This window comes from Cynocephalus volans, chromosome 9 (assembly GCF_027409185.1).
Source record: "Cynocephalus volans isolate mCynVol1 chromosome 9, mCynVol1.pri, whole genome shotgun sequence".
NCBI classification, from domain to species: Eukaryota; Metazoa; Chordata; class Mammalia; order Dermoptera; family Cynocephalidae; genus Cynocephalus; species Cynocephalus volans.
Genome location: NC_084468.1, coordinates 122,831,183 through 122,945,844, shown reverse-complemented (window position 1 = coordinate 122,945,844; position 114,662 = coordinate 122,831,183). Strand labels below are relative to the sequence as shown.

The window sequence follows — 114,662 nt, the reverse complement described above, 5'->3', positions numbered from 1 at the left end:
TAGCTTTGTAGTATAATTTGAAGTCAGGTAGTGTTATGCTTCTGGCTTTAAGTTTTTTGCTCAGGATTGCTTTGGCTATTCAGTGTCTTTTGTTGTTCCATATAAATGTTGAGATTGTTTTGTCCATTTCTGTGAAGAATATCTATTTCTCGTTTTTGTTTTTGCTTTTTTGTTTTTGTGGCTGGCCGGTAAGGGGATCTAACCCTTGACCTTTGTGTTATTAGCACCATGGCCACTCTTTTCTTTCTGGTATTCACATTTTAATTGTGGTCCTTCTGTCAGCCTTTTATTTTCCATATTGACTGGCTCCTTGTCCTGGCCTTAAATTTCTCTGTCTCTCTTTTTTTGTTCAGTAGTCAGTGTCACCAGCAGATATGGAAAGTTGGCTCAGACACAATGTGGCAGACAGGAAGGGCAGTAGGAAGATCAGGATACAGAAGCCACAGGTTGGAGTAGAGGGAATTTGTTGGCAATCATTGGTGAAGGAAGTATCTAAAGAGTAGGAAATAGGGAACATGGCCAGAAATACTCAAGCTACTGTGGTAGTGCCTGGTATGTTAAGCAGAATAGGGAGGCCAGGCAGAGATGAGTTGGGCTGCAAGGTGGCAGCAGTGTCCTGTGAATTTGGAGAAATAGGATATTATAAGGCTGGTTTTAAGGCTGAAGCAGAGAGCAATACTTTTTATCCTTGAGGTTTTGACATGAACAGTAGAAACAAGGCTGCCATACATGTAACAAGAAAGCACTTTAGTAGTATGATGTATGAGTGGTTAAGAGCACAGGCTTTGGAAAAGGATTCAATATCCAACTCTGCTGCCTACCATGTAACTTTAAACAAGTGGCTTAACCTCTCCTAGCTTCAGCATCAACTGTAAGATAGAGATAATAATACTGAACTCATAAGATGGATGAACACAAAGTGCCTAGCAGTATACTAATAGTGGCCAATATTATTGCTGTGATTGCTGTTATCATATACTCTTGCTTTACCTCCTATGGATTTGTCACCTCTCTTCCCCTGGGTGATGGAGCTGCAAAAGATTATTCAAAGCCCATCTCTTCCAAGCAGTGAGAAGCCCCGAAGGGGTTAATCTTCTCGAACCCTCAAGAGAGAGGCATTCCTTCCATTTGGGAAATTAACCATGAACTGGGGTTCTTGCCCTGCATCTATTCTCCAGACCGGGAAGTTACAGGAAAAGAACACAGGTGGGGTTTTTGCTAAGTATAGTTTAATAAGTTTAACAATAGATGCTGGTAACATCAGCAAAACAAGCAAAGTGACATTCCATAGTGCAATTTGCGAAAGGTTAAGTCGATCCACCAACAAAAGCTTGATCTTAGCAAACATTCTCTTTCCCTACAGCAGCTTCCCCAGTGTTTTACATATCAATCAAGTAACTTGTCTGTCCTTGAGCTAGCAACCTTGCTGTGTTACAATTCTATATCTTACAACAGAGACTTTTAGCCTGAGGAAAATTTCCTGTCTTTTGCAAGGTTAACATTTCTACATGTACTTTTAAGAAGTTAGGCTAAACCTGAAACTATGAGAAACTAGGCCCTGTGAAAAATATTTGCTTTATAGTATACTCCACAATATACTACTACTAAAATAATGCCACATACCATAATTAGCTGACAAATAGGAAAACCCTCCAGAGAAGAAAACAAATAAATAATGGGAAAATAAGGCTTTTGGTTTGTCTTTCTAATCTTTAGAGCGATTTGGGTAGTGAATGAAAAGAAACATTTCTATGAAATCTTTTTAGCTTGGTAGCATGGAAGAAACAGTGCTAAATGCCCTTTAAAGCTATTCAACTGACAAATACGAAAATTTATTTCAAGTATTTTCCCATGTAAATCTTTGGGTTTTAAATTAGTACTATTGCATTTATCCTGAATTTTATTAGAAACCAATTTTATTCAGAAACTTTAAAGATTAACATGATCTTAAATTACTAATAAAATGTCTTCATGTACATTTTATTTTGACTTTTAATTTTAGAATAAAGACAAGGAAGTAAAATCTGCTTACAAAAGTTGGTTTTAACTTTGAAAATATTGGAAATTTTGGCTGGCCAGTTAGCTCAGTCAGTTAGAGCACAGCCTTATAACACTAAGGTCATGGGTTTGGATCCAGGTACCATCCAGCTGCTAAAAAAAAAGAAGGGATGGCCGGTTAGCTCACTTGGGAGAGCGTGGTGCTGAAAACACCAAGTCAAGGGTTAAGATTCCCTTACTGTTAAAGTAAATATTAGAAATTCTAACTGGAATAAAAATGTAATCCATCTTAAACACTTCATATTTTTTAATAAAGCAATAAAGTATTCTTTAAAGAGAAATTAGTCTTGCCAGTTGGCTAAGTTAGAGAGCAGCCTTGTAACCTCAAGGTCACAGGTTTGGATCCCCTTACTGGCCAGCTGTGAAAAAAAACGGTAGTTTATTTGTGGACGAAGTTAATAACATTCTTCCAACTAAAGCACTATTTTAAAGAGAAGGCTGCATTAAAAATACATAAGGAACCCAAATTATGAAATGACTTTAAGTACTTATACTACTAGAAAACATTACCTGGTAGAGTTATGCATGCAACTCATGAGATCTAACTCCCCTTCTATTTTCTAAGACTTTATACTTTCTGCTCATTTTATCCGATTGCATTTTTTTTTTTTATGGATCAGATAAATGGATATCTGGTTGCCTTTGATGTTATAAATTTCATCCTCAAAAATTGCTTCATTGGATTTTGGAAACTTAACATGTCCCTGTAAACTTATTTTGGTTTTGGTCATTTTGTGAGGCAGGCCTTTATAACTTTCTTAATATACAATGTTTAAAAGATTCTGATTCATAAAAGGCAAGACAATACCTATAACACTGGGTTCCTTTGCAGACCCAGGGAATGGGAAAGTTATGAATAACCTTCTTTGCAGAAGCCCCAAAAGGGGTGGTGGGAGATATAAATATAGTGGTTCACAAATAAGGTAGGTTAACACCAGCATACAACTGGATAGTTGCCTAGAACTCCTTGTTCTTTAAGGAGAAATGTTTCTGGCTGTCTTTTAAAGTCTACATGGTTGATGGCAATCAGAGAATCCAACAAGTTTAGAGATTGTTCCAGTCACTCAAAATTCACTACTGTGAATGCCATTGTGTCAACCAGCTTCCAAGATGGCCCCCAAAGATCCTTATCTCCTGGTATACTTCTTGTGCAGTGCCCTTCCACACTAAATTAGGACTCATCTATGTGACCAACAGAATATGGCAGAAGTGATGGTGTGTGACTCTGGAGGCCAGGTCAGAAAATGTAGCACAGTTTCTACCTTGTTCTCTGTGACTACTCACGTTGAACTGTTATAAGGAAGTATGGCCTCATTTAATCAAATGTAACTCAAAGCCTCCGAGGATTAGCCCCCGAAAGTGAATTTCTAGGTTGGGAGAGTGAAATAATTTATTGGCCACCACTCTGACAATTTAGTTTTCTTTTGTGTTTCTCATGTTGCTTGTCACTGCCACGCCCAGACTGGGCCCTAAAGGGTCTTCCTCTCATTTAACATTCTGATATAAAAGCAGGAAAACCTCTTCTTTTGCTTAGCCTATCATACTGAAGACAGACTAAAAATTTGAAAAGACTTTCTATATTATTAGAAGGAGAAATAAACAGAGAAAAGAAGCATAAAAGCATTCTAATACACATATTAATTACTTCCATTTATTTTTAATTTATATAAATGCATGTACATGTACATAAATGCACAGAAAAAAAGTCTGAAAGTTTACAGGTTAAACTATGATTTATGGTTCTCTGCAGAAGAGTAAATATGTGATGGCTGGATAGGTGTGAAGGCTAAGTGAGAAATGGAAAGAGACGTAAAGAGGGAAGGAGGGCTTGGATTTTTAAAAAGTTTATTTTGTATTATTTCAAAATTGTTGATGAGAATGTACTAATAAATCACTTGTATAAGAAAGTAAGTTATGTGATATAAAAAACAAAAGCAAAAGCAATCCAATTACAAAGAGATTTATTCCATGATCATTAGCTTACTTCTAGGACTTCTGGCCACATCTGACCTTTTCTACTGACTCTGAAGTCTTCAGAATGCTTTGCTGCAAACTTTCTGGCTTTCTTACTTAGCTTGCCTCCACAAGGGACGTGTCTTTCTAAGACTCATGATCAAAGAGCTTCCTTATAGACATCAAGTTTTGCACCTTCAAGGCTAATACCATGGTAGCAGATTGCTCTATCTGCTATTCTATCAGTCAGGGGTTGTAACACTAATTCTGGGAAGCAAACCACCTCAAACACACAAACAACAATCCTTTATGCTGCAGGTCACTGGCTCCAAGTTGGGGAGAGTTCCAGACCAGCTCCATGTGTCTCATCCTTCTTGGACCAGCAGACTACCCAGGCATATTCTTCACAATGTGAAAGGTAGAAGTGCCAGGGAGGCAGGCAGAGACATGCAATATGTCTTGAGGCCAGGCTCAGAACTGTCACACTGTCACTACCGCCCATATTCCACTGGCCAAAAACAAATGAAATGACCTAAGTCCAACATTAGTGGGGTGAAGAAACATTCTATCTCTCATGAGAGGAACTTCAAAGCCACATTTCAAAGATCACACATGCATGAAGCAGTGAAAAATTGGGAACGATAATGTGTTATCCACCACTGTTATCCACCTGGGACTTGCCAGCTTAATTCCAGTTGACACTGGGAGAGATACATTTCTTCTCAAGGTGGCTAACAGGAATGATATGACCCAGCAGGTGAGATCTGTCCTTACCTATAGGAATCAGGCTTTGTCCTTGCATGTTCCTTAATATGCTATCTCATGTTATGGAGATGCAGTAGTATTGATTATTAATCTCTTACAAATATCAGAGTCGGCAATGGTTCCCATAAATGATAGGTCATTTTTACAAGAAACAGGATAAAAATTCTGCTCTAGAAAGGGTGCTATGTTTGCAGTATCTTGTATATTGTATATTAAAGGTTTGAATGTTACCAAGGCTTTTTAAATTCTTTAATTCAAAAGGGCGCCAATAGTCTCCATGTTTTAGAATTCAGGAATCCACAAAATTTCGTCAAAGAGGATCTCTAACTAGCCACCATCCTATCCAGTTTCCCCCTGTGTTTAAGAGTAAAAAATTTCTTAATAGGAGCTCCTAGAGTTGATTTTGAAGATAGGAAAGGACGACCCACCCTCAAGTAAAGAGAGACACAATAACAGCTTTAAAAAAGAAAGAGATCATTAAATTCTTAGGTTTTTCAGGGGCTTAAATCAGGGGAACCTCCCGTGGTTTTCTGACATTTGAGCCCTACTCTAGGGTTATATCCATGTTTCACACGTTCTTTCAAGAACAGCTACCACTTACGTTCCTTAGGGTTTCTTCTTCGCTCAAGACTGGTTATGGAGCAGAAAAAAGAGTAAGGCTGGAGACCAGAAATTAATCTGGTGAGTACTGCGCCAGGTGCCAGGTCCATCGCAGTGAGGTTTCAGGAGCCCGAGAGAAGAGCAGAATCAACCCCTGCGCGCACCGGGACAGTCAATGCTCTTTGTTGAAAAAACAAATACAAGAAAACGTGCCGACGGGGAATGGTGGTGGTGGGGAGTAGATCGAAGCGTTTGTATGCATAACTGTGCCTAAGAAAGACCATTAATGAGACTGTCCAGACGCAGGACAAGCCAGGGCACCGTGTCATTGGCTTTTGTGCACTTGAAGGAGCGTGAGAGTGCCCTGCTCAGAGGTTCCCCTTTGTGTGAAAGTGTGGAAACCAGAAGCGAGCAGCTACTGCTGGGTTTTCGTTTTCGAATTCGCAGGCACTGGGACCAAAATACTCCCTCACCAATACACTCCCTCATTCTCACACCAGCAATCCTTGGACTTGAGTTACTTCTCCGTCGCTGACCAAGCGAGGAGCGACAATGGCTTGGTGCGGGGGCCGGCAGCTCCCGGCCAGCGCGAGGGGCCGCCCGCCGCGCTCCGCAGCTGCGCGCTGGGCCCCGCCGCCCGACCTCCAGCCAACGCGGGCATCAACCGCCGCGCGGTCGGGCCGTTGGGCGGGTGGTAATTTCTGGGAATGGGGCGTGGTCCGCGGGTGTGCAAGGCCGGGCGTTTGAGAGCGGGGAGGAGGAGTGGGCGGCGCCGAAGGGCGCGAGGCTGGCGGGGCGGGGCGCCACGTGCGTCACCGGCCAGGGCGGGGCCGGCGTCGCGCTCCCGCCCGCCCGCGCCCCCCATCTTTTACTTAGCCAAGGCTGAGTGGGGACGCGAAAGACCTGGGCTAGGAGTTTTTCAACCCTTCGGCCCCCCCAGTAACTGTCAGACTGCCTGAGTGCGGAGCCATCCCATGAGGAGAAGGGCGGGAGTCGAGTTGGGGACGGCGGTGACGGCCGGGCCCGCGGGGGGCCTCAGAGAGTGGCAAGGGTGTGTGCGTGCGGTCCGGGCCGGCTGGGAGAAGCGGGCGGGCGGGCGCTGCAGGTGCACGCGCGGCCCTGTCGTCCCCTCCCCACGCGCCTGCCCCGAGCGGCGGAGCCCCCGCGTCAGTGTGGGGCCGGAGCGGGGAGCGGGATGAGGGAGCCCCGGGCAGGGAGCCGGGCGAGTGGCAAGCGTCTTTACCTGAGAAGGCGGGTTTGGGAGAAGTTGGGCGATAAGGGGAGGACCGGATTCGAGAAGGCAGCAGAGGCAGGTTCAGAGGGCGGGGGGGGGGGGGGGGGGGGGGCGGTTGGCGGGCCGCATGGTATAAATAGCCGGTCCTTGGTTTGACAGGCGCTGCGGTGACTGGCGGTGCCGCTCCCCCCGCCGCGTGGGGAGGGGAGGAGCGCTCCGAGCGGGCGGGGTGGGGGAGGCGGACTCGAGTGTCCTGGTGGCGGCGGCAGGAGGCCGAGGGGGAGGAGCCGAGGCGAGGGGTGGAGGGAGGGGTCCAGGAGCCGGGCGGGGGCCATCATTGCTCCCCGCGCCGGGCTCTGTGTCGCCGCCGTCGCCTCGGCGGTTGGGGGGGGTCGGTGGGGCGGCGCGGGCGGAGGGCGCTGCGCCGGCGGCGCGCCTCTGTTTTGTCTCCTGTCCCTGTGGAACGGCTTGGGCTGCCCGGGAGGCCCGGGATCTCTCCGAACGCCCAGCCAACGGCGGTGGTGGTGGCTAGTCCGCGGCCCTGCTGGGAGGGAAAGGGACGCCGCGGTTTTCCCAGGCGACGCGGATAGCAGGTAAGAGCGCGGGCAGCCGAGGCTGGTGAGAGGGAGTGCGGAGGGCGAGGCGATAAAGCCTTGCTGTCCCGAGAGCCGCCTCCTCCCTACGCGCCCCCGCCCCGTGCCTGTGTTGTTTGCTCCGGGGTTTTCCGGAGGCTGTGGCGGTGACACCCGCGGGGAGTGGGGGGACGGTGGGGGGTGGGGAGAAAGGGGCTGAGTGCCCCTGGGCAACGGTCGGAGAGCGGGACATTGAGAGAGGGGAAGGCGCGCTGCGCGCCTGCCCGCGGGGAGCACGGGGCGCGGGGCAGGGCTGAGGGAAGAGGTTACGGACCCCGGCGGGGGGGGATGGGCCGAGCGCAGCTGGTCTCACTGTTTACATCTCTGCGCGAGTCACCTCTGCCGAGAAGCGGACTGAACCGACCCGCCTCATCCCGCGGGGAGGCCGGGGCGGGGGTCCGACTCCGGAGGAAGCGCGTCCTGGGAGGGTCTATGTTGGGCGGGAGGCTGCGGCCGGCGCCGGGGCTGGGCGGCGAGCTCGGGGCGGAACCAGGGAGGCTCCGGCCGCTCTGGGTGGCGGGGGGGAGGGGGGCTGGACACTAGTTTCCTTTCCCGTCCGGCCTCGTCGTCGCCACTTACCTTTCCTTCCCTCCGCAGCTAGCTTGCACGACAGGTTGTACTCGGCCGTTCTTTTATTCTCGTTTTCCACGCCGGCCCCCTGCTGCCACCTTCCCCTATTCCCGGACGGGAGTGGGGCGGGTCGGGAGGCTTGCCTCTGATCAGAATCTATTTTTTAAACAAAACAGAAACGGGCTCAGTAGTGCGCACGTCCAGTGACCGCCTTCTGGATCCTTTCCTCCCGAAGCTGCTGGTCATTAGGGACCGCGCTCCTAGATGTTCTCGGGGCGCGGGAGCAGGACGGCGAGGGCTCTGCCAGGGCTCGGTACCGACTCTGCCCGAGCAGCTTTGCGAGCAGAGCAGCCGAGCCCCCGCTCCTGCTTCTGTTAGGCATTCCGTGTCAGTGAAGGACAGAGAAAATAATTCCATAACACCGAGAGTAATCCAGATTGCACAGTTTCTAATGTTCTTCATGTGTCAGCATCCTGAGCTCTCCTAGGAGCCACATTTGCTGCAGAATAGCCTTTCTTTAAATTCTTAGTACTTCATTAAATGAGTAAGAGGGGGACACTTCATCGTCCCTCTTTCTTATGTTCCTGAACATTTACTTGAGCTGTATGGTTTAAATTTTAATCCGGTGATGAGAGAACAGTAATCGTGTGTTTGGTAATCAGATTTGCTTTCCTTTTTATTTGTAAGTCTCTATCGAGAGGTAAATTATGCACTTTCTCTAGTGCCAGAATCATAGAAGAATGTACAGTTTACTAAGATAGGATTGGATTGGATATTTGTGCTTCAGAGTTTCTTCAAAAGGTAGAATGACTTTATATAAGATGTATTTAAAATAATTTAGGAATAATTAAAGTTTATGTAGGGCAATATAGTTTACAGGGTGCATTCATAAGAATATTATGGAGACATCTTCTAGTAATTTAGCACATGAAGTAGAAAATTGAAATATCTTGGGCATTTGAAATTTGAATATTTAATGTCAACCTATTTTTAAGCTTAGTGAATTAATTACTTGGATTAATTATTGTACCTCATTTCAGGCATAAGTACTCATTTACGAAATAATCAGTTCGAGTATGGTTGGAAAGAATTTATAACTTTGGGATTTTTCTATGCTAGGTAAATAAATTGGTAACTGTGGCTGTGGTAGGGCCTGCCAGTGCTGATGGCTTTACCTACTCACAGGTTGTATATCTTTTTGCGGGGGGGGGGGGGGGAGACTGGGGTAGCTTTATTGAGATATAATTCATATACCGTTCAATTTGATTTAAAGTGTACAGTTCAGTGGTTTTTAGTATACTCAGAGTTATGCAACCATCACCATAGTCAGTTTTAGAACATTTTTATCACCACCCAAAACTCCCATACCCATTAGCAGTCACCCTCCATTCCCCCTCACCCCCACTCGCAGTCCTAGGCAATCACTGATCTAATTTCTATCTCTATAGATTCTCCTATTCTTGATACTTCATTGTAAGTGGAACCATACAATATGTGGTCTTTTGTGACTGGCTACTATCATTTAGCGTAATGTTTTCAAAGTTTATCCATGTTGTAGCATGTATCAATGCTTTATTGCTATAATATTCCGTTGGATGGATATATTACATTTTACTTATTCACTCATCAGCCGATGGATATTTTGAGTTTCTACTTTGTGGCTATTATGAATAATGCTGCTATGAATATTTGTGTACAAGTTTTTGTGTGTATGTATTTTCATTTTTGGGGGTAGGTACACTTGTTAAGTTAGCTTTTTGAATTATTTGATACCAAAAAAATTCATCCATTTTGAGTGCACAATTCAAGAATTTTTAGTAAATATGTAGAATTGTGAAACTATCACCAAAGCCAATTTTAGAACATCTTCATTGCCTCCAGAAATTTCCTCTAGCATGTCTGTAGTTAATCTTCATTTCCCTCTCCAGCCCCAAGCAATCACGATTTGTTTGTCTCCATAAATATGCTTTTTCTGAATATTTCATATAAATGGAATCATACAATATGTAGTCTTTTGCATCTGGCTTCTTCCACATAGCATAATATTTGGGGGACTTACCCATATTGTAACATGTACCAGTATTTTACTCCTTTTTATTGATGAATAGTATTCCTTTGTATAGATATACCACATTTATCTGTTGACCAATTGATCAGTGTTTGGATTGTTTCCAGTTTTGACTGTTTCGAACAATGCTCCTTGAACATTTGAGTACAAGTCTTCATATGGACAGATGGTGTCATTTCTGTTGGGTAGATATCTAGCAATTGAATTACTGCATTATATGTTTAACTTTTTAAAGAAACTGCCAAACTGTTTCCCAAAGTGTCTGTACTGAAAGCAATGTATGAGTTCCAGTTTTCTTCATGTCCTTGCCAATACTTATTGTCTGTCTTTTTTTACTATAGCCATTCTAGTGGGTATGAAGTGGTTAATTCATTGTGGTTTTAGTTTGAATTTTCCATATGACTTCTAGTGTTGAGCATCTTTTCATGATTGTTAGCCATTCATCTATCTCACGGTGACATAGTTATTCAAATTCATTTACACATTTTTAAAGTGGATTGACTTATTGAGGTTTAAGAGTTTTAAAAAATTTATTTTGGATGTAAGTACTTTATTAGATATATGATTTGCAAATATTTCCTCTCAGTATGTGGGTGGTCTTTTGAAGTGCAGGTTTTAATTTTTTTTTTTGGCGGCTGGCTGGTAAGGTGGTCTGAACCCTTGACCAAGGTCAAACCAACTGAGCTAACTGGCCAGACCTTTAATTTAGATAAATTCCAGTTTCTTAATTTTTTCTTTTACAGATCATGCTTTGTTGTTGTATGAAAGAACTCTGCCTAATCTAAGGTCTTGAGGATTTTCTTCTTTGTTTTCTTCTAGAAGTGTATAGTTTTAGCTCTTACATTTAGATTTGATTATTTATTTTGAGTTAATTTTTGTGTATGGGGTGAAATAAAGGTCTAAATTAATCTTTTGCATATGGATTGTTCTAGCAACATTTGTTGAAAAGACTATTATTTCCGTATTGATGGTCAATGTAAGAATTTATTTCTGGACTCTCAATTCTGTTCCGTTATTTGTATGTCTATCCTTATGCCACTACCAACCTGCCTTGATTATTGTTGTTTTATGGTAAGTTATGAAATCAGGTAATGTAAGCCATCCAGTATTGTTCTTGTTTTTAAATAGTTTTGACTGTTCTGGGTCCTATATAAAAACTTTAGGTTGGCTTGTTAATTTCTGCAAAAAATTCTGCTGTAATTTGATAGGGCTTGTGTTGAATCTGTAGATCAATTTGAGTAGAATTGCCATCTTACCATCTTGAGTCTTCTAATAATGAACGTGAACATTTCTTTTCATTTATTGGTCTTCCTCAGCAATGACGTTTTGTAATTTTCAGTGTACTAATCTTATGCTTTTTTTTAATATTATGGCAAGCACATGAGATCTACCCTCTTAACTTTTTAAGTGTAAAGTACAGTATGTTAACTGTAGGCACAGTATTGTATTGTACAGCAGATCTCTAGAATTTATTGGTCTTAACTGAAACTTTATGCCTGCTGATTAGTAACTCCTCACCTCTCCTCCCAAGCCCCTGGTAACCACCACTCCACTTTCTGCTTCTATGAGTTTGACTATTTTAGATACCTCATAAGTGGATGTATTTGTCCTTCTGTGACTAGCTTATTTCATTTAGCATAATGTCCTCAAGCTTCATCCATGTCACATATTGCAGAATTTCTTTCTTTTTAAGGGCTGAATTTCCATTGTATGTGTATACCACATTTATACTTTTTTGGTTCAGTTTATTCCTAAGTATTTTATTCTTTTTGATGCTGTTGTGGATGTAATTGTTTTTTAAAATTTCATGTCAGATTTTTGTTGCTAGCACAGAGAAGCAATTGATTTTTTTATATTTATCTTGTATCCTTTGATCTCACTGAAATCGTTTTTTAGGTCTTGTAATTTCTTTTGTGAATTCCTTAGTATTTTCGACATTTGATATCATGTCATTTGTGAATAAATATATTTTTACTTCTTTTCTAATGAGAATGCATTTATTCCTCTCCCCCTCTCTTCCTTTCCTCCATGCTTCCTTCCTTTTGTGACTGGAACCACCTGTACAAGGTTGATTAGAAGTGGCTAGAGCTGGCGGCACTATATTAGGGCATCCTCACATTATTAGGAGGAAGGAATTCATTCAGTCTTTTACTGTTCAGTACAATGCTGGCTGTAGGTTTTTTTTTTTTTTTTTTTTTAACTAATATAGGAATTTTATTTGAACTGTATTGAGTTTTTACAGCACATTGCATGTTTGTCACAGTGCAACTGCACAGTTTGGATTTTTGGCCATATCATGTCACTTATACCCATAAAAGCTCTGAAAGGAGTATTCGATGAACACATCTGAGCCACAATCCCAGAGTCTTTCTCCAAGACCATGTAGTTGGTTCACTGATGGAACAGTCTGGCTGTGGTTTTTTTGTAGATGTGGCATATTAGGTAGAGGAAGTTTGTTTTTATTCCTGGTTAGTTTTTATCATGAGTAGTTATTGGATTTTGCCAAATGCTTTTTCTACATCTGTTGGAATGACCAACTGTCACAGTTTGCCCAGCACCATCCTTGGTTTAGCACTGAAAGTCTTGCATTAGTCCTGGACAAACCAGTATGACTGGTCACCCTAGTGTCAGAGATATCATGTGGTTTTTGTCTTTTCTATTAATATGGTGTACTGCATTATTTGATTTCCAGATGTTAAACCAGCCTTGTGTTCCTGGGATAAATCCTACTTAGTCATGGTGTGTAATTCTTATTATATATTGCTAGATTTGGTTTGCTAATGTTTTGTTGAACATTTTTGCATGTATGTTTTTAAGGAATGTCTATAGTTTTCTTATGAGGTCTTTGGGTTTGGTATCAGTAATACTAGCCTCTTAGAATGAATTGAGAAGTATTTTTGCTTCTGTTTTCTGTAAGAGTTTGTGAAGGATTGCTAACTACCTCTTTGAATATATTTGATAGAATTTACCTGTGAAAGGATCTGGCTTGGGTTTCTCTCTTTGGGAAATTTTTAAGCTACTAATTCAATTTCTTGTTACAGATCTCTTCAGATTCTCTGCTAATTTTTGAGTTTATTTTGGTTCATTTATGTCTTTCTAGGAATTTGTCCATTTCATCTAAGCTATTTAGTTTTTTTGGCATACAGTTCATAATATTCCTGTATATGCTTTTAATGTTGCTGAAGTTGGTAGTGAAGTCCTGCTTTCATTCCTAATTTTGGAAGCATTTGTCCTTTTTTTCACTGGGTCATTCTAGCTAAAGGTTTGTCAATTTTGTCACTCTTTTCAAAGAAACAAGTTTTGGTTAAATAGATTTTTTTTTTTTTTGTATTATTTCTCTGTTTTTGATTTCACTGATTTTCTTTTCTTTTTTGGCATCTGCCAGGAAGGGAATCTGAACCCTTAGCCTTGGTGTTATCAGTACCATGGTCTAACCAAGTGAGCTAACCTGCCAGCCCATCACTGATATCCATTTTAATCTTTATTATTTTTTTCCTTCTGCTTGCTTTGAGTTTAGTTTGCATTTCTTTTTCTAGTTTCTTAAGATAGAGGCTTAGGTTATTGATTTGAGATCTTCTTTTCTGATAGAGGCATTTAAAGCTATAAAATTTCCTCCAGCTACTTAGTTAGCTGCATCCCATACATTTTGATGTGCTTTTAAACTTTTTTCATTCAGTTCAAAATATTTTCTAATTTCTTTTTTCACTCATGCATTATTTAGAAATATGTTGTTTAATTCCAAATATTTGGGGATACCCCAAATTTCATTCTGTTGTTGATTTCTAAATAAATTCCTTGTAATGTGAGAACATGATTTTTCTCATTTTAAATTACTGAGACACTTTCTATGGCCTAGTATGTAATAATTTCTGAACAATGTATGATTTATGCTTGGAATGTGTTCCGCTATTAGTGGATGGAATGTTCTGTCGATGTCAATTAGATCAAGTTGGTTGATAGTGTACAAGCCTTCTGTATCTGTGCTGATTTTCTATATAGCCATTCTGTCAGTTATTGAGAGTGAGGTATTCAAATCTCTGTTGTTGATGCAGTGTCTGTTTTTCCTTTTCTGTCAATTTTTGCTTCATGTTTTTGGGGCTCTGTTAGGTATGTATGCATATATGAGGATACCTCAAAAAGTTCATGGAAAGATTTATATTATCTTTTGATTTTATTTTTCCATGTACCCTTGTATAATCGCTTTATCTTCTTAATGAATTGACCTTTTTATCATGACAAAATATCCCTCTTCCTCTCTAGTAGTGTTTTGCCTGATAGTAGTATAGTCACTCCAGCTCTATTATGCTTACTATTTGTATGGCATATCTTTTTCCATCCTTTTATTTTCAACCTATTTATTTTTTGAATCTAAAGTGTGTCTTGTAGACAGCATGTAGTTAAATGCTTTTTCTAAAAAATGATCATTTCTGCCTTTTGATTAGAGGATTTAATCTGTTCACATATAACTTAATCATTGATAGTCAGATTTACATCTGCAGTTTTGCTAGTTATTTTCCATGTGTTTTCTTTCTTTTTTATTTCTTTGTTCATTATCTACAGCTTCTTTTGGAGTTAACAGATATTTTCCAGTGTATCATTTGAATAATAACAATTCTACTGGTTAAGATTGCCAGTGCAGTGTTGAATTAAAGTGGTAATTGTAGGTACACTTGTTATGTTCCCAGTACCTGGGGAAAGTTTAAAATATTTTGCCACTGAGTTTTGTTTGCACTTTTAAAAAAATTATAAAAGGATGTTGAATTTTAGCAAGTGATTTTTACTGTATCTAACCAAGGTGATGTATTAGTTATCTATTTCTGCATAACAAATTACCTAAAACATTTGTTGGTGGGGATGCAGAAAAATTGGAATCATCATACACTGTTGGTGGGAATGTGAAATGGTGCAGCCGCTTGGAAAAACAGTTTGGCATTTCTTCACAACGTTAAACATAAAGTTACTATGTTCCAATAATTCCACTCTTAAGTCTGTATCCAAGAGAAATGAAAACATCCACACAAAGCATAGGTCTTATACGTGAATTTTAATAGCAGTATTATTCAGAATAGTTAAAAGTAGAAACTACTTAAATGTGTATCAATTGATGAATTGATAAATAAAATGTGGTATATCTATACAATGGAATATTATTCAGCAATAAAAAGACATGAAGTAATAATATATGGAGGTAATACATGGAAATAATACATGGAAACGTTATATTAAGTGAAGAAGCCACTCATAGAAGACCCCACATGTTATATGATTCTATTTATATAAAATGGCCAGAAAAGGCAAACCTCTAAATATAAAAAATAGATTAGTGATTGCCAGGGACTGATGGTTGGGGCAGGATGTGGAGTGACTGTTTACATGGGGTTTTTTTTGGGGGGGGATGCTGAAAATGTCTAAAATTAGATTGTGGTGGTGATTGCACAACTTTGTGAATGTGCTAAAAACCATTGAATTTTATACTAGAAGTGGGTGAACTGTATGGTATGTGAATTATATCTTAATAAAGCTGTGAAAAGAAAAAGGGTAATTGTGTATGTAGTTTTGTTAGATATTGCCAAATTCCCCTCTTAAAGTATAGTACTAATTTGCATTCCCACCAGCAACGTATAAGCACGTCTGTTTCTCTACAGTTTTACCCAACAAAATATGTTGTCATACATTTTTTTGTTCGATTTTTTTTGTTGTTGTCATACGTTTTAATTTTCACCAGTCTGATAAATGAGAAATGGTATCTCATTTTGCTTTATTTTGCATTTCTCTGAGTGAATTTGAACATCTTTTCATATGTTTAAGGACCATTTTTATATTTATTTTTTGTGAATGTGTTTGTGTTTTTGCTCTTTTTCTCTCGGGTTTTTTAGTTCTTATTTTCCTTTATTTTAAGCATTTTTATATATTAATGATATGAGCCCTTTGTGGTAGTAGTATCCTATTTCTAACATCACAGATTGAGTTTTCCTTTCTTTGTACTTTAAGTAAATGAAATCATACACATATGCTTTTAAAAAAAAATGAGTATGATCTGTGCTCTATGCAATTAAATTATAGTCTGATCAGAATTTTTTTCTGAGTGATACTTAGGTTTGGTGTCATTTGGCATAGAGTTTTTTTCTGCCCTGAATTCATTTAGCATTCATTATTCAAAGTTGTTTCCCTTCTTCTTACTGTGCTGATTTCCACCCCTTCTCATCCTGTATTAATGGTGGCCCCTTTCTGAAGTCTCTGTAGATTCCCCGAGGTTGACTTGGGTGTTCTTTTTCTGTGTTCCCAGTGTACTTTGTGGTTTCCTTTATGACATTTGCATTCTTGTAATTACTTGTATGTGTTTCTCCTTAGTAGATTCTAAGCTGTTTGAGGGCTAGGCCCTGACTTCATTTTTGTGTTCCTATATAGTCCTGTGTTTGGCATATAGGAAGTACTCTGTAAATGTTATTGAAAGACTGGTGTAGTAAGAGATAGGAAAGAAGTGATGTCATTGTAGGGGAAAAGTTATCCTTGAGGAACAGGTGAAATCTGAGTAACGAAAGAGGCATTCCTGGTGAGAGAAGAGAACCAGCAAAGGGATAGGAACAGGAATGAGCATGGTGTGTGTAGTGAACAGTAAAGATACTTGTCTGATTGGAACGTGTTTGTTTATTCTTGGATTCATCACGTATTTACTGTGTATCTACTGTATGAAAGGCACTGGTTTAGGCTATATAAACCACAGATTTTTAAAAACCTGGTGCTTTGGGGGAGTAATAGGAAATAAGATTAAAAGGGTAAGAAAAGCAGGATGTTAGAGAGTGCTGAAAGAAAGGCATAGGGGTTGGGCTTGATATGGTGACAAATAAATGATCTGCTGCAAGCTGTTATTTCCCTGGTGTTTTGAGGGAGATGTGTAATGTGGATTATGGGGAAGGGAATTATAGAAAATATTAACTGAGTCCTGAGGAGGGATGAAGTTGCATTGGAGCTGAGATATATAAGATACCTAGGAACTGGCCAAATGGGCAAGGAGGGGAAGGATGATTAAGACGAGAGAGAAGAGGATAGAGAAACACAAATAACTGTAGAATAAAATTGGGTGAAGGGAGTAAAAAGAAATGAGGCTGGATAAATGAACATTGATTAGATTAATGATTTCTGTACCTGAACATGTCAGAATGAAAATTTATGCTGAAGAATAGACCTAGACCCCTAGCTTATTACTATTCAATCAGAATGCTTGAGATTAGAGGGGGCTGACATTATTATTCCATCTTGGATCACTCTATATTGTAGTGGTAGACTGAAAGGGAGGGAAGATTAGTGGTAAACAGGCAAATTCTGAGGTTATTGAACAGTACAGAGAAATGATAATAAGGACCTGAGCAAGGGCAGAGGATATGAGATTGTAGAGGAGTCAAAAGCGAGAGAGTATAATGGTCCTGATAGAGAAAGGAGTCTCAGATGACTTCAGGATCTCTGTTTTTGGGCGATACCTTTTGTGGGTATCAGAGTAGCTTACTGAGCTGGGCACAGTAAGAAAGGTAATACTATTGGGCAGTTGCAGAGAAAATGATGAGTTTACTTTGGGATATATTGGGCTTCTCCTTCCACAGTTTTCCTCATCTCATTTATAGCTATTTTAGGTGCTCAGACCAGTCATTATCTTTGGATTTAGTCATTTTTTTAAACCATTTTTTTTATTGTGGTAATATGCTCAGCATAAAATTTAATATTTTAGTCAGTTTTAGATATATGGTTCAATGGTATCAAATACATTCATAATGTTGTGAAACCATGTGTCTTAGTCATTTCTGTGCTGGTATAACAGAGTACCACACACTGGGTTATCTATCTATCTATCTATCTATCTATCTATCTATCTATCTATCTATCTATCTATCTATCTATCGTATCTATCTATCGTATCTATCTATCCTGTCTATCTATCTATTTTGTGGCTGGCCAGTTGGGTAATTTATAACAAGCACAAATTTATATGATTCATGGTTCTGGAGGCTGTGAAGCCCAGGATCGAGGGTCTGCATTTGGTGAGGGTCTTCTGCTGTGTCATCCCATGGTGGAAGGGCAAGAGAGCACACATGTAAGAGAGAACAAGAGGGAGCTGAACATGCTTTTATAACTAACCCACTCCTGTCATAACAATCCATTAATGTGGGCTCTGCCTTCGTGACCTAATTACCTCTTAAAAATTCCACCTCTCAACACTTCCACTGGGGATTAAGTTTCCAACCCATGAATTTGGGGGACACATGTAAACTATATAGCACCATCACTACTGTCCATCTCCAGAACTCTTTTCATCTTGTTAAACTGAAACTGTACCCATTAAACAGTAACTCTCCATTATTTCTAACCCCAGCAACCACCATTATACTTTCTGTCTCTGATTTTAACTACTCTCAGTACCTTATATAAGTAGAACTGTACAATATTTGTCTTCTTGTGAGTGGCTTTTTTCACTTAGCAAAGTGTTCTCAAGGTTCATCTATGTTATAGCATATTGCAGAATTTCCTTCCTTTTTAAGGCTGAATAATATTTCCTTGTATGGATATATTATATTTTGCTTCTCCGTTCATCTGTCAGTGGACACACTTGCATATCCATGTTTTAGCTGTTGTTAATAATTCTGCTATGAACATGGGCATACGAATATCTCTTTGAGACTCTGCTTTCAATTCCTCTGCATATACACACACACACACACACACACACACACACACACACACACACACACACACACACACACACACACACACCAGAAATGGAATGCTGGATCATTGTTAATTCTGTTTTTAATATTTGGAGGAACTGCCATATTGTTTTCCACAGCAGATGTACCATTTTACATTCCCACCAACAAGGATTTCCAATTTCTCCACATGCTTATTAATTTTTTTTCTTTATAGTAGCCATTCTAATGGGTGTGAGGTGGTATCTCACTGTAGTTTTGATTGGCAGTTCTCTAATGATTAGTGACATTGAGCATTTTTTCATGTGCTTGTTGGTCATTTTTATGTCTTCTTTGGAGAAATGTCTATTCAAGTCCTTTTCCCATTTTTGAATTGGGGTTTTTGTTGTTGTTGTTGTCTTTTGGTTGTTTTTTGTTTTTGGTGGCTGGTCAGTATGGGGATCTGAACCTTTGACCCTGGTGTTATGACACCATGCTCTAACCAACTGAGCTAACTGGCCAGCTTGTGTTTGGTTTTTTTTTGTTGTTGTTGCTAAGTTTTAGTAGTTCTCTATATATTCTCTTCTCAGATATATGATTTGTATGTATTTTTCCCATTCTGTGAATTGCCTTTTTATTCTGTTGATAGTGTCTTTAGATGTACACATATTAAATATTTTTATGAAATTCAACTTATTTTTTCTTTTGTTGCCTGTGCCTTTAGTGTCATATCTAAGAAATCATTGCCAAATCTGGTATCATGAAGTTTTTGCCTTATGTTTTCTTCTAAGGGTTTTATTGTTTTAGGTCCTTGATTCATTTTGAGCTAATTTTTGTATGTGGTGGTAGGGAAGGGTCCAATTTTATTCTTTTGCATGTGGATATCCAGTTTTCCCAGTACTATTTGTTGAAAAGACAGGAATATTCTTTTCTCATTGAATGGTCTTGGCACCCTTGTCAAAATTAATTTTTTGATTTTTGAGAGTTTATTTCTGGGTACTGCATTCTGTTCTGTTGGTCTATATGTCTTCTTTATGCCAGTACTATACTGTTTTGATTACTGTAGCTTTGTACCAAGTTTTGAAATCATGAAGTGTGAGTTCTCCAGTTTTGTTCCTATTCAAGATTGTTTTGGCTCCTTGGGGTCCCTTAAGATACCATATGAATTTTAGGATGTGTTTTATATTTCTGCAAAAATGTCATTGGGATTTTGGTAGGGATTGTATTGAATCTGTGGATCACTTTGGGTAATATTGACATTTTAACAATATTGAGTCTTCTGATCCTTGAACATGGGATGCGTTTCAATTCGTTTATGTCTTTAATTTCTTTCAGCAATGTTTTGTAGTTTTCATTGTACAAGTTTTTTGTTTCTTTGATTAAGTTAATTCTTAAGTATTTTATTCTTTCTGTTGATATAATAAATGGAAGTGTTTTTATAATTTCCTTTCAGATTGTTCATTGTTGGTGTATAGAAATGCAACTGATTTCTGTATGTTGATTTTGTGTCCTGCTGCTTTGCTGAATTCCTTTATTAGTTCTAATAGTTTTTTTCGTGGAATCTTTAGAGGTTTCTACCCATAAAATCATATCATTTACAAGCAGAGATAATTTTACTTTTTCTTTTTGAACTTGGATGCCTTTTATTTCTTTTTCTTTTCTAATTGCTCTGGTTAAAAATTCCAGTACTGTATTGAATAGAAGTGGCAAAAGTGGGCATCCTTGCCTTTTTCCTGATCTTAGAGGAAAAGCTTTCAGTCTTTCAAAATTATGATGTTTGTTGTGGGTTTTTCATATATGGCTTTAATTATGTTGAGGTAGATTCCTTATATACCTAGTTTGTTGAATGTTTTGTTGAATTTTATAAAATGCTTTTTCTGCATCAGTCAAAATGATCACGTTTTTCTTTCATTATGTTGATATGGTGTATTACATTGATCAATTTTAGTATGTTGAACCATCCTTGCATTCCAGGAATAAATCCCCCTTGGTCATGACGTATAACCCTTTGGTTGTTTAAGAGTGTGTTGTTTAATTTCTATGATTTTATGAATTTTCCAGTTTTACTTCTGATATTGATTTCTAGCTTTATCCTGTTGTGATCAGAGAAGATATTTTATGTGATATATATCTTTTAAAATCTGTTGAGACTTTTGAGTCCATTTGTGGCCTAACATGGACTGTCTTGGAAAATGTGTTACGTGCAGTTGAGAAAAATGTGTATTGCATTTTTGTTGGGTAAAAGTATTCTGTATATGTCTGTTAGATCCAGTTGGTTTATTGTGTTAAGTCCTCTATTTTCTTACGTATTTTCTGTCTGATTGTTCTGTACATTATTAAGAGGGTGGTATGGAAATCTCCAAGTATTACTGTAGAACTGTTTCTCCCTTCAATTCTGTTAGCTTTTATTTCATATATTTTCATTGATTGTCATTAGCTGTGTAAATACTTAAAATTGTTATATCTTCTTTCTGTATTGAAACTTTTATTAATATATATTATCCTTCTTTGTTTCTTGTAACCTTTTTTCATTTAAAGTCTATTTTGTCTGATGTTGGTATAGCCACCCCTGCTTATTTTTGCTTACTATTTGCATGGAATATCTTTTTTCATCCTTTTATTTTCAATGTTTGTGTCTTTGAATCTAAAGTGAATTGCTTGTAGATAGCACATAGTTGGATCATTCTTCCAATCTCTGTCTTTTGATTGCATAGTTTAAACCATTTTCATTTAAACTACTTGCTGATAAAGAGGGACTTCTGTCATTTTGCTATTTATTTTTATATGCTATATAGACTTTTTGTCCCTCATTCCCTGCATTGCTGTCTTTTTTTGCATGCAGTTGATTTTTTGTAGTGAAATGTTTAAATTTCTCATTTCACATTGTATATATTCTATAGCTTTTTTTTTTTTTTGTGGTCGCCATCGGGATAACATTTAAAAACCAAAAGTTATAACATTCTAATTTGAATTTATACCAGCTTAAATTCGATAACATATAAAAACTCTACTCCTTTACAGTTTCCCACCCTTTTCAGTTGTAGATTTCACAGAATTACATGTTTATTGTGTGTCTGAAAACATAAACTGTTAAGACTTTTAAATACATTTTTCTCTTAAATGTTGTAGAAAACAGAATTGTAGTTACAATAATACTAGCTTTTAGCCTAAAAATTGTTTTTAAATGTATTTTTCTTAAATCATGTAGAAGACAAAAAAGTAGATGCAAACTGTTGTTGCATTGTTACTGTTGTAACAATCATACCAGCTTATTTAATTGCCTATTTACCTTTACTGAGATCTTTATTTCTTCATTCAAGTTTGAGTTATTGTCTAGTGTCCTTTTGCCTTACAGGTCTCCTTTAAGCATTTCTTGCAGGGCAAATCTACTGGTAATGAACTCCCTCAAGCTTTTGTTTTTCAGAGAATGTCTTAATTTCTCCCTCACTCTGAAAGGACAGTTTTGCTGGATGTAGGATTATTTTTTGATGGTTTTTTCTTTCAGCACTTTGAATGTATCAGCCCATTGCTTTCTGGGCTCCTGTTTTTCTGATGAGATATCTGCTGCTAATTTTATTGAGGATCCCTTGTATGTGACAATCTTTTTTTTTTTTTCTTGCTGCTTTCAAGATCTTTGTGTTGGGATTTTGAAAGTTTGTTTATAATGTGTCTTGGTGTGGGTCTCTTTGAGTTTATCATCCTTGGAGTTCATTGAGCTTCTTAGATGTTTTTATTCATGTCTTTCAGCAAATTTGGGAAATTTTCAGTCTTTATTTCTTCAGATAGTCTCTCTATCTCTTTTTCTTTCTCTTCTTTTTTTGGGGGACTCCCACAATCTGTTTGTTGGTCTGCTTGCTGTTGTTTCACTTTTCTTTAATCTCTTTTGTTTCTCTTTCTCAGATTCAGTAACTTTCATTGTCCTGTCTTCAAGATCATTGACTCTTCTCAAAGAAGAAGAAATCTATGTGTTCAAATCTGTCTTTGAATATCTCTAGTGAATTTCTCATTTGTTATTGTATTTTCAGCTCCAGAATTTTTTGTTTTTTTGGTTTCTTTTTAGATTTTGTCTCTTTATTGATATTTTTATTTTGTTCACACTTCATTTTCTTGACTTCCTCCACATCTTCCTTTAGTTCTTTAAACTTCTTTACAACAGTTGCTCTAAAGTCATTGTCTAATAGATCGGCTATCAGATCTTTTTCAGTGACAGTTTCTGTTGATTTGGTTTTTTCTTTGAATGGATAATACTTTCCTGTTTGTTTGTATGCCTTGTGACTTTTTTGTTGAAAACTGAACATTTGAGTCTAATAATTTGGTAACTTGGGAAATTAGATTCTTTCTCTTCCCCTGGTTTGCTGGGTTTTTTTTTTTGTTGTTGTTGTTGTTGTTGTTTTAATTATTGTAGGTTGACTCTGTGCCAAAGATCAACTTGAGGTGTACACTTAAAGTCTTCTCAGGTCTTTTCTAAACCTGAGCCTTTCCCTGGGCATGTGCAGTCATGTTCCAGTTTTTTCTGTATGTGCAGTTTTGAGTATCCTAGTCTTTAAAGTTTGGCTCTCGACCTGGGAAAAAAGATAAAAATGAAGGGGAGGGAAAGGGTGCTAGCCCTTTAAATTCCCTGGAAGTGACTTTGGTTAGAGGGAGAGGGGCTTTCACAGCAATGACTGCCTGTCTCTTTGTCTGTACCTCTGTGGTAAGAAGCAACAATCAGCAATCCGAGCACAGGTCCACAATATTTGGAAAACAGGGAACTTTTTGCCTTCCCTGGCTCCTGTAAGCTGCATGCAAACTGCTCCAAGATCACATGCAGAGCTTCCTGCCATTGGGTGTGTGTGGGGGATGGGTAGCTGATATTGTACTAAGAACTGAAATTGACCAAACTTAACCACAATTTATGAGGACTGTCTAAGGCTTCCACTGGAAGTTGCAAGCCTTCAATATCCTTCAGAGTTCCAAAATAGTTACATTAGACAGATTCTACCAGTGCAATTATTGTCTAGGTGGGGAAACATTGCTGGTGTTTTCTACTCCACCATCTTCCCAGAATCCTTCAGTCTGTATTCATTCTTGACTCCTCTCTTTCTCTTATACCCCACATTCAGTTTGCTAGCAAATCTTGTCCTTTTTCCTGCAAAATATATCCAAAGGTTGATCAGTCTTCATTACCTCCAGAACTGCCACTCTGATCCTAGCCACTATGATTTCTCACCTAATTATTATAGTAGTCTTCTGACTGATATTCCCGTTTCTGCTCTTGTCCCCTTGTATGTTCTCAGCCCTGCTTTTGAATGATCCTTATAATAATCAGGTAATCTCTCTGTGTAAAACCTTCCTTCCTGAAGTAAAAGTCAAAGTCCTTATGGAGGACTTACTTGGTCCCCTCCTCTTACCTCTCTGTCCTTTTATTATTCTTTCTTCCTCTTGCTCACTTCACTTTAGCCTTATTGTTCTCCTTGCTGATCCTTGAACTAGTCAGGCATACCTCCTCTTGAGGGTCTTGAATTTTCTGTTTTCTTTTGACTGCAAGGCTCTTCCCCCAGCCACAGAGCTCATACTTTCTAGTCTTTACTCATGTGTCACTTTTTTTTTTTTTTTGAGTAAGTCCTTCTCTGACCACTGAATTTGAAATTACAATTCTCCTCCCTGCTGAATACTCCCTATCCCTTTGGTTCACTTATCTCCTTAGCCTTTAACACTACCTGTATGTATGCTATACATGTTTTATTTTTTCTTTCTCTCCACTGGAATGAAAGAACCTTAAGGACAGGGACATTTCCTTTATTTACTGCTGTATCCCTGGCACCTAAAATTGTGCTAGCATATGATGGTGCTCAGTTAATATTTGTTGAATGACTGAATTAGTGAATGGAGTGGCTAGGTTATCTTGGAATAGAAGCTTATTGTTCATTTATGCTCCATCTAATATTTCACAAAGAAGTAGAGGCAAAAAGTATCTAATACACAAACTGGAACCCATGAAAATGGCTTAGACTGTAATAAAGATTTGCGTGAAGCCATAGGAGTAGATGTCATAGCTTAGAGGGAGTATAAAGAGTCAGAAGAGAAAAAGGCTAGGGCCCTCCATGTAAGGTTGGTTAGAGAGCATCACTGTCCTTAGACTTAGCCAAGTATGAACCCTCCTCTGGGCCATGTGCTTTAGAGGTGCTTATCTGGCCTGTCTCTCCCCATGGAGTGAAGATGTTGGGGGGCTGGGGTGACTAGTCTACCTGGTCTCTTTCTAGATGAAGCTCTGAGTATTTGGATATCAGAATTCCCTGCCCATGTGGCCCTTCATGAGTCTGTTCTCTGATTCTCTCCTTTCTTGACTGTACTACCTGTATGGGCTCCTCTAGGTCTAAGGGATGCCCAAGGAGAAGTTATTCACAGGTGTGAGATCAGAGCTTGGACACGTAGGCTGGGATGTCTACATGAATGTATGTAAGGTCCCTTGTAGTATGGAGTAGAGCTAAAGGTAGGAAGAGAAATGGGATAGGCCGCAGGCCGTGGGAGGTGGTATGACCTTCCCATGCCCCATAGAGCTTGAGAGAGTCTGAGAATTTGAAATCAAAACTTGGCCTTTGAGGTTGTTGTAAAAGTATATTTATCAAGAGGATAAAATAATAAAATAGCCTGTTAGCTTGATTTATAATTTTAAACTATTTAGACATGGTATATAGGCTTCCTTTTGTATTCTTGCCCCAAGCCCCTTGAGAATTAGGGTTGGCCCTGTGAGAGGGAATTGAAAAGGAGTAGCTAGAGTGGGAGTAGAGATATTCAAGATAGAATTTCAAGGAGGTAATGATCAGCAGTGTCAGATGCTTCAGAGGCATCAACTCCTCTGAAGACAGAAATGTTTCCATTGGATTTGACAAGCAGAATTTAGTAAAAAATTCAGTTGAGTTGGGGTTGAAGTCAACCTTCAATAGAAGGAGGAGTACCTGAGAAATTAGGAAGTGGAAACAGGGTATAGGATTCTTTTCTAGAACTTTATCTGAGAAAAGAGGGAATTAGAGCAGTAACTGGAGGGATATGCAGGGTCATGGAAGAGGACTTTTCTATTTTTAAGATGAGAGGGTATTATAAGTGTTTATATATTGAGGGGAAGGAGCATATGTAAAATAAGAGAGTTAAGGAAAAAGAGGGAATAATTGATGAAGCAAGGCCTAAGATCCAGTGCATAAGTCAACAGATTAGCCTTTGAAAGCAGGAGGGATGTTTGAGGAAGTTTGGGAGTTAAAAGTAGGGCTTGGGATTTTTGGATGTGTACTGATGCTAAATTTGGGGGGTTAAGTAGGAGGTAGATGACTTAATAGGCAATAATATATCATTAGCATTGTTTTATAGTAGTTTTTTGGGTTAATCTTTTTTAAACTTGATTTTGTACTCCTGGGGAGCAGGGGTTATACCTGTAGGCGCTTATTAGAAACCTGTTGTTTGTTGCAAATGTAACCTATGGTACAGGGCATTGGTTATGTACTCATATCATATATCGGGTCTATCCTTACTTAGTAATTGTTACTTAGGGGCAACTTAAAATTTAAAGTTTGATAAAAACTTCTGATTCTTCAGTAACCTAGAAATAATTTCTTCTATTATGTAAATATGTATCATCAGGTGATCATTTGTTGTAATAAGTTTATACTATCTGTATCACACCTATTTTGGGCAACATAGTTTTAATAGAATTATATTAATACTGTCTTTTTTCCCCTCCTACTAGTAGTTCCAAAGAACTGCTGGTTCAGATTTTAGCTTTTGCCAAGTTGTGAACATAGTGAAGGATGCTTAGACTACTAAACATTCAAATTGTAAGTAAAATTTATTTCTGCTTTTGTAATGTGTATGTTTAGAAAACAGATTTTGGAAATAGTCATTACCTTAGCAAGCTTTAGTGTGATGAAACTGAGAATTTTTCTTAATTTTTCTTCTTAAGATACAAATACTTCCTATTATATCTTATATTTTATAAGATCAAAGAAGGGACTAATAGTACTGAACCCGTCGTAGGCAGTGAGATGAAATTTCTGCTTTTTTTCAGGTATTTCGTTTTATTGTAGAAGTTTATGGAAATTTTTTATTATTTTATTTCCATATCTGTTTGATGCCAGTAGTCAAACTTAATGTAAGGTCATAAAATTAATGGAATGACTTATTAGAAATATACTTTTTAAATATTCTTAATTTTTCTGCATTCTTCAACTTTGACATTAAAAAGTCTTGTTAGGGGCCGAGCCCGTGGCGCACTCTGGAGAGTGCGGGGCTGGGAGCGCAGCGACGCTCCCGCCGCAGGTTCGGATCCTATATAGGAATGGCCAGTGCACTCACTGGCTGAGTACCGGTCACGAAAAAGACAAAAAAAAAAAAAAAAAAGTCTTGTTAGAAATAAATCTCTGTGCTTTCTGTGTATGAAAATTTTAACATACTGTAAATTGATTAAAAAGTAACTTTTTAGGAACAATTTAATTCATAAATCCAAATATATATATAGGCATTCATCTTTCTAAAGGGGAAAAAGCTTAAGAGGTTAGGTTGAGAGGTTGCTTGAAACTATTTGTTTTATTGCATTTGAACTAATAGTGAAACAATTATTGAGGAAAGAACGATAAAATAATATCAAGGACATTCTAAGTGGTTTCACTACTTTATTTTAAACTACTGTACTTGAAAGTATAAGCAACCCAAATTAATCTGTCTTACAGTTCTTGTAGAGTATTCAGACTATGAATACGGAGTGAGATTGGTGCCATAAGCAAAAGACAGTTCCAATTATATTATTCTAACAAACAAACCAAATGAGCCAAAGAAGAAGAATGAAATATTTATCAACCAATAAATATTTTAATTTGTTATATAGACAATTAGTTTTAGAAGTTGTTGTCTCAGTCCAGCACATTTTATGTGTTCAATGCAAAATAGATATTAAAAATTTCTACTAAAATAATTCAGGAGTAAAATTACATTACATCTTCATAATGGGAGAAAGTTGTAATATTTTATTTCTTGGAATGTAAGTATCAATATCACTATATACAATAGCTTGATAAGAACTTATTCAGTATGTTTATAGATTTGAATATTAACTCATAAGAAGTGAAGTGCTCATTACTGCCCTCTTTTGATGCAGGGATATTGAAGCTTATCTCCTATTTCTTAGTTAAAACAGTGTTAAAAATTAAATTGCAAAATAAGTTATGCTTTATATCCTTCCTGTATACTTTTTATAACTTTTCAAATTTTTCCTCTTTTTAGACTGTGTGATTAATCATCTTTAGAAGACTGGATTACTGGATATCTACTCCACTCCATCTCTCATGATTTTTAAAACATGATAATGCAAACCTGTACCACTGGCAATCATCCATGAACTTTTAATTACACTGATTAATAGCATTTGAAGCATCCTCAGGGAATAAACAATGACATCAGCAGTGGTTGACAGTGGAGGTTCTCTTTTGGAGCTTTCCAACAATGGAGTAGAAAATCAAGAGGTTAGGCATCCAATTTCTGTTTTGTTCATAGAAGTCAATGCATGAGCTAATTTTGATATAATGGCAAACATGTATTTGAAAGTAGAAATGTACAATGCATGAAATTGTACATGTAAATGTTACATATTCTCATATAATTTAGGTAATGGAAAGTTGAGAAAGGAACTGCAGGGCTTACCTGATATTTATGGAACATGCATATATTAAAATGAACATGGAAGAAGGAAAGAAATGGAAAGAAAGAACACTGTAGTATTTGTTGAGAGATAAATTTAAATCCCTGATAAAATATATTGTCTTGGATTATGGAGTGTGGTATATACGAGTACTGTTCCTAAATACCTAAATTTCATTTATCTTAAGTTAGAATTCTGTATCTGCTTTACTTGTCATCTTTGTTTCTTGGTTATTGTTATATCTAATTCAGTATGGAGGTCCATCATATTTTAATCTAATATATATATATGTACTTATGAATTTAGATATTTAGTATATCAGAAAGGATATTTAGGTTTTGAAATTTTAGAGATGTAGAATTTTTAATCATTAGCATATTTGGTTATTGTTATTGATGATATTGAAGAATAAGAGATGGGAGCAGAAAATGGTAGTACCAGAAATATATGAACTGCCAGGTCCTGGCTTTTATTTCCACCATTTATTAAAGACTGAATATTAGAAGGGATCTAAATTATAATATGGTAGTGCTGTCATAATAATGGATAAATATTTGGTTAGAGGTGAGGTGGGAAAATGGAGAGTTTTCTGTATTAAAATCTTTTCTCAATTTTCTGTGGAAGGTAATGCTGTTATTCGTACCCGGTACCAGTATAGTGATAACAAGTTAAGACATCAGGCTGTGTATTCTGATGTCTGGATGCTTTTTCTTGCTTGCTTGGTATCCATTTAGTCTTCCAAGATCCAGATAAGCTGTGGGGAAATTCAGTGGGAAGGGGATAAAGTGAAGGTACTCCTTTTCTTTTGTCAGTGGACTTGTGACTCTTCAGTGTTCCTTTTGTATTAGAATCCAAAACTGGTTCAAAGTCCATTAAGAGAAGCCACAGCTATAGAACATGCTTTATTTCCTTAATTAATTTCTGTTTCTTCCTTCAAGATTCACTTTCTGTATGCTAACCTCACGGTATGATTCACCAAAGAGATGAGAGACTCAGGGGACTTCCATTTCCTCCTATATCACCCAGACCAAATACTGCTTCCTTAAAGTGCTTTATTTTTATCCTATAGTTTTGCTCTGTTGGCATTTAACCAGTATGAGGGGAGCTGCCATGAATAATAGGCAGACTATATTTACCTTGTGGTAATTAAAAGGTATCATTAATATGAGGAAAAACAGGCCAGTATTTGTTTCTGGAACCTCCTCGTATTTTTCTTCCTTTATGTGGAATCCCAGGTGTTCATGGCCAGGAGAACTGATTACCATGGAAGAAAGAAACTGATAAATTAAGTGACTTTACCAAGTTGTTATTGACTGATGATGGAGGAGGTCAGAAGGCAGTACTCTTAATGGGCATTTTAGGTAGTGTGTCACTAGAGTGGGGGAAGCTATTCTTGGGGAACTTTTTTTACTTTCATTTATTTGTTCCTTTGACAAATATTAATTGACCACTTATTGTGTATCAAGTACTTTGTTAGGCATTGGGGATAAAGTATTTAACAAGGGCTGTGAAAAATAATTCCAGGCTAGATGGGGCTGGCCAGTTAGTTCATGTGGTAGAGCATGGTGCTGATAACACAAAGGTCAAGGGTTTTGTATCCCCATACTGGCCAGCTCCCCCCCAGTAATAATAATAATAATTCAGGGCTAGAGATGGATGGAGAAGGTGGTGGGAGCTATTTTAATAAGTGTGGTCAGAGAAGACTTCTCTGAAGAGAAGTTTATAGCTAAATGAAATGGTGGATGGGGCCATAGAAATATCTGGGGGAAGAAAATTCTAGGAAGGGAGAAGAACCACTAATAATAGAAATATATTCTGATTTTACAAAGGGAGTCTTGAAAGTAGTAGTATTTGAAAGATTTTGTCTTATGAGAAGCTTTTCAGAAATATGTTTCCTGTATACAATAATATTTATACTCTAACATGTAAGGTGGGTAAAAAATGATTTGTCAAGATGTTACAATCATAGTCCCAGAATTGGAAGAAAAAGAATGTTTGAAAAGTGGTGAAGATCTGGAGATTTATTACCATGATTTTCAGGCTTTATTTTTTTATCATTTTTTTCCTGATTATAAAAGTAATGCATTTTATAAAATTAGGATTATTATGAATGAAAAAAATAAATATAAAAGATACTAAGGTATTATAGGCAGGTAATATGATTCTCCAGTTGAGAAAGCCAGTGAATATACTGAAAAACCTATTAAACCTACTGAGAGTGCTTAGTAATTTGGCTGAGTAGAAAATGAACATAAAAAAATAAGTAGCTTTGCTTTATAAGGCTGTAATTAGTTAGAAGAGATCGTGAAAAATAAGATCCTTTTCTGAAAATTAAAAAAAAATATAAAATATTGAGGAATAAACGTAAGAGATATATGGGATCTGTTTGAAGAAAATTGATTAATGATTCTGAAGGACATGAAAGAAAATTTTAGCTAACAAAGATATATACTTTATACTTGGATAGTAGTTTATCCCAATTAATCTATATATTTAATTCCATCTCTATCAAATGTTAGGGCAAGTTTGGGGAAAATTGATTATATGGATGTAAAGATCATATGGAAGAGTAAACATTTAGGAGTAACCAGAGCAATTTTTATAAAGGAAATGTACTGCAGGTGTGTCCCTTATAAATGGGGAGTTAATATAGAAAAAATATAAATGGATTTAAATAAATTTTTAAAAACACAATAAATACAAGTTCTAGAGGACAGCTGCTTCCAGACAAACAAGATTGGGAATTTTTCCACTTCAGGTTATGATGGAATAACTTAAACCAGACTTACACTCTCACTATAAACAACTAGGAAAGTGGACGAAACACAGGAAGCCACAGTTTTGAAGCATTGGAGGACAGTGTAGGACTGTGCTTCCTGAGAGAAGAGAATGTCACCTCTGCGATCACCTCTGCGATTGCACTGGCTTATTGCTTGGAACCACTTCCTAGGCTCTGGTGTAAGAAAAAGGAACCAAGAAGAGTGTAATTGTTTCGTTAAATTGAGGGAAAAAAATTTGGATTTTAGAGAGGCTAACAACTAATTTGAGGGGCAGAATGTCTAATAGAGGAAGAAGCAGCCCAGAGAAAGAACACCAGAACTCTTTGCTCGGTGGGCCCCTGACACTTTGGCTGAATACTCAGCTTTCAGGTGTAATGTGGAATTCCACAAAGCCAGGCAAAGAGTGATCAGAAAGGTGTAAACTCAGTAATTTACTCAGTAATTTAGAGAGTTCACTCAGGGCTGAGAGATATTAGAGTTCCTGCCAGCTAGAGTGGGGAGTCTTTGTTGAGTGCCCAGGGCATTCATTAAAGACTCCAGAAGGGTCATGCCTTATTTAGTAGGGGTAAACTAGCCGTAGAATAAAGTGTAGTCCAAACTTGCCCTAAAAATTTTTAAAAATAGGCCTTAAAAGTTGATTCATAAATAACTATCTGTTATAACACTTTAAAATACTGCAGTGAAATGTACCACCTAACAATTTAAGATTTACATAAAAGAACCAAATGAAACTTCTAGAGATCAATGTATACTATCTGAAAGAAAAGTTCAGTGGGTGAGATTAAAAATAGATTAGGTGCTACAAAAGAATAGATCAGTGAATTTGAGGATGGCAATAGAAACTACATTATGAAGCACAGAGAAAAAAAAAGTGAAAGAAAAAAGGAACAAAGCTTCAATCACCTGTGGGACAGTATAAAGTTGCCTTAACATACATTTAATGAGAGAGACAAGGACGAAATAAAAAATATATGAAAAAATAATGGCCATAAATTTTCCAAATTCAATGAAAAGAATGAACCCGTAGATCCAAACATTTAAAACTCCAAACAGGATAAAGCAGAGAACAAACAAACACAAAGGCACGTCATAATAAAATTACTGAAAGCCAGTTTCAGAGAGAAAATCTTAAAAGCAGCCAGAAAAAAAAAGATTTGCTACATACAGAAGGACAAAGATAAGCACTACAGACATCTTGTCTGAAACTGCAAGTCAGAAGATAATGATATTTTTTAAATGCTGAAAGAATAAAACTATCAACCTACAGTTATATATCCAGTGAAAATATTCTTCAAACTGAAGCTTTTTTTAGACAAACAAAAGCAGAGAGAATTTATTACCAACATACTTATTCTACAAGAAATGTTAAAAATAAACTCTTTAGGCGGAAGGTAAATGATACCAGACGGAAATTTAGATCTATACAAAGTAATGAAAAGCACTAGAGAAATGGTTAATATGTGGTTAAGTATAAAATACTTTTTGAAATTAAAAAAAATTAAAAATTTTATAGTGTTCAAAACACTTACCGTGAGATCTACCCTCTTAACAGATCTTTAAGTGTAAAAAATTATTTTTAAAATTTTAAAAAGGATAATTGTTTAAAACAAAAATAATAACAATATATTATGGAGTTTATAGTGTGAAGAAGTAAATGCATGTCAATAGAGCAAATGATAGGAGGAGGGAATTGGAAGAATATTATTGTAAGCTTTTTATATTATGCATAAAGTAACATAACTATTTGTAGGTAGACTGTAATAAAGAAGTACATTATAAAATCTTAGAGCAACCACTAAACAAATAAACAAATAAGCCAATATTTGAAGTAATATTAGTACTGAAAAATACCCAGCCCTAGAAAAGACAAAGAGAATAAAAGTAACAAGGAATAAATGAAAAAATTATTAACAAAGAACAAGATGTAAACCCTTTTATTGATATTAAGTGTGTATTTTCTAAACACCCCAATTAAAATGTAGACATTATCAGATTGGGTTAAAAAGCCAAACCTATATATGTTTCACACAAGAAATTCATTTTAAGTATATCAGCATAGTTTAAATATAAAAACTATTGAAATATATATATTTCTGTATCTGTACAAATGCTAATCATAAGAAAGCTGGAGTGGTTTTGGGGTAAGATTATTACCAGGCCTAATGAGGGCTGTTTTATAAATAATAAAAGGACCATTTTGTCAAGAAGGTACAACAATTCCGATATGTATCACTATCAGAGCTTCAAAATACATAAAGTATAAACTGACAGAATTGAAAGAAGAAACAGATAAATTCACATAATAGTTGGAGATTGCAGCATTCCTCTTTTAGTAATTAATAGAATAAGCAGATAGAAAATTAATAAGGATGTAGAAGACTTGAACAACATTATCAACCAATGTTACCTAATGGATGTTTATGGAACACTATACCCAAGAGCATAAGAAAACACATTTATTTCAAGTTTACATGGACAGTCAACCAAGATAGATCATGTGCTGGGCTATAAAATAAATCTCAATAATTATAAAAAGTATTGAAATCAGGGCCGAGCCCGTGGCGCACTCGGGAGAGTGCGGCGCTGGGAGTGTGGCGACGCTCCCGCCACGGGTTTGGATCCTACATAGGAATGGCCGGTGCACTCACTGGCTGAGTAACGGTCACGAAAAAGACAAAAAAAAAAAAAAAAAAAAAAAGTATTGCAATCATACATAGAGAGTTGTCTGACCAAAACAATTAAAATAGAAATTAGCAACAAAAAGATACTTGCAAAATCCTCAAATATTTGGATATAAAACAGCTTTCTTCCATATTACTTATAGGTTAAAGAATAAATCACAAGAAAAACTAGAAAATATTTAAACTGAGTGAAAATAAACAATATATCAAAATTTGAGGGATATAGCTAAAGCAGTGTTTAGAGGGAAATTTATAGCTTCAAATACTTATATTGGAAAAGGAGAAAAGTCTAAAATCAGTCATCTAAGCTTTTGCCTCAACAAGCTAGAATATGAAGATCAACTTAAACCCAGTGCAACTAGAAGGAAGAATATAAAAAAATAAAAACTGAAATCAAAGAAGTTGTAAATGTACAAACAATAGAGAAATTAAGCCAGAAGCTGATTCTTTGCAAAGACGAATAAAATTGATGTCTCTAACTAGACTGCATAAGAAAAAAGGAACAGAAGGCAAAGATTACGAATATCAGGAATGAAAAGCGATTATTATTATAGATATTAAGTATTATGAACAACTTTGTTTCAATAAGCTTGACAACTTAGATGAAATGGACAAATTCCCTGAAAGTAATTTCAAAAGGAGTAGAAAGCCTGAATAGCTCTATATCTTTTAAATGAATTGAACTGCTAGTCAAAGTCTTTCCCACGAAGAAAACTCTAGGGCTAATAGCTTTATCGATGATCTACCAAGCGTTTAGGGAAAAATAACATCAATCCTGCACAAACTCTTTCAGGAAATGGAGAAGGGAGCATTTTCTAACTTATTTTATGAAGCCAGCATTACTCTGATACCAAGATCAGACAGATATTATAGGGAAAGAAAACTGCAAACCACTGTCTTTCATGAATATAGAAACAAACATCAATCCAGCAGCATATAAAAGGGATCATGTCATGACCAAATGGGGTTTATCCCTTATGGTGGGTTTAATCAGTTGATGTAATTTGCCATATTAACAGTGAAAAAGAAAAATAATGTGAGTATGTCAGTAGCAACATACAGAAAACCCATTGCCAGAATTCAACACCTTATTCATTATACAGAATCTCTAAGCTAGTAATAAAGGACAACTTCTTCAATCTGATAAAATGCATCTGTGAAAAACCCCCAGCCAGCATCATACTTAATGCTGGAAGACTGAATGTTTTCCCTTTCAGATTAAGAGCAAGGCAAGAATGTCTGTTCTAACTACGTCTAGTCAACATTGTACTGGCAACATTGCTAAAAGGCAAAAAAATTAAAGACCCACAGATTGGAAAAGAAGTAGTAAAACTTTCTAGATAATAAGGTCATGTACATAGAAATTCCTAAAAATCTACACAACTATTAGAATTAATTTAGACTGCTCAGATGATTCAATATGAATATGTAAAAATCAATTATTTTTATATATGAGTATTAGTAACATACAATTGGAAAATTAGAAAGTAGTACTATTTAATAGAGCATCAAAAAGCATAGAGGTAAGTTTAATGAAATATATGAAATACTTGTACACAGTAAAACTACAAACTGTTGTTGAGAGAAATTAAAGACCTGCATAAATGGAGATATATCATGTTTATGGATTGGAAGACGTATTGTGGGTAAGAACAAAGCTGGAGTGCTTACACATATGATTTAAAGACTTACTATAAAGCTCTACTAATTGAGACAGTGTGGTATCGGTGTACCAACAGACATGTAGATCAGTGGAATATAATATATACCCACAAATATAAGGCTGATTGATTTTCAGTAATACAATTCAATGGAATAATGTAATTCAGTGGAGAATGGATAGTTGTCTAAAAATGATGGTGGAACTGGATATTCATATGCAGATATGCGAACCAGAATCCTCTCTCACATTGTACACTATAACATAAAATCGATTATAGATTTAAATGTAAAAACTAAGCTATAAAAACTTCTGGAAGAAAACACAGGAAAAAATTTTCTGAACTTGAAATAGGTAATGATTTCTTAAGATTGAACACAAAAAACATGAACTTAAGAGAAAAATGATTAATTGAACTTCATTAAATTGAAAAATGTCTGCTCTTTAAAAAAATTCTATTAAGAAAATGAAAAAAACCAAAGGATTGGAAGAAAATGTTTACCATACTCATATTGACAAAGGACTTATGTTTAGAATATATAAAAAGTTGGAGATAACTCATTAAGGTGGGCAAAAGCTTTGAACAGGTAATCACATGAATGACCAATAAAATGCCCAATAGTATTAGCAGTCTGGGAAATGCAATTTAAAACCAGAAGGAGATCCTACTACATACTTAGAATGATGAAAATTACAGAGTAACACCACATATAAGAAAGGATATGGAGCAGCTGGAACTCTCAAACATTGCTAATGGGAATATAAGCACTTTGGAAAATAATTTGATGGTCATTTTAAAATTAAATGTACAATTACTATATGATCTGCTAATTTTAACTCCTATATAAATATGGAGTGGTAGGGTCAGGAAGAGCAAGGACATTCATAGGAGTGTTACAGCCATATGAAGAGAGGTGAGTGGATAAAGAATTGGAATATCTATAACAGAATTTCCAGCAATAAAAAGAAGTGAAATTTTTCTTTGGTGGCTGGCCAGTATGCAGATCAAAACTCTTGAACTTGGTGTTATAACACCGTGCTCTAAGGAAATGAATTATTGCTACATGCGACAACATGTATAAATATCGACATTAAAGAAATTGGACACAAAAAGCACAAACTGTTGATTCCAATATGAAATTTTAGAAGAGGCAGATTTACAGGGATAGTAATCTATAGGGATAGATTGATGGTTGCTTAGACTTCTGTGTGTGCGTGTGTGTATGTGTGCGTGTGCGTGTGCGTGCGTGCGTGTGTGTGTGTGTGTCTAGTGGGTGCAAGGGAACTTTCTGAGGTGATGGAAATGTTCTATTTCCTGAGTGTGATGGTAGTTACAGGGATGTCTACTTTGTGAAAATCCATAGGAGTACACTTCAAATGAGTGCATTTTATTGATATAAATATACCTGGATAAAGTTGATTAAAAATAAATAAGATTCTCCCACAGGTTTTATATTATACAGATGTTATCTATTTTTAAGTTTTTCAAATTACCCCTTACTGGCTTTACGTTTTTTTCTTGTTGTTATTCCAGTTGTTATTTTTAAATGAAAAAGAAGTATTTTGATTTTTCTTCTTAGTTATACAGGATCATTGTAAAAAACAGTAAACTCAGACAAACTGAGAAAATGAAAACCCATCTTTTTGTCTGTTTACCTCTCTCTCATCACAATATTAATAGTTTGAGATATATTTTTCCAGACTTTTTAATGTATATGTAAAATAAATATTTAAGTGGAATCGTACAGAAGTACTGTTCTGTGGCCCATTCTCTACCGCCTCTCCACTTATTTATATCATGAATATTTTTCCATGTCAATATATAAATATCTGCCTTAACCGTACTTATTTATTTTTCATCGAATCATCATTGATTCAATTAAATAATTAAATTCAATTAAATAATCATAACCCTAGAAAAAATCTAGGGTTATGGGAGGTGGGAGGGGGGAGGGAGAGGGTGATGGGGAGAGATTGGCTAAGGGGCATAAAGAATAAGCATGACTTGTAATCATTTGTATGCTAATAATATCTATTTGACCATCAAACTGATTACTGATTCTCCTCTGAAAAAGTAATGGTTACTCTGTTGATTTGTTGCCTAGATGATCTGTCCAGTGCTGAGAGAGGTGTGTTCAGGTACCCCACTATTATTGTAGAGTAGATACATCTGTCACTCTGGAATGGGCTTTGTGGAGAGAGATGTCCTCTTTTCTTTGGTCTCTGCTGTGACTCTCCTTGTGTCATTGCACTTAAGTGGCTGGTGGGCCATCTGTACAGTGATTGTGGCATCTAGCTACTTTAGCGGCACCTGTGGCTATTGTGGTGGCTGTGGTGGGCCATCCACATGGAAGTGGTGTTTTTGGTGTGCTTCTTGCCTGGTTGTGGGAGGAGGGGTCGGTCCCCGGCTGCAGACCTCAGGACAACAACATTCTAAGATGTTGCAGAGCAATTGGGTGGGAGGGGGAGAGGGGAAGGGGGAAGGAAATAGGGTGGGAGAAGGAGGGAGGAGTGGGGGCATGGTTGAGGCCCATGGCACTCTTCTCATTCCTGCAGGGGAGACCAGGGGCATTCCAGTGGTGGTTTGGTCATTGCTGGGCTGAATGCAGATGTCAGGGGGGTGTGGCCGAAGCCCTTGGCCCCCCACTGCCCTGGCTCCCCCACCGCCCCAACTCAAGAGCCCAGGGTGCATCCTGTGTTGGCTCAGTGGTCATCAATGGACTAGGTACGGGTGTTGGGGGGGGGGGGGCATGGCTGAGGTCCTTGGGCCCCCCCGGCTTGGGAGCCTGGGGCACTTCCTGCCATAGCTTGGTGGTCATTGCTGGGCTGGTTACAGGTGTCAGGGGGTATGGTTGAGGCCCCCAGACCTCACCCCTCCTTGGCTTGAGTGCCTAGGGGACTTCTGATCCTTCTAGGTTTTGTAGGTGTTCTTTGGTGGTATGAGACAACCTTTGCTAGTTGATATCAAACTTTGTCTCTGGTCTGTGAATATTTTGTTTTTTCTCTCAGTTCTGTTTTGAATTATTCACTATTTCCACTACTTGAACTCTGTGCTGGAACTAATTTGTTGTCCTTTGCTTACTTCTAAAATGGGGGAACTTCCTGTGGGACCAGCACTTGAGCCCTATAGTTGAGCTAAATTGCTGCTTTGCTGCTGATTCCCTGGGGAAGGCTTTTTGTGCAGCTCAGGTTTTAATGGTTGGCTTTGTAGGTACTTCAGGTTCTTGTAAGATCAAGTACACCTGGGTTGCGTAGAAACTCTGGTCTGGACCTGAGTCTTTTCAGCAAACTGCACCCTCTGTAGATCTGTATTCCTGACCTGTCTACACAGAGTGGGCCTGGACTGATTGGAGGGCAGATCAGCTGTCCTTGCTGTGCCCCATTGTTCCCCTGGCGGACCTGTCTCCCCTACTGCCTGTACTCCAGACACTTCCCATGGGGCCATGTGATGGCCCCTTGTGATGACTCACCAGTCTCTGAGTGGCTCCTTTTTTCACTTGTTGTGGCTCCTCGCTTGTATGTGGAGGTCTTGCTGGCCTAAGGGCCACCAAGACCCTCTTCTCCCCTGCTGCCTCTAAGCAACCTCATACAAAGGGCACAGCAGTGACTTTTGCCAGCTCTTGCTCTGTGCGCTCACCAGCTTCAGCCTTGAAGTGACCGGGAAATGGTAGGAGCGATCCTTTCTTCCTCTCATTGTGGCTTCTCCTGCCTTCATGCACTTCACAGGTCTCTCCTCTTCCCCTGAGCTCTAGTGGCCCCAGCTTGTCTGTGCTTGCTTTTTAATAGTTGTAAATTGGTTGATTTGTGGAAGAGAGTGACACTGGGGACCGTCTATTCTGCCGTCTTGACCAGAAGCCTGCCTTAACCTTTTAATTGATGCTGAATATAATCTCTTGTTGTATGGATATATGCTAGTTTATTCAGTACCTTTCTGATGGATGCATGTTTTCTTTTTTTTGCATTACGAACATGTAGGTTAGAAGACTTGTCTTAAAACTGGGTTTTCATAGAGCATACTGTTTTTACTTTGGTGACATTTATTTGGAATGGCTTCTGGGGGTGAACAGTGGGAGGTGGGGGTGATTAGTCCCCCCAAAGCCTGCCACACTGTATATTTCAGTTTTGATAAGACTTTTGAAGGTGGCCTTACTCTTATCACAAAAGAAAAAACGTGTGACAAATTTATGTATTTTTAATGTACTCCTGAATTTCATGTCTTTCTATATATTCCTAAAATATAGTGTAAAAGGATTACAGTACCACTGTCTTCAGCCATTTTATTGTATTTGTCTTTGGAAACTTCTAATACCTGGGGAGCAATGACTGAGTGAATATAAAAGCACTTTTTAGGTAAATACTGCAGTATTGCACTTGTGCTGCCTCTTTAAACTAAGAATCTCTCTCCTTTTTTAAAATTATTATCATTATTTTTTATTGAAACATAGTTAATTGTACATATCTGTGGGGTACAGAGTTGAATATTAATATCTGTGTGCAATATTATGCTGAAATCAGAATAATTAGTATATTCAACATTATACAATATAATCTTTTTTTGTGGCCTTTTACCAATTCCTTCTTTACCACCCCTCCCCCTTCTCCCATCTCTGGTAACCTCAGTTCTGTTCTGTCCTTTTGAAAGTTCAATGCATTATTGTGGTCGTTGTGTCTTTCTTTTTAGTTTGTTTCTTTTAGCTTCTACTTATGAGTGAGAACATGCGGTATTACTCTTTCCATGCCTGGCTTATTTTACTAGCATAATTTTCTCTACATTCACCCACATTGCTGCAAATGACAGGATTTCTTTTTTATGGCAGAGTAATATTCCATTGTGTAAATACACCACATTTTCCTTATCTAGTCAACTGATGATGGACATTTAGGTTGGTTCCAACTCTTGGCTTTTGTAAGTAGAGCTGCACTATGTATGTGAATGCAGGTATCCTTTTGACATGGTGAATTCCATTCCTTTGGGTATACACCCAGCAGTGGGATTGCTGGATCATATGGCAGTTCTGTGTGTAGTTGTTTGAAGAACCTCTGTACCGTTTTCCAAAATGGCTGCATCAATTTACAGTCCCACCAACAGTGTAGGAGGGTTTCTTTTTCTCCACCTCCTCACCAGCATTTGTTCATTCTCTTTTTTATAATAGCCAGTCTAACTGGGGTGAGATGGTATCTCAGTGAGGTTTTGATTTGTATTTCCCCGATGCTGAGTGATTCTGAGCATTTTTTCTTGTGTCTGTTGGCCATTTGTATATCTTCCTTTGTGAAATGCCTAGTCAGCTCTCTTTGAGTGGAAGTTTTAAAGATCACTGTTAGTACTTATAGTAGGGTTGAAATATAGGAAATAGGATGTCTAGATACATTTGAATTTCAAAAAATGATTTGAATTTCAGATAATACAACCAATAACTTTTTACTTTATGTAAGTCTCAAATATTGTGTGGACAATCTTATACTTATTATTCATTGTTTATCTGAGATTCAACCTTAACTGGGTATCTTATATTTTTATTTGTTAAGTCTGGCAACTCTAGCTTATAGGGAATTAGATAGGTTGTGCCAAGACCTACTGAATCTGGACTTTATGCCTTTTATTTATTGCATATTTTGGTGACTTAAGCAGAGTAATCCTAAGTAAAATAACCTAGTGGATGTGTTACCTTTTAAAGCAAAAAGTCCTGATTTTTTTCTTCTACCCCTTTCTGCAGTAAAAATAGCTAATTTCTCTTCACAGTACAAGACGATAATTATCTGCACATAAGCATGCAGTGGCCTCTGCAGAGATAAAGCTCAAGTCACTTGCCATTGTAGGTTAATAAATGTCGAATCTATGAGTACTTGTTATATTAAAATTTGTTGAGTTTTATCATTCTTTATTATTTATTTATTTATTTATTTTTTGATGGGAAATTGGATTTTATTTATTTATTTATTTATTTTTAAAAAATTTTATTTTGTCGATATACATTGTAGCTGATTATTGCTCCCCATCACCAAAACCTCCCTCCCTTCTCCCTCCCCCCCTCCCCCCCAACAATGTCCTTTCTGTTTGCTTGTCGTATCAACTTCAAATAATTGTGGTTGTGAGTTTTATCATTCTTTGATAGAGTTGCCAGACTTAGCAAATAAAAATACAAGCTACAAATGAACTAAGCTTGAACCAAGCAACAAATACTTAAGTGGTACTGTAGTTTATGTGAAGTGTGCATTGTTGAGGAGGTTATAAAAATGGACTAAACTATAACTCTTGTTCTCAAAATCTTACTATCTAGTGAAAAAGTTGGATATGTAAATTATATTAAAGGACAGCGAACAGTGGTAATATTAGGCAGACAACTTGTTCTAGAAATACTTGGGGTGGAAAAATTGATTCAATTGCGTGATTATAGAGAGACTCCCAGGAGCTGGATGAAAAACCTTCAGTTGACAAAAAAGATTTGGACAGGCGTGGAGGCTACAAAATAACATGAGAAATCATCGGAATGTTCATGTTTGGGAGTTAGAGGCGATCCAAGTCATCAAACAACTTATGTGAAGTAATGTAGGAAATAAAGCTGTACAGGTAGTTTACTAGTTTCTAGGGGTTGCTATAATAAAGTACCACAAACTGGGTAGCTTAAATAACAAATTTATTTTCTTACAGTTCTGGAGGCTAGAAGTTGGAAATGAAGGTGTTGGATGAATTGGTTCCTTCTGAGGGCTATGAGTGAGAATCTCTTCCAAGCCTCTCTTCTAGCTTCTGGTAGCTTCAGGTGTTCCTTGGCTTGTGGGTGGTATTCTCTCTGTGTCTTTACATCGTTTTGCCTCCATTTATGTCTATGTCCAAATTTCCTTTTTTTTATAAGGACACAGTCAAATTGCATTAGGGTTCATCCTAATGATCTTATTTTTACTTGATCATCTGCAAAGACTCTAGTTCCACATAAATTCACATTCACAAATACTAGGGGTTAGGACTTCAACATCTTTTTGGGTGACACAGTTCAACCCATAACAGGTGGGTTGTGGGTTATATTTCAAAGAGTGTTAAAACTACTGTTTAGTATGTTAAACTTTACTTTTGGACAAATTGGAAGTCATTAAAGCTTTTTGTGCAAAGAAGTAACAGTTTTGATTGTGATATGAAAATATGCCCTCTAAAGTGGAGGGTAAATATTAGAAGAAATATTTGAAGACTATTACTATTGTTACAGTATAATAATAGCTATAACTAGTTGAATATTTACTCTGTGCTAGATACTGTGCTAAGTACTTTTGTGCATATTTAATTTTCAAGGGACTTCTTGAGGTATGAACATTATTATAATCTTTTTTAAGTATGAAGAAACTGAGATATACAGAAGAACATGGGGTGGGGTGGGGTGGAGTGGGGACCAAGGGAAAGATGTTGATAATTTGTTTCGTTTAGACATGTTAAGCTTGAAGTATTGGCTGAATATTCCTGTAGTGACATTGTCAGTAGTTTAAAATTTGGTTCTGAAGTTAAGGAGATGGGTTAGAGTAGAGGACAAGTACTTAGTAATCATCAGCATAGAGATGCTGTTTGAAACCATTAGAATGGTTGGGCTTGCCTGAGAAGGTAGAAAAGAAAAAGGAAAGGAGATAATGAGGACAGAACCTTAGTAAGTTGGCTAGATTTGAGTCACTGGAGATGAAAGAAGAGACAGAGGAGATGCTTAAAAGAGTGGTAAAAAGAGAAAGATGGAAGAAAGAATTTTATTTTATTTATTTATTTATTTTGTCTTTTTTTTTTTTTGTGACCGGTAAGGGGATCACAACCCTTGGCGTGGTGTCATCCGCACTGCACTCAGCCAGTGAGCGCACCGGCCATTCCTATATAGGATCTGAACCCGCGGTGGAAGCACCACTGCACTCCCAAGCGCTGCACTCTCCCCAGTGCGCCACGGGCCGGCCCGGAAGAAAGAATTTTAGAAATGATGTGATGGTCAATATATAAGAGCCTGCAGAGAGGCAGTGAGGAATGGAAACTGAAGTAGAATTTTGTCAATATTGACATTTTGAGAGAGTGTTTTCAGTGAGGTGGTGGAATCCAGATTACAAGGTATATGTAGATGAGTTAGGGCAGGGAGTTAGACTATATTTTTGAGAAGTATATACAGGTATAAAAAGTAAATATCAGTTAAAGTTCAGTTAAAAGGAAGAAGGGTTGATTTTTAAAAAAAATTCAAAAGATTTTAGCTTTTCTGTAGTCAAAGGGAAGGAACCATTGAAATATTAAGACAAAATCCAACTAAGATATAAGAAAGAAAAATGGGGCCAGAATCCTAATTGTTGGGGAAGAGAGTGTAGGTAGAGGAATTATCCTTGTACAGAATTCCAGTCCTCAGTATTATATGGTTTAGAAAATTTGATTTATTTCCTACTGGTAGAGTGGAGTGGGGAAGTTCACAGTATAAAATAATCAGATTAATTTTGCTATTAAAAATACTACCAGATTTCAGAGAAAGGAAAGAAATTTTAATCATTGCTTGGGTCACCTAGTTCAAATGCTACTTCTAATGTTGCTCTCTGAGTTTCTAATGAGTGGAGAGTTTATTAGTCTTTACGCATTGCACACTTCTCATTAACAGCTGTATTAATGGTGCTGCTTGTAGGCTATGGTTATAAAGCTGAGCAAGAAGCATGGAAGATTCAACTGTCAGTATATCCAATTTGTTGGAAAAAAGTTTTTTTTAATGTTAAAAAGTTGGACTCACCTTTTTTTTTGCCTTATACAAAGTATATGTACATTCTATTTAAAATTGTTTTCTCTTGTTTTGTTTTGTAGTTTATTTAAATTTTTATTTTATTTTTTGGCAGCTGGCCAGTATATCCCCAACCCTGTCCTCAGAGGAGCCGTTATCCTGACTTATGTATTATCATCCCTTTACTTTTCTTTGTAGTTTTATCATCTATGGAAATATTCCTAAACAACGTATTATTTATTTTGGAAAATGGATAGTGTATCAAGCTGAGTTAAGAAAGGGCTGTATTATCACAGTTAGATGAAGGCTTCCAGGAGAAGACAGCTGAATAGTCTAGTATTGGTTTCACTAAGTTTCAGGAGCTTCTATTTAGGTAATTAGTGAGCAATGTCATGAGTTAGTTTTTGGGTACATAAGGCACATCCTTGTTAGGTATCTGGCAGTGCTATAGTATGGGCCAGGTATTGCATATTCATTCAGTGGTATATGGTCACTTGGAGGGAGTGCTGTTCTGTATTTTTTGTTTCTAAGCTCATTGTGGTCTTCCTCCAATACTTAGGAGTAGATCAATGCAGAACACATGTGGGGGGTGAAATGGGTATTCTCAGATGATTCAGGCAGCAGGGCAAGGTAGAATGGATAGGTACATCAGGGTAAGCCAAATATGGATAAAAATCTGGAACAGGCTTACCTGGGCATTCTGTCCTTACAAACAATGTCAGTAGTTATCTTGGTGATGACAGCTCACCATGCTATCTCAGGAGTCATATTGCTACAATCTAGACTGTTTGTCTTTTAAATCTGTTGCACAGCTGGCATCTTGGAATCTCTCTTACAGTCTTCCTGAAGATTCCTATTGTTTCTCTCCTGTGTTGGATCTCCTATGTACTGTATCCTAAGTTGTCTTCCTTTTTTTAAAGTTTACTGTTTTTTTTTGATGGGATGTACTTGCCAGTTGTTTCTTGAGAAAGTGCATAGAAGTTGAATGTTTTGAGGTCTTTCATGTCTGAGAAAATGTCTTTATTCTACTTTCATAAGATGGTGTGAGTGGGTGAATTCTGGGTTGAAAATAATTTTATTTCATAATTTTGAAGAAATTGCTCCATTGTCATCTTCCTTCCAGTGTGATTGTTGAGAAGACTGAAGTCTGTGTTCTGGTTCTTTGTATGTAACCTGTATTTTCTTTCTAAAAGCTTATAGACTCCTCTTTTTGTCCCTAGTGTTATGATATTTCACAATGATGTACCTCAGTTTAGGTGTCTCTTAATTTTTAGTACTAGATACTTGGTGGGTCCTTTCAAATGGGCAGCTCTAGAAAATTTTCTTGATTTATTTCTTTGATTTCTTTCCAAGTCTTCTTTTTTTCCTTTTTCTTTCTTTTCTTTTTTTTTTTTTTCTGTTTTCTTTTTCTGGAACTCCTGTTCCAGATATTGGACCTCTTGGACTGGTCCTCTAATATTGCTATCTTTTCTCTCCTATTTTCTGTTGCTTTCTTTCTTTATTTTTCCTCTGGTTCCTAGGGATTGCCTCAATTTTATCTTCTAAGCCTCTATTTTTTCATTTCAGCTATTGTGTGTTTGTAATTTTTAAGAACTCTGTATCTTTTATTTTTTATTTTTTGGTGGCTGGCCCATACAGGGGATCTGAACCCTTGACCTTGGTGTGTTACAAGGCAGTGCTCTAACCAACTGAGCTAACCAGCTAGCCCATATCTTTTACTTTTAAATGTTCTGTACTAAATTGTATTCTGTTTTTGTTTTATGGATATAATATCTTCTTATCCCTGTGCGGAATATTAGTTTGTATATGTGTGTATATGTATGTATATATATATATTTATACTGTGTTAGAGGCTTTTCCTTGGGTGTCTAGTAATATTTGGCTTTCTGCTTATGATGAAAGTGGGAGACTAAAAAGCTGATTGGAAACTCTGTTTTTGGTACAGTATGATACTAGCAAATGTACCTGTTATATCTCGAAGACGCTCTTGTTTTTCCCTCTCCAGAAAGAAACTGCAGTCTTCTGCTGATGTGGAGGAGGGCCGCTTGCCTAGCATCCATGGAGGAGGGAGAGGGCCTAGGAATCAAAGTGCTTTCCAAACAAACAGCTTTCATGGAATCTTCCTTGTTTTAACCCCCTCCTCTTTTCCTACCACCTGCTGCTTCTCCTTTTCCAGAAGTAATTGGTGTTGCTTTCTGTCGATTCTCCATTGTACAGTGTGGTGTTTCTCAGTTTTTTTGTTTGTTTTGTTGTGTGCTTTTTTTTTTTTTTTTTTTTTTGCTGCCAGGCTATGATTTGGGTCTGCTAAACCACTTAATACTCATCCATCTGCTTTCAGTCTTCAGGATTTTCTTGCTCTGATCTCTTCTTGCTTGTTGCTTTTATCTCTTCTTCTTGTGGGGTTAGGTATAAGATAAAGTCTTTTGTGCTGTTTTAATGGGCTTTCATGAGACAGTGAAATTATATGCATGTTTTTAATCTATCATCTTGATCCTAAAGCCCTGATTATTTAAAATGTTTAATCTATGTCTCACCTCTTGAGACTTGAAAAGATAAAAGTTAGCTCTTTCCATCTCTTGTTTTGGTTTTTACATTCATATTTATAGCACATGAAACTCATTGTGTGGACTGCTTGAGACTGTTATGAACTCAAGGATTTATAAGTGAATTCAGAATTTGTGAATAAAAAGGTTGATTGTTTTTTAAATTTGCTCTTGTAGGAAAGTGAAAAGGTTTCTGAATATCCAGCAGTGATTGTGGAGCCAGTTCCAAGTGCCAGATTAGAGCAGGGCTATGCAGCCCAGGTTCTGGTTTATGATGATGAGACTTATATGATGCAAGATGTGGCAGAAGAACAAGAAGTTGAGACCGAGAATGTGGAAACAGGTAGAAATCTCATAAAATGTTCATTATTTATAACTTTCTCATTTTGTCAGCTTCAACATTACTATTGCCAGATGAATAATGTACTGAAAAACCTCTTTTTAATTCTATTTAGTATAGCTTGGAAACCAGTGAAACATCTGTTTAGAGAATTTAAATAGATATAACAGAGTTCTACATTATAACTCTTTGAGGTGTAACAGAGTCTCATGTCATGAATGCACAAAATTATAGCTCCATAATGATAAAATTATTATTTTTTTCTGGGAGTGCAAATACTCAACTGGATGTTATTCTCATTCTATAACTGATTAAGAATTTCTCTGAGTTTTAATTAATTAATTAATTAATTAATTAATTTTATTGGTTATTAATATTCATGGGGTACAAAGCTGACCATTACCACTCGTGCCTAAGATGTGATGGCCAGATCCATACTGGCAGCATGCCCATTACCACAAATTGGGATTAGACCCTGTGTCCCCCACCCAGTTAATCCCTGACCTCCCTCCCCAGCCCCCTTTCCCCCATTCCACTTTTTATCCCTAGGTATGCTCTCTCCCTCTGCAAGTCCAACACACCACTGTGGTCTTTCTTTCCTTCCTTCTTTCTCTTTTAGCTCACACTTATGAGTGAGGACATGTGGTATTTTTCCCTCTGTGCTTTGCTTATTTCACTCAACATAAGTTTCTCCAGGCTCGACAATGTTGTTGCAAATGTCAGAATTTCATTATTTTTTTCTGGCAGAGTAGTATTCCATTGTGTATATATACCACATTTTCCTTATCCAGTCATCCATCAATGGACAGTTAGGTTGGTTCCATATCTTGGGTATTGTAAATAGAGCTGCAATGAACATGGGAGTGCAGGTATCACTTGGACATGATGATTTCCATTGCTTTGGGTACATACCCAGAAGTGGGATTGCTGGATAGTATGGTAGATCTATTTGTAGTTGTTTGAGAAAACACGATACTGTTTTCCATAGTGGCTGCACTAATTTTCAGTCCCACCCAAAATGTAGAATCAGTCCCTTCTCTCTACATCCTCACCAGCATCTGTTATTTTCCATCTTTTTGATTATAGCAAGTCTAACTGGGGTGAGATGGCATCTCAATGTGGTTTTAATTTGCATTTTCCCTGATGGTTAGTGATGTTGAGCGTTTTTCCATGTACCTGGTGGCCATTTGTATGTCTTCCTTTGAAAAAATATCTCTTCAGCTCCATTGCCCATTTTTTAATTGGGTTATTTGTTTTTTTACTGTGTAACTGCTTGAGTTCCTTGTATATTCTGGATATTAATACCTTGTCAGATGTATAGTTTGCAAAAATTTTATCCCAATCTGTAGGTTGTTGTTTCACTCTGTTGTTTCCTTTGCTGTGCAGAAGTTTTTTAGTTGAAGTGGTCCCATTTGTTTACTTTTCTTTTTTTGCTTGTGCTTTTGGGCTCTTGTTCATAAAGTCTGTGCCCAGACCTAGGTCCTGAAGTGTTTCTCTTCTATTTTCCCTTAGTAGTCTTATATGTAAGTCTTTAATCCATTTTGATTTGATTTCAGTATATGGTGAGAGGTGCAGGTCTAGTTTCATTCTTCTGCATATGGATATCCAATTTTCCCAGCATCACTTACAGAAGAGGCAGTCTTTTCCCCAGTGTATGTTTTTGTTGCCTTTGTGAAGTAACAGATGGCTATAATACTGAGGGGTGATTTCTGGGTTCCCTATTTTGCTCCACTGGTCCAAGTGTCTATTTTTATTCCAGTACCATGCTGTTTTGGTTACTATAGCTTCGTAGTAAAATTTGAAGTCAGGTAGTGTTATGCCTCTGGGTTTATTTTTTTTGCTAAAGATTGCTTTCACTATTTGGGGTATTTTGTTGTTCCATATGAATGTTGAGGTTGTTTTTTCCATTTCTGTGAAGAATATCATTGGTATTTTGATGGGGATCCCATTGAATGTGTAGATCATTTTGGGTAGTATGGACATTTTCACAATGTTAATTCTTCCAATCTAAGAACATGTAATGTCTTTCCATATTTCTTTGTCTTCTTTAATTTCTTTCAGTAGTGGTTTGTAATTGTCATTGTAGAGATCTTTCACCTCCTTGGTTAAATTGATTCCTAGATATTTTATTTTTTTGTGTGACTGTTGTAAATGGTCTTACTTTATTGATTTTCATATATTTTCTTAATTCATGGTTTCATGAAACCTTATGTCAAAGATTCTGGGACAGCTGCGACTGGTGTGGGCCTCAGGCTGCTTCTACTCATGGTGAAAAGTGGCAGGCAGCCGGTGAGTACAAGCAGATCACATGGTGACAGGAAGCAAGAGAGAGGAAGCCAGAATTTCTCTGAATTTTTGTTGATGGAGCAGTATTCTTTTTTTCTTAGGTCTGAAGCATCTTTGTAGTGCTCGATCAGATTCCTCTTCCTTTACTGTCTTCTTAGAATTCTTGGTATTTCAGTCTTTGTGTGGTGAGATAGCTATATGTGTAATTGGGGATTAGTATGTATAATTCTTGGTTTATTTTTGCTATTGACCATAAAGAAAATAGAGTATTTTACCAGAAGGATTGTAGTGACTATTACATAATAATAAACAAAAATATTTATCATTAGCTGTTAATGGAGATAAAGAATCCTCATACAGTCAGCCTTCTGTATCTGCAGGTTCTGCATCTGTGGATTCAACCTACTGCAGGTCGAAAATATTTGGGGGGAAAAAAAGGATGGTTGCATCTGTACTGAACATGTACAGGCTTTTTTTTCTTGTCATTACTCCCTAAACAATACACTATTGCAACTTTTTACATAGCTTACATTGTATTAGGTATTATATGTAATCTAGAGATGATTTAAAGTATACGGGAAGGTGTGCAAAGGTAATAGGCAAATTCTACAGCATTTTATATAAAGGACTGGATTTTGGTATTCATGGGGGGTTGTGGAACCAATCCCCCCACCTGGATAACGAGGGACGACTGTATTTTGTTTACAACCCTAGTAAAAATTCTTAAATATTTAGACATATTTCTTTATATGTAGCAAACTCTCACAATTATAATTTTTGAGTATTTTATGTCTTTCCGCTCAGTGAGGCCCAGTAGCACTCCCTAGGGTTACTATCTTCTTCCAGCGTAAAGCTGTTCTTCTTCTAATTTTATTTTCTGTTGAGCTGAGGGATTGAAAGTTAACTTGCTCTTCAGAGCAATGATGATTTCAGTGCCAGCAAACCCTAGGCGAAGTGGTAATCAAATCATTCTATTAAAACAGGTAGCCAAACACTTCATAGAGACTTCATAACTATAGTGTGGAGTGGTACCTGATTTATAGTAGATAATGCATGTCTTTTTATGAGAGTTTGGAGAGTTTTTCAGTATGAAGCCAGAAGTATAGTGGCAGAGGTAAATTTTCTTCCTGAGGAAAAAAGATAAGTAGAACAGTTTAGGGTGATATTTTGGAATATGTATTGTAACTGATTTTATTCTAGGAGCGTGATTAAACAGAACACTAATAGCACAAGAAAAAAGGTGTGATAGCTTAAGTTGAGTGAGAAAATATAGAACCTGTTTGAAATTTCTGGATGATGTTTTGGTCAAAAAAATAAAGAAGACTCATTTGGGTAGCAAATTGGAATATTTAAAGAAAATGAAAACTACAGTGCCAAATTTGCATAAATAGATAAATTAGGATATTTATCACATTAAAATACCAGAGCAGGTTGGACAAATCTCAGTAGTTGTATAATTGGCTGTAAATGTTTCATTAATGTGAGTTAATTCAGGTAAAAACAATCTAGAATAGGAAGCAAATGTAATCCACTTAAGGGATTTTATTTTCTTAGTCTTCTTGAACTCTGAGAGTAATGATATCATTTGCAGGGCAGAGAGTGATTGTGATATTGAAAAAGAGAATATGGGAAGTCTGGGTAAAATAATAGTTACTTTTGTGTTTTTTTGTTTTTTTTTTTAAATGAATGGTTTTTGAATACTTGACAGTATTTTTTAGATTTATTTTTCTTCAACACCAAAAGGATATGTTGTTTGTAAATCACTTAATGTTATTCTAAAATGGTATAAAAGTACCCCAGAAGTTCATCTTACATATTTAATTTCATTCTGACTCATGGATTTTAATATAACTATATAAGTATTGTTAATATTCATAGATTAGTTTTAAAATCAGCTAATCTGAGCTTAATTTTGTTTCTATTTAAAGAATCAAATGCATTTTTAAATGAGTTAAAGTCTGAATACATTTTCATTCTTCTGACATCTCGAACATACACAGAAGAATAAAGGTTGTTATGACTTATCTTAATGCGTGTTTTCTTTCAGGCAGTGAATTAGTATCAGGTTTATTTCTTGCGAGGATATAAATTGGCGACTTAAATTCCAGATATGTGTAGGTTTTGGAGAAGAAGCTGACTGGGAAGAAAAGGAAAGGAATACTTACGATATGGCAGATTTTGTTTGGTGAATTGGGGGAATTGAGATCTGTATCAAATAAGATTTCCTGTGAACTTCTAGGAAAAACTTCCTGGAGTGCTCCTACATTATAATTTAGATTATATCAGTCTAAAAAGTGTTCATAATTATACTTATTCATCTGTTACATCAGTTTTCCGCATGTTCACGTTCAAGTTTTTTTTTTATTCCTGTATACTCACACATATATGTGCGTACCAGAAACAGTGTGCCCATTGTCATCCAGGAAGGAATAGTAAAGTCTTATCATTTACATCTAGCCACCTTCATTATTTTGTGTATAAAATGATTTCTCATTTTGTTAGTAGTAATTATGGGCTATTTTGCTTCACCTTTTTATAGTCTAAAATTCCACATTTCCCTCACAGCTTATGTATAATACTAATGCTCTCTTAAATTTTATAGGAAAAACTAGATATATTTTGAAACTTATAAAATAGACACATTTAACTAAATCTTTAATTAATTGCTTGTGATGATAGCTGGAGATTAATAATCATAAGAGCCTTTGAGGAGTAGCAATGAAATGTGGATAAGGGGTGGTCTTGGCTCTGGCAAGCCTGAAACATCTTCCCCAGTGGCTGCATACTCCACCAGTTCTGGGGGCTACTGGATAGACTGATGTGATCAGTGGGGGGAGGAGAGGAGTTTTTTGGATTCTTTACAGACATTTGAAAATACAGTTTTATGTCTACTTAAAAAATATTTTTAAAAGTATATAAAAATTATATAAATAAAAATGATTTAAATAATATATAATATAAAATTTTAAAGATTGTTATAAATTACCATTTAACAAGTAACAAATTTCTACCAATGAACTTGATGTTTTTTTCCCTTCAGGGGGTTAGTGGTTAATTTAGTTAATAAAAGAGTAATTTTATCAACTAAATTTAGTAATTTAGGAGATAAACCATATATTATGTTCAAGATATAAAGCAGTAAAGAGTCAAATGAATATTATTTACAAATTCAAAAGAAATTTTGGAGGAGGAAATTTCAATTTACAGGGTTAGGGAATGTTTTAGAGAAAGTAAAGAAGGATTTATAGACTGAGGGAATAAAATTAATAAGTGGGTGGAATATTGAAATTGAAGGCATGATTAGAAGATATTGAGGACTGGCTGGTTAGCTCAGTTGGTTACAGCTCAGCCCTGTATCACCAAGGTCACGGGTTCAGATCTCTGAACCAACCAGCCACCAAAAAACAAACAAAACAACAACAACAAAACAAAACAAAAAAGATATTGAATAAAGAGACATCGACAGAAATATCCATTAAGAGTTATGATTGGATTGTGTAATGATTATGAAATGAATCTCAAGAGTTAGTGATAAAGCATGTAAGGAAGCAGAAAGACTTGGAAGGTTTTGAATAGAAAGTACTATGGAATTAGTATCTCAGTGGATATAGGATGAATTGTAGGGGAAAAGATGAGGCAGGAAGACTGTTGTAGAATGCACACTGCTATGTAAGATCTAAGAGATATGTAAGATGCTATGACAGATAAGGGGGAGAGGCATAGTTAGGTAAAACATTACTCTGTTTTTTGACCCTAAATGGTGGTGATGGTATCATACAGAGATTTGAGGAAGGCAAGACTGTTTTGGCAAGCAGATATGTTTGATTATAGTCATGTTGAGTTTGAGTTGAAGCAGCATCTAAGGAGGAATATTTAGGTATTTAAAAATGCACAAATGTATATTCAGGATCCTATCACAAAAAAGATGCATGCTCAAATAAGGATAATTTCAGGAATGTTTTAATGAAGGGCTAGTTACAAACATATGAGCAAGCATAAGGTAGGACTGCATTCTAGAGCTAGCAATAACAGAGCTGTTTCTGTCCTTTGGCTCAAGGGCCAAGGGGAGAGAGAGATTACCAGAATCCAGAAGAAGAGAATCCTGGAGAGAAGGTCACATTTGGAGAATCTGGAACCTTTGATAAAGGCCACAGCTGTCTGGAGGGCAGTGCCACAGAAAGGGAGCCAGAGATTAGGTTTTCTGATTTTATTCTCCTTCCTCCCTCTAATCTCCTGTCAAGGCATTTCATTGACCAAACCCAATCTGAAGTCATGGGAACCCTATTGATGAAGTCAGTCTCCTGGAACAGAGAGCAGCAGTGTGAAGAAGGGTGGAGAGTAGATCTGGAGGGGCAAATGTAAGATATCTGTTACCCCTAAAGCTTAGTAAAGAAAGGTTGGGGAGAGACTGCTTTGGAAGTCATCCTCATTTGAAGCCATGGAAATAAATTAAATCTCCAAGGGGAAAGATACTTGAGAGATTTCCCCAAGGGGGAAGATATTTCAATTTCATATTTGTCTCCCAGTGATAGAGAATAAAGAAAGGACATAGAATTAAGATATTAACCTTAGGGAATGCTTATATTTTGAATAACAGGAAAAAGAGCCAAAGAGTACTCAAATATGATAGAAAATCCTGGGTGACTATTTCTGAGTTTTTTTTTTTTCTTTTTAGCCTTTTAAGTGTCTTTCTTTAGTAAGAAAGGGAAGAATATTGACTTGGATTAGTTCTGGTTTCAAATTTCCCTCTTATTACTTATCTGGAAGTACTTAGCATTTTCAGAGTGTTTCACTGTCATAAAAATAGGAATTTAGGGTTTTGAGGATTATGTAAAATAAATAAAGCACAGTGCTTGTGACATATTAAGTGTTCCCTTAACTTCATTAGCACCTTTCCTTGTGCCTTCAAATATGGACAGATCTTCTATACATTCAAGCAGAACATTTGTTTAACTATGTTTATGTAGTATTTTTCTCCTTTTTTTCTACTTCCACTTTTTAAAAAAAACAAATGCTTTATATCATCAGTCTGTATTTTTTCCTCATCATTCCTTCCTTTAACTTATTGTGCTCTGGCATCTACACTGATCATTCTACTGAAGCTCTTTGTTTATCATTTTAAAAGCCACTCCTCTGCCAAATTGAGTAACCCATAGAATCATCCAGAAGGAGATAACTTCATAATCTGGCCTTCTTAGCTGCTAAAACATTGTATTCTCCTGCTTCTGAGCTTTTGCTCAAAGATAGTTTCCTCTGTCTGTACAGTGCTCAGGTATTATCCATTCTTTAAGGTCCAACTATATGAAAGTTTCCACAAGTATTGTGGCCTACATTAAACATTCCCTGTCCTGATCTTCTGTTATACCATTTGGATTTAGGCACTTTCTTACATCATTCTTGTGTATATACTTCTTTTGTTTTCCCAGTGAGTGTATAAGCACTTTGAGGACAGACCATATTTTTTTCTTTTGTCAAATATAGTGTTGAACATATTATAACTATTTAATAAATAAATATTGAAATGAATTGAATTTTGAGTTACTATTGTATAATCAAGAACCACCTATGTAAAATCTTAAATGTATTTTCTTTTTTGTTAACACGCTAAATATTGAATATTTAAAAATATAAAAAGGTAGTCATTCAAAAGACATAAATCTGTTTATCCAAAATGTTATATCAAAGCCATAATGTTGTTATACTTAAACTAATTCCGTCTTAAAATCACATTTGGTTTTAATCATTCTTGTTTTTATGTAAATTTGATTTTTTTCCTTATAATAAAAACAGTACAGGTGTAATGGAAAAATTGGGAAGTAGTAGAAAAGTTGGGAAGTATTACAAAAAATTAACAAACTAAAAATCATCACCCATAATTTTACCAGCAAGGAAACGATGACTGCCGCTTTATTTATTTATTTATTTATTTTTACATTTCCTTCTACTCTTTTTTTAAATGTACATCTTAAGCATAATTAATAACAAGTAGACGTATTAATCTTTACTAATCGACATTGGCTGTGAAATGATCTAGTAGTTTTTTACTTCTCTCTTTTGATTGCTGGGGGCAGGACTTTACTTTTTAACCAGGTATCAAAACATAAAAAGTTGGTCTTAGTTAATTATCAAGAAAACTTAAGAAAATTTTTTTTAGTGATCAACAAAATTGTGTTTGGATTGTATTTGGATAGATGAATTGTAAGAATTTTTATATAATTCAACAAGAAAGCAGTGCTTTTTTAAAAATAAATGGAAGTTTAGGTTTTTAAAATGCAGCTTTAAAAAATAAAACCCGATTTCTGTCTTGAAAAATAAGATAAGGGGCCAAATTTCTTTCTAGAAGAATTTCAGGACTAATTTGACTTCATGATGAGCTGTGATAACTTTTGTATTTGTTATACCGTCAGAAATCCTCCCTGAGGCACAAAAGGACTCTTTTAATTAGAGAATATTATTGCCACAGGGAGGTAGAAGATCAACATGAAAAACTGGGAATCTGAAAAGGAGCCCCTATCCTAGGATTACCTGAAGGTGAAACAGTTTGAGCCAGAAGGAAGACAATGCTGATAGGTTTTTTAATTTATTAAGAATATTTACAATTTTAAATTAAAAATTATTTCATCTGCTTACACCTATTTTTGTCCAAAGGGTGACAATGATTTCTCCTTAAGAAGGGAGAAATAATAATACGATAGTATTTTTCCTCCTAAACAGTTGGCTATCTGAGTTAGCCGTTGCAATGTTTCTAATATTTGTTTCTTTTTATAGATAAAGGTCTAGGGCTATTACATGCCTATACTTCTTTGGAAGCTACTATTGACTGAACGTCTTCAAGTCTTTTTTTTTTTTTTGGTCATTTCGGTTATTTCTGCTTCTAATCTAGACCTTTCCCTAAAATTTTTAAAAGTATTTTCTTCCAGTTATCTATTTTCTTGACATTAGCCTAGATATAAAATTTCTGAAACCCAAGTTCATTTGGTTTTCATTCTAGAATTGTTTGAATTATAATTGTACTGTGATTTAGATCAGTTAGAAAGCATTATTAGAGAAAACTTTTTAATATTTTAATAATTGTATTTCATTTAGCCTAAGATGCCATCAATTTTAAGAAACATTTTTATACCACTAAAGGAAAAAAATGCTGCCAATTTTGAATTTTAAGAGCTCACCAATTGTAAGATACATCCTGATTTCAGAGATATCAAAATGTGAAAAAATGTGATCTTACAGTTAATTAAATATGATATTGTGCAATTATGAATCTTCCTGAATCTCCATTTACTGGGAATTAGACATTAAAATATTAGGATTATGAAAATGGGCATGAGTTGTGGTGTGGCAGTCCCTACGTGTGCAGAGTAAGTTCTCTAAATTCTTTACAGTCTTTTAAGAGAGGATATTTAAATTAAAAAATCGTATAATGGTGTTGTTTAAAAGTATACAAAGTAACCATAAGGTATGAAGGTACTTCAAAAAGTTCATAGAAAAATAGAATTTAAAGATAATATAAATCTTTCTATGAACTTTTTGAAGACCCCATCCGTGTATTAGGTTATAGAGAGTATAGACATAAAAAAGTATTTTGACACAGTTACTTCAATAAGTAGAGTTTTATTCTAATCGAGTCTCAAATTTAATGGGATTTTGTGATCTAAAAAGAAAATGAAATGAAGCTTCTGCTTTTTAAATTTTTTAATTTTTTTTACCTAATTGATTATACATATCCGTGGGGTTCAGCATTGAGTATCTGCAGTATGTGATGCTCAAATCAGGATAATTGGTATATTCAACATTACAGAATATAATCATTTTTTGTGGCCCTTTATGGGGATCTGAACCCATGAGCTTGGTGTTATAAAGCTGCGCTCTTGTTATGATAGGATTAATTAAAGGTCTGTGGGAGTAATCAGCAGGGGAATGCCAGGGAGTTCAGAGAATGCCTCCCTGAAGAAGTGACATTTGAAGGGTTTGAAGTAGTTCACCAGAGAATAGCAAGGCTAAAAGTCTGGAGGAGGGAGAACATCGCTTATTTGAGTTGCTGAAAGGGACTCAGTAGGGCTAGAATATGGATTAGGAAAAGGAAACGGGATTAAAATGAGGCTAAAAATCTTACTGCTGAGGGCTTTTTAAGCTTTGTATCAATTTGTTGGGCCTTATCTAGAGGGCAGTAGGTAGCCTTTTAAGAGTTTTAAGCAAAGTTTTAAAAATATAAATTTAGTGGTTTCCAAAATAGTGTTGTAAATGAAAAGAGAAATAGGACAAAGAATTACCTAAAATAAAGTCTGAACTCCTTAGTTCCTCATTCACAGCCTCCTGATTTCTAGTTAACTATTCTTATTCACCTGCCACTAAATTGTCTGCCTCCAGAGATTTGGACTAGAGGTGTGCTCATTGCCTATACTAAGCTAAAAGTAATAGAGGTTTAGATAGTTGCACAGCTAGCTTTTCCTTTTGGAATTAAGAAATTGTGTGCTTTGGTACAATTTCAGGAGGATGAGGAATCATTGTCCCTTATCTATCCTCCATTCCTGTTTGTGTAAACTTGTGGGTTTTACTATGACGTGGGTGAGAGTCAAAACAGCCAGTCCTGGTTGAATGTCATGCGTATTTGTTTGTTGTATTTATTAGATATTTATCTTAGCTGGTGGCCTTTAAATCAGTTATGTTATAGGAATTATTATTTTGATCACTTTGACAAGGCAGCATAAATTAATATATTTCTTTTGATCCTAATGTTTTTGAGGACTAACTTATAAATAAAAGTTATCTTGAAACCCTTTCTCTGTTTTCAACATTGCACACAGTCACTGGTTTACATTTCCACTGGCATCGTAGAGTGTTCTAGGCCTCAAGTATAAAATATCCTAGAGATATGTGTGCTTTTTAATTGCCAAAAAGGAAGTGATCTTCTTTGAGCTCACCAACAATTTTTTTGGAGGAGTATGGCCTATTAGATACCACTTCTCATTTTTATAGGGATTTAGATAGATAGTGTTTCAAAGCATAGGCCTGGAGCAGAGCTGTTGTTCCAAGATGCAATGGGATGTTGAGTGTCTTGACTACTGGAGATTTTAAAGCATGAACTAGAATGCTGCTTAGTGGGGATGTTGTAAAGAGAATTTAGGTGTCTTATTCAAACTGGATTTCTTTTATGATCCTTTTCAATTCTGAGATACTGTTTATTAATTCATACTGTAAAAGCATGAATTAACATAATTGTCTGTCATATGGTCATCAGTTCAGTCTCCTGATTAGAAAGGTGTTGCATGAAACCGAAGACCAAAGATCAATTTTTTTAGTACCCAGGTTTAATCCGCAGTTAGCTGTATTTTATGGTCATACTTAAACATTTCGTCCCTGGATAGCTGTCTTACAGATGTTTATCTTTGGTCACAACAGGGACTGGGGGCAAGGTAAGTGTGGTAATAAGTGCATCATATTGTTTTGGGGGAAGGATCTGGACCCCAAGAGATGTGCTCTACTGTTGGTCAGTAGCTTCATCTTATTTTGCCACCTAAAGAGTCTTACTATTAGTCTTACTATTGAGATTGAGTAGCTTTTTCTTCTGTTATACCAATGGCACAGACGTTTCTTGGCTTTGACTGTAAATTTCTCAAGCTTTAAATTTTTTCTGATTGGTTGATATGGCTGAGTAGTACATAAAAGTTGCTCACATCAAAAAATAGTAATATTTTTCAAAGTGATTTTCATGCAATATTAGGATTGTTTGATTAGATAAATTTAGGAAATGTTGGGTAAAATAATACAGTGAGAGTTCCTGGAGGTTTTAATATGCAAATGTGAATTGTGATTCTAAAGAAGAAGTACTTCTTTTTAGAGAATACATGTTAAGACTAAATGTCTTACAGAGCAGTTTTATATCTTTAGAGCAGTATCACCTAGCTTGTTAGTGTTGCTTTGTGTTGCTTCGCCCCCCATGGATTTGTCACCCCACTTCCCCTGGGTGACGGAGATGCAAAGGATTACTCAAAAGCCCATCTCTTCTGAGCAGTGAGAAGCCCTGAAGTGGTTAACTTCCCTGGGAACGCTCCAGCGAGAGCCAATCCTTCCTCGGGATATTAACCACAGATTGGGGTTCTCTTCCTGCATTTATTTTCCAGACCAGGAAGTTACAGGAAGAGAACATAGGTGGGGTTATAGTTTAACAATATTGGCTGGTAACTTGCAGTGAAACAAACCAGATGACATTCCAGTAAGGCTATCAACAAAACCTTGATATTAGCAAACATTCCTTCTTACAGCAATTTCTCAGTATCTTTACGTAACAATCAGTAACTAGTCTGTCCTTGAGCCAGCAATCTTGCTGTGTTACAAATCTTTATCTTATATCAGAGACTTATAGCCTGAGGAAAATTTCCAGTCCTCTGCGAGGTCAGTATTTGAAACTGCAAGGCTTTGGAAAACCAGGCCCTGTGAAGTACATGTGCTTTTTAGTATATTCCACAGTTAGTATCAGTTTGGCAGTTATAAATAGCCGAGGGGCTGAAATTCTCCTTTAATAAACTGTATATATTTAGCTGTTTACCTTATTTTTAAGTCTGCCGCTTCTTAATGCTGCTTTTCCTCAATTGTATAGCAGTGTGGCTTTTAACTAGGTTTTACTTTTTTTACTTTGTAAATCAGGGACAGTTAAATACTATGAGTCAATTGGCCAGGCCCCAAATTGTCTTACATTAGTGATCAGAAATAAGTGAGGGATCAAGAAAGTAATGTTGTTAGCTTTACTTTTTGAAGTTATTGAAGTATCTTCCTGAAAAAAGTAAAGTTAGATTTATACACAGTTTATTTGTGGGAATATTGCATGTTTATTATGTTCTCCTTAGGGTAAATCTGAGCTTTTTCAGAGAAATAACACAGTATCTGTGGCAGAAGATGTATTTTATTATGTTTTTCTTTAAAGAAGAATTGCTATGGTGCTTCCTTATTTGATCATTGCATCAGAGTTACTCTAATGCTTCCAGACATGTGGGGTAGGAAACATGCTCATTTATTTGGCTCCATCATGTTTGTTAAAAAGTTCAGATGTGTGAGTATGAAGGTTATTTTGTCTCACTCACTACTGGGTCTTCTATGACCTTCCTTAGCAACCAGTTCCTCAATTCTTTCGTCTTTCTCATTTTCTGCCTACAGATATTTATGTGTTTAATAAAGCCATACTTGTTCTCAGAGCAGGGTCTTTTTTGTTTCCTTGCTATCTGCCTACCTCCCCCTCCTCATCCCTGCTATTTTGGGGAATGCTTTTTAGTGGATCTATGGCATTTCTAGAACTCAGGGTTTTGCTTTGTATTGTTTTATTTTAAAGAATAGGAATGGATTTCAGGGGTAATCTAGTCCAGCTCTTCACAGGCTCCAGAGCTAGTGAGCAATGGAGCAGGTTCAAAAACCCTAGTCTCTTGATTCCCAGAACAGGGCTTTTTCTGTTCTAGAGCACTGCTTTGGGGTCTGAGAGATTCTTTATTCATTGTTTTTCAATAGGCTTTCATAAGACAATTATTAATAAAATGTTCTAAATTTCTGCTTTACTACCAGATATTAAACAGAATTGTGTCCCACTTCTACCTTTTTAGTATTTATGTGACCTTGAGAAACCCACTTAATTTCTCTTAGTGTGAATTTCCTCATCTACAAAATGAGGAGCATAGTAATTATCTCTCACTGTTGTTGTGAAAATTAATAATTAGATATTTACAATTTTAAGCATGGTGCCTTGCATAGGAAAGCTCCATCCATTCTTCACACTGCTGCCTAGTATATGCTTTCTGAAATTCAATTTTGATTGTCATTTTCCTTCATTAAGCCCTTCCATTAGTTTTCATGATACTCTGGATAAAATTAGATGCCTTAGGAAGATACACTACCATATTCACCTTTTCAGTTTCAGTTCTTATCACTTTTTTTTTTCTCTCCAAAACTTTGCAAGGTTTATACTTTGCTTAAAAAGCCAGTCACCTCATTTTTATCTGGTTAGTCTTTCAAAGCTGTGATTAGACATCTCTAGGAAGGATTTTTTTATCTTTCCAGTATTTTTTTAAATTTTTGGCAGCTGGCCAGTATGAGCATCTGAATCCTTGACCTTGGTGTTATGCACACCATGCTCTTAACCAATTGAGCTAACTGGCCAGTCTCTTTCCAGTATTTATCAATTTGATTATATGCCAGAGGTATTATGTTATATTTCATATGTGTATCATATTACCTTTCCAACATTTGAGCATTTCTGAATTTAGAATATCCAGATGTTTCCAATAAGAAGATTAAGGTACTTATATTAGCAGAACTCTATTTAGCTGTTGGGAGATGCTTTTATTTAATTCCCTCCAAATGTGAAAATTCCCTGATTGAATGGTAAAGATCTCTCTCTCTCTCTCTCTTTTAATTATAGTTTCTAGCTGTTGATTCATTATTATTACCCTTAAGGGTATGTTTTATTTTGATTTTAACTAGAGGTTTTTAACCAAAATATGTTTCAAGGAGGTGGAGGGGGAGAGGTGTCTGTGAATATCTGTTTGGGAAAAGGTTTCCTCACATTAGTAAAGGGGCCCATTATCATCTTAAAGGTCAAGAACACTTTTGACATAGCTCTTACCTGTTAACTTTTATAAGGTTTTCAATCTTTGTGTCATGAGCCCCTTTGGCCATAGCGTGAAGCCTGTCAACCTTCTCTCAGAATAATGTTTTCCTCAGTTATTCAAAAACAGCTGTTTTTAAATATATAAAGTAAAATGCCTAGGATTATAAAGGAATCAAATATATTGAAACGTAGTCATCAAACTGTTCTAAATTGTGATATATCAGTGCATGTGCTTCTTTATTAATACATTAAATAATGAGATCTGTGACATTTCTAATTTACTGCTATAATTTATGATGACCATAAATTATATTTTGAGATATTTCTAACAATTGTTAGAGATAGGAAAATATCTATGATTTTTATTGGGTCATGAAGTCACAGATGTGGCTAAAACTAGGGTGGTTTGAACTTTTATTTAATAGTAAAGTGCTAAATTTCATTAGAAGCTCAGAAACTATTGTTTCCAGGTCTCACCCATGTATTATTTTAACCGTCATCTACCTTTTTCATCATCTTTTCTTTCTCTGTGTACTGCCCTACTTCTATTCTCTTTTCCCTAATAACCCATATTAGGGATCTGAAAGCCACTTTAAATGTGTCACTTATTAAGTACAGTTTTATGATCCCTACTCTATATTTTTTTAAGGGAAAAAAACCTTTCATGTCCTTTCAATTGATCGACTTAATTTAATTTCTTTGAATGTTTGAGCATTTAGTATATTTCTTTAAAGGTTCATTAAATATTTTAAGAACTCTTTTTTGGTTTGAAATCCCTTCTGTTTCCATGACAAAAATTTCTATCGCTAGTGGTTCTCAAATTTGAGCATACATCAGAATTCTCTGAAGGGCTCGTTAAAATACAGATTGCTGGGCCCCACCCCTAGAATTTCTGATTCAGTGAGTCTGTGGTAGAATTCAAGAATTTGCATTTCCAGTTGATTTTGATTCTGTTGGCCCACGGATCATTACTTGAAAATCATTATCCTAGACTATTAGAAATGATAGCACCAAAAGAGAGCTTCTGCAATTGCAAAAATCCACTTAACTCTGTAATTTCTTACTATATTATATTATACCCATCACAAAAGATTGTTATTGGGGATGAAAAGACAGTAAAATTCTTTCAGGTGTTTGAGATGATGTAATACATTATTACTATTAATTAATTTATCAATAAACATCAACTGTATGCCAGGTACTATTTAAGGCCTGGGGCTAGAGTGTAGACATTTATGCACTTAGAATCTAGTGGAGAAAACATTTAAGTTTGCTATACTGTAAAATTGCTTTGTCACAAATCAGATTACATAACAGCTTCTAAAATTGGTCTTTAATGTTTAATATTTGCAATTAAGCTAAAAATAATAAACTCATGAATCATTCTTTTCAAGAAGTTGAAGTAGTAGATAACTTTTTCCTTTTCCCACTCCATGTGACAGTTATTAGGTACAGTTGAGATACTGGTAAACTTAATATTTATTATGTACAGAATACCTGTTACAGTCTTATGCCACATAATGACATTTTGGTCTATGACTGACTGCATATAGGATGGTAGTCCCACGAGATTATAATAGAGCTGAAAAATTCATATTGCCAAGAGATGTCGTAACTGTCGTAACTCATTATGTGTGTAGGAACAAAAGGTTATATTGTATAGCCTAGGTTTGCAGTAAGTTATACCATCTTGGTTTGTGTAAGTACACTCTATGGTGTTCTCACAATGATGAAATTGCCAAACAATCACACTGTTCTCAGAACGCATCCCCTTGTTAAGCTATGCATGAACATTACGTATGCAAAATACTCTCCGTACCTCCTAGGAAGTAAGCAATTCAGAGTTGAATAAGACATGGTTCCTGGCTTAGAAGAAGCATACTAAGTTGAGAAGAAACAAGCATTCAAACAAATAATAGTATGGAATGGGATATAGGGTTGGGGAATGGCGAGGGAAAAGTTAAGGGAAAGACTTGCCAAGAATGGCAGCTAATCTAAATGTTCTAGATTGCATTTTGGTCGTTGTGGTAGGTCACATTTAAATTTCGTCATGAGGACATGATTGAAAGTTAAGGCCTCTGGGTTTAGGGGCAGAGGAGCAAGTCAGATGCACTTAAGCACTCTTAAATCTTATCATTTTTTATTTTTTATGTGTGGAAACAATACCATCAAAAATCTGAGGGGCTTCCCCCCCACCCCCCGTTCACAGAAAAATCAAGGGACAGTGCTGAGAACCTGTTTGCAGCATTTAGTTACCATTTAGTAGTGGGATTAGGAGGTGAAATAGGACTAACTTTGACTTTTTAATTCTTTACATTTCCATATATATTTTTCCATTGAGTATATCAAGAGAAGAAAGAATGTAGCTCATATCCTCTATTAACATTAGACATTATTAAGAGGGAAAAACAGTTTTTGTGAAAGAACTCCTATATTCTCCAGATTTAAAGTCAGTGTTTGGTAATAACTGGATATTTGATTTCTTTTCACTTTGTAAGTCAGCCAAAATCCAGACACTACCTAAAAGGAATGAGCAATTTTAAAAATTAAACTAAAAAACATTTTTACATATTTCGTATTAGACTGGGCGGTGATAATATGTAACTGTTCTTCAGGACTTATTTAAGAATAGGATCAAGAAGAATTATTTGTTAGCTAGACCTTGGAGACATTTTCTTATCACTAGATGAGCTTGCAAAAAGATCTCTCTAGAAAGTTTTACATCAAAAAGAAAAGATTTCTGCCTCTAACCTAGTTAGCAAAAAGATACTTCTTGTGGTGTGTCATGTTTGTTAGGAATTTCAGGAAAATCTGAATTCTTTTTGTTCTATATCACCTTTTCCCCCCACAATTTAATTCTCAGAAAATAAGGCCAAAATTTAGAATAATTACTCAGAATGAAAATATTCTTTTGAAGAGGAAACCAAGTATTTGGTTGTAGAGGAAAAATAAATTAAAAGGTAGTAATTTCTTTCTTTTTTTTGTATAAGTTTCATCATTACACAATGTAAACATTTTTTGTGGCCCTTTACCAATTTCTTCCTAACCTCTCCTTCCCCTACCAGTAATTTCTTTTTGAGGCATTTGGTTTCTTGAATAAACTTGAACATCCTTTTTTTTTTTCTTTTTATTTTTTTTTCTGGGGATTTTGGTCTAACAATTAGCATCTATTTATGTTTACAACATTAAGCTTTAGCTATTTGGTTTGGAAAAACAAAGTTGGCAGAATCACATTTGTTTTTAGTTCCATTGCTAGCACTACATTGCCTAGGTAGGAGGCCCTCAGAGAAGCCAGTTATCTACATGAGACAAAAAGCACCAGTTATTCTGTCTAGCCTTCATGTGCAGGCCTATGTTCTGGGAAGAGAGGCTTCCATGAAAAAGGGAAGAACTTTTGGTGAACCTTATCTTGGGAATAAGAGTAAAGGGCAGAAGCCAGTACATTCATTTTACCATCCCACAAAGGGAAACAGGAACTGTGTAAGGTCAGAGACCACCATTGTAAGATCATATAACTCTACACTTAATTTTTTTTATCCTCTTTTTCTCTATAGTAGTAGCAAGTTATTTAATAAAAAGAATCTCTATATTTGCTTTTGGAGGCTGCAAGGAATGGGGAGGCTAATGAGAGATTATAGTTGATTTGCAGTTAGTCTTGGGGGAAACAGAATTCCAAAAGATAGAATAGTTGAAAGAGAAAAAAGGCTGAATTCTTGTGTTTATCAAAGGAAGGAAAAGAGTAAGAAGAGTTGCCCTAGATTTGAGACCATTGGGGGGCTGCCTGAGACTGCCTGTGATGTGCATAGCACTGTTCTTTTTATTTGCACTAGAACAAGAAATTAAATATGGCCCCTGCTTTTAAGGAGCTCTCTCTCTTGTGGGGAAGATATATAAGGAAACAACTCTTTACAACCTCAAGTTTAATAAAATCAGTGTTGTTAAGAGTGAGGAGGAGAGCTGTTTAGCTAATTATTTTAATGGGAAGTTTACATTTCAGCTCCCCACTCTGATCAATCCATTCTTTATGTAGTAATCAAAGTCATTTAAAATATAAATTTATGAGTGGGATGATACTCATTTCCCTAAAATTTTTTAGTAGTTTTTAATTGCACTTTAGGATAAAAGGCAGGAGTTTTTTTTAACATGGCTTTCAAGACTGAGTAATTCTGCTGCTCTCATTCATCTAGAAACAATAATAGCAACAACAACAAAAAGATATATATCTCTATCTATCTATCTATCTATCTATCTATCTATCTATCTATCTATCTATCTATCTATCTATCTATCTATCTATCTATCTATCTATCTATCTATCTATCTATCTATCTATCTATCTATCTATCTATCTATCTATCTATCTATCTATCTATCTATCTATCTATCTATCTATCTATCTATCTATCTATCTATCTATCTATCTATCTATCTATCTATCTATCTATCTATCTATCGTCTGTCTATATTGTTATTGGTGGCTTGCCGGTACTGGGATCAAACCCTTGACCTTGGTGTTACAAGTTTGTGCCCTAATCAACTGAGCTAACCAGCCAGCCCCTCTTTACTATATTGCCAGGTATAGTTCATAGGGCTTTACATATTAACATATTTCATACTTTCAACAACTCTAGGCTGAATAACTTTTCCAAGGCTAGGGAGCTATTTAAGTGGTAGAAGCAGGGAGTTAAACTCAGACACTACGTAGGGCTCCAGGGCCCAACCTCAAACATTATACTCTGATGAATTATATCATACCATCCCCACCCCCACCCCAAGCACACGCAAACATTGTTGTAACCACATTGCTCTTCTCACACCCTTCCATTAATCCAAACTCTTAACTCCATAGGGTGTTCCCAAATGTTGTTTTCTTTCTAGAGCAAATTACTTTCCATTTTTCAGTTTCTAACTCCTGGTTATGCTTTAGATCTTAGTTTGAATATCACTTTCTCAGAGAGAGAGTGGACTTAGCTGATATTCTTCAATCTCAATTAGGATTGTTCTCTTATTTTTATGATAGCCCCCATTCTTTTTTTTTTGGTTAGCACCTACAGCTTATGATACATTAGACTCGTTCCATAAGGTAGTAAATACATTCCAAGAAATTTAAATCATATAAAGTGTGGCATTATTGTGAGCTTAATGAAATGGCCTGGGTCAGTCAGCACACAGGAGGAAGAGGTGTGTATGTGAAATGGGTTCCAGGATTTAGACTAAGGTATTCGAATCAGCCTAAGGTCTGTCTGTGGTTTGGTGCCACCTGGTGGTAGTTGTGCATTCCTATGACTGCTGTTTGAAGCTAGGGTGAAATGGGAGTCAATTACCAGTTGATTTGTTTGAATTCATGTATTCATGAAATTTTATCCTGCTACATTTGTATTTGTGTTTATTTGCTTAATGTTTCCACCCTATGCTCCATAAAGTCAGAAACCATATCTGTTGTGTTTATTGGAATTGCTGAGATCCAGAAACCTAGTAGATTTTCAATGAAAGTATAGGTTGAACGAATGAGAAGATATCATGAATCAGAACAGAGTGCCAAGAATTTTGTATTTTAGAGACTGGCAAGAAGTGTAGTTTAACCAGAGTTTAGTCCTTGTAGATGGCTATTATTGAAAGATAAGGCTAGAAAGGTACAGAGGGACTGGGTTATGATGGCCCTTGAATAAAATAGTGAGGAAGTGTGTGAAATATGACTTGGAGAGGATGAGAAGTGAAAAAGAGGGACATTTATTTGAAGCCTCTAAAACATAGAAGTAGAAGACATAGCTTCCAAAATACTGAGGAAGGTTAGGTAATAAACTAAACCTGACTAATTTAACAAAAGGCAACAAAGGAGAAAAAAATGATGGAAATATAAATCGTAAATCAAGATAGCAGAAATAAGTCCAAAATATATCAGAAATTATATTAAAATCATTTATTGTGATCTTAACACAATAGATGTGTTATGTATATAGCAGATGCACAAAACAAAATGAATGGGAACAGATAACACATAACAGATAAAATTAATTTGAGAAAAATGGAAAAATATGTTCAGCAGAAAAATACTAACCAAAGGAAGCTGGTGTAATAAAATAGAATTTAGGGTCAAAATCTTTAATTGGGACAAAGTGAGACCCTTCAAACTGCTAGAAGGAAGAATCCAGAAAATATAGCCATCATAAACTTATATGCATCTAACAACATAGCCTTGAAATACCATTTAAAGCAAAAAAATTTAAGTGGCAATTTCAGAATTGCCAGGAGAAATAGACATGTCTCCAAAATAGTAGACTTGGACACATCTCTGTCAAAATTGAAAAGTCAGGCAGACATAAAATTTAAAATGGCATCAAAGAATTGAGCCATGGGATTGACAAACTTAATAAACTGGAAATATATAGAATATTGTACCTAACCAAGTAAAAAAAGAACCTTATACATTTTTTCAGTTATATATAGGTGAGTTTTTAAACCTGTACTATGTCCTACAGGAATCTCAACAATGTCCAGAAAATCGGTATCATACAAGATATATTATTTCATCAAGATATAATAAAATTGGAACACAGTGAAAAGACAATCAAAATACTTCATGATATTGGAAACTAAAAACTCACTTTAATGAGTGGGTCAAAGAGGAAATAAAAATTATAAAATATTTGCAACTAAATAACAACGAAAGCATTGCATATTAAAACTTGGGCTTTGCCAGAACTTACTGGGGAATGTAATAGCTGTTGTGTTTATTGGAAAAAAAGATTGATATAGTGAGCATATATTCAAATCTAGATGTTAATAAAGGACCAGTAGAATAAATCCAAATAAAATAGAAGAAAGGTAAAAGTAAAGTCAATATTAATGAAATAGAAAATGAAATAGAATAGTAGATTATTAATAAAACCAGCACATTAATAAAATGGATGAACCTCTGTAAAGACAGATTGAGGAAAAATGAGCACTATGAAGAACAAAAATATGACCACCAGAATAAAAAGTTTAAAAATCATAAGAAATATTATGAACAGACTTGTCAAGTAATTTGCAAAACCTGTGAAGTGGGTAATGTCAAAAATATGTAAATTGCAACTGACTCAAGAAGAAATAGAAAACCTAAACAAATTGTTAACCATTCAGTTTCTTCAATATTATATATTCATCCCCCTCATGTATACATTTAAATAAAATTTATCAGACCCAGTTCTATTACTGAAATTTCAAGGGATACATAATCCTTGTCATACACAAACTGTCATAGAAAAATAGTAAAAGAGAGAAAGTTTTCCAGTTCATTTATGAAGCTAATATACCTTAACCTTAAAACTGATCCAATATAAAAATAGAAAATTTCTTGTCAAACTCATGTATGATCAAAGCTAAAGATATTCTAACTAAAGAATAGCAAATGAAATCCAGCATTGATTGATTGATTGATTTTTTTTCAAAAGATGACCGGTAAGGGGATCTTAACCCTTGACTTGGTGTTGTCAGCAACGTGCTCTCCTAAGTGAGCTAACTGGCCATCCCTATATAGGGATCCAAACCCGTGGCCTTGGTGTTATCAGCACCACACTGTCCCAAGTGAGCCATGGGCCGGTCCCCCCAGCAGTGATTTAAAAATACATAGTGACTAAATGCATACTAGGAAGGCAAGATGGCTAAATATTAGAAAATCTATTAATGTAATTGGCATGTGAATAGATTAAAGAAGAAAACTCATGTAGCCATCTCAATAGATCCAAAAAAACACTTGTAAAAATTCAACATCTACTGAAGATAAAGACTTAATCAGAATTGGAACTTAATGAGGGGTATATATTAAAAATCTTTGGCAATATCATACTTAATGGAGAAACAGGATGCCATTGGTCATCTACTAACTAGCGTTATTACTGGAGGTACTAGCCAATGCAGTAGGACAAGGAAAAGACATAAAAGGCATTAGGATCAGAAGAGAAGAAACTAAGTTGTTTTTATTTTTAGATGGTTTAATTAACACACAAGATCTAAAAGACTGTACAGGTAAACTATTAATATTGCTAAGAGGGTTCATCAGGGTTGCTGAATACAAGAGCAATTAATCGATAAAATGAAACAAAAAGATCCCATTCATAATAGTAAAAAAAAAACAAAAAAAACTCCATCAGGTACCTAGGAATAAACCTAACAGTAATGTTTAATACTTTTATGAAAATAATTATTTTATTGAGGGACATAAATAAATGAGGAGATATACAGTTTACTGAAGAGGAAACAAAGTCTAAATAGTCCAAAATCATTGATTCCTTTATTCGTATTTTTTTCTTGACTCTTTTAATCTTTAACCCACAAGCATATATGGAAAACTGAACATAATAAAGCTGTTAATTCTTCCCGAATTAATTTATAAATTTTGTACAATTTCTGGTCAAAATCTAAATTGTTTTGATGGAATTTGGCAAACTCTTTCTTAGATAAAGAAAAAAAATAGTTGACAGTTCTCCAAAAGAACCAAATGTGTTGTGCTTGCCATGTTATCCATAAAGAGTGATTCTAAAGCTATAGAAAAATTTTAAATCTGTTATTAGCCCACAGACAAATATTTTAGTAGGATGGAATGTAGAGCCCAGAAACAGAGTAAGCATATATTCATATCTGGTAAATCAGGGGGAAAGGATGGACTATTCAATAATGTATATTCACGGCCGACCCTGTGGCTCACTCGGGAGAGTGCAGCGCTGGGAGCACCGCAGCGAATTCCGCCGCGGGTTCGGATCCTATATAGGGATGGCCGGTTTGCTCACTGGCTGAGCGCAGTCACAAAAAAGGACAAAAAAAAAAAGATGTTTGGGTCGAGCCAGTGGCGCACTAGGGAGAGTGCGGCGCTGGGAGTACGGCGACGCTCCCGCCGCGGGTTCGGATCCTATATAGGAATGGCCGGTGCGAGCGCCGGTCACAAAAAATACAAAAAAAAAATAATAATAATAATAATGTATATTCTCTAAATTATGTGCATTAGGATAGATAAATTTAAAATTAGATCCCTGTTTTTTACCTTTTTGTTTTTTTAATTGACTTATTTTTTCCTTTTTGACTTCTTTATACAGCAGTCTCATCTCCCTCCCACATAAGCATCAAATTTCACTTAATTAATATATTTTTTTAGTGTGTTGTGTGTATTGTTGTATATATTTAAAGTTTACATAAGTGGTACTATGTATCTTATTCTGTTTCCTACTTTTTTTTTTTTTTTTTTTAGTATGTTCTGTTCTTAATATCCATGCATGTTGCTTTGTATATATCTAATGTTGCTTCAGACTGCTGCACAATACTCTTTCATAAATATTCACCACGTTTTATCTTTCTACTTGCCCACCCATCATTCCCTACTTGTATCAGCTAGTGCTGCATAACAAACCATTCCAAAATTTATTGACTTGAATCAAGAATCAGTTATTGTTTCTCCTGGACCTGTGGGTTAATTACATCATTCTGCTGAGATGTACTGGACTTACTCCTCTATCTGTGGTCATCTGTGGATCAGCAGAGAGCTGACTGATCTAGGAGGTCCTCATCTGGGACAACTCAGCCCTCCTTTCCGCTTTCCAGTCATCGTATTTCTTTTTCATTTCTTATGATGTTGGTCAAGAACTCCAGTACAATTGTTATATTAAAGAGTAGTGATACTAATAGGCATCCCTGTTTTATTCCTTATCTTTTTTTTTTTTTTTTTTTGAGGCTGTATGGGGATCTAAACCTTAGTGTTTATAAGGCTGTACTCTAACCAACTGAGGTAATTGGCCAGCCTGTTCCTAATCTGGAAGGGAGTGTATGGGAAGTTTCAACTTGAAATTTAATGTTTGTTGTAGGTTTTGGTATATAATGTTTACCAAGTTAAGGAATTTTTTTTTTTTTTTTTTTTTTTTTTTTTTAGTTTTATCTTTGTGATAATTATGAGGTCCTACCAAGAACTTTTTTGGTATTCTTTGATAAGTCATGGTTTTTCTCTTTAATCTATTAATGTGGTCAATTAATTAATGGATTCTCATATGTTGAATTCTTTTTGCAATTTGAGGATACATGTTGCTAATCATTTTGATTCGTTTTGCTTTAAGTTAGGGCTTTTGCATATATATTCACAAGTGAAATGTAACTATAATTTTCTTGTATTTTCCTTATCTGATTTTGGCATCAAGATTACACTAGGCTCATAAAATAAACTAGGTGACTCTTTTTTCTCTTCAGTTTTATACAACAACTTATATAAGAATCAATTTAAAAATTTTCTAGAATTTGTCTGAAAAGTTATTCAAGCCTGAAAGTTTTTGGGGAGCAGAGGTTTTGGACTACACTTTAATTTCTTCAATACTTATTATTCTATTTAATTTTGCATGTGTATGCCTATTTGAGAATTTCATATATCTCTAGGAATTTGTACATTTCATTCCAGATGTCTTTATTAGCATATAATTGAACAGTAACTTATTATTTTTTGTATCTATTGTATCTATAGTTATTTCTCCTTTTGTTTTATGTTATATTTTATATGTAATTTGTATACCTGCATATACATTTTTGTTGAAAACCCTTGCCACTGTCTATCCATTTTATGAATCCTTTGAAAACTATCTTTTGGTTTTGTGAATCTTCTCTAGTTTTTAAAATTATTGTTCCCTATTTCATTTTTCCTGCTCTTCATTATTTTCTTCCTTCTTGTTTTTTTGGATTTGCTCTGTGGCTTTTTCCATGTTATGAATTGAATGCTTATTTTTAAACGTTTTTGTTTCCTTACTGTGAAGTACTGATTTAGCTGTGTCACATATATTTTGACATGTTATATTTTTATGGTAATTAGTTTCTAAATATTTCTTAATTTCTTTATTGTTTCCTTTTTATTCCAAAGATTATTTAACATATACTGTAAGGGAAAACAGGTATTAATTCGACTGCATCAAAAACAAATTTTTGTAGCACAAAAGATACCATAGAACAACCACATTAAATGTCAAGCAGCAGGCTGGTAGAAGATATTTGCAACATATTTTGAATTATTATGTAGAACATGTTTACATTCTACAGATCAATAAGACAAAAAATGGCATAGAAAAATGACCAGACATGGGCAGTCAATTCATAGGGGAAATGTTAGTGGCCAATAAGTATATGAAAAAATGTTTATCCTTAGTACTTATTAAGTACATGCAAATTAACACAACAATGAAAAATTTTTTGTCACCCAGCAGATAGCAGAAATTTGAAAAGTCTGATTATGACTTGTATTGACAAGAATGTGGGAAAAATGGGAACTCTCATACACTGGTGTACTTGCACAGCCGCTTTGGAGAGAGTAACATAACATTAAAAATGCACTTACTCTGACCTAGAAATTTTGTTCATAGGCATATACTGTGGTGTAGCCCACATGCTTAAGAACACGCATATAAGAATTTTTTTTTTGTAGCATTGTTTATAAAAGTGAAAAGTGGAAATAACTTTATTTGCCTACCAGTAGATAATTTGACAAATAAAATGGGATAAATTCGTGCACTGGAGTAATTTGTAACATTTAAAAAATATAGTTACATTTGTTTATACTGACATGGACAGAACATAAATCTTGAATGAAGAAAGCAACATTTTAGGATGGCATAGGGCTGGCCAGTTAGCTCAGTTGGTAAGAGTGCAGCCTTGTAACACTGAGGTTGAGAGTTCCGTTCCCTGTACAGGCCAGCTGCAAAAAAAACAAACAAACAAAAAAAAACGGCATATATAGTGTAATGCCATTTATGTACCCAAAGCATGTAAAATATTACTATATATCATTCAGGGATGTACACACAAACATGTACAAGCTTATGTTAATATACTCATATGTAAAAGTGTAAAAAACAGATTGAAGAATATACACTAAACTTATGGTAGTGGTTTCTCTGGAGAGATGGAATGGTGAATGGAGACTGGGGGTAGTATTTAAAGAAAATGTTATCTTCATCCGTAATGAATTATTTCTTAGGGTGCAGGAGACCAGCCTTCGAGCTAATTGAGAAAATGTTAACAGTTGTAGGTTCTGGGAGGAAGAAGAGGGGAACGTGTCTATTTGTCACATTATTTTTAGTAATTTCTTACATGTTTCGAATACCCCTCAAAAATTGTAAAAGAGATGGGTTCCTGAACTGGGAACATAGATGACCCAGTTTTCTAGCCTGGGATGATGGTGCTGTTATTGATAGAGGAAACAAAGAAGATTTGTAGATAAAAGACCTTTAGGCAGCAGTGGGTTATTCAAATAGAAATGTTTACCATACAATTGGACATTAGGACCTATAGCTTTAAAAAATTAAGTCAGGACTGCGTAGTCCTATTTTTGAATCAGTATAGAAATTATTTTGAAAGCTCTAGGTGGGGGTTGATTATACCATTCTGGAGAGTGTGGAGAATGAAGAGAAAATCTCTAAGCATCACATTTTGGGTGAATAGTCACATTTAATGGTTGGGTGATGGCAACTAAAAAGAAACAAATAGGAAAAAACAAAGCCAGACAGTTTATTATTATGAAAATCAAATGAAGGAAAGTATTTCAATAATGGACGGTCAATAATGTCATTTGTTTGGACAAGCAGAGTCCGATGAAGGCTGAGAGCAGTTACTGAGTTTGGCAATTAAAATTTTGCTCAGTGTTGACCTTTGAAGATTTTTCATTGTGCCAGGCGCAGAAGCCATATTGTGAGAGGGATAGAAGTAATTTATTCCTTTTGTAATGAAATAAAATGTGACTTACAGTTCTAATGTATTTAGTTAAGAATTCCATTGTAAATTTTTTAAGAAACATTCTAAACAATAATCATGTATTGTTGGGAAAATAGAATAATTTAATCAGGCCCCCTTGCCTCAGGGCAGGTTGGGGGTGGTGCAGCATTCTTTGTGGGCAGGTTGTGTGGGTGGAGTTAGTGCGCCTGGGCAGCACCAACACCTTGGCTGGAGTTTACTGCCTTGGGTGGCCAGGCATGCAGCCATGCTTTCCAACCTGCCGCTTCTGAGGATCTGTTTGCCGATTACCTAGCTCATAGACCTGCGCGAAAGGGGTTTGGTGACCCAGCCTGGCGTGTGAAGGGTCTGTGAGCCAGTCTGGAATGGGCTTGAGGGGTCTGTGAGCTCCAGACCCAGCCCTAGTTCAACAATTGGCCCAGTCGGTGCAGGATTAAGGGCAGGTAAAAGAGCTCCACAATTGGTGACATTGGCAAGATTCCGACATTAGCCCTAGTGCAACAATATTAGCCCTTATAAAGTTTCACAGGAATTACAAAAAAATTTTTTACAGTTTATTAAAAATACTACACATTCTTTAATGATAATAAAGAACCCAAACCTTTGAAATTGGTTGTCATAAATATTATTTAAAATACAGAGTTTATTGACTAATTTAAATCAGTTTGCAGAGTTTCACGCACATATGGGTGCTTAATAAGTGCTATTTAAAACAGTTGTTTGTCTAATATCCTTTAGAAAAGACTAGCTGTATAATTACTTGGCAGTCTTGTAAGAGTGGCTGCTAATAATTGGAAGGAGTGTTTTGCCTAGTATAAATCATAAGGTAAAGAATCAACAAGCTCAAGGAGAGTCTGGCCCAGGAATAACTAAGTAAAATGCCTAAAACATTAACATAAGTTAAATCATACTTAAGCTATGTATCAAAAATAGTACATACTAAATCCTTACTCATCATAGGATTTCCATAGTCCATGTCCTAAAATGTATTAGTCAGGGTTCTCTAGAGAGACAGAATCAATAGGATATGTTATAATTATATGAGAGGGATTTATTAGGGGAATTAGCTCACATGACTATGAAGAAAAGTCCCATGATAGGCCTTCTATAAACTGGGTGCTGGTAGCGTGGCTCAGTCCGAGTCCAAAGGCTTCAAAACCAGGGAAGCTGATGATGTCCTTGGTGTAAGTCTTAGAACTCAAAAGTTGAATAGTCTTGAGCTCTGATGTCCACGGACAGGAGAGAAGAGATTATAGTCCGTTTTGTGTTGCTTATAACAAAATACCAGAAACCGGTTGATTTACAAAGAAACAATTTATTGCTTACAGTTTCTCAGGCTGGGGAGTCCAAAGTCCATCTAGTGGTGGCAACAGTGACCCAGGGGTCTCACGTTGCAAGTTGGTGGAAGCAGAAAGAGCAGAGAGAGAGAGACAGAGAAATACTGATTCTCTTCTTTTAAAGCCCTCAGAACCACGCCTCTGACCACCATTTTTAACCCATTAACTACAGCACGGTCCTATAACCCAATCACCTCTTCAAGGCCCTGCCTTACAATTACCATAATAGGATTTCCCACCCTCTTTAGAGTCTAAGGGGGGCTAAGTTCCTAATACATAAAACTTGGGGGACACAACTGAAGCTTCAGTGAGTTTTGGGGGGACATAATTCAATCCACTACATTCTGCCCCGGCCTCCCAAAACTCATGTCTTTTCACATGCAAATACATTCATTTATCCCCAAAGTCTTAATTTGTCTCAACTCAAAAGTCCAAAGTTCCATCTGTGAAATCAATAGAAATTATCTACTTCCAAGATACAGTGATGGGACAAACATAGGGGGTACATATTCCCATTCTAAAAGGGAGAAATAGGCCAAAAGGAAGGGGTAACAGGTCCCAGACAAGTCCAAAACCCAGCAAGGCAGGCATTTAATCTCAAAGCTGGTGATTCTTGTAACTTGAATGTCCTCTGTATGCTGGTATAAGGGTTGGGTCCCCAAGTCCTCTGGCAGCTCCGCTCCTATGGCTTTCCTGGTCTCAGGTGATGCTTTAGCTCTCCCAGGCTGGTTTTGCACTCTGGTAGTTCCACAGGTCTGGGGTCTCCATGGCAATCCCGCTCTCACAGCTCCACTAGACATGGCGCTGATGGGGTTTCTCTGCTACAGCTCCAACCCCACATTTCTGCTGGGCATTGCTCTAGTGAAGGTTGTCTGTGGTGACTCTGCGCCTGTGACAGATCTCTTCCTGGGCTCCCAGACTTCCCATACATCCTCTGAAATCAGGGAGGAGGCTCCCAAGCCTCCGTAGCTCAAGCATTCTGCAAGCCTGAAGACCTAACACCACGTGGATGCTGCCAAGGCTTCCAGCTTGTATTTTCCAGAGCTGCACGTCCAGCCACACTTGGGGCCAGTTTACCCACAGTTGGAGTAGCCAAAGCAGCTGGGGTGCTGGTGCTGGAAGCAGCTTCTCAAGGTGGCCCTGGGCAGCGAGCCCATGGAGGGTGCCTCAGGCCTGTTCCCCTAGACCATTTTGTCCCCATAGGTCTCTGAGCCAGAAATGGAAGAGTTGGCCTCAGAGGCTTCTGTAATGCTTTCAGGGCCTTTTTCTCCTCTTGATAATCCCTTTTGTTTGTGCTAATTTTCTTAGCTAATGGTCAGTGAGCTGCACCATTGCATGCTCTCTTCTTCTCTACCACATGGCCAGGCTGCAAATTTTCCAAATCTTTATGCTCTGCTTCCCTTTTAAATTTTGGCTTTATGTCGTGCCTTTTCCACCATAACTTAACATAGGTTGTAGAGAGTAGCCATGCAGCTTCCTTAATGCTGTGCTGCTTAGAAATTTCTTCCGCCAGATACTCTGGTTCACAACTCCTAAGTTCCACCTTCCACAAATTCCTGGACACGATGCTGCCAAATTCTTTGCCAGTTCACAGCAAGAGTGATCTGTTAAACTCCTTTTTTCTATCTGAGACGTCCTTGGAAACGTCTTTACAATCTATGTGTCTGTCAGCATTCTGGTCACCACCATTTAACCATTTAACTCTAAAGTGTTCCAAACTTTCTCCCATCTTTTTGTCTTCTTCTGAGTCCTCCAAACTCCTCCAACCTCTCCTCAACATCCACTTCCAAAGCCATTTCCACATTTCACGTATCTCTTATAAGCAACACCCGAACTCTCTGGTACCAATTTTCTGTATTCGTCAGTTTATGTTGCTTATAACAAAATACTTGAAACTGGGTGATTTATAAAGAAAACGAAGTTGATTGCTTATAGTTTCTCAGGCTGGGGAGTCCAAAGTCCTTCTGGTGGTAGCGACATGACCCAGGGGTCTCACATTGCAAGATGGTGGAAGAGAGAGTGAGCAAGAGAAAAAGACAGACCCGTCTCTTTTTTGAGCACGGTCCTACAACCCAATCACCTCTTCAAGGCCCCACCTTACAATTACCATAATAGAATTTCCCACACTGTTTACAGTCACAGTGGGGCAAAGTTCCTAATATGTAAAACTTGGGGGACACAACTCAAGCTTCAATGAGTTTTTGGGCGGACATAATTCAATCCTCTGCATGAAATAAATGCTATCTATTTGCTTATGACAAGATAACTTATGATAACATAACTTTTAGGAGCCATGGACTTCTTTGAGAATCTAAAAATGGCCATGTTCTTTTTCAGAAAAATGCATATTTCATTAACAAAATTTTGCCCTTGTGAGCCCCTGTTAAAAATTCATGCTTTATGATGGTTTTTATACATATAGATAACTTTCCTGGGTGGTAATTCAAAATGTAGCATATATTTGTTATTATTTAATTTCATGTATAAGCACTTTTGTATATCTTATTGTCTCTAAGACTTTCACTCTTGGTGATGGCTTCTGTGTGAATTGAGAAGGCTTCATTTTTTTCTTTTGTTACATAATTTAGTGCTAATAGTAATAGGCACCTACAACAGAAAGTTGCTCAAAGCAAGTGCTGGATAATTATTTGTTGAATAAATAAAAGAATATGTGACTCTGGGTTCAGACATCTTCATTTTAATAATATTTTGCAAAACCTATTAAATAAAACAAATCAGTAATATAAAAAATTGCAAATAGAAAATTAAAGAGTAGTATAAAACATGAAATAATGCATTTTTTCTCTTTGTAAATCTGTAGACTGCACTCCTATAACTATTGTCTATCTTCCAATGTTGATGAACCAAGCCTTACTTAGTGGTCCTAAATCACCTGATTTCCACATTATGTCCTTCATAGACATATTTTTCTTACAGATTCATTTTCTTGACCCCTTTTTTCTCCTGAGTATGCCCAAAACAACAGCTCTGAATTTCATTGTTAGTTTGGTTGTATAGGAAAAACTTAGACTGCCTCCTATTGGCCTCCTCCTATTGTCTCACAGTTCACTACTGAAAATATTTTTTCTCCTAATTTCTCACAAAGATACTTCCCATTGCTTTAATTTTTGCCATTAAAAAGCAAAAACATCAACCATTTTGCTGTTGATAATACATAAATTTAGTAATAGTATAATGGATTTAACTTTTCATTTATTTTATGACTAAATTTTATAGAAGACAGTTTTGTAGAATTTTTCACCTTGAAATCACAAGATACTTTGTGACCTTTGTCAAATTATTTAACTTTTTGGGGCCTCAGTTTCCTGATGTGTAAAATGAGGGGATTGGACTAATTTGGTGATTCTCGGATAACTCTTAGAAAATTGTTATCCTCCCAAATTATGAGAAGATAACGTAAGTGGATAGAATGTCCTCTTCCTTTTATTCCTACCAGTAATTTTTTTTAAACTTTAAAGACTGTTGCCCTTTGTTTGTACTAGAATCTGGTATATGACACTGTCTGATAGAGCACACGTTATATATTGGTTTTTAAAGTGTAATATATCTAATTCATAGTAGTTAGGAAAAAGACGTCATGACATTCAGGTTCTTTGTTTTTTGAAAACCTCTAGATCTGTAGGCTTCTTTCCAACCATAACATTTTATGATTCTGTGTACCAGACAAAGAAAAAATACAAATGAAATTATCGGAGTAATCTAAAAACAAAAACATTTAAAATCTATATGGTATTGGAAACAATTATATATTTACATCTCTCTCAAGAATTTTTTCATCTTGGTTACCACAGGACCACAGAATCATTTGAATAGCACAGGTAAACAATGTATGGCCATTGGCATACAAATTCTATAAAAAGGCCTTGGATATTTAATTATTTGGTTATATTATACTATAATTATAATGATTATATTTATTATTTTCAAAATGCAGAGAGTGTAGATTTGAAAGAGTTGATGCCCAGGCTATATGGAATTAGCAAATGAAAAGCACTGCTCAGAATTCTGTGGTTAAAAGTTGGAGGTCATTTAGAAATCCTTTTCTTTCTTTATCTAAGCTGTGAAATGTGACAAATTGGTATTTTAAACTGCCCCTTCCGTATCAATTATCTTTCACTAACAAATTCCCCCACATTTAGCAGCTTAAAATAACAAACATTTACCATATCACACAGTTTTTGAAGTTAAGGATTGGTTGGGGAGTGCCTTAGCATGGTTCTGGTTTGGGGTCTTTCATGAGGCTACGGTCTTTCAGCCAGGGCTTCAGTCAGGCATGATTAGGGATAGAAGGTCTGTTTCCTTAGGTAGCTCAGTCACATGGCTGTTGGTATGATGCCATTGTTCCTTGCCTTATTTTTCCACCTCCACAGAGCTGCTTGAGTGTACTCATGACATTGCAGTTGGCTTCCTCCAAGAGCTAGTGATGCAATCACTTCAGCTTTATTCTGTTTGTTAGAAGTGAGGAGGGCGGGGGGAATTAGGCTCCACTTCTTGAAGAGAGGAATATAAAAGAATTTGTGGATAAGAAAATCGATAGGTACTAAAGGGATCATAACAGAAAAGTTCTTTGTTACTTTGGTTTCTGGAGAGAGTTTGAGAGTAAGGGCTCTGGTGTCAGAGTGCTTGGGTTCAAATTCTGGCCCTGCACTTCATTAACTTTATGACCTTGAGCAAGAACCTTAGATTTCTCTTCTATAAAATGACCGTATAGGAATGTGAAGAGTAATAAGTGAAAAAATGAAGGCAAAGCATTTAGCATAGTGGCATTTATTTGGTAAGCATTCAATAAGAGTGAGCTATTATTCATCTTTTTTTTTTTTCCTGTTAGGATATAGCAGTAACTTTAATATGGAGAATGTCTTTCTGTAATGTTATTTGCAGAATATGAATTTGCACTACAATGTCTACCACACTAGCTGCCTATTCTTACTCGGTTTTAAAAATTCAGCTTAATACTTAATCTCAAAGACCTCAAAAAATACAGATAAGTGTGTGTATACACATACACATATTTTATTTGGCAGCTGGCCAGTACAGGGACCCAACCCTGTGACCTTGGTGTTATAAGACTGCACTCTAACCAGATGAGCTAACTGACCGGCCCTCATACACATATTTTATTATAGTCATCCCTTAGTATCACAGGGAATTGGTTCCCGGACCTTCCACAGATGCTCGAGTCCCTGACATAAAATGGCTATACTATTTCCATATAACCTACACACATTCTCCAGTATACTTTATTAACTCATGTCTAAATTACCTATAATACTTATCGTGAATGCTTTGCAAATAGTTGTGTTGTTTAGGGAATAATAAGAAAAAAAATCAGTATATATTAAGTACAGATGCAACCATCCATTATTTTTTTCCTGGATGTTTTTTCTTTTCTTCCTTTTTTTTTTTGGTGGCTGGCTAGTTTGGGGACCTGAACCCTTGACCTTGTTAAATGTTTTTGATCGTGGTTGGTTGAGTCCATGGATATGGAGGGCTGACTGTCCATGTATTCACATGTACTACATTCATACATACTACATGGTTTGAGTCATATTGTATAGAAAAATACATATACACTGAAATCCTGCCACATACATCTTTTTAATATTTTCCTATGTGTTTAAAAATTATTCAAATTGGGGCCGAGCCTGTGACGCACTTGGTAGAGTGCTGCGCTGGGAGCGCGGCGACACTCCGCCGCGGGTTCGGATCCCATATAGGAATGGCCAGTGCGCTCACTGGCTGAGTGCTGGTCACGAAAAAGACAAAAAAAAAAAAAAATTATTCAAATATATTGTTTTTAACAAACTAATCCATTGAATGTCTTCATTGTTTTCTCAGGCCTCCAAAATGAAATTCCTGGGTCAGATAATATGAACCTCTTTTAGAATCTTTTAGAACCTCTTTTAGAATCTTGATATTGCCACATTGCCACATTGCAAGTATCAGTCTCTAAAACGTATTGGTGGCTTTTGAAAGCCTAGTTACATAGCAAGGCAGAATTGCATTAAATCCCAGGGTATTGTGTTTTTAGAAGAGCTTTAAGTATATAGGAATACTTTCTGGTCTTTCTGCATTTCTCTCTCTGTGTGTATGTATATGAATGTGTGTATATGTATACAAGTATATACAACTTAAATATAATGCAGGAATAGATATACCCTCTATTCTCTTGGAGCTTACAATATAAGGCTGACATGAATATGTGTAATTAGGATAACAGAGAGTAAAATACATACACATATACACTATTCTCTTTTTAAGACATATCACAAAGGCAAATAGTAGTAGGGTAAAAGTTATGTATCAGACTTCAAACTGACTCTTTTCCACATTGAGAAGGCTACTCATTCTACTTGAGCCAAGTTGAATGGTCACCTCCACAAAAAATAAACCTTTGGCTTATGTTAGTTACTCTTACACTTTTCCTTTCTAAGTAGAATACATGAAAAAAGAACTGATTGTGATAGGAGAGGAAATTCAGATTTGTTATCAATTTCAATGATTTGCCTAAACCCAGCAATCACCCCTTGGTATTCCTTATCACCCCCCATATGGAAACTGTTTAAGATGCTGCCTATCAATGCATTTCCTTGTTTTAAGTTGATTAGCAATTAAAAAATAAAAGCTACCAGTCATCTAGTTCCTTTTGTCCCATACATGACACGTTTACCTAACTCAAGAGTGAGTTATACTTTGGAAATGGCATGTATGTTCTTTATTTTTGGGGGGCGGGGGGAGAGTGGGGATCATGGTGGTAGAGCTAGTGGAAAGGACCAAGAGAATAAATGAGTATTAGAAGAAAATGAGAAAAATTAGTCAAGTGTTGCATAAATCCAGTCTGATGCTGTACTGATGTTGGGCAAACATTTATAAAATTAAATTGCATTAATATTACCACTAAATTTTTTCTCTAGATTATCAGCACAGTTCAGTCCCTTCAGATGATAAAAATTGTTACCTTAGTTGTTTTACATTTTAAACTGCCACATATCTTGTGTTTATTCAGCAAATACTGAGCACTTACTCTGTAGGAGGCACTATTCCATGTAAATTTTGTGTATAAACAACTTTAGGGTAACATTTTGTTTCAATTTTTATATTACAAAATTCTGAAATCAGGGAAGCATTTTGTTTTAGTGAAGTCTTATTCCCCGTGTTTTCAATAAATCTATAGTCACTAAATTGGCAACTTAGCTTCTTCCTCTTCCATTGTATTTTAATATGTACGTTATTTGTAATGAGGTCAGTTTCTAGCAAAAAGATTTTTTTGAAGTAGGTGATGATATCAATGAATATGTTCATTTATTTCCCAAATGAACCAAACAGAAATGAAAGGGTACATGAATTTCATAATTAGCAAATTCGGGGAGTCTAATGTAATCTCCCAGAAGTTGGCGTGTTCTGTTGTTTACTAGATACCTATTTAGTGTGCTCCTTTGACACTTTTGTAAAGGGAGAAGGACAAAGTCGGTCTTCGAAAGTAGTTGGGAGCTCCTTACTTTCCAAGTAAAGCTTTTAGAATATTTTCTAGGTATGACTTTTTTGTTAGTGTTCCTATCTTAAAGTTCAGCTCTTTCAAGGGGAACAGGTTGCATGTTGCATAAGCTTTGAAAAGGCCCAAACAAGTTAAATAGCCACCTTTATTTACAGCAGCGGGACTAAGTATTAAATCGCTCCCAGGAAGAAAATTTGATTAATGGCTCTTTTCCAGAGGGGGGAGAATTGCAGACTTTCCTTCCGCAGAGCGTGAAATGTGCCTTTTCCTGTCGAGGGGCTGTGTCCTCGCTGCGGCTCCCGGAGCGACTTCCCAGCTTCAGGTGTCTTTCTCGCCGCGGGCTGCGGCCACTCTCGGGAGCTAGCGTCCGGGACTTCCTGTCTGGGCGCGGGGCGGAAGGATCGCGTTGCCAACCGAGCCGCCGCAGCCCCCCCCCCCCCCGCCCCTGCCGTTAGGTGGTGGGGTTTCTCAGCCCGGCGGCGGGAGGCGGGCCGGCTTCGGCTTCCTGTCGGGAGGACGCGCAAGGATCCGGGCGTTGGAGTGTGTGCGAGTGCGTGAGTGTGTGTCGATCGCACGGCGTGTGTCTGCGGCCGCGGATACCGCCTCCTACCCTGCCGCCGCTGCTCACGGTATAAGTCAATGTGAAGCAGCAGCTTCAGCCCCGGGATAAACATGGCGACGTCTCTGCATGAGGGACCCACGAACCAGCTGGATCTGCTCATCCGGGCCGGTAAGGACCGGGGAACTTTTCTCCCGTGCATCGATGCAGCAGGAGAGGGGGTGCACAGAAGGCGGGGTGACTCCCCTGTAGCGGTCAGTGCATGGGGTACAGTGTCCACCTCACAGTCACTGGGGCGGCCGGGGGAAAGGGGGGAGTGAATGAAGTAATGGAGGCGACGAATCAGGAAGTGATCACCTTGGAGAGTAACCTGCCTCGAATCCGGCGCTGTCGCTTCAGAGTGGGCTCCGCGAGCAGCGGCGGCAGCTGCCGGGCGTAGCGCTGGCAGCGGGTGCTGGAGAACGGAGCCGCGGCTAAGTTGGGGACTCGGGAGCGGACGAGTTGTGCGCTTCACCCCAGTTGCAAAGGAACCAGGAAGTGAGTGAGGCTGTTGTCTCGGCTGCGCCTGCCACGCTGTCTGGCCGGAGAGGCCGCTTCTGCCCGCGGTCGGAGGCGGCGGGCTTCTCCGGGGAGCGCTCACCACCCCGCCCCGCTCTTTTCGGACTTTGTCCACAAATCCACGACTTCCGCGTGGATGAGGCCGCCCAGGGCGATGTCCGGTCGATCGATACCCGCCAAAAAAATGCTCTGACCCTCCCTGCTCCTCACATCCCCACCTTCTGCAACCTCAGGAGTAACGGTTCTGGAAAGGGTCACTTAATAGTGTTGAGGAACGGGGATGGTGTTTCCAAGGGGCCCGCCTCCCTTTCCTTATTTAATGGGCGGCTGTGAAGAAACTAGGCTTATGCCCCTTCCCTCGTGGGTTTTTTTTGGGGTGGGGTGGGGAGCATCGAAAGGACACGGCACTTAATTTGTACCCTTGATCTGGAGCGTTGGGGCGTCAGAGAAGAACATTTATTTTTGTAAACAGTGGGTGAATGTGAAGGAGTGGGGCGGGAGGGCGGGAGTCTTGGCCCTAGGGAAGTCTCAGCAAGGAATTGCCCCCTTCTCCCCTCCCCCCCAAACCTCCCACCATAGCGGAAGCGCCTCGGAGAGGACAGAACGGACGGGATTGACAGGCCTCTGGTTCCAATCTGCTCTGTGAGATGTTCCAAATAAGAACGTTGATTTCTGGGGGCGGGACTAAGGGCCCGCTGTGGGCCAATGAAGATTGGGCGGGAGTGAAGCTGACAATGTACGCATGGAATTGGAGGGAAGAGGAGTGTAAACACGGAAGTGGCCGCAGGGGTGGGGGATGTGCAGCGCCACTGCTGCAGCGGAAGGGCACGGACTTAAGTTACATAGAAAAAGCAGCTTTACTTAATAGCGGACAGTAGTGAGGGCCCTGACAGCGCAGCGAGGGCCCTGGGTCGATGTAGCACTGCTGGAATACTATTTACGTACTGTAATAATAACACATATGTTCCTTTGCCCGGATTCTATTTCATGTCGCCATCGTTGGGAATTGGAAGATCAGAAATATTCACCAAGAACAGTAATGCAAACATTATTTTCCATCCATTGTTTTTAGGGAGGGGAATTGAAATTGGTAGTTTGGTTGGCGAAACACTGTGATTCAGTTCGGTTTGGGGAAATTATGAACACATGTTATGTATATTTCTAAATTTAACAGAACTTTTAAGGTCAAATAAAGTCTGGAATATTATAACCATATGCATTGTATAACGTAATGGTAACTACCCTTTTATTGTATAAAATGTAATATTACACGTTTTAAAGGTCCCCCCCATCAAAAAACCCCATAGTTTACTGAGTAGGGATTAAAACGCATTTGTTTGACAGTTATTTTCTGATCATAATGAGAACTTCAGTTTTAGTCGTAAGAGGTAACAGCACAATGGAAACTTTGTTCCTTTGTGTATGTTCAGTCCACCAATAACATAATAGGAATTAAAGGATAGAATTTTTGGCTTTATATTATTGGTACTGACGATACTTGGAATTGTTGGGTCCCTGATATTTCCTTGAAGTGCTGAACGTGTACATTTCAAGAGATGTTTTCACTGGTGTGAACATTCAGAGAGAACGTTAGAATAGCCTCCTCAGTCAGAACTTTGAAAAATACTATAAAGGTAAGAGGACTGAACTTTGCCAAAGAAAGGTATTTTTTCATAAGATTTTGGCTTTATCGGCGAAACTGAATGTGACCTGTACATATTTTGCTTGGAGTGTGTATATAGACAGACAGTCTTTGGTTTGAAAAGAGAAAAGTTTTGTCTTTTTAAAAAGTTAAATGCCGTTTTCCAGCTAGCTCTCCTGCAGTTTTTCTACAATTAAAGCTTCTTTAGGGGCCTGCCTGTGGCTCACTTGGGAGAGTGTGGTGCTGATAACACCAAGGCCATGGGTTCGGATCCCTGTATAGGGATGGTCAGTTAAGCTCACTCGGGAGAGGGTGGTGCTGACACCACCAAGTCAAGGGTTAAGATCCCCTTACCGGTCATCTTTATTAATTTTTAAAAGCTTCTTTAATGATCATAATGTTCTGTAAAGAATGTTTTACATATACTTATTTTCAAATTATTTCCTTAATCATGTTCTTGTACTCTGAAACTCCCTTGCAAGCCCTATTTTAGAAGGAAACTTGAGACAGGTTTGGTGATTTACCCAAGGTTTATTCAGTAAGTTAATAGTTGGGGAGGAAAGATGGCCCAGAAAATTAAGAATCATGGTTCTCAGTTTTTATTGCTGCCTATTTCCAGTGGCACTGGGAGAGTGTTGTTTGTATTTGTAAAATGGACAAAATGATACCTGTTTATCTCCTTGAGGGAATTCATCAAATATTAGAGGAAATTCTTCCTTACAAAGATTTTATAGTCTAATTGAGGAGACAGATGAAAATGTAATTAATGTATAAATGTTAAAATAGCTACAGTAATTGTTACAATGTCTTGATGATTAGTGTAAAATGACTGATTTGTGAAAACTTCTAGAGAAGATAAGCTTTAAGTTGAGTAATGTTAGCATAACTTGTTTCTAAGAAAGTATAAAGCACTTGACGTTATCACTACTATTTTTACATGTTAATGTACTAGAGGATATGCTTTGGCTTTTTTTTTCCCTTTGCAGCTGGCTGGTATGGGGATCCGAACCCTGATGATGGTGTCATAACGCTGCACTCTAACCAACTGAGCTATCCTGCTAGTCCTATATGCACTCCTTTAGCTATCAATATTTATGCTGTCAGAGGAGTTTGAGTAAGGGATGTAATAAATAAGCTTATTTGTTAAAAATCGGTTATTTTAAAATACGAGATATTTTTGTGGTAAAGACTTGACATACTTGACATACTTTCATTGATGTATGAGAATGAGCCTTGACTCTGAAGTCAAAGTTGAGGTACTATATCTAGCTGTTACTGAGCTTGCTGTGTGCTAGCGACTTAACCTCTTTAGGGGTTCATCTCTTGTACGAGGACAGGGTTGACTAGATGTTATCTAATGACTTTTAAAGCTCTTAAAATTGTAAGTGGCTCAGAAATATTTAATAGAAAGTAAGGTTGCTATGTAATTGGAAGGTTAATTTCTTGTAGCCAAAATAGAAGTGTGTTCCAAACTGGAACTCGAGGCTGAGTCTATACGTTGTAAATCAATGATATAATTTATTTAATAATTTTGGCTCATTTTTAGTATAAATAGCTTAATAGAAGAAAAACAAATGTCAAGCATTGTTACTTTCCTAATATATATGTAAAAGTATTATGTATGTATGGTCTGGATTTTCTGGAAGATTTGCAGTTTAAAATATCCTGCCTTCTTATTCTCAAGTATATTTTACTTGACTTTTTCTTCTTTTAATTTGAGAAATAAGAACACTAGAAGTTTTGTTGTACAATGCAGTTACTAAATGAAAGGGGACATTTTCTGGAAATTTTGCCTAGATATTTTCACTGATAAAACAAATCTGTCTCATTTTGTAGGAGTTCATTGTGAAATTAGAAACTGAAAATCTCATTTCTGATTTACTCTAAATTGAAATATCTAGTATCAATCTTGAAAAGATCATCAAATTGAAAAAAATTAGCAGTATGTGAAAAAAAAAGTATGTGTTGAAATAAAACTGGAGGAATGGCTTAATTTTCCATTTAAAAAATTTATTTGAAAGCGTCTAAGATACCACCTCATAATTTATTGCATCATTGGTACTAAAATTCATATAAAAACTGAATTAAAGTAACATCAGTATGTAGTCAATAAGGGTTTTCAACATAAAATAATTTCCTTTAGAAACAAATTTGGTTGGGGTGGAAGGGAAGACAGTCAAGTGTTCTTAATAATTATTTAAAATAACTCCTTGTTTTATCTATAGCTTATTAAATCTTCAAAAGGATGCAAGAAAATCCTTATGAAAAATGTTTTTAAAAATCCTCTATGTATGAGTGGATAAATATTGTTTTATTTATAGAAGTGGAATCATTATTGTTCATCTACACACTGATGTTTATGTTTAGAAGCTAAAAAGTATGGGAACATGAGGAAAGAATTTGGTTGTTATTAATTGGTGATATACGGTTACACCTGTATTTCTCAAAAACCAAAATCTCTGAGCTGGTGATTCTGGGAGTCCCAGGAGCCTTTCAAAGGATCAGTGAAGTCAAAACTGTTTTCATCATAATATTAAGACATTGCCATTTCACTTTTACAAGTTTACCAGAGATATTCCAACAGATTGAATGAAGAAAGAGATAGGAGAATCCAACTGCCTTCTATTAAATCGAGTATTAAAAAGATTTGTAAAAATGTAAAAAACAAAGCTACTCACTTATTTTTTTGTTTTTAAAGTTGTTTTTTTGTACAGATATTTGTTTATAAGTAATGTTTCTATTATTTTAAATAAACACATAAAGTTTTGTTTGTTTTAATTTCAAATTCGATAGATAACTATATAGGACCTAATAAAATTTCTTTGAGGTTCTTCATAATTTGAGTGTAAAAGGGTCCTCTGACCAAAAAAGTTTGAGACTACCTGAATTAGTGTTGTTTAGGGCTACACTGTTCAACATGGTAGCCACTAGCTATATGTGGTTACTGAGTATTTGAAATGTGGCTGAGAAACTGAATTTTTAATTTTATTTAATTTTAATTAATTAAAAATATAAAACTAAAGCAGTGGAAAACTTCTTTATATTGATTACATGTTGAAATGACAGTATTTTGGATATACTGGGTTAAATGAAAGGTATTAATTTCACCTTTTTTTTTTTTGGACTAGTAAGGGGATAGCAACCCTTGGCACCACGCTCAGCCAGTGAGCGCACCGGCCATCCCTATATAGGATCCGAACCCGCAGCCTTGGCGCTACCAGCGCAGCATTCTCCTGAGTGAGCCACGGGGCTGGCCCTTAATTTCACTTTTTTTACTTTTTGAAATGTGGCTACTAGAAAATTTAAAATTTTATGTGGCTTATATTATATTTTTATCGGACAGCTGTGGTTTAGAAAATAATTTTAGTTCTTTTTCCCTTTTATACCCTATGACAATGATATTGATTACATAAGGTCAAGGGAAAAAGTAAAGGTAGAGTGTCCCAGACCTTTTTTTTTAAACTTTTTCCCCATTTCATTGCATTCGTTTGTATTCATCCACCTATTACTGTTACAGCCTTTGGGCATTAGAGGATAGATAATCTGGTAAATCAGGTGCAGTAGTGGATTGATGACCTTGTAATATTAGTTTTTGATGTTGCTTGTAGGGGAATAATACCACTAGTGTTTTCTAATTTGTTTCTATTGCCCTGACTAAATTGTTTCTAAATTTTATTTTTGACTTGAGAACATTGTTTTGAGCTGGATCCATTGCCAGCATTCTCTTATGCAAAGCTGAGAGGTCTGCCTCTTGTCACACTTAATTACCAAGTTTGGTATTTTGTAACAGCTGTTGAGTGAGTATGGAATAGTCTACAGTACAAACACTGGTTAATTAGAAAGACAAATAGAAAAAGATTTTCACCAATAGTAAATGGGGGCATAAGCAAATTTTATTTTTTGCACTGTAATTAAAATTAAGATAGTTTTTGAAATTTATTTGATGCATTTTATTTCTTGAAAAAAGATTGACCAGCAATACCAACTGCTAGTGGTAACTACAGAATGATACCTGTCAGATTACTTTTAGCTTCATTGTTTCTATTTTTAAAATGAGTTGCTTATTTTTTCCTCCCATAAATTTCATACACAGATCTAGAAAGATACCAGTAAATTACGTTTTAAATAAGAGATGAGGAAATTTGGTTTTTCAGCTCTTGCTTGTAGTTTGCTTACTTTAATTGCACAACACTGTTAAATTCATGTTTATCCTTAAGAATTGTGCAAAATTTTAGTTTAAATTTTAGTATTGAAAAGCTTTAAAAAAGTATAGAAATTTGAATAGAAATATTTTAAAAATTTCTATCAGATTACTATGTCAACAAAAGTAAGAAGATAGTGCTCACTCTTACAAAATGGGTGAAGTATTCTTGGAAACTGTCATTGGTACATTATTGTAAACTAATCTGTGAATGTGCTCATAGATTTTTGTTTGTGTTTAGTGTTGAGTTAGTAAATAAAAATGACAAGAAGTAAAATTATAATTAAAAAAAAAAGAAATCTGTGCTCTTTTTAACAAGCTATTAGCTTGCTTACAGAGTAACTTTAAATTATTTTACACCTTAATTTAGTTTGGAAATATTTTACTTCTACTTATGTTTTTTTTTTTGATGCTGTCTGAACTATTATGAAGCCAGAGATCCATTCACACTTGTATCTCAGGTTTATAGTGCAGGGGCTGGCACATGGTAAATGACAGTTTGTTGATTGTACCTAGAGTATTAGATCTTCTGATTGATAATTCAGAGATAATTTATGCATATGTAATATTCTCATCCTAAATTTGAAGTATGAATTAGGAAGTTTTTTTATTAAGTTTGTATTATTTCATTTATTTTACTCTGTAAATATAAAATATTTTGGAGATGTAATATGTTGAATTTGGCGGGGAAGGGAGAGGTTGAGGCCAGAAATATGAACAAGAAAATACACTTTTAAGAAATAATTTCCACTGACATAACAAACGAAACATGAAATCATGGTTTTGAAAATGTACCTCAAACAGAATTCAGGGCTCATAAAATGTAACTGTTAGACAAATTTCATTTTGTTTTTACCTTAAAACATTGAAAATATGGTAATATTCTATTGCTGTATTATTACTGAATACTTGTAGCTCTGGTTTTAATATGGTAGAGTTTTTAGTGTGTATCTTAATACAATTACATAAGGAATTAGTTTACTCAGGATGGTTTATTAATAGCACCTAAGACAACAACTAAATTACAACACAAGCAGACTTTAAAGAGAATGGTTCCTAGAATAAATTTTTAAATGTAAGAATTTGCTTTCCAAGGTTCTTTATGTGAATATTGTAGGGAGGAACTTTGAAAAAAATTTTTTGAGAATGGCAATATATTTTATACTTCATAATATTAAGTTTCTTAAAGTTGAGCTAGAAGAGCTGATTGAATCCTTTGCTTCAGTGAAGCTGCAGATAAGAGTAAGCAGGGTCACCTAAAGATAGATTTACTTAGAGGTTTGGCTGCCTCTCTGGAACCATTTAGCTTTGAGCAGATTTCCATAAATGGAAAGAGCAACTGGAGAGACCCAGTACCTTGGTTGAGAGTGTGGATGATGTGCAACAGGTGGTAAAACAGTCCTTGGATTTTTTAAAAATAAGTGCTCTCCAAATAACTGGTATTTAAGGCTGAGGCTTTAGCATTTGGTTAGTTTTGAGACTAAGTGGATTGTTTTTCCCCATAAAAATTTCCTGGAAACAGTTTTAAAAGATTCATATCTTTAGTGTGTAGTGCTTGTGAATTTGTAATATGATTTTATGAAATTTGTATAAACATTTACTTTTAGTTCCTTAAAGAGACATCTTGAGAAAAATCTCTCAAATTAGAAACTTACATACTCACATTTTGTAACTTCTTCCCAACCAAGTAAATGTCAATATTTTAAGTAAGGATGTGAGATTAATATATCATTAAGAAGTTTGTTCTTGAATTGCCAATTTTCATGTAAGATTAGTGGGTTGTCCTTAATTCATTACATAAAATAAATACTTATGTGTTTACTATATGAAAAGTCTATATTAGGAACTATAGCAGATGTAAAGATGGGTTAACATAGGTCTGCTCCCCCCTACCTCAAGGAGCTTATAGTCTTGCAGGAGTGATGAGACATTATCACCATTTATTGAGTTCTTATTTATATGCCAGGCACTGTGCTAAGATATTTATGGGAATCACTTCACTTAATTCTCACAACTGTATGAGGTAAGTAATATTCCTGTTTTGTGAAAGAGGAAACTGAGGGTTATGAGAATAAATTTCTTGCCTAGTATAACAGAAATAATAAGTGGCAGAGACTAGAACCCAAGCTGTTGGATCTGAAAGCACAGACCACTGCTGTACACTTTACTGATTCACAAGTAACTTAATCAGCAAAACATAAAAAGAAGAGCTGGAAGAGAAGTACAGAGGGTGGTGGAATTAGAAAAGCCTTCATGGGGGAAAAAATAGAAATTCTTTTAAAAAAATTTTCTTAGGTAAAACCCAGCAAAATCCTGTGAGGTTCTAAGAGGAGAGCAAGATTATTGTGAAGAAAATTCCCAAGTGCTCTGGCACTAAAGCTAATATGTGTTGTTATTCATCTCCAGGCATCCCTGCCTGGAGAGTATTCACTCACTCAGGAGAAAAATGATGTGTTTCTGACTTATTCTGCTAGATATTACCTCTGGCTTTAGTGGCAATACATCAAAACACACAGTTGACCTCACAGGATTGTTAATCTATAATCCTTCTTTCCCCCCGTCCCCAAATTAAATTTTGGCCTAAAATTGATGCAGGGTTCAAATTTCAAGAGTCTGTCTTTGTTTTCCTTTATATAAGATTCAGTCTTTGTTTTCCTTTATATAAGATTCAGAAACTTGACAGTAATTTCTAATCAACCTCATTGGTAGCTTTAATAACCAACATTTATTTTACAAAGAGCTGATAAACTAGCTTATTTTGGTTTTTAAATTATTTCTGTAAATAGTTTATATAGACTAATATGTATCAATGACTTGTTTAGAGTTATTCACATGGAAGTTAATTTATATTTATTTCTTATACAGTAATGTGTTTTAGTTTAGTAATGTGTTTAGTACATTTTTAATTGAGTAGGACTTATTTTTCCACCAGTGGAAGCATCAGTTCATAGCAGTAATGCACACTGTACAGATAAGACAATTGAAGCTGCTGAAGCCCTGCTTCATATGGAATCTCCTACCTGCCTGAGAGATTCAAGAAGTCCTGGTACGTGAACTGTTCATTTTTATATAAAACATATCACATTGCTTCATATATCTAGAATGAAGATAGAGTTCTCAAAGGTCTATTATTCATGAGTACCTGACAGCAATAATTGATCTTTGTCAAAGTCCGTAAATCTCAAATATTTTAAATATTTAATTTTCATAATAAAAGATAGAGAAAATGCCCACTATAGACAGACGAATATTTATTAAATAGCTATTTATACTATTATATCTGTTTCCTTAACTCTAGTTAAATTACAAGCCTTTGTAATCCTTACGAGTATGGCAGATTGGGGCAGTTGCCTCCTATGACCACTTTCAGTCCTTTGTTCAATGATAGATAGGCAGTAACTCCAGGAACCATCCATAGTAGAGAGAGGAGGGAACTTACATAATTTTCATACTTCCTTCAGCCTGCAAGTTTTCCTTTTCTTTTGGTCCCCTGCTTTTTTTTTTTTAATAACTTTTAAAAAATTATTTTTTTTTCTTTTTGGCAGCTGGCCAGTACTAGGATCTGAACCCTTAATCTTGGTGTTATGAGCACCATTCTCTACCCAAGTTAGCTAACCGACTAGCTCCCCCCTTACCCCCACCTGCCCCCTTTTTAAGACGGACTTTGGGGGCTGGCCAGTTAGCTGAGTTGAGTGCAGTATTATAATACCAAGGTCAAAGGTATGGATCCCCAAACTGGCCAGCACTGCCCCCCCCAGCCCCCCTGAGTCTGTTTTTTTTTTTTTTTTTTAAAAGACTGACTTTGGTAGTAATTTTGTACTAATTTTAATTTGCTCTAATTTAAATTTAATGTCCGAATGTTAATTTGACTTGATACAGTGAGATTTGCCCCTTCTCATAGAGATTTACAATAAATGCTAAGAGCAACTGTGCTTTTTAAATTGGAATAGGAATCTCATGTATTATTCAGGGATATGAGAAGAAAATTAGGACATTATTCGTGAATGTGTTAATCCATGATAGTATATATTAACATATCTCTTAGTTGAAATAGAAATATTGTAACCTGATTATTCATGTATATTGGAAGGAAGCTAGAAAAACGTTATTGTTCATAATAGAATACCAGATAACAATCTGTTTGTACTGTTTTAGTGACTCAAAACATCAGGATTGTTCCATTAAATAAAATTTTAAATATTGAAAGATGATATTCATTGGTCTGTAACAAGCAGGTTTTCCTTTTCTTCATATTATAAATTGAACTATAGGTGCTTACTTTTTACTGAATACATATTTATAAGTCTTTTTAAAATTTTGTACCACGTGCACATATTATCTAGTTAAAGAATACTGATGGATATGTGGACCAAAATTAATTATTAAGAACTCACTATTATACTATTATTTTATTTTCAAATGTCTTCCCAACTGTCAAAATAATTCAAAGTTCTTCTACACTGAGCTTGAAAGTATCTAAAAGTGTGAAGAAAGTGGGGGGTGACTACTCAATGATCTTTGCCTTACCCAAAAGATTAATATTTCCTTAAGTTGATTTTATTTGTATACTTTAGATCATATTGAATGTTTAGCACATTAAATCCTTCAGTATTAAATTCTTGTCCTGCTTTGATTAAATCTTAATAAACCTCACCTCTTCTGAAATATTGAACTGTCCTCATAAGAAACATTAACGGGGGTGGGAAATCTTAATTTTTCAACTTTTTTTTATAGTGGAAGTGTTTGTCCCTCCTTGTGTATCAACTCCAGAATTTATCCATGCTGCTATGAGGCCAGATGTCATTACAGAAACTGTAGTGGAGGTGTCAACTGAAGAGTCTGAACCAATGGATACCTCTCCTATTCCTACATCACCAGATAGCCATGAACCAATGAAAAAGAAAAAAGGTAGAGTATATTTATAAATTTCTGAGAAAGCAGATGAAATTTTTGTGGTATCTTTTTTTCCCATCAAGGGACATAGAATATAGGCTGGTCTGATGGTATTGGGTTATCAAAACTTAATAACATTAGTGTCAAAGTTGGTATACAACCCCCTACTGTTAAATTTGACTGGCTTACAGGGGGCTGGGGGCCAGGAAATAATATATGCTATATTATTGATGTTACGTTAACTAGATACTCTCAAAGAATCCACAAGTTAAGATTTTAATTTTGTATTTTTACATATTCATATTGTTTAAAGGAGTTAGTATTTAAGCCCTGAAGGTACTTACCTGGAAATGAGATTGTAACGGGTGTTGGACACATACAAGGAAGATCAGAGATTCCTTGCACATTTGTCTTACCCTTTCTTTCTTCTACTTTCTGATCTTTTTATAACTATTTGGTTACTTTAAAAAAAAAATCTTTTAAAATTTTCTCTGTTTTTCATAGTCTTGCCTTCTCCCTCTTTTGTGGACATTGTTTTAAAAAGCCATATACTATTTTCTTCTCCATACCTTCTGCTTTAAAACACTAAGATGGCTAATAGAGACTTCTAATTGGTATGAACTCACCAGTGGGTAAAGAGAAGAGTATTTTCTTTCTTTCTTTCTTTCTTTCTTTTTTTTTTTTGAGGCTGGCCTGTATGGGGATCTGAACTCTTGACTTTGGTATTTTAACACCAAGCTCTAACCAACAGAGCTAGCCGGCCAGCCCAGTAAAGAACATTTTCATTTATTATTTGACTCCATTGAAACTTCTGTTCACCTGAAACCAATGGGTGAGGCACAATGTTCCAGCATATCTCCAACATCATGAGGAAACAGGCAGTAAAAGTGGGTCCTTTCCTGTTGAAATCAAAGATAAAAATTGAAAGAGATGAAATCCTAAATAATTGGGTACATAACTAATTCCACTTCTTCCCTACCTCTTTTTCATATTTTAGAGTGAAAAAGAAATCAAAGGCAAAAATAAGGGAAGAGTGTGTTAGAAATAATGGTATTTTCTTTTATTCATTAAATGGTGTTTCACATTGCTGTGATGTGCTCTGTTCTGTGTTTATTGCTGCAAGAGAGACAGTGAAGAATAAGACAATGTGCTTTCCCCTTTGGTTATATGTATCTTGAGAGAGGTATGAGTGAGAGGATTTAGAAGGAAGAATTACTTCCTGTTGTAAATGTTTAAAAACAAAAGGTGTACATGTAAATAGTCTTATTTACCCACTGCCCACCATAGCCCTTGCCTGGTTGTATCCAGTGGGAGCTGTTAAGAAAATACTTAAGAAATTCTTAGACTTAAAAGAAGATGGAAAGACCATGAAAAGCAGGAGTCATGTAGGGAAACAGGTTGTGGTATGATATAAACCAGTAAGTAATTTGCCAATTTAATACTAATTTTATCTCTTTGGAAGGTCTTAGTAAATGGCCATTTAAAAATTACATATAACAGTTCCATGCTTGTTGCTGTAAGAGAGACAATGAAGAAAGAGTGCCATTATTTATATTTTTGTGGCTAGGTACATTTGGGATGTACAAAATTAGATAGTTTATTTTTTAATAGCAAAGACTACTTTTTATTTCCAGATCCTTTGATATACTAAATGTGGATTGTGAATCTCCAAGAGTAGATAGCATGTAGTGTTCTAAAAGTTAATTTGACTATAGAACCCCTTTTCCTACTGAGAAATACCCTGCTAATTTCTCAAGAAACATGAGTTTGGAAATACTGCTTTATAAGAAAATAAACTAAGCCTTTTGGGGCAAACCTTTCTATTAAGTTGGGATTTTGTACTTGAATTTAGGAGATGGTGAATATGTTAGTTTTATTACTGATTTGTACATAAAACATGATTTAAATTGAGAAATTAAGCTCTGTTCTAACAAGGAAACTAGTGAATTTTCTGTTTTAATTTTTGCCAAAGCATATTTCTTTCTGATTGGAATTACTATAATGAAGTTCTAGAATATATCTATGCATTTTGAAATAAAAATTGACATTAATTTAGCTCCTTATATAGTTAATCTAAATAATCTTTGCTAATGAAGAATAGAATGACATCAAAAATTTCAGATGTGTGACAGTTGGCAAATGAGTAATAATATATTTAATTTGAAAATATAATATATACTTGAATATTCCCAACCTCTTTCTTGAGGCTTCGCCTCACCTGCTGGCATTCATCCATCTGCTGAGGATCGAATACAACTCATTTCACACTTACGCCCTCTTTAGTGCAGAGAAGTATATTTCTATTCATTATGGTAGATTGTCTGAGAGAGCCTTATGGCAGAAATGAGGAGAAACAAAAGGGGAAGGGTACACACATTTATTAGACATATAAAGTAATCACTTGGAAGATTTTTTTTACCCTTGTGATGTACCTGCATGTTGAGGTGAAGAAATTCAAACACTTAATGCTTAAATTCTGGTGAATTGACTGGCTCAGTGCAGTAGAAAGTATTGAATTTTTCTTAGTTTTCCTCATTTGAGTTCATAGGGTTTCACAGATTATCAGATCTTCTGCAATAAGTAGGTAAGGCTGTTTTTAACTACCCTGCAGAACAGAAAACAAAAAAGTTTATATTAGGATTTGTTTCTATTGCTGCATTAATGTAAAAGTTAGCAAATTGAAGCTCTGATCATGTAAGTAATAGATGAGTAGTACCTGACTTGCCATATATATTGAGATTGCTACCAGCTAACTGCTGTAATCTAAAATAGCAGGTGTTTTAAATACTACTTTTAGAAGCAACTTTTCACATACACTGAATATGTTAGTCCATGAATCTGTGTCCAGTTGAATGAATAATGTGTTATCAGAGAGTCTGAATGAATAATGTGTTATCAGAGAGTTTGCTATCATGCTTCTGTTATTTTTCTTGTTTTCAATGTATGGTTTCAATATCTTTTTTCAGTTGGCCGTAAACCAAAGACCCAACAATCACCAATTTCCAATGGGTCTCCTGAGTTAGGTATAAAGAAGAAACCCAGAGAAGGAAAAGGTAATTTGGGGAGGGCTATTTTGGAGGTGAGATTTTTTTTTTTTTCAGTCAGGTGATATTTTTGCATTTGTACGAAAATTATTTCTAGTATATACACATATGGGAGTACTAGGATATTTCAGAAAGTGTGTGGTATTTCAGAAAGTGTGTGGAAGCATTGAATAAAAGATAATAGGAATCCTTCAATGGACTTTTTGAAGACCCTGAGTGTTTGTTGTCTATGGTAGTAGTTCTTAATTAGGGATGTGTCAGCATCACCTGGTGAGCTTTTTCCAGATCTATGTGGGGTCCCTGTCCCACAGAGATTCTGTAGCCACAGCAATATTATTAGGGTGTGGGGGAGGACAGTTAAAGGGAACAGTCATTTGTATTTGGAAAAGGTCCTAAGGGTGATCTGATGTACATTCTTCTTAAGAGCTGTTTTAGGGGATGTGTGTGTGTACAATAGCACTCATCCCCACATAGAACCACTAAAGAATTAAAAGAGGTTTTACAACTAAGACTTGTTTCTGATTCATAATTTCTTAACTGGTTAGAAGCAATGAAAGCCAAATGCAAGCAGGGCAAGCCAAATATAATTTCCCTGTCAACAAATTTCAGTTATGTAAGTCACTAGTCAGAACAAACTTAACCATACTTTTGCTTTAGAATTTGCATATCCATCCTCATTAAAAATAAAAAACAGCAACAAGCCTCCCCCAGTCTGTGCTTTCTTAATTTGTTGGGTCAAATGATTTCAAGTAACATTTCTTTTTTTTTTTTAATTTTTTAAATTTTTTTTATTTTTTTATTTTTTTAAATTTTATTATGTCGATATACATTGTAGCTGATTATTGCTCCCCATCACCAAAACCTCCCTCCCTTCTCCCTCCCCCCCCCAACAATGTCCTTTCTGTTTGCTTGTTGTATCAACTTCAAATAATTGTGGTTGTTATATCTTCTCCCCCCCCCCGTTTGTGTGTGTGTGTGTGTGTATGTGTGTGTGTGAATTTATATATTAATTTTTAGCTCCCTCCAATAAGTGAGAACATGTGGTATTTCTCTTTCTGTGCCTGACTTGTTTCACTTAATATAATTCTCTCAAGGTCCATCCATGTTGTTGCAAATGGCAGTATTTCATTCGTTTTTATAGCTGAGTAGTATTCCATTGTGTAGATGTACCACATTTTCCGTATCCACTCATCTGATGATGGGCATTTGGGCTGGTTCCAACTCTTGGCTATTGTAAAGAGTGCTGCGATGAACATTGGGGAACAGGTATACCTTCGACTTGATGATTTCCATTCCTCTGGGTATATTCCCAACAGTGGGATGGCTGGGTCGTATGGTAGATCTATTTGCAATTGTTTAAGGATCAAGTAACATTTCAGTAGTGGTTTAGGTGTGTTCTATCTGATAATCTGATAACCAAAAATTTGTCACTTCCATGAGTAGAGCAGTGTTCAATAGTTGAATAAATTTTGTATTAATATATTCAGATTTATTTTATCCTTACAGGTGGTCTGACATATATAATTTTAAATAATTAAAATAAAAATTAAGTCTAGTTAAAAAACTTAAGTCTCTAATAAGGCTACCAAGAAATTTGGTATTTAGTTAGACAAAAAATTCAGTTACATTGAATACTTAATTCAGGAACTGATGACTTAATTTAGGACAGATTTAGAATAATTTTTTTCTTTGTTTTTTTTCATTTCACATTTCTGACATGTTTTGTCTTTTAATTTATATTGAAGACTTTTAATAGTTATATAGTAGTAAATCTTGGAAAGCAAAACTGTAAATATATAATTATTACTATTTTTAAAAATAATTTAATCATCAGTGAGCTCTCTTATGCTTAAAGACCTTATACTTAACACTGGAGAAAAAGTTCCTGATGCATCATTTTTACCAATCAAAGTCACCTTTCATTAACATTTCAGTCTTGTATTATTAAACTTGAGGCAGCATGTTGTAATATGAAGATTAAAGTTGTTACAGTCAAACCTGGATTCAAAATCCAGCCAATGTTTTCCTGTTTTGCAGAATTATGATGATAACACCTGTTATAGATATATACCTTTATCTGATAAAGAAAGCTTCTCTTTTTTAATCCTGTTTTCCTTAAAACCAAAAATAGAATTGTTAATTTTAATTTGGGGGTGGGAACTTGGGTGGAGTATTTACAGATAAACTGAGGAATGTTGATGAGTCTAACTCAACAAACATAAAAGTATTCAAAACTCTGATATGTACAAGGCATTGTCTGTGTTGTACAAAAGTTTCTTCCAGAATAAGATCTCTGCTCACTTTTACTATGACTACTCATAGGACTTGATAATCTCCTGATTGTGAACAAATTAAAAATGGCTCCCAGCTACACATTTTGATGTAGTTGAAGATTGTACATGGTTTAATAGTTTTTAGGTAGTGGTACTGGTGTAATAGTGCTTCAGACATACAAATGTAACATTGTGAAGTTGGTCAGTCTTCTTAGGTGAAGAAATGCATGCTGGGTTCAATTATGGGTTATTAATGAATTTATTGAGTTTTATGGGAAATTCAGAATGAAAATGAAATACCAGGGGAAGAGCATCAGAGCTTCAGTTCAAGGTGATGGAGTAGCTGCGGTATGGTTTGGAACCTTCGTACCCTTAGAGGCACTCCCCTCATAGCCTGTAGCTTGGATCTGGATTTGAGGATAGTGGCTAGGAGCCTAAAGGTGATGTGGTGACTCAGTGGAGGCATATGTTGTTATTATCTTTTCCTTCTTAGGACTCTTTCCTGTTCTTTCATTAATTTAAGAACCTCTGCTCCTAGAGGCTACAAAGGGAATAAAAGAAAAACAGCTTGAAAAACCTGCTCTTATGACCACTGCCCACGACTTTTCTCCCTGAAAAAAAAAATGATTCTTTCTTCCTTTTAGGATTAAGTTCCTTGTTTTTCTTGCCCAGATTTCCTCCTTTTCTTTTATGCAAATCTTAGCCATCTTCCAAGACTTTGTGATATTTTTACCAATCTACTGTATTTTCTCTCCTGAAATCCCACAGACATCATTTTCTATGATTCATATGGAATGTAATTGTGCATTGCCTTGTGATATATCATATATTATCTCAAATTGTTACTTATTTTTTATATTGTTATTTAACTTGTCATCTACTTTTTTCTCTTTCCCAACTAAAATGTAAATCCTTGAGGAATGGACCAGGTTTTAAACTCTTCTCTGTATTCCCTCCTGCACTTCAGCATACTATATGATGAATAAGTATTTTATTCTGCAGAAATATTTGAAAATTTCATTTTCATATTTTGCTAGTAGTGTGATCCAGAGCTAATGTAGTTCACATTTGATGAATACTTAACTAGGTTAAAGAATTGCTGTACTACTTTTTATAGTTTCCATTTAAGAAGCTCATATTTTAAGACTGAAGCACAAATGTCTTTAATAACTGAGTTGTTCATATATAAAGAAATCCTTTTAATATACGGTCTTCACTGTACTAGGTATTTTCAGTAGAACGATTTTAGGAATGTTTTAAAACCTGTGTTAAGTACCTTTCATTGATATCAAGTCTAAATTGATTAGTAGTCCAGAGAAAAATGATAAGAGAATGCTTAAGGGGTTAAGGTAGTTTGCACTGTACGAGGGGTCTTCAAAAAGTTCATGCAAACATTCACATTAACTTCTAATCCCATTTTCCACATACTTTTTGAAGTACTCTAGTGTAACACATGTGTCTCAGAGAGTTCATGCCTCTAGGTGAATCAAAGGAAAAGTATGTTTCCTACAAAAAAATCCTAGGACTGATACGTAACAGTTTTGCACATTTCATTGCATATTGCTTGCCTATTTAATAAAAATTAATAAGTGCCTTTTAATGAATTTTGATTATGGAATTTGGACTTACCATGTAATAATCATAGGTGCAAATAAATTTATTTTATTCAGAGTTTAAATCTGTGTAAATTAATAAATTTGATTCTATGTAATTTAGGTTAACTTGGTGCTAAACATTATGCCTTTGCCTTTACTGAACTCAAAATGTTAGGGGTAGGGTGCTATGTGATAGTACAAAATCTAGGACCTCTATTATATTATTATCATAACTGGAAACATACATAGGGGATACCGTTTTTAAAAACCAGAGAACAAGTATATTTAGGATTTTTATGTTATAATGAAGCAGACTTTTATTTGCTTTTAATTATGTTAATGAATTTTCAGTCAGTTTCTATCATTGTTTTTGCTTTGTTTTTAAAGGAAACACAACCTATTTGTGGGAGTTTCTTTTAGATCTACTTCAAGACAAAAATACTTGTCCCCGGTATATTAAGTGGACACAGAGAGAAAAAGGCATATTCAAGCTTGTGGATTCAAAAGCTGTCTCTAAGCTTTGGGGAAAGCATAAGAACAAGCCAGACATGAACTATGAAACTATGGGACGAGCTTTGAGGTAAGAACACAAATGAGCTAGTATTCAAACAAAACTTCTGTATCTCTTTATATATTGTCTGTTAGCTGTCTAATTAAAAGAGAGGCTCAGAATCCCGTATTGTAACTTTTAATTCTGGGGGATATTCTAGAGAAGCTTCTTAGGTTTAAACGAGTAAATGAGGAGAGTTTAGTCTAGGTGCCTAAAATTTCAACATCATTGGAAAGTCTGCTTTTGCAGAAAATGTGCTTTTGCACTTAGGACTATGCCTTAATAGAAATTAAGTTGTAGGTCTTGAAAAAAACAAACTAAATCCAAATGAAATACTGTCTCCAAAGTTAATTTGCTTTTTAGTTCCTGTGAGTTTGTTATAAATGGATTTATCTTAATATGAATATTTCTCTTAAGTTTTGTCAGTTTGAGAAACCCACAAAACTCTTTCACTGTAACGTATATGACTTCTTCTAATTAAGGATGTTGGTATGTAAGTACCAACTGGTACATAGTTTATGTAACAGTACTCACATGTCCCAGATTCATCTATACTAAGTGTGGCTTAGGTAATTTTTCCATGTAACATCAGATTGTTTTAATAACCTATGTAAGTCAGAATAGAATTTCTACCAATGTCAGTAAAATACAGTAGAATATTTTATATTTAGGTCAAATTATTTTTAAGAAAGAGAATGAACTTTTAGCTACTTTATAGACCTCAAGGTTACAGTGCCTATGACACGCAAAGTTCCAACTTCATTCCTACTCCAAATCCGTGGCTTTTTGAGCAGTCCAGGCAGTAGGAACTCTTCCTTTCTTATCTCTTATAGGAATGAGTGAATGTTTCTATTAGTATCCACTGTACATTTTTTGGGGAGATGGAGTGTGGGGGAAATGTAACACTTTTGATTAATTTAGTACTTTTTCCCCTTACAGATATTATTACCAAAGGGGAATTCTTGCAAAGGTTGAAGGGCAGAGGCTTGTCTATCAATTCAAGGATATGCCCAAAAACATAGTGGTTATAGATGATGACAAAAGTGAAACCTGTAATGAAGATTTAGCAGCAGCCACTGATGAAAAATCATTAGAACGAGTATCACTGTCTGCAGAAAGTCTCCTGAAAGCAGCGACTTCTGTGCGTGGTGGAAAAAACTCATCTCCTATAAACTGCTCCAGAGCAGAGAAGGGTGTAGCTAGAGTTGTGAATATCACTTCTCCTGGTCATGATGCTTCATCCAGGTCTCCTACGACCACTGCATCTGCATCAGCAACAGCAGCTCCAAGGTAAATGAGGCAAACCATTAGTTGTAATGTATTTACTTTTTAAAAAAGTCTCCTTGGTAAAAATGAAATGTCCTTTTGTTTAATAGTAGCATGGGGCTGGCCAGTTAGCTCAGTTGGTTAGAGAGCAGTGTTATAACGCCAAGGTGAAAGGTTTGCATCCTCTTATAGGCCAGCTGCCAGAAAAAGAAAAAAAAAAAAAAATAAAAAATAAAAAATAAAAAATAAAAGTAGCATTCTAAGAACCTGCTTATCAGGACTTTGAAAAGTGATTGATATTTTAAATGTATTTTTTGTTGTTAAAGTAGATGTATCAACAAACCTGAATTGGTTTTTATGGTTTTACAGATGGAGCTTAATGTGGGCTTTAGTTTTTTAAATATATTTGTTTTGTGGTATTTCATAATCTAAACCTCAGGAATTGCTAGCACATCTGCAGAATTTAGGAGCACTATTTTTACACATTTTGGATTTGCATTCATAATTTTGCTCAAGAGACCCGTTTTTAAATTTAGCATGAAATATAATCAACTTCTTTCTTTTAATCTACTAGGACAGTTCGTGTGGCGATGCAAGTACCTGTTGTGATGACATCATTGGGTCAGAAAATTTCAACTGTAGCAGTTCAGTCAGTTAATGCAGGTGCACCATTAATAACCAGCAATAGTCCAACTACAGCAACCTCTCCAAAGGTAGTCATTCAGACAATCCCTACTGTGATGCCAGCCTCTACTGAAAACGGAGAAAAAATTACCATGCAGCCTGCCAAAATTATTACCATCCCAGCTACACAACTTGCACAGTGTCAGCTGCAGACAAAGTCAAATCTGACTGGATCAGGAAGCATTAACATTGTTGGAACCCCACTGGCTGTGAGAGCACTTACCCCTGTTTCAATAGCCCATGGTACACCTGTAATGAGACTATCAGTGCCTACTCAACAGGCAGCTGGCCAGACTCCTCCTCGAGTTATTAGTGCAGTCATAAAAGGACCAGAGGTTAAATCAGAAGCAGTGGCAAAAAAGCAGGAACATGATGTGAAAACTTTGCAGCTGGTGGAAGAAAAACCAGCAGATGGAAATAAGACAGTGACCCATGTAGTGGTTGTCAGTGCTCCTTCTGCTATTGCCCTTCCTGTAACCATGAAAACAGAAGGACTAGTGACTTGTGAGAAATAAAATAGCTCCACCATGGACTTTTAGACTGTTAGTGGTAGTACTGACAAACATTTGCAAGGGAAGTCATCAAGAAAAGTCAATGGACGACATTAAAACATTTTTTAATGCATATAAGAAAACAATCAGACTTACTGGAAATAAATTACCTATCCCATGTTTCAGTGGGGAATGAACTACATATTGAGATGCTGACAGAAAACTGCCTCTTACAGTAGGAAACAACTGAACCTGTCAATAAGAAAAAGGATTGAAAGGGACCAAGCAGCTCACTACAATATCAAGTTACACTAAGACTTGGAACACTAACATTCTGTAAGAGGTTATATAGTTTTCAGTAGGAAGTGGTTGGGATGGCTGATCTCATTGTTACATATAGCAATTTTTGATGCATTTTATATGCATACCAGCAATTATTACTGTGTTCGCACAGTACTCACTTAACTGGTGCTATGTGAAGACTCTGCTAATATAGGTATTTTAGAATGTGAATTGAAGAATGGATCCAAAAGCTTCAGAAAGAGGATAGCAAAAAAGATCTAGTGTGATTTTTTTTTTTTTTATATCATATAGCTTAAGCTGATTTAAAACAAAGGCCTTAGACTAATTTTCGGTTTTCTTTCTTGAAATAAGCTAATGGCTTGTTTGTGTAAAGCTTTTTTATTAAAAGAAAAATTTTAAAAATCTTGTACCTAGCACAGTATTGTTATAGAATTTACATGTAACATTTTATATGGTAGTTTAAGTCTGTCAGTTTCTTAATTGTGGACAAATTAACAGTTGGCTCTGGCCTTTTGCTGTAACATGCCTGTGTCACACTCACTTAGCCCTGGCATCTGTGCAGACATATCAGTTTCAGTTCTACTGTCACTTGGAAGTTCAGGCTCAGCATGAATTGTTGTCAGGTAGCTCTCATACCTGGAGTTTCTTTCTTTCTTTCTTTTTTTTTTTAGTTGAAGTTTAAGAGGGAAAGTACCAGTGTTCAGATTTGAACTATAATAGTTTGTATATTCAACATTTGAAGTATATTCTATTTTGTTGTACTCTTGTTTCAAAGTGTATTCAAGTAGGTTTTCTGAAATATAGAAATGAAATTTATCTTGTGTTTTGGTCTCTGGTGATATTTTTAACAATATTCAAAAGCCAGTATAGAGTTGTTGATTTAGTTAAGTAATAGAAGTCTTGTTTCTCCTTCACAACTACTGTGTGGAGAAATTCTACGTCTGTTTTGTCCCATTATATTAATATTTGGCAAATATCTGCATGTTGACACATTATTATTATGAACTATGTAATGTTCTACTTACCGTAATGAATTTGGCATTTTAGTTGGCCACACATAAAAATTTATATTTATAGAACACTTTCAAATCAGATTTTCTTAGACCTTTTGAGTGTAGAAATAACAAGTAATAATACTCTAGCCCTTTTACAGATTAGGAAATTGAGGTACCAGAAAGATTATGTGAATTACCTAATTTCACACAAGACTAGGTCCTATCACTCCACATCTTAATGCTCATTTTACTACAAAGAAAAGTTGTGTTACCTTCATAACTTTTAGAAATTTAAATGAACTGATACTTAGTATTTTTTGGCCTTTAATTGTACATTTGATCAGATACTTAGGTCAACAAAAATTTTCGTAACAGCTCCCTTCCTAATCTTTTATCTTTTCCATAAACATACCTGATGGTACTTTTTAATAAAGCTCAAAGAAAAACTCACTTGATTCTTATCCCATTTGGGAGTTAATCTACCTCCTTTTAAAACATTTCCTAAATATTTCAGCTTTAAAAATCCATATTATATGCTTTGGCACTTAATTGTATTATCTTCTTTATTACTTGGTGGTTATATTTGTTTAGTCATGTCTTCCATAATACTCTTCTAGGGCAAATATTGTATTTTATACCGTACCTGCCCCCCTCCCCAAGTGCTGAGCATATTAGACACTCATACTGGACATGTATTGATTTTTAGTAACATGTGCTAAGAATTTAAGACATATGCTATGGAGGGCAGCTAAAGACACTTAGATTTTAAGAGAATACTTTCCTCCTATGCTGAATTCTTAATTGGTTCTAAGAAGGTTAAGCCGGGCCTACCTAGCTTATCTCCACCACTCTACCTGAAGATTTTTCTGTGTCTCAGAATAAGTAGTACATATAAAGTCTAGATTTGAAAACATATATGTTTACATTATATACTGACCAGAGTGTTTGTGCTGATTGAAATTATCAGTGGTATGCCTCACCTGCTTCCTTAATGTTACGGCTTTTAATCTGAGCTGCTCCAAATAAATCAATAATAACTTACATATGTTTTTTGTGTCCAGCATATCAGAGAAAGACCACATAACCATGGTTTGATGCCACTAAATTTTCCAGCTTCACCAGGCCTTTGAACTATGACCAGCAATCTATCCACATATGCCTTAGGTCATTTTCCAGCAACCATTGCAGCCTTCACCACTCTTCTCACCAAATGACCAGTATACCTCTTTACAGAGAACATGGTCTTGAGCTGTGAATTTGTTCTATTTCTGGGCCTCTTGCTACAGAGGACCTGTTTACTCCAGCATCCATTCTTCCCACCTGTCTCAGGAAGGAGGTGCCTTACCTCCTGTACTCAGCATCTCCCTTTCACACCTCCTCAGTCTCCTTGTTCCAACGGTTAATAGCCTAACATAAAGTCTCATCTCTTTCTTCAGCTAACAGCCTGCAGCCTGAATTCTGGCCTAGAAACAGTTCTCATTGAGGTCTGTGATAATCAATTGTCAGATCAAGTAGACACTTCATTTTTTCATGTGATCTGATGCCTCAGCCTGCTTCTCAAAACTCAGTTTTCCATACCTCTCTCTGATTTACTTCCTGCCTGACCAACTCTTCTTAGTCTGCTTCCCTTCAGCTTTCCATGAAAAGTTTCGTGTCTGGGGCTCTTTTCCTTATATTGTTATTGTAAGGATTAAATGAGTTAGTACGTTAAAGATTTTCCTGGAACATAGCAAACACTATTGAATGTTTACTGTTATGATTTCACTTCAACATAATTGTTAGGTTATCTCACTCACACCTAATGGTTTTTACTGCCAAATCTATTGTTCCAGCCTAGACTTTCACTGTAAGTTTTAGATGAGTTTATGTAATTGCCAACTGGCTATTTCCTCCAGAATGTTCAATTGAATTCTCTCCAAAATGTATTCATATTAGCTCAATTAATGACATTACCCATTGCTCATCCTGGAAGATGCCCTCGGCCATTCTAGACACATTACCTCCAGTCATTCACCAATTCCTGTTTGAGATACCTTCTAAATAACTCCCATCCTCTCTACTGTTATTGTTTTGTCTCACCAAGCTTTCCTCTAATCCGTTCTTCATGCCAGCTGAGAGCTTTCTAAAATGCAAGTTTTTATCACTTCATTGCCATTGCCCTAAGTTCTTCAATGGCATCTCTTACTGAAAAGATAAAACTCTAAAACACAACATTTACAGTTCTTTCATCTGGCCTCTGCCTATCTCCCCAAGCCTCATTTTCTCGTTTTTAGACATCTCTGGGATACAGACATACTGAAATATTTCATTTTCTCAAATATCCCAGGCACCTGTACCTTACTTACTGAGCCATTCCGTTGGTGGCTTCTCTCTGGACAACTCTCTCTTCCTTCACCTAGATTTGAGTTCAGTTTTATTTACTGAGTTGGAGGTGATAGACATCAAATAAAAATTTTTGAAGTAGTCTTGGAACCACTCAGGGTGGGAAATAATCTACTCAGAGTGACCTCTAAGTTTAAAGACTGGGGAAGAGGAAAAGGAATCAGCATTGGAAGTCAAGGACTGTTATTCACAGAGAATAAACAGGACAGGGCTGGCTGGTTAGTTTAGTTGGCTAGAGCATGGTGCTGAGAACAACTGATCCCTGTACTGGCCAGCCACAAAAATCAAACACACACACACACTCTCTCTCTCTCTCTCTCTCTCTCACAGACACACACTCACTCTCTGCAGCAGGAAGGACAAAGCAAGTAAAGCCAAAGAGAAAGCCACTGAGACTGTTCATAAAGACAATGACAATGAGAGGGCAATTCCTGTAAGGGGTGGTGAGGCCAGAATGTAAGGGATGGGACACCTGGTACATTAATTAGGACCGTGCATTTCCTATCACTCTATATAAACAAGTCATGTTTAATTACTAATAATCACATAAATTTTCCGAAGACAAAATTTTGGCCTTGGTGTACAAAGTATCCTATGATCCTTTTTAAGTCTCCTGTTGTATTTTGCAGGCATTACAAGCTCATTATTCTCAGGAGGCAAGAGTAACTCTATTTTAGTTCTACAGCAATCAAATCAACTTTTCCCTTTATTACAGCTTTTAACCATTCACAGAAATGCAAGTCCTCTGTGGTTGTAATTCTGTACTTCAGCCCCATTGTCATGATCACTGTCCCCCGTAATTAAAACCTATTGTATTCTCTAGGGACTCAGTACACAGTGATTCCCAGTCTAATGGTAGACTATGATCTTGTTCACCCTTTACAAGGGCACTGATTTGCCTCCTATCTATCTGCTTCAAACCTCCAAACCTTTGAAAAACTCAAGTGCAGCAGGAAGACTTACTTGAGAATTACTCATAACTCTCTTTTTGAACACTAATTCAGTAGTAATACTGATAAATGTGTCACAGCTTCCAAGGTGGGAACACAATACTAGTAAAACAATCGTTCAATGCAAAATACTCCATATCAAAAAGTAACTCAGCAGCCCCACAAGGCAGTCCATTGCTGTGGTCCTCTGTTTACTAATCAGGTTTTTAAAAAAACAGGTCCTCTTCATAACAATCATAAATATGTACGCACCCAATGTTGGAGCAGCCAGATTTATAAAACAAACTCTATGAGACCTAAAGAAGGAAATAGACACTAATACCATAATAGCAGGGGACCTGAACACTCCACTGTCAATATTAGACAGATCATCTAGGCAAAGAATCAGTAGAGAAACACAAGATCTAAACAAGACTCTAGACCAATTGGAATTGGCAGATATCTACAGAACATTCCACCCAACAACCTCAGAATATTCATTCTTCTCATCAGCACATGGATCATTCTCCAGGATAGATCACATATTACGTCACAAATCAAGTCTCAATAAATTCAAAAAAATTGGAATTATCCCATGTATCTTCTCAGACCACAATGGATTAAAACTAGAAATTAATAACAAACAAAACTCTGGAAACTATACAAACACATGGAAATTAAACAGCATTCTACTTAATGACATATGGGTCCAAGAAGAAATCAAGCAGGAAATCAAAAAGTTTATTGAAACTAATGAAAACAATGATACATCATACCAAAACCTGTGGGATACTGCAAAAGCAGTATTGAGGGGAAAATTTATTGCATTAAATGCTCACTTCAGAAGAATGGAAAGATGGCAAGTGAACAACCTAACACTTCACCTTAAAGAACTAGAAAAACAAGAACAATCCAATCCTAAAGTTAGCAGACGGAAAGAAATCATTAAGATCAGAGCAGAACTGAATGAAATTGAAAACCAAAAAACAATTCAAAAGATCAACGAATCAAAAAGTTGGTTTTTTGAAAAGATAAATAAAATTGACAAACCATTAGCATGGCTAACAAAAAAAAGAAGAGAGAAGACTCAAATAACAAAAATTAGAAATGAAAAAGGCGATATTACAACTGATTCATCTGAAATACAAGGAATCATTCGAGACTACTATAAACAACTATACGCCAACAAATTTGAAAATCTGGAGGAAATGGATAAATTTCTGGACACACACAAGCTCCCAAAACTGAACCGTGAAGACGTAGAAAATTTGAACAGACCAATAACAATAAAGGAGATTGAAGCTGTTATCAGAAGGCTCCCAACAAAGAAAAGCCCAGGACCAGATGGATTCACAGCAGAATTTTACCAAACATTCAAAGAGGAATTGACACCGATTCTTTACAAACTATTCCAAAAGATTGAAATGGACGCAAATCTCCCAAACTCATTCTATGAAGCAAACATCATCCTGATACCAAAACCAGGTAAAGATATAACCAAAAAAGAAAACTACAGGCCGATATCCTTGATGAATATAGATGCAAAAATCCTCACTAAAATACTAGCAAACAGAATACAGCAACACATACGAAAAATTATTCATCACGATCAAGTGGGATTCATCCCAGGGACGCAAGGTTGGTTCAACATACGCAAATCAATAAATGTGATACACCATATTAATAAACTCAAACACAAGGTCCATATGATCATCTCTATAGATGCTGAAAAAGCATTTGATAAAGTTCAGCACTCATTCATGACAAAGACCCTCTATAAGTTAGGTATAGAGGGAAAGTATCTCAACATAATTAAAGCCATATATGACAAACCCACTGCCAATATCATCCTGAATGGGGAAAAGCTGAAAGCTTTTCCTTTAAGAACAGGCACTAGACAAGGATGCCCACTCTCACCACTCCTATTCAACATAGTGTTGGAAGTACTAGCCAGAGCAATCAGAGAAGAGAAGGAAATAAAGGGCATCCAGATTGGAAAAGATGAAGTCAAACTGTCCCTGTTTGCAGATGACATGATCCTATATATTGAACAGCCTAAAACCTCTACAAAAAAACTCTTGGAATTGATAAATGATTTCAGCACAGTAGCAGGATACAAAATCAACACACAAAAATCAGTAGCATTTCTTTTCTCCAATAGTGAACATGCAGAAGGAGAAATCAAGAAAGCCTGCCCATTTACAATAGCCACCAAAAAAATAAAATACTTAGGAATTGAGTTAACCAAGGAGGTGAAAAATCTCTATAATGAGAACTACAAACCACTGCTGAGAGAAATTAGAGAGGATACAAGAAGATGGAAAGATATTCCATGCTCTTGGATTGGAAGAATCAACATAGTGAAAATGTCCATACTACCCAAAGTGATATACAAATTCAATGCAATCCCCATCAAAATACCAAAGACATTTTTCTCAGAAATGGAAAAAACTATTCAGACATTTATATGGAACAATAAAAGACCACGAATAGCCAAAGCAATGCTCAGCAAAAAAAATAAAGCTGGAGGTACAACACTACCTGACTTTAAGCTATACTACAAAGCTATAATAACCAAAACAGTATGGTACTGGCATAAAAACAGACACACTGACCAATGGAATAGAATAGAGAATCCAGAAATCAACCCACACACTTACTGCCATCTGATCTTTGACAAAGGCACCAAGCCTATTCACTGGGGAAGGGATTGCCTCTTCAGCAAGTGGTGCTGGGATAACTGGATATCGATATGCAGGAGAATGAAACTAGATCCATACCTCTCACCGTATACTAAAATCAACTCAAAATGGATTAAGGATTTAAATATACACCCTGAGACAATAAAACTTCTTAAAGAAAACATAGGGGAAACACTTCAGGAAATAGGACTGGGCACAGACTTCATGAATACGACCCCAAAAGCACGGGCAACCAAAGGAAAAATAAACAAATGGGATTATATCAAACTAAAAAGCTTCTGCACAGCAAAAGAAACAATTAAAAGAGTAAAAGACAACCAACAGAGTGGGAGAAAATATTTGCAAAATATACATCTGACAAAGGATTAATATCCAGAATATATAAGGAACTCAACTTTACAAGAAGAAAACAAGCAACCCAATTAAAAAATGGGCAAAAGAGCTAAGTAGGCATTTCTCTAAGGAAGATATCCAAATGGCCAACAGACATATGAAAAAATGCTCAACATCACTCAGCATCCGGGAAATGCAAATCAAAACCACATTGAGATACCATCTAACCCCAGTTAGGATGGCTAAAATCCAAAAGACTATGAACGATAAATGCTGGCGAGGCTGCGGAGAAAAAGGAACTCTCATACATTGTTGGTGGGACTGCAAAATGGTGCAGCCTCTATGGAAAATGGTATGGAGGTTCCTTAAACAATTGCAAATAGATCTACCATACGACCCAGCCATCCCACTGTTGGGAATATACCCAGAGGAATGGAAATCATCAAGTCGAAGGTATACCTGTTCCCCAATGTTCATCGCAGCACTCTTTACAATAGCCAAGAGTTGGAACCAGCCCAAATGCCCATCATCAGATGAGTGGATACGGAAAATGTGGTACATCTACACAATGGAATACTACTCAGCTATAAAAACGAATGAAATACTGCCATTTGCAACAGATGGACCTTGAGAGAATTATATTAAGTGAAACAAGTCAGGCACAGAAAGAGAAATACCACATGTTCTCACTTATTGGAGGGAGCTAAAAATTAATATATAAATTCACACACACACATACACACACACACACACAAACCGGGGGGGGGGGAAGAAGATATAACAACCACAATTATTTGAAGTTGATACAACAAACAAACAGAAAGGACATTGTTGGGGGGGAGGGGGGGAGGGAGAAGGGAGGGAGGTTTTGGTGATGGGGAGCATTAATCAGCTACAATGTATACCGACAAAATAAAATTTAAAAAAAAAAAAAAAAAAAAAACAGGTCCTCTTCTTTCCTGGTTTGGAAGTGGCATGGATGTGTTTACAGTCCTATTATAATTTGACATGAAGGGAAAAAAATTAAAAGGAACTGTAATTAGGTTGTACACTAACAGTGGAGACCATGGAGTTTTCACCCCAAATATTGTTTGCTCCCATCCCACTGTAGTATGTTTAACTTTGGGAAACTTTGTCTACTTCAGAAGACTTTCTTTAATAAGTGATACTGTCACTGTCTGAAAAGGTGAAATACTGTTTTACATATGTGCAAGTTATTTCTAGGTTATAGGACATTAATTCACTTTAATACAGTGATAACTTTACTGCACATTAGAATCTCCTGAGAAGGTTTTAATAATCCGCTGCCTAGGTCACACTCCACACCAATCAAATTACAATGTTTGGGAGTGGAAGCCAGCCATCAATATTTATAAAAGAAGTGATTTCATTATGAACTAAAGTTTGAGGACCACTGTCTTACAGCTACAATAAGGAAAGCTTTAGCATTTAGACATCTATATCCTAATTTAAGTGTTTTTAAATGTTCAATGGAAAAAGGTAGTTTGAGCTATTAAGCATTACAGATAGCTCTTTAAAAACCTACATACTGCATATTCTATTGACTTTAAAGCCTTTTTCTCACATTTAACATGTCCTTAAGAAGGATGAATCTTTTGAGTCTTATGAAACAGAATACTAGGTTAATGTGCCTTTTCCATTCAAAGAAATTACTTTGGAAAGCTATATACTAATGCCAGTAGTGCTACCATCATTCCAAATACTTTTGAATTGCTTCTTAGAGCAGAATCTAAATTTTAAACATACTTAATAATTGAGGCAAATTTCCTGTTGAAGATTTTAGCCAACTCATTTGAGGTTAATAAAATGTGAATCAAGGTAGGTATTTGGTTCAAAATGTGATGGGG

General features: G+C 36.2%; 1 protein-coding gene across 8 annotated transcripts; it reads left to right on the top strand.

The window, feature by feature from the left end:
* The first annotated feature begins 6,261 nt into the window (after window positions 1-6,261).
* ELF2 (E74 like ETS transcription factor 2) lies at window positions 6,262-106,232 on the top strand. Of its 8 annotated transcripts, none has more exons than XM_063107691.1 (10): window positions 6,262-6,427; window positions 26,276-26,363; window positions 27,805-28,043; window positions 46,772-46,937; window positions 93,287-93,400; window positions 95,089-95,262; window positions 98,214-98,300; window positions 102,547-102,739; window positions 103,649-103,999; window positions 104,550-106,232. In XM_063107691.1, exons 3-10 carry the CDS (start codon window positions 27,972-27,974, stop codon window positions 105,172-105,174), a joined length of 1,782 nt encoding a protein of 593 aa, XP_062963761.1. In that variant the 5' UTR covers window positions 6,262-6,427; window positions 26,276-26,363; window positions 27,805-27,971; the 3' UTR covers window positions 105,175-106,232. The 8 variants fall into 8 exon arrangements, with proteins under 8 accessions (XP_062963761.1, XP_062963762.1, XP_062963760.1 ...); XM_063107692.1 differs by lacking the exon at window positions 6,262-6,427 and adding an exon at window positions 6,968-7,203 and having other exon boundaries at window positions 95,125-95,262; XM_063107690.1 differs by lacking the exon at window positions 6,262-6,427 and adding an exon at window positions 6,968-7,203.
* Window positions 106,233-114,662: the final 8,430 nt, after the last annotated feature.

Coding starts and splice junctions, on each gene's coding strand:
- ELF2 (XM_063107691.1), top strand. CDS start 27,972: ATGACATCAGCAGTGGTTGACAGTGGAGGTTCTCTTTTGGAGCTTTCC. Junction 95,263..98,213: donor ACCAATGAAAAAGAAAAAAG/GTAGAGTATATT, acceptor ATCTTTTTTCAG/TTGGCCGTAAACCAAAGACC. Junction 104,000..104,549: donor TCAGCAACAGCAGCTCCAAG/GTAAATGAGGCA, acceptor TTAATCTACTAG/GACAGTTCGTGTGGCGATGC.